Source organism: Vombatus ursinus, unplaced genomic scaffold (assembly GCF_900497805.2).
Source record: "Vombatus ursinus unplaced genomic scaffold, bare-nosed wombat genome assembly UNPS02014821.1, whole genome shotgun sequence".
Taxonomy (NCBI): domain Eukaryota; kingdom Metazoa; phylum Chordata; class Mammalia; order Diprotodontia; family Vombatidae; genus Vombatus; species Vombatus ursinus.
In genome coordinates, this window is record NW_020954599.1 from 43175238 (window position 1) to 43319416 (window position 144179).

The 144179-nt window shown below is 35.8% G+C and overlaps 1 pseudogene; it reads left to right on the top strand.

Annotated features, from left to right (window-relative positions):
- Positions 1-2553: 2553 nt before the first annotated feature.
- LOC114024454 lies at positions 2554-115123 on the top strand (annotated as a pseudogene).
- The last annotated feature ends 29056 nt before the right edge of the window (positions 115124-144179 follow it).

The window sequence follows — 144179 nt, forward strand, 5'->3', positions numbered from 1 at the left end:
ACACCTTTGGTGTCTACCTGATTTATCACCTGTGGCTCCAGGAATCTGTAGCATGTGCAGGAGCCACACTGCACATTTTGACAGATGAGCTAAATTAAGTTCAGGGTGACAGAGGGCTCTCAAATCCATTGGTAAGTTAGGGAGGTGTATGCAAATACTTCTTTCAGTACAATGGGATGATAAGAACAATTTGTTCCAATGGTCATGAGCCATGAAGCAGATCTATGGGGCACTGAGATATTGGTCAGACATTAAAGGTGGTCATACACTGTATCTTATGCCAGTATTTTTGACTTTCATCTTGCCACTGGATTCTGATGATTTTGGAATTGAGACTGGCGCTGATGACTTCATGCAACTCTAATTCAATTAAGTCCAATTTCTGTGCTAGTCAAAAACATATCACCCATATCATTTTGCCATTTACACATAGATGATCTTGTTGACACATGCATTACCAGAGTTAATTCAGTGTAGTGGAGTCTCTAAGGGAAAGTGTGGGTGAGAAGAGGTATTAGAATATGCACCAAACCAAAGATCTACAGAGCCATTGTGCTGATGTCATGGTTTCATGACTGTGACACCTAAACAGTATATCAGTGCTGTGCCAAGAAACTGAATTGTTTTCTATTTGAATTGTCTTAGGAAGATTCTAAAGATAAAGACACTGACGTCTTTTCTTGAGCTAAATTGCCAAGCATTCAAACTCTATTGCAGAGTTCAAATCCTATGGACTGGCCATGTTGTTCGAATGTCAAATATATATTTGCCTAAAAGACTACTTTATGGAAAGCTCACACAAGCTCACATGGAAGTCAGAGGACGTGATACAAGGAAATTCTTGAAGTCTCTCTGAAGAACTTTGGAATCAATTGTGTGACATGGGAGACAATGAACCATCCAGCATGGGTCATCAAAGAAATCACTGTGCTCTGAGAGCAAAGCAGAATTGCAGTAGCTCAAAAGAACTTTGAGATGAACAAATTTAGAGGCATCTCCACTCCAATGTTCATGTGGATTATTTGTGCCTGACCTGTGATAGAGCCTTCTGAGTTTTTATTGGTTTGATCAGCCATAGTTGGATGCACTGTAACTTGACTCTAACATATTGATGTCATTTGGGTCCTAATCAAAAATGAAGAGCAACAACCAAAAAAATTGTTACAAATCTGTGCATCATATATTTTAACTTACGTGAATGATATAAGAAGCAACCTCACTCTATATTTTCATTAACATATTTTTATGAACCTAATATCATCAAGTTCCCAATACTATTATTTCAGAAGTGTACAGAACACTTAATATAAAACTACTGACTGCAAAACTTAAGATGATTTGTTTTAATTTTCAAAATTTCTAATCAATCAGTAAAAAAGCATTTATTAAATACTTTGTGCTATGCACTGTGCTTAATGCTGTCAATTCAAAGAAAGGCAAAGCAAAGCAAAATAAAAACAAATTTAAAAAGGTTGTTTTAAAGAAACTCACCATCTAATGTGATTGATTACTAGTCATTAAATTATTTAATTTCTAAAATTATTAATGTTTTCTGAATCGTGTATCTTGCACATTTTATACATTTTAAAAAATTGTTACATGACTAGGGTATTCCTGGGGCAATTCTATTGAAAAAAAAAAAAACCATGGACAATGTGAAAACTCTAGGAAGATAATGCTGCCTGAAACTCTTATATCTGTATTCAGTATTTCAAGAACCCAATAAATAGTGTTTATGTGTGTTTGATTTACACCTGTGTGAAAAGAAACATTTTGTTCTGTTGTAAAACCTTACCCTGTATAACCTTGGCATTTATAAAAATGCAGACAACATCAGTGAAGGGGTAGAAAACCACTTAGTTCTTTTGAAAGAAAGGTTGGACATCACAATGCAACTTCAATAATGGGGATAAGGGGATGCTTGATACTCAGCACTTGAATCTCAACTTTACATTTTGCTTTAAGTAAAAAGCAATGATTAGAAAAATCCCTGCTGAAGGAGAAATAACTAAGAAGCTATCCTGTCTATAGTTCAAGAATAGGTGACAATTGAACAAGTTAAGGACCACAGCAGAAGCATTGTCATGAAAAAGAACTGAAGCTCAGAGAAGTATTCTGGAATTCATAATATATCAGCATAGATAAACAATCAATCTTCAATCAACAAGCATGTCAATGCTTATTATGTCCTAGGTATTATGCTGAACCCGAAGGATATAAGAAGGTAAAGATATGGTCTCTGGCCTAAAGAAAATCTCACACTAAAGGGGTTGGCAACAGGCAAACAAATATGCACCAAAAAGATACAGAGCAGGTAGGTGGAACAGAATCCCGGAGGGAAGGCCTTTTAAAGAAGGTGAGATTTTTGCTGAGTTTTAAAGGAGTCCAGGAGGTAGAAATGAGTAAGTAGAGCTTTCCAGGCATGGAGTTAAAAGGTTAGACAATGGATATGTTCCTATATTAGTTTAGTTACTTGTTGGGTTCGATCTGGTCCCTGTGTGTACCTGGCTCTCCTCAATGAGAACCCAAACCCAGCTCAGCCTAGTCTCCACCATGCTGCTCAAAGGTGGTACCAAGTGCTTTAAATATCTGCTGTTTGAAATTAACTTCATCTTTTAGCTCACAGGAATTGCATTCCTTGCCATTAGCCTATGCCTCAGTTTTGATTCCCAGACAAAGAATATCTTTGAGCAGGAAGAGAACAATTACAGTTTCTACACAGGTGCTTATATTTTGATTGGGGCTGGTGACCTCATGATGCTGGTAGGTTTTCTAGGCTGCTGTGGGGCCATAGAGGAGGCACAGTGCATGATGGGCTTGTTCTTTGCCTTTCTTTTGGTGATTTTTGTCATTGAAATAGCTGCTGCCATCTGAGATTATTCCCACAAAGAACAGGTGATTTGGGAGATGCAGGAATTTTATAAGGTAATGTACAAAAAGACGAGGACCAAAGAAGGTCCCTACAAGGACACTCTCAAAGCCATCCACCATGCACTAGATTATTGTGGTTTGACCAGAGTTTTGGATCAGTTGATCATGGACATCTGCCCCAACAAGGACTTGGTCACATTGGTAACTATGAAGCCTTGCCCAACAGTTACTAAGGAAGTCTTCAGCAATAAATTCCAGATCATTGGAGCTGTCAGCATAGGGATTGCTGTTGTGATGATCTTTGTCATGATTTTCAGCATGATTCTATGCTGTGCTATCCAGAGGAACCAAGATATGGTCTGGAGTCTTTACTTTTATCCCCTGAACAAGAAAGTCTGCCCTCTAGAACTGTACTGTTTGTATCTTTTGTTTTATTTTGTTTTGTTTGCCACTAACTTTAGTATTCATTATGCATTTTTAAATGGACAAAGTTGTTCTATGTTTGTTATCTTTTTAATGTCTGATTTGATACCAATGATTATAGTTGAGGGCTTTTTGCTTTTATGGTGAAAGAAATCCTGCAATAAAAGGTATTATATTTGCTAGACCGTAATTAAAGATATTGTACAGAATAAAGGAAGATGTTGGCCTTTAAATAGATAAAAAAAAAGGTCTCATCTCAGATTTAATCAGGATGTAACATGTGGAAAACAATTCCATACATAATAAAGATTATGATAATAAAAAAGTTTAAAGAGTCTCATGTTAAAGGAACAGAAATTAGGCCAGTGTGTATGTATCATAGAGACTGTGAAAGAAAATTAAGTGTCAGAATAATAGAAATGTAGGAAGAGACCAGTTTGTGAAGGTCTTTAAATGAAAAACAGGAATTTATATTTTGCCATAGAAATAATAGGGAGCCATTGTTGTTTGTTGACTAAGGTGCAATATGAGATTAGAACTGACCTTTAGCAAAATGAATTTGGCAGCTATGTAAAGAATGGGCTAAAGTGAAAAGAGACAAGGCAAGCTAACCAGAAGACCATTACAATAGAATAAATAAATAAAAGCTGATGAAGCCTCTTCTAAAGTGGTGGCTGTGTGAATGGTGAGAAAAATGATTATAGGAGAGATGCTGTGAAAATACAGTACTAAAAATGACTTGATCAAGTACTGGATATATGGTGTGAGTGTGGAAAGTCAAGGGTGATGCAGAGGTTTAAAGCTTGGATGCCTGGGAGAATGCAATGCCCTTAATAGAGCTTCCAAGACAAAGAAAAAAAATATTAAAAGCAGTAAGAAAGAATTGCAATACTGAGGAGACACAGCCAGGATCCCATGTCATTTAGCAGCCATCTATAAAGGAACAGAAAACTTGGAATATGTTATTGCAAAAGAAAAAAAAATGGGCTTTATTGCCAAGAATAACCTACCTAGCAAAACTGAGAATAATGTTTGTTGTTGTTGCTGTTCAGTCATTTCAGTCTTGTTTGACTCTCAGTGACCCCATTTGGGGTTTTCTTAGTGAAGATACTGGAGTCATTTGCCATTTCCTTTTCCAATTCATTTTTACAGAAAAGGAAACTGAGGTAAACAGGGTTAAGTTACTTGTAGTGTCACACAGCTAGTAAATGTCTGAAGCTGGATTTGAACTCAGGTTTTCTTGAATCCAGGCCCTGTGTTCTATCCACTGTGCCACTTAGTTGCCCTTGAGTATAATGCTACAAAGTGAAAAAAAAAGGACCCTGAATGAAATACAGGGCTTCTCAGCATTCTTGACAAAAAAACCACAGTTGCATAGAAACTTTGAAGATCAAACAAAAGAGTTAAGAGAAAAATAAAATGGTAGGCATGAATGAACAATGATAATTAACCAAGGAAGAATAAACTATTAGCATTCTAATATGGAGAGATAATACCTTTGAACTCTCTGAGTCTTATCATCATCAAGATCAGAGAAGGAATCTAATTAAACAACATCTGAGAGTGGTTCAGTTAAGCTTTGATGAATTTTAAAGAAGAATGGGAAGGGAAGAGAAGATTAACAATGGGAGAGGTGTGAGGAAGAGGACAGGTAGGACAGTTATCTCTCCTAATAACTATGCACAAGTAAATATCTATACAAACAAGGAGAAGGGGACAAAGGGAGCAGCAGGCACTTCAACCTCACTCATCAGAACTAGCTAAAGGAAACAAAAAAAAACCACACTTCTACACAGTTGAGTGCAGAAATAAAGGGAAGGGGGATCTAAAGAAAGGGTAGATTAAGGGAGGAATTAATCCTGAGCAACACAAACTCTAAGGGTGTATAAAATAGTTTAACTTCTGTTGAGGTGGCAAAGAAGTGGAATGTGAGGAGATACCCACAAATTGGAGAATGGATGAACAAGTTGCACTATTCACATGTGAAAGAATACTATTTTATTGTCAAAAATGATGAAAGGGATGTTTTTCAGAGAAGACTTGTATGATCTGATGTTGAGGGAAGTGAAAAGAACCTGGAGAACTGAGAGCAATATGAATAAGGCAAATAACTTTGAAAGAATAAGGGAAAAATATATGACTATTGATGAAATCTATTGTAATTGACTACATATGTTTGTACAGGATTTTTTTTTCTAATTCTCAAGTGTGATGGATTAGAATGAGCAAATTTTTGTTTATAGATAAAAATAAAATATAATATTTAAAAATAATATTTCCCCCAATTAAATGTGAAGACAATTTTAACATTTCTTTTTTTATTTAAATTCCAAATTATATTTCTCCCTCCCTCCTCCTTGAAATTGTAAGAAATTAGATATAGGGTATACAAGTGCAATCATGTAAAACATATTTACATATTAGTCATGTGAAAGAAGACACAGACAAAAATTAATAAAATAAAATAATAAATTAAAATAAAATAAAATGAATAATATGCTTCAATATCTATTCAGGCTCCAGTTCTTTCTGTGGATGTGAATATCACTTTTCATCATGAGTCCTTTGAAATTGTCTTGGATCATTATATTGCTGAGAATAGCTCAGTCACTTACATTTGATCATCATATAATATCACTTTTAGGTGTACACTATTCTCCTGGTTCTGCTCATTTCACTTTGCATAAGTTCATGTAAGTCTTTCCAGGTATTTCTGAAATCATCTTGACTGTCATTTATTATAGCACAATAGTATTCCATTACATGCATATACCATAACTTGTTCAAGCATTCCCCAACTGACAGATATCCCCTCAATTTTCAATTCTAGAACTACTATAAATATTTTTATATAAATAAGTCTTTTCTCTTTTAAAAAAAAATCTCTTTGGAATATAGACCTAGTAGCTAAATCAAAGGATGTACATAGTTTTAAAGTCCTTTGGGTTTACTTTCAAATTGCTCTCCAGAATAGTTTGATCAGTTCTCAACTCCAACAACAGTGCAATTAGTGTTTCAATTTTCTCACATCCCCTCCAACATTTATCATGTTTTTTTTTTCTGTCATATTAACCAATATGGTATGCATGAGGTGGCACCTGAGAATTGTTTTAATTGGCACTTCTCTAATCAATAGTATTTTGGAGTATTTTTTTCTTTTTTATTAATTTACTTCTTTTTAGTTTTCAACATTCTCTTCCACAAGATTTTGAATTCCAAATTTTCTACCCATCTCATCCCTCCCCCCCAACCCAAGATGGTGTGTATTCTGAATACCCCTTCCCCTAATCTGTCCTCCCTTCTATTTCCCTGCCCCTTCTCTTATCCCTTTTCCCTTCAGTTTTCCTGTAGGGCAGGATCGATTTCTATACCCCATTGCCTGTATATATTATTTTGGAGCATTTTTTCATATGACTTATCTACAGCTTTACTTACTTCATATGAAAACTCCTGTTCATATCCTTTGACCATATTTCAATTGGAGAATGAATTGTTATAAATTGTTATAAATTGTTATTGTTATTGTTATAAATTTGACTCAGTTCTTATAAATTTGAGAAATGAGGCCTTTATCAGAGATATTTACTGTAAAGATTGTTTCCCAGCTTTTTGCTTTCCTTCTAATTGAGGTTACAATGGTTTTGTTTGTACAAAACCTTTTTTTAACTTAACATAATTAAAATTATTTATTTCACATCCTATAATGTTCTGAATCTCTTGTTTGGTCTGACATTCTTCTGTCTCCATAGATCTGACAGGTAAACTATTCCTTGCTCTTCTCATTTGTTTATGGTATCACCATTTATGGCTAAATCATGTGCCCATTCTTATCTTGTTATATTGAGTAATATGTTGGTTTATACTTAGTTTATGCCATGTTGTTTTCCACTTTTCTCCAACACTATTTTTGTCAAAGAGTGAGTTCTTTTCCCAAAAGTTTTAGTCTTTGGGTTTATCAAACATTAAATTACTATGATCATTTACTACTGTGTCTTGTGTACCTAAGCTATTCCACTGATCCAACATGATATTTCTTTTTTTAATAATTAATTCATTTTTAGTTTTCAACATTTGCTTCTATAAGATTTTGAGTTTTAAATTTTCTCCCCTTTCTTTTCCCCTCCCCAAGGTGACACAACTTCTGATATAAGATCTACTTATACACTTGTATTAAGCATATTTTTCACATTCGTCAAGATGTAAAGAAGAATTAGAACTAATGGGAGAAACCATGAGAAAGAAGAAACAAAACAAAACAAAACGACAAAAGAAGAACAAATGGTAAGTTTCTATCTGCATTCAGACTCCATAATTCTTTCTCTGGATGTGTGTAGCATTTTCCATCATGAGTCTTTTGGAGTTGTCTTACATCCTTGCATTGCTGAGAAGAGCTAAGTCTATCAAAGCCAGTCATCACACAACATGGCTGTTATGTGCAATGTTCTCCTGGTTATGCTCATTTCACTCAGCATCAGTTCATACAAGTCTTTTCCAGGTTTTTCTGAAATCCACCTGCTCATTATTTCTTACAGCACAATAGTATTTCATCTTATTCATACACCACAATTTATTCATCCATTCCCCAATTGATGGGCATCCACTCAATTTCCAATTCTTCGCCACCACAAAAAGAATTGTTATAAATATTTTTGTACATTCTTAGCCAGTAACAGATTGTTTTAAATTATTAGCATTTTATAATGCACTTTTTGATCTAGAACAGACATTTTAAAAATCTCCTTGGTATTATTGACCTTTTATTCTTCCAGATAATTTTGTTATTTTATCTAGCCTTATAAATTTTTGGTAGTTTGATTAGTATGGCGCTGAATAAGTAAATTGATTTAAGTCGAATTGCCATTTTTATATATCAACTCAGCCTAGCCATGAACAATTGATTTTTTCTATTTTGGTTCTGATTTTATTTGTGTGAAAAGTGTTTTGTAATTCAATTTGTAAATTGAAAAGTGTATATGTAATTTATATAGTTCATGGGTTTGTCTTGTCAGTTAGACTCTCATGTATTTTATATTGTCTATAGTTTCTTTAAATGGAATTTATCTTTCTATCTTTTGCTGCTGGACTTTGTTGGTAATATATACAAATGCTGATGACTTATGTGGATTTATTTATATCCTGCAATTTTGGTAAAGTTAATTATTTAAACTAGTTTTTAGATGACTTCCTAGGATTCTCTAAGGATACCATTACATCATCTGCAAAGAGTGATATGATAGCTTTCCTTATTGCCTAGTCTAGAACAGAATAACCTCCTCCAATCAGCCTTCCTTTCTCTTATCTTCCTCCCCTCCTACTTCCCTGTAGGTAAGATAGATTTCTGTACCCATCTGAGTGTTTATGTTATTCCCTTTTTGAACCAATTCAGATGAGTCTAAGTTTCAAGTGATGCCCAGCATGCTTCCATCATTCCTTCCACAGTAATAGGTCTTTCATGCATCCTCATGTGATATAATTTATCCCCATTCTACCTCTTCCATCCTTCTTCTCCTGGTGCAATCCTATTTATCATTCCTTTATTTTTTTTAATGTCACCCCATCAATATCAACTTATACCTGCACCCTCTGTCTATGTATAATCCTTCTAACTGCCCCAATAGTGATAAATTTCTTAAGAGTTACAAGTATCATCTTCCTATGTAGAGATGTAAATAGTTTAACCATACTGAATCCCCTGTTCTCTCTTTCCAGTTTACCTTTTTATGCTTTTCTTGAGTCTTGTATTTGAAAATCAGATTTGCTGTTTGGCTCTGATCTTATCATTAGGGATGCTTGAACATCTTCTATTTCATTGAATATCCATTTTCCCCCTGAAGTATCATACTCACTTTCACTGGGTAGGTGATTCTTGATTGTTATTTTAACTCTATTGCCTTCATGAATATCATGTTCCAAGTGCTCAGATCTTTTTATGTAGAAGCTGATAAATCCTTTGTAATCCTGACTGTGGCTCTACAATATTTTAATTATTTCTTTTTGGATGCTTATTATTTTCTCCTTGACCTGGGAGTTCTAGAATTTGTCCATACTATTTCTGTAAGTTTTCATTTTGTGACTTCTTTCAGGAGGTCATTGATGAATTCTTTCAATTTCTATTTTACACTCTGGTTTGAGGATATCAGGGTAGAGTTTAAATTTTTATTTACTCATTCAAAATGCATTTATTAAGAATGATGCTTCATAATGTATGGCATGCAATGTTGTAGGCTCTGGGAACATAAAGCAAAATAGCCTCATCCTAGCCCCTAAGCAGCTTACATTTTACTGGGAAAATATAGCAAATACATAGAAAAGTAAGCACAGAATATGCACAATATAAATATAAAGTAGGTTTTTGTGGAATGATCTTATTGTATAGGAAAAACCTTTAAATTCTCATGTTGAATGAAATCGTGTCTGCAAGACTATTTTCATAGGTTTTAAAATTAGTCTACAATTTAGTTTGTGCCTCTGATGTTCTGTTTCCTAAAATTAAATTGAACCTCATTTACTTTCCATGCCATTTAGACACACAGATTCTAAAGACCTCAATTTAATTTTAATATATAGCTCCCTACAAAAAATAAAATCATGAATTGACTTCTTCTAGTGTTGGCACAGAAAATTTGATTAAATGGGTTCTGTGGCCTGGCACTATACCCAGGTGCTCAAAGAAGTAAAAAGAAAACAAACTAAAACTTTTTTTTTTCACTTATATGGTAACTAATCTAATTTGTTTAGGAAGATTAAATGGGGAGAGATATGTATAACAGTCCTTGATCAGAGAACAAAAATAAGTTTCATCTAACACCTTGGCATAGCACCCAATTTTTCAAATGCCAAATGAACCTAATACCAAACAACTTCAAGAAGGATTACTGTGATTTTGGTGGCTTATTATCATCAAAAGCAAGAATTCAAGAATAAAAATTCAGAACATGTAGGTGTTATGCTTACTCTGATTAAATTTAGGCCTTTCCAGGCCTGTTACATATTAATGTTCCTCATTCACAAAATAACTACACAGTGATTTGGACTGAGAGATTTGGACTGGGGGAAGACTTTTTGAATGAAGTGGCAGTATAGCTATGGTTTGATGGGTACTTGTGGTACTCATCAAAGAAGCTGTTATTAAATATAGGACAACTCTAGCAACAAAAAGTTGTTATGTACTCAAGTCTGTCATCCACTGGATAAAATCTTAGATAAAAGATTTAGTAAGTTTCCCAGAAAAGACTTACTGTTAAATTTAGTTCCAGGAATCATAAAATAATCTAAATACGTTGTTACAATTGGAAGGAACTTTAGAGATTACTTACTAAGAAATAATGAACATTTAAAAAATACAACTGTATTTTAACATAATGAGTTTCCTTTGTAATAATTATACACACACACACACACACACACACCCACACACACACACATATATATAATTTTATGCATAATTTCTCTGAGAAGGTCTTCCGGTGTGCTTTGCAGGCTGCCAAAGTCCATCACACACACACACACACACACACGCATATGGACAGAGAGAGAGAGAGAGAGAGAGAGAGAAGATAAGAACCCTTGATTCTAGTCAAACCTCTTCCTAAGGTAACTGAAACCTGGAGAAGTGAAACAGAGGTGAAAAAAAACCCAGCATATTTTTGTGACTATGACACTGGATTTGGAGGCAGAATTCCTGGTTCTGAATCCTGGATCTCTTACTTACTCCGTGTGTGTGTGTGTTTGTGTGTGTGTGTGTGTGTGTGTGTGTGTGTGTACATTTGTTGATGTTTCAGTATTATCTAACACTTTGTGAACCTATTTGGGGTTTTCTTGCAAAAATATTGGAGTGATTTGCCATTTCCTTCTCCAGCTCATTTTACAGATGAGGAAACTGAAGCAAAAAGGGTTAAGTGACTTGTCCAAAGACACACAGCTATTCAGTGTCTCAAGTCAGAACACAGGAAGCTGAGTCTTCCTGATTCCAAGTCTAGCACACTACCCACTGTACTACCTAGCTATTATATTTGTTTATTTAATACATAATAAAATGTCTATGTACTTATATATGTACATATTTATACATATTTTTATTAATATATGTATATATTTACATATGTATATAGTATATAGTGTATGTATTTATATATGTATATAGGAATATACGTGTGTGTTTATAAGGTCCCTATCTATGAGGATACTTTTTTATAAAATATATTACAAAGTTCGTGAACCCATGTAAGATATACTGATTTATGGATGAAGGATTAGAATAATTTGCTTACAACATTCACAATTTCATAAAAAAATTGTAATTTAAAACACTGAACTGTACAGAACCAAAGTGACTGTGTAAATCTGGATTATAAATCTGGCTATTCATAACCTTTTATCTTTGCAGGTCTTCTTGCATTTTACTAAATATAGTCTCATCCAGTAATACCTGTTTCCTGGCTTTTCCATGAAGAGGGCACTCTATTTCTCAGCTCCAGGCATTTTTCTGGCTGTCCTTCATGTCTGGTACACTATCCTAACATTGCACCAACCATTCATTTCTGATATAAATTTAACTTGGCCACAGTGTAGGATTTTTTGTAATATGTTGTTATAATCTCCTTGCTAGTATTTTATTTAAAGTATTTTTGCATTGATATTCATCAAGGAAGTTGTTTATAAGTTTATTTCTCTGTTTTTGTTCTCCTGGTTTAGGTATCCAAAATATAATTGTATCACCGTCCTACCCTCCTTCTCCTATTCTGAGTGTGGTAGAAATCTGATATTATTATATCTTGTGCCTATTTTCCTGAAGATTCTCAGGTCATGGCATATTATTATTAGAAGATAACTTAAGAACCACCTAGTTTATGCTCCTATTTTTGAGATGAAAAAATTAAGCACCAGAGAGGGGTACTTGGCCAAGGTCACAGAATTAATAAGTGTTTGAGTTAAAATTCAAACTGGTGCCCCAGTCTTCCAACTTATAGTCAATTTCATAGGATTACAAGATTTTCAAACTGTGAATGACTTTAGTGGCCATTTAGTCTAACTACCTCATTTTACAAATGAAGAACTGATGTCCTTGCAGCTATAGATGCTTTGACACTGACAATGCTGCTGTGCCATGGCACTGTACTTTTGGAGTGACAAAATGAAAAGGGTGACTTTTGGTGCAATTAGATATTTAAGGAAAAGCAACAGAGTATTTGATTAAGGCTGACTACCTGTGTGACCATGGGTAAGTCATTTAACACAATTGTTTCAATTTCCTCATTTTGAAAGTGAGGGGATTGGACTGCATGGTCTCAGAGTTCCTTTCCAGTTCTAAATAAATGAATTAAATTGTTAATTTATTTACATTTGTCATGTTATTTATTTTAAAATTATGTTTCCATTATAATCTTCAGACAAACTTTCTTGCTTTTGTGTTCATGGAAAACAATCAAGGAGAAAATGTTGATTGTTTTTGTGATTTATTCACTTCATTTCACCAAGGTAAAATGTTTCTTAAAGATTTCCTACAAAAATATTCAACATATAATATTTCCAACCTACACCTCATTTATCTCACAGCATGTTTATTTTTATAGGACTTGTTTGTGGTAACAAAGTAATTAAAATGTATTTTGACATGGATCCTATGAAGATTTATCATTTTGATGAACTCTAATGGAAATTGCTTTGATTGGAAAAGCTTTACATGATTTATCAGTCACTTTCAATCAGACCTTTCATTGCCACGAAGAGAACACAACCTTTGTACAAAGCCTAACGCATTTTGGAAAATATGCCCAGATATACAAATGTAATCATTCAATAAGAGGCTATTTTGATCCTAATTCAGTTCATTTGACAACTTATAAAGTTCTTGAATCATTGGGAAAATAATAGATTTTACTGCAAGGGGGCAGTTATTTCTCATCAGCGTTAGTTGTAGAAGTATTTAATTGCCATACACGCTAGGAGTCTCTTGTATGTATTATTCTGCACAATGAGTAATTTGTTGTTTTAACTGTTAAAATGACATAACCTTCATTCTTCCTAATATCCCATACCACAAACAAACCTGCATATAAGCTATGGAGAGTCAATATTGCTTGTATATACCATTAACAGACTTGTAACCTAAATATTTGTGGAATGTATCATTATTCTAAAGAATGAATAATTAGCTGTTTTAGTTTTGCAAAGGCCACAGAAAAGTCTTAGAAAAAGCCAAAACATCAAATAGACCTGAGTATTACTTGTAGTCAGAAGTTTGAGTGTCTAACCAGAGATCATAACTGTCATTGTGTGACAATCCAGTTGAAACTATTGATTTTCTTGAGCTAAGTTTAGACTATACATCAATGAGGTGCCCAAAGCTGGTCTTTTAAGACAAGTTGCCAAAAATATTCTTTTGCAGTACAAAATGTTTTACCATAGAAACATCTCCAACAATTTAAATTATATTGAATGTCTTGTTCCATGAATAAAAATGACCATTTTTCTATTCACTTTTGTCTGGTCAGTCAGTCACTAAATATTTATTAATCACTTGCCATGAGTTAGACACTGTACTAAGAGCCGGGGATATGAAGAAGGGCAGCTAGGTGATGCAGTAGAAAGAATATAAGACATGGAATCAGCTATAACTATAATCCAGCTTCAGTCACTTGTTGTGCTACCCTAATTAATTCTTGAACCCATGTCCCAGTTTCATCATTTGAAAAAATTTGTGATAAAAATAAAACTTGCTTCCCAATGTTGTTATTGTTGGGATAAAATGAGATAATGTATAGCATCTTGTAAAACTGCAAAGATTCAAGTAACATGTGTGTGCATACACACATATATATGTATATATGTATAGATAGATAGATATAGATATAGATATAATATGCTAGCAGCTGAACACTAAGATAGTCATGGTAAAAGATAGACACAGAATAGATGAATGGTTATCTCAGGGGAATACACTATGAGACTGGTGGAGATGAAAAAAGGTCTTTTATCTAATGTGGAACTTATATTAATTTTGAAAGAAACAAGGAGAGATGGAGAGATGACCTAGTGAAAGCAGTGACTTGCTTGAGCACTCCCCCAAACCCCTCCAAATACCTGTAAAAAAATGGCTCTAAACAAATTCTAAAGCAGCAGAATCCAAAAAAAAAAAGAGTGAAACAAATTTCCAGCCCAAGACAACCTGGATGGTTGATCAGAAAGGTATATCACATCGGGTGGGGAGAGGAACACAGTTCCACATGGGTGTGCAGGACTCAGCTAGCCTGGAGCAAGTCTCAGAAGGCTGAATCTCAGGCACTTGTGGCAGTTTCCAGAATTCTCAACCCAAGAACGCCAAAGACAACTTAGAAGGTCAGCGAGAAAAGTCTGTTTCTGTAGTGAGAGAAAGGGCGAGGTATCAGCCACAAGTCCTGAGCATGACCCCGGGGCAGCGACTGTCTCCTGAGCTTCTGGCTCACAGACTGAGGGGGAATCTAGTGGCTGATCAGAGGGGGATTGCAGGGATCTCTTTGCCAGTGCTGAGGCAGGAATTTCTTGCTTTGCCCGTGCTTGGATCTGGGTTACAATTCTGAGGGGTGGTCCTGGGGCAAGGAAAAGTGCTGGCATGGTGGAACTTGTTGTGGCGGTGGAGAGGAAACACCTCGCCCCTTATCATAGCACCTTGGAAGACCTGAAAATTTACAGGTTCCAAGAAATATCTTTGAAAACAGCTGTACAACCCCCCAAAGCTTGGGACAGTACATTCTCCACATTGGAAGCAGGCTCTTACCTTAACAAAGAGTTTAAAAATCAAGTAATTGGCTGGGATGATGAGTAAGCAGTGCAAAAAGAGTCAGACTATATTATCTTACTTTGGGGACAAAGATCAAAACATACAACCAGAAGAAGACAACACAGTCAAAGCTCTTACATACAAAACCTCCAAGAAAAAATATAAATTGGTCCCAGACCATAGAAGAACTCAAAAAGGATCTTGAGAAGCAAGTAAGAGAAGTAGAGGAAAAACTGGGAAGAGAAATGAGAGTGATGCAAGAAAATTATGAAAAACAAGTCAACAGCTTGCTAAAGGAGACCAAAAAATACTGAAGAAAATAACACCTTAAAAAATAGCCTAACCCAAATGGCAAAAGAAGTCCAAAAAGCCAATAAGGAGAAGAATGCCTTAAAAAGCAAAATTGGCCAAATAGTAAAGGAAGTCCAAAAGATTACTGAAGAAAATACTTCCTTAAAAATTAGAATAGAGCAATTGGAAGCTAGTGACTTTATGAGAAATCAAGACACTGCAAAACAAATCCAAAAGAATTAAAAATTAGAAAACAATGTAAAATATCTCTTTGGAGAAACAACTGAACTGGAAAATAGATCCAGGAGAGAGAACTGGAAAAATTATTGGACTATGTGAAAGCCATGATTCAAAAAAGAGCCCAGACATCATCTTTCAAGAAATTATAAAGGAAAGCTGCCCTGATATTTTAGAACCAGAGGGCAAAATAGAAATTGAAAGAATCCACCAATCACCTTGTAAAAGAGATTCCCAAAGGAAAACTCCTAGGAATATTGTAGCCAAATTCCAGAGTTCCCAGGTCAAGGAGAAAATATTGCAAGCAGACAGAAAGATTCAAGTATTGTGGAAACACAATCAGGATAACACAAGATTTAGCTGCTTCTACATTAAGGGATCACAGGGCATGGAATATAATATTCCAGAGGGCAAAGGAGATAGGATTACAACCAAGAATCACCTACCCAGCAAAACTGAGTATAATCCTTCAGGGGAAAAAATGGTCATTCAGTGAAATAGAGGACTTTCAAGCATTCTTGATGAAAAGACCAGAGCTGAATAGAAAATTTGACTTTCCAATACAAGACTCAACTGGAACATGAAGAGGTAAACAGGAAAGAGAAATCATAAGAGACTTATTAAGGTTGAACTGTTTACATTCTTGCATGGAAAGTAATATTTGTAACTCATGAGACCTTTGTCAGTATTAGGGTAGTTGGAGGGAAAAATTATATGTACACATGTAGATAGATAGATGGATAGATAGATAGATAGAGGGCACAGAGTGAGTTGAAGATGAAGGGGTGGTACCTGGAGAATAAAATTAAGGGGTGAGAGAGGATTATACTAGGAGGAGAAAGGGAGAGGTAGAATGGGGTAAATTATCTCACACAAAAAAAAAACAGAAAAAGAAATAGCCCTTACAATGGAGGGGAAACAGGGGAAGGTGAGAGGGAATGAGTGAATCTTATTCTCATAGGATTTGACTTAAGAAGGCAATAACATACACACTCAATTGGGTATGGAAATCTGTCTTACCCTACAGGATAATAAGGGGAAAGGGGACAAGAGAGTAGGGGGATGATAGAGAGGACGGTAGATTGGGAAAGGGGGTAATCAGAAGCAAATACTTCTGAGGAGGGATGGGCTCAAAATAAAGAATTGAATAAATGGGGAGGGGGCAGGATAGGATTAAGGGAAATAGAATTAGTTTTTCACAGCATGTCTATTATGCAAGGGTTTTGCATAACTGTGCATGTATAACCTATATTGAGTTGCTTGCCTTTTTAATGAGGGTGGGTGGGGAGGGAGGAAGGGAGAAAATTCAGAACCCAAAGATTTAAAAACATTTGTTTAAAAAATATTTTCACTTGCAACTGGGAAATAAGAAATACAGGAAATGGGGTACAGAAATCTATCCTGCCCTACAGGAAAATAAAAGGGGAAGGGGATAAGAAAAGGGGGGGGAGAGATAGAAGGGAGAGTAGATTAGGGGAAGGGGTATTCAGAAAGCATGCAATCTTGGGGTGGGGGGAGGAGTGAGATGGGGTGAAAATTCGGAACTCAAAATCTTGTGGAAGGAAATGTTGAAAACTAAAAATAAATAAATTTATTAATAAAAAATTTTAAAAAAAGAAGGAAACAAGGGAAACTAAGAACTGGAGATAAGGAAGGACAGCATTCTAGGCACGTGGCATAGCCAGCCCCTACTGCAAAAATAGTGAAATTCAGTGTCATTTAACTAGGCTAGTGTAGCTAGATTTGATAGTGTGTGAAGGGAAGTCAATTATAAAATGGTTAGAATGGTAGAAAGAGACCAGACTTTGAAAATCTTTAAATGACAAATGAGAACTTGACATTTGATCATGGAAATCATACAGTCACTGGAATTTATTGAGTAAGTGGAGCTGACATAGTCAAACTTTTGCTTTAGAAAAATCATTCTGGCAAAGAGGATTGATATAAAAAAGGAATGATATAAAAAGACACTTGAGACAGAGGAGCCAAAAAATAGGCTCTTGCAATTATCCAACTGAGAGGTGAAGGGGACCTGTACTAGGGTGACATGGTAACTGTGTGATTTGAAAGAATAGGATGCAGACAAGTTGATGTGATGTTAGAAAGGACAATATTTGACAACTGAAATTGTCAAACACCCCCAAATCCATGGGGGTGAGTGAGAGTTTTGAGTCAAATATGAAACTGAGTTTTAAAACCTGAGTTGGTTGTTGTCCTTCATTCTTGAAGAGGACCAAAATGAGATCACTCTGTTAAAGTCCAGCTATAGTGTGTTGCTCTGAGGCTGAGCAGACCACTATAAGCTCAGAATGTTCTACCTCAGGTCAGGCACAAATAGTCCATGTGAATCTTTGGGGTAGATTCTCTAATTTTACACACCTCGTATTTCTTTTGAGCTTCTTCAATTAGGCTTTGCTCATAGACCACAACACCTTCTTTGATGAGGACACACCATGCTGTGTTATCCTGTGTCAGTGTTTCCCATGTTATACGATCAAATCCAAAGTGCTTCAGAGAGGGGGTGGAGCCAAGATGGCAGAAAGAAAGCAGGAACTGTCTTGAGCTCTCTCCCAAAACCCTCCAAATACCTTAAAAATTTTTAGAGCAGCAGAACCCACAAAAAGACAGAGTGAAACCAATTTCCAGCCAAAGACAGCCTGGATGGTTGATTGGAAAGGTATATCGTGCCAGGCGGAGAGAGGAGCGCAGCTCAGCATCGGCGCATAGGCCGCAGCAATGCTGGAGCAGGCCTCAGAGGACTGAATCGCGGGCACCTGTGGCAGTTTCCAAACTTCTCAATCCATGAATGCCAAAGACAACTTAGAAGTTCAGTAGGAAAAGTCTGTGACTGTGGTGAGAGGAGCTAGGTCTCAGCCAAATCTCAAGCATGGCCCGAGGCCACGGCTTTTTCCTGAGCTTCCTGCTCACAGACTGAGGGGGAATCGAGTGGCTGATCAGAAGGGGATTGCAGGGATCTCTTTGCCAGTGTTGAGGGAGGAATCTCTTGCTTTACTGGTGCTTGGATCTGGGTCACAGTTCTGAGGGGAGGTCCTGGGGATAAGAGGAACGCTGGTGTGGTGAAGCTTGTTGTGGTGGTGGAGAGGAAACACCTCGCCCCTTACCATGCCACCTTGGAAGAACTGAAAATTTACAGGTTCCTAGAAGTACCTCTGAAAACAGCTGTACAAACCCGCAAAGCTTGGGACAGTACACTCTTCACATTGGCAGGAGACTTTTACCTTAACAAAGAGTTTAAAACTCAAGTAATTGGTCAGGATCATGTGCAAACTGAGCAAAAAGAGTCAGACTATATTATCTTACTTTAGTGACAAAAAATATCAAAATATACAACCAGAAGAAGACAAGAAAGCCAAAGTTCCTACATCCAAAGCCTCCAAGAAAAATATGAATCAGTCCCAGGCCTTGGAAGAGCTCAAAAGGGATTTTGAGAAGCAAGTAAGAGAAGTAGAGGAAAAACTGAGAGTGATGCAAAAAAATCATGAAAAACAAGTCAACAGCTTGCTAAAGGAGACCCAAAAAAATACTGAAGAAAATAACACCTTAAAAAATAGCTTAACTCAAGTGGCAAAAGAGGTCCAAAAAGACAATGAGGAGAACACCCTAAAAAGCAAAATTGGCCAAATGGTAAAGGAAGTCCAAAAGATTACTGAAGAAAATACTTCCTTAAAAATTAGAATAGAGCAATTGGAAGCTAGTGACTTTATGAGAAATCAAGACACTGTAAAACAAATCCAAAAGAATTAAAAATTAGAAAACAATGTGAAATATCTGATTGGAAAAACAACTGACCTGGAAAATAGATCCAGGAGAGAGTTTAAAAATTATTGGACTATCTGAAAGCCATGATCAAAAAAAGAGCCCAGGTATCATCATTCAAGAAATTATAAAGGAAAACTGCCTTGATATTTTAGAACCAGAGGGTAAAATGGAAATTGAAAGAGTCCACTGATCTCCTCCTGAAAGATATCTCCCGAGGAAAACTCCTAGGAATATTGTAGCCAAATTCCAGAGTTTCCAGGTCAAGGAGAAAATATTACAAGCAACCAGAAAGAAACAATTCAAATATTGTGGAAACACAATTAGGATAACACAAGATTTAGCTGCTTCTACATTAAGGGACCGCAGGGCTTGGAATATAATATTCCAGAGGGCCAAGGAGATAGGATTACAACCAAGAATCACCTACCGAGCAAAACTGAGTGCAATCCTTCAGGGGAAAAAATGGTCATTCAGTGAAATAGAGGACTTTCAAGCATATTTGATGAAAAGACCAGAGTCAAAGTACTTCAGAGAGTCGTTGAGAGCATCCTTGCATTGTTTCTTCTGACCACCATGAGAGCACTTGCCTTGTGTGGGTTCTTCACAAAATAGTCTTTTAGACAAGCATATGTTTGGCATTCAAACAATGTGGCACTTAATATCTGAGATATTATATGTCTTTGGTCCATGTGTTTTTGGTCCACAGATAGCCTTCAGGGCATCATAAAAGCACTGTGGATTGTTACTATCAGTGTAAAACTGAATTTCATCTGCCTTCTTTCTTAGCCAAAAATCTTGCATCTCTCTAAGTTTTGCGTGTACATATGATGAACCTTGATGAGGCCAAATTAAAAAAAAAATTATGGAAACCTGGAGACCCTCATCATCAATATGCCAAAAGATGACAATCTTATAATTATGGGCTACTTTAATTCTAGAGTAGGCACAGACAACCAAACATGGCAGGGAATTCTTAGGAGGAATGGAGTTGGAAATAGCAACAACAATGATCACTTACTACTGAAGACTTGTGCATGTCATGACCTTATCACCAACATGTCTTCTGTTTGCCTAAATGAAATAAAACATTGTGGATGCATTTTCATGGCAAATATTGGTATTTAATAGACCATGTCATTGTAAGGAGAAGAGACACACAGGTTGTGAGAATGATGAAAGGAATGTGTGGTACAGTGCTGTAACAATCATAGACTTATCCTCTCCAAGCCAAATATTCATATTTAACAAAACTTACAGCCCCAAGGCAAGATGATGACCAGAAGATTTAATGTCAACAGATTAGAGCACTCCTCTGAGTGGAAACAGTTCATTACTAACTTGGAGTGAAAGTAGAGTCAACACATGGTTGACATTAGTAGAATGGAAAAGGAGTGGGTAGCATTCAGAGATTTGATGTACAGCACTGTATTTACTCATCTGGTCAGAACACTCACAAATATCAAGACTGGATTGACAAAAATTGAGGGGAAATTCAGAAGCTGCTAAATGAAAAATGAGAACTCCACAGCGTTTACCAGCAGGATTGTCCATCTGTCTCTAAAAAAGCAGCATTTAACTCCATCAGAAGTAATGTACAACTGAGCTTTAAAGCCTACATGACTGAGATGATGGTAATGCCTTCAACAGTAACAAGAAAATTGGTGAAAATGGAAGGTTTGAGGGAAAAATAATGAGTTGTCTCATGTAAATGTCATCTGTTGAGATGTCTATGGGAATTTCAGTTCAAAATTTTCAAAAGGTCATTGATGATGAAGAGCTGAGACTCCTAAATATCTCCCTCCATATGTAAATCAGTCTAACACTGCAGGAAATTCCCTAACAGTCCTTCAAAATTATAAAATATTAAAATATTTGACTGACTTCAGTATTAAAATATTATATAAATTATGTATTAACATATTAATACATTGATTATATATTTATATTATGTATCATATATTAAAATATGTGATTGACTTCAATGTAATGTTTCCATCTTGAGCCTCATTTAATTATAGTGTGACAATTCAAAGTAGTTGAGTTTTTTCGCCTTCTAATATAATTTGAGATCACTTGCCTTCAGGTAAAAAAAAAAACACAATTGGGGCAGTTAGGAAGTCATTTAACACCAATTGTCCTCACCAAAAACAAAACAAAACAAAACAAAACAAAACAAAAAACTGAAGATGATCATCCATAATGGGAGATGAAGACGTTGTCAAGCCCTGCCATTGCATAAGAAAAGATCAAAGATTTGATTTTAATATTATTTATAAGTATAATCATTATACTGCTCTTCAGGGAAGATTTTCTAATAAAACAATAACTCACATTTATGAAACATTTTTGGATATGTGAAGGACTTACCTATGTTACCCCAATTTGACTTTTACAACTACCCTGTGAGGTAAGTGATATTATCATTCCTCTTTAATAGTGAGGAAAATGCAGTTTAGAGAGGTTAAGTTATTTATCCAGGAACACACAACTAGTAAATGACTGAAGCAAGTATTGAAATTCTGTTTTCTTCACTCCAAGACCACCATGCCATATTTATATCAAGCACACCAACAATTATACCAAATGGTCTCTAATACAAAGACATCCCACCTTGCCATTCATGCAGTGGCTCACTGGTAGGATGTAGAGATGGAGAGCAAAACTACAAATTTGTGTTTATTTATTCAGCTGGCATTCCCCACCCCCCCATCACTGTTTCTCTCACAGCAATTATCACAGTGCCTTCCATGTAGTTAGTACTTGGGAATTTTTTTTCAACTGAATAGAATGACTCAAAACAGTGGTTATCAAATCCTACCTCTTTAACACTCTCTTGAGGTGACTTTATATGATTACTAATCCTAGAATATCAGTATCTCAGAAGAACTGAAATTACAAAAACACCCAAGAGGGAATGAAAAAAAACACATGGCGTGGGGAGAAGAGTAAGAACAGATTACAATAAATTGACTTCAAGAGCATCATAAAATACTTTAGAAAATTCTGGATAGGATTTGGAGCTAAGTTGTTGGTTTAGGAATAGCCACTAAGGTGAACTCTCTCAATATTCCCCTATGAACAATTTAAAAAAAAATACCTCAAATCAAATTTTGGAGTTGCAGAGCCAACAAAAGTTCAGGGTAAGAGTGTTTTTCTGACCTAAGAAAATTTAAGAGGTTAGCAGGAAAAGTCTGTGAGACTGGGGTAGAGGCCTGGCTGAAGACAACACTCAACCAAGGACAGTAGCAACAGAGGCAACCTATAGCAACAGCTGTTATTTTCAGAGTGCTCAGCCCAGAGATAATAAGGAGATCAGACAACTGGTCAGAAGGAGAATACAGGAGACACTTTGTTGGCACTGGGTACAATCGGTGCTGTTTGGCAGCTCTATTGTCCAAATGCAGTTCTAGGGCACAAATGTAAGGAGGAGAGGAGGGCTAGGGGTGAATCACAGGGCTTGGGGCCTTAGGGCTAGCACTTTCAGCTGCAGGAGACAAAGGGATATATGGTGGTAAAAAAAAGAACACTGACTAGGAGAGCAGTTATCACACTTCTTCCAGAATCACACCATCTTGGAAGCACCAAAAACTTGCAGATGCCCAGAAATAGCTCTGAAAAAAAACAACATGAAAAAGCTTGAAGCTTAGAATGGTACCTCCCCATGCTTCCATGAGTAGAGAACAACTTTAACTTAAAGTTCAAAGTTAAAAAAAAATAGGCTGCAAAAATGAACAAAGAACAAAAATAAAGAACTTTACCATTAAAAGCTATTACTGTGGCAGAAGATCAAGACATAAACTCAGAAAAAGACAACAATGTGAAAACAGTTATAAAAATATCTCAAAGAAAAATGCTAGAGGAGGCATTACCAAGATAGCAAAGTGAAGGCAGGGACTTGCCTGAGCTCTCCTTCAAAGCCCTCCAAATACTTTTAAGAATGACTAAAAACAAAGAGCAGCAAAACCCACAAAAAGACTGACTGAAACAAATTTTCAGCCCAAGACAACTTGGAAGGTCAGCAGGAAAGGTTTGTTGCATAGGAGTGAGAGAAGAGTCCAACACAGGACACACTGGAGCAGACCGGAGGGTTGATATTTGTAACTCTTAAGACCATTCTTACTATTAGAGAAGTTAGGAGTGTGTATAGACAGAGGACACGTGTGAGTTGAGTATGAAGAGATGATATCTAAAAAGTAAAATTAAGGGGTGAGAAAGGAATGTACAGGGAGAAAGAGAAAGGGATATATAGAATGAGGTAAATTATTTCATATAAAAGAGTCAAGAAAAAGCTTTTGCATTGGAAGAGAAGGGCGGTGAGTTGAGGGGGAGTGAGTAAACCTTACTCTCATTAGAATTGGATCAAAGGGGAAATAACATACACACTCAGTTGGGTATAGAAATCTATCTTACTTACCCTACAGGACAGTAAGAGGAGAAAGGAATAAGAGAAGGATGGGGAAGGGAGGATAGAAGAGAAGGTAGATTGGGGGAGGCAGTAGTTAAAAGCAAAGCACTCCTGAAGAGGGACAGGGTGAAAAGACAGGGAAAATAGAATAAACAGGAGGAATAGAATGAAGGGAAATAGTCTGCAATAGTAACTGTGAAAAAAAAATGAAGCAAGTTTCTCTGATAAAGGCCTTGTTTCTAAAACATATAGAGAACTGAGTCAAATTTATAAAAACAAGAGCCATCCCCCAATTGATGGACATTCCCTCAACTTCTAATTCTTTACCTCCAGAAAAGAACTGCTATAATTATTTTTTACATATATTTGGGACGTAGACCTTGTAACGGTATTGCAAGACCAAAGGGTATGCATGGTTTTATAGCTCTTTGAGCATAGTCCCAAATTGCTCTACAGAATGGATGAATCAGTTCTCACCTTCACCAATAGTGCATTAAAAGTTTTATTTTTCCCATGTTCCCTAAAATATATGTCATTTACCTTTTCAATCACATTAGCCAATCTAATAGGTATGAGGAGGTATTTCAAAATTGTTTTAATTTGCATTTCTCCAATCAATAGTGAGTTTTTTCATATGGCTATAGATAGCTTCGATTACTTCATCTCCAAATTGATCACATCATTTAATCATTTGTTAGTTGGGGAATAACTTTTTTTTTATAAATTTGACTCAGTTCTCTATATGTTTGAGAAATGAAGCTGTTATCAGAGAAACTTGTTTCAATTTTATTTCACAGTTACTGTTGTTAACTGTATTTCCTTCTATCCTAAGCCCACCCGTTTATTCAATTCTCTCCCTTCTTTCACACTGTCCCTCCTCAGGAGTGTATTGTTTCTGACTACTACCTCCCCCATCTGCCCTCCTTTCTATCACTGTGTCCCTTCTCTTATGTCCTTCCAAACCTACTTTCCTATAAGGTAAGTAAGATAGATTTCTATATCCAACTGAGTGTGTATGTTACTCCCTCTACGAGTCAATTCTGATGAGAGTAAGGTTCACTCATTCCCATTCAACTCTCCCCTCTTCCCCTCCACTGTAGAAGCTTTTTCTTGCCTCTTTTATGTGAGATAATTTACCCCATTCTACATATTCCTTTCTCTTTCTCCTGGTACATTCCTCTCTCTTACCCCTTAATTTTATTTTGTAAATATCATCCCTTCATATTCTCATTTTATTAATATATTTTGATTTATCAGCAATCATTTCCATAACCTTTTCAGTTTTAAATTTTTCTTCCCCTTCCTCCCTCCCTCCCTTCCCAAGATGGTGCACAGTCTAATATAGGCTATACATATACATGCTTATTAAACATATTTTCACATTAGTGATGTTGTAAGTAAGAATTAGAACTAATAGGAGGAACCACCAGAAAGAGGAAACAAAACACAACAGAAGAAAAAAAAATAGCAAATAGTATACTTTGATCTGCATTCAAACTCCATAGTTCTTTCTTTGGATGTGGATAGCATTTTCCATCATGAGGTTTTTCGAGATGTCTTAGATCCTTGTATTGCTTGAGTGAGGTTAAGTCTATCAAAATTAGTCATCATTCATTGTGGCCGTTACTGTGTACAACGTTCTCCTGGTTCTGCTCACTTCACTCAGCATCAACTCATACAAGCCTTTCCAGATTTATCTGAAGTCTGCCTGTTCATCATTTCTTCTAGCACAGTAGCATTCCATTATATTCACAAATCACATTCATAATTATGATAACTACCTGTCTTTCTCTTCATCCTTCCCCCCCATTTATGCTTTTCTTTCTCCTTTCTCCTTTTCTCTCCTCACTAATGTTTTACTTTTCACCACTGCCTCCCTCTGTCCCACTTCCCTTCTGTTATCCCCCTCCCTTTTCTTTCCCCTTTTCCCTCCTACTGCATATAGGGCATATTAGATTTCTATACCTAATTGATTATATTATTCCCTTCTTAAGCCAAATCTGATGAGAGTAAGGTTCAAACAATGCTCATCTCTCTCGTTTCTTTCCCTCTTCTGTAATAGGTTTTTGAGCCTTTTCCTGTGATGCAATTTACCTTTGTCTGCCTCTTCCTTTCCTTTTCTCTCAGTACATTTTCTTAGTTAGATCAAATTAATTCACTTACTTGGATCCATTTAACCCACTTGATTAGATACTTTTCATCATTATATCAAAGTCAATTTATACCCACCCCCTTTATGTATATCCTTTTAACGTGGTGTAATAACAATACAGTTCTCAAATGTTACAAGTGCCATCTTCCTTTGCAGGGATATAAAGAGTTTGCTTTTATTAATAACATGTTGTTACTTTCTGTCCCATTTACCTTTTTAAATCTCTCTTGAGTCTTGTATTTGAAGATCAAATTTTTTGTTGAGCTCTGGTCTTTTTATCAGGAAGGTATGGAAGTCCCCTACTTCATTGAATATCCATCTCCTCCCCTGAAAGATCATGCTCATTTTCACTGGGTAGCTGATTCTTCGTTGTAATCCAAGCTCCTTTGCCTTATGGAATATTATATTCCACACCCTATGGTCTTTTAATGTAGAAACTGCAAGGTTCTGTGTAATCCTGACTGTGGTTCCATGATATCTAAATTGTTTCTTTCTGGCTGCTTGCAATATTTTCTCTTTGCTCTGGTAATTTGGGAATTTGGCTACTATATTCCTTAGCGTTTTCAATTTGGGATCTCTTTTTGGAGGTGATCGGCTATTTTACCCTCTGATTCTAGGACCTTAGGGCAGTTTTCCTGTCCAGGCTCTTTTTTTTTTTTTAAATCATGATTTTCAGGTAGACCAATGATTTTTAAATTGTCTCTCTTGGATCAGTTTTCCAGGCCAGATGTTTTATCAATGAGATATTTTACATTTTCATCTATTTTTTCATTCTCATGTTTGTTTGACTGATTCTTGTTCTCTTATAGAGTCATTAGCTTCCATTTGCTCAATTCTAATTTTTAACAAATTGTTCTATTAGATTTTGTACCTCCTTCCCCATTGGCCAATTGTATTTTTTTAGGGATTTGTTTTCGTCAGTGTACTTTTATTCCAGCTGTCCAATTGTATTTTTAGGGACTTGTTTTCTTCAGTGTACTTTTTTTCCAGTTGGCCAATTGTATTTTTTAAGGACTTATTTTCTACAGTTAATTTTTGTCCTTCCTTTTCCAAGCTTTTGACTCTCTCTTGCATATCTCTCGTCTCTTTTCCCAATTTTTCTTCTACCTCTCTCATTTGACTTTAGAAATCCTTCTTGAGATCTTTTAAGAAGACTTTTTGGGCTTCAGACCAGTTCATATTCTCTTTTGAGGTTCCAGATGTGGGTTTGTTGACAATGTTTTCCTCTTCAGAATTTCTGCCTTGATCTTCATTCTTCCCATCATAAGAATCTATTGTACATTTCTTGTTGCTTATGGTGTTTGCTTATTTCCTGGCCTTTAAAGAGATTGGGCTCTCCTGCTGGAGAGCAGAAGGCACTGACCCTAGCTCCTTGTGTTGGGAGCCTAGGGCCTGGTTCATGGCTTTGTGTTCTGGAGCCTCCAATGTTGGCAGTTGGAGGCTGTAGGATTCTGGCAGCTTACCTGGTGTTGGGCTGGAAACAACAATACTGGAACTTTAGGGGTAGGATTGGGTAGTGTGGCTCCTGGAGATTTCTTGCTCACCCAGGCCTTTCCTTCTTTTTGCTTTCTTCAGCTCTTTTCTGATGGATGTTGTAGGGTGTGTATTTGCCTGGGGCTCCTTGTAGCGCTGCTTCCCTTAGTTTTGCTGAGGCACCGGGACAGCTGGTTGCTGTAGAATGCTGAGGCACCTGGTGGTTTTCTGAGCTGGGTTTCCACTGGTTCCCCCAACCTTAAAGAGGCACTTGGGGTCCAGGTGTTGGTGTTTGCTTGCTCCACCACCTGGGCTTCAGTATCTCCTCCTGGTATGCTGAGGTGGGGCTTTCCACTAGCTTGCCAGGATGCCTCCTGTTCTGTACTGCTCCCATTCCTCCAAGGTAAGAGGGGCCTTTCCAGTTAATTCCTCAAGCCACCTGGGCTACTGCACTACTGTACCCCATCTTTCTTCTGGTTCAGCTGTTCCAGGGTTTTTCCTGGGGTGATATTTTCTGCGCTTTCAGGGGTTAATAAGGGAGAGTAAGAGAGACTCACCTCTTACTCTGCCATCTTAGCTCCCAAAAATGGAAGTCCCCCATCCCTTCATATTCAACCCAAACATGTGCCCTCTGTCTATATATGCTCCTTCTAAATACACTAACAAAGGCCTTTAGACCCTGGCCATAAAAATTGTTTCCCAGCTTTCTGCTTCCCTTCTAATTTTGGTTGTATTGGCTTTGTTTGTGCAAAAACTTTTCAAATTAATGTAATTAAAATCATCCATGTTGCATTTCATAATGGATTTGATTCATCATAAATTCTTCTCTTGGATAGAGAAGATCATATCTATGACAGGTAAACTATCCCTTGCTCTACTAGTTTGCTTATAGTATCAGCAATTATATTTAAATCATGTCCCCATTTTGACTTTATCTTGCTGTAGGTTATAATATGTTGCTCTGTGCCTAGTTTGTGCCAAACTATTTTCCAGTTTTCCCAGCAGGTTTTGTTAAATAGTGAGTTCTTATCCCAGAAGCTGCAGTCTTTGGAGTTATAAAACAGAAGATTGATATATTAATTGATTATTGTGTCTTTCATGCCTAACCTATTCCACTGATCTGCCACTTTATTTCATAGCCAGTGCCAAGTAATTTTGATTATTGCTGCTATAAAGCAGCAATATGATACAATGAGGAGCAAATACAACTTAAGATCTGCTACAGGGAGACCATTTCTTGAATTTCTTTTTATTAATTCCCTTTATATTCTGGAACTTTTCTTCTGCCAAATGAATTTTGTTATTAATTTTCTAACTTTATAAAATAATTTTGGTAATTTGATTAGTATGGCACTGAATAAGTAAATTGATTTAGGTAGAATTATCATTTTTATTATATTAGTTCAATCTACCCATGAGCAACTGATATTTTTTTCCAATTATTTAAACGTGTGTGTGTGTGTGTGTGTGTGTGTGTCTGTGTGTATATGTGTGTGTGAAAAGTGTTTTATAATTGTGTTCATATAGCTCCTGGGTTTGTTTTTGGCAGGTAGACTCCCAAATATTTTAAAATTCTACAGTAAAGTTAAATGGAATTTCTTTTTATATGTCTTGCTGTTGGGCTTTGTTTAAAATATAAAAATGCCAATGACTTATGGGGTTTTATTTTATATTCTGCAACTTTGCTAAAGTTGTTTATTGTTTCAAGTAATTTTTTGCTTGATACTCTGATTCTCTAGGTATACCATCATATCATCTGCAAAGAATGATAGCTTTGTTTCTTCTTTGCCTATTCTAATTGCTTCAATTTATTTTCTCTCTGATTACTAAAACTAACATTGCTAGTACAATATTGCATAACAGTGGTGATAACGGACATCTTTTTTTCACCCCTGTTCCTATTGGAAATGCTTCTAGCTTTTCTCCATTACATCTAATGATTACTGATAGTTTTAGATAGATGTTTAAGGAAGACTCCATTTATTCCTATATTCTGTAGTGTTTTTAATAGAAATTATTGTTGTATTTTGTAAAAAAGTTTTTTTCTGCTTCTGTTGAGATAATTATATGCTTTTAGTTATTTAGTTTTATTGTTGATGTTCTCAATTATGCTGATAGTTTTCCTAATATTGAAATAGCCCTGCATTCCTGTTATAAATCCTACCTGGTCATTATCCTGGAGATAAGTTGCTATAAACTCTTGGCTAATATTTTACTTAAAATTTTTGCATCTATATTCACTAGGGAAATTGGTCTATACTTTTCTTTCTCTGTTTTGACTCTTCCCAGTTTAGGTATCAGAACCATATTTGTATCATAAAAAATGGTAGGACACCTCCTTTGCCTATTTTCTCAAATACTCTATATAGTATTGGAATTAGTTGTTCTTTAAGTGTTTGATAGAATTCACTTGTAAATCCATCTGGCCCTGGAGATTTTTTTTCTTAGGGAGATGGTTTGTTAAATTTCTTTTTCCTGAAATGGGGTTATTCAAGTATTTTATTTCTTCTTCTGTAATCTGGGAAATTTAAAATTTTGTAAATATTCATCTATTTCACTAAAATTGTCAAATTTATTGACACACAATTGGGCAAAATAGATGCTAATTATTTTCTTGATTTCCTCTTCATTTCACCCTTTTCAATTTTGATACTAGTACTTTGGTTTTCTTCTTTCTTTTTCTTAATTAAATTAACCAAAGTTTTATCTATGTTTTTTTCATAAAACCAGCTCTTATTTTTATTTACTAGTTCAATGGCTTTCTTACTTTCAATTTTATTAATTTCTCCTTTGGTTTTCAGTATTTCTAATTTTGTATTTAATTGGGGATTTTAAATTTGTTCTTTTTCTTGTTTTTTAGTTGCATGTCCAATTCATTGATCTCTTTCTCTATTTCATTCATGCAAGCATTTGGAGATATAAAACTTCCTCTAAGAACTGCTTTCCCTTTCTTCATTGGAATGTGAGGTTTTTATGCTCTAGTACATGGTCAATTTTTGTGTAGCTGCCATATATCACTAACAAAAAGGTATATTCCTTTCTATCCTTATTCAGTTTTCTCCAGAGGTTTACCATATCTAGCATTTCTACAATTCTATTCTCTTCCTTAACTTATTTCTTCTTTATTTTGTCCTTGGATTTCTCTAATTTTGAGAGGGAGAGTTTTAGTTCTCTCATTAGTATAGTTTTCCTTCCAATTTCTTCCTGTAACTCCCTTAATTTCTTCTCTAAGAATTTGAATGCTATACCACTTGGTTCATATATGTTTAATATTGATATTACTTCCTTGTCTATGGTACATTTTAGAAGGATGTAGTTTCCTCCCTTATCTCTTTTAATTAGATCTATTTTTGCTTTTGCTTTGTATGAAATCATGATTGCTTCCCCTGCTATTTCTTTTTACTTCAGCTGAAGCATAATATATTCTGCTCCAGCCTATTACCATTGCTCTGTGTGTATCCCTCTGCTTCAAATGTGTTTCCTGTAAACAACATATTGCAGCTTTAATCCACTCTGCTATCTGCTTCCATTTTATGTAAGTATTCACTACATTCACATTCACAGTTATGATTACTAACTGTGTCTTTCTCTCCATTCCACTTCCCCTCCCTGTTTATGCTCTTCTCTCTTTTTTCTCCCTTACCAGTATTTTACTTCTGAATACTGACTCCCTATATCTGCCCTCCCATCTCTTAGCCCCCTCCCTTTTCTTTCCCCTTTCCCCTACTAGTTCTTCCCTCCCTTCAGCCATCCCTTGTATACACCCCGCCTCTTTTTTCTTTCCCTTTCATCTTTTAGTTTCTATAGGGTAGATTTCTATACCCAATCGAGTGTGTATGTTGTTGCCTCTTTAAACCAAATCCGTGAGAGTAAGGATCAAACAATGTTTGTTTCCCTCACTTCTTTTCCCCTAATATAATAGGTCTTTGCCCCTTTTCTTCTGATAAATTTACCCTTTTCTGTCTCCTCCTTTCCTCTTCTTCTCATACAATCCTTTTTTTTCATTCTTTTATTAAAGAATGTTTTTATCATCAAAGTCACCTTACACCTAAACGTTCTTTCTAGGTATACCCATTCTAAATGCCATAATAAAGATACAGTTCTCAAGAGTTACAAGTATCATCTTCCCACGTAGAAATGTAAACAGTGTAACCTTATTGAATGACAGTTTTTCTTTCCTGTTCACCTTTTTATGCTTCCCTTGAGTCTTGTATTTGAAGACCAAATTTTCTGTTCAGTTGTTTTGTTTTGATTTTTTTTAATATGGAATGATTTACAGTCCCCTGTTTCATTGAATATCCATCTTTTTTTCTCAAAGATTATACTTGGTTTGATAGTTGATTCTTGGTTGTAATCCAAACTCCTTAGCCTTCCAGAATAGCATTTTCCAGGCCCTCTGCTCATTTAATGTGGAAGTTGCTAAGTCATGTGTAATCCTGACTGTGATTACGGGATATTTAAATTATTTCTTTCTGGCTGTTTCCAATATGTTCTTCATCTGATAATTCTTGAATTTGGCTACAATATTTGTTGGAGTTTTCATTTTAGGATCTCTTTCAGGAGTTGATTGGTGGATTCTTAGAGTGACTATCATGCCCTCTGGTTCTAGGACCTCAAGGCAGTTTTCCTTGATAATTTCTTGAAAGATACTGTCTGGGCTCTTTTTGTGTGTGTGTGTGTGTGTGTGTCATGGCTTTCAGGTAGTCCAATAATTTTTAAATTATCTCTCCTAGATCTATTTTCCAAGTCAGTTGTTTTTCCAATGACATATTTTTCATTTTCTTGTATTTTTTGATACTTTTGATTTTGTTTGACTTATTCCTGATGTTTTATAAAATCATTAACTTCCACTTGTCCAATTCTAATTTTTAAGAATTTATTTTCTTCAGTTACTTTTGTACCTCATTTTTCATTTGGCCAACTTTAACTTTTAAAGAATTGTTTTCTACAGTCAATTTTTGTCCTTTTCTCCCCCCCAAAAAATTGACTCTCTCTTGCTTACCTCTCATTTCTTTTGCCAGTTGTTCTTCCACCTCTCTTATTTGACTTTTAAAATCCTTCTTGAGTTCTTCCATGATGACTTTTTAGGCTTGAGACTAGTTCATATTCCCCTTTGTGGTTTTTGATGTAGGTATATTGACAGTATTGGTGTCTTCTGAGTTGATCTTCCCTGTCACCATATAAGTTCTCTATGGTCAAGGGTTTTTGTTTGTTTGTTTGTTTGTTTGTTTTTTTGCTTCTTGCTCATGATGTTTGCCCATTTCCTGGCTTTTAAATATGAGCTCTTCTGCTGAAGCACTGGTGGCACCATCTCAAGATTCTTGCATGTCCTGGGGCCTCAGGTGCTGGCTGCTGGAGGCTGTAGGGGTCTGTCAGCCTACCTGGTTATGAACTGGGGTCCTAGTGGTGGTGTCTGGCATGCACTGAGACCAGGTAAGGTTTTTCTGTGTTTCCCAGGGCTACACTTAAACACAAGAATTTCTGCTTCTGGTGGACAGTTACCCACCCAAGGCTGCACTGAAGCACAGGGAGGTCCACTGCTAAAGGAGGCCTGCCCACCCAGGGCTGCATTGAAGCCCATAGAGGTCTGCTTTTAGTGGACACCCTTCCAGAGCTAGGTTCAAGCATGGTGGGGTCAAGCTGGTGGATGATACCTGCCTGTTCAGTACTGCACTGGAACATGTGGTGGTTCTCTAACCTGGAGTCTGCCAGTTCCCTGGCCTGTGCTAAAGACATTTGCCTGCTCCACCACTCTGAGTTTCAGGATATTCAACTGGTTTGCTAATGTGTAGCCTGTTGCCCAACAGCTTTGATTTTTTTCACCTGAAAACTGCCTGTTCATATTCTTTTAATATTTATCAATTGGGGAAGGACTTGTATTTTTAAAAATTTGACTCAGTTCTCTATATATTTGGGAAATAAGTCCTTTATCAGAGACACTGGCTGTAAAAAAAAAAAAATTATTCCCAGCTTTCTTCTTCCCTTCTAATCTTGGTTGCATTGGCTTTGTCGGTGCAAAAATATTTTTAATTCAATGTAATATAATTATCCATTTTTGCAATTCATAATGTTCTTTTGTTCAGTCATAAATTCTTCCCCTCTTCAAAGGTCTGACAGGCAAACTATTTCTTGCTCTCCTAATTTGCTTATGGTACCACCCTTTATGTGTAAATCATGTACCCATTTTGACTTTATGTTGGTATATCATGTAAGATTTTGGTGTATGCCTAGTTTCTGCCATACTCTTTTCCAGTTTTCCCAGCAGTTTTTTATCAATTTTTTTTAATCCCAGAAGCCAAAATCTTTGGTTTTATTAAACAGCACATTGCTATAGTTATTAACTATTGTGTCTTGCTTACCTAACCTATTGCACTGATCTACCACTCTATTTTTTAGCCAGTGCCAAGAAGTTTTGATGTTTTATAATATAGTTTTAGATCTGGTAAAATCATACCATCTGTAAAGAGTGATCACTTTGTTTCCTCATTGCCTATTTGTTTTTTATGATAATCTCTATCTTTTATTTCTATTTTTAAATATTTATTTATTTTTAGTTTTCAACACTTGTTTTTTTAACATTTTAAGTTCTAAATCTTCCCCCCTCTATCCCCTCTCCAAGACAGCATGCAATCTGATATAGGCTATACATGTATGATCATGTGAAATATATTTCCACATTAGTCATGTTGTGAAAGAAGAATCAGAACAAAAGGAAAAAAGCCATGAGAAAGAACAAACAAAAACAACAAAAAAAAAAAAGAGGAAAAAAGTATGCCTATTTTACCCCTCTGGTTCTAGGATATCAGGGCAATATTCCTTGATAAGTACTTGAAAACTGCTCTACAGAGACTTTTTTATTTTTATCATGGCTTTCAAGTAGCCCAATAATTCTTAAATTATCTCTCCTGAATCTATGGTTTTTCCAAAGATGTTTGTTTGTTTGTTTGGTTTTGTTTTGTTTTTTACATTTTCTTCTGTTTTTCATTCTTTTGATTTTGTTTGACTAATTCTTTTTTAAAATTTATTTTTTATATTTCAACATTTACTTCCACAAGATTCTGAGTTCCAAATTTTTTCCTCATCTCCTCCCCCCATCCCAAAATGGCATGTATTCTGAATAGCCCTTCTGCTAATCTGCCTTCCCTTCTATCTCTGGCCCCCCTTCTCTTATCCTCTTCCCCTTCAATGTTCCTGCAGGGCAGGAAAGATTTCTATACCCTATTGCCTGTATATATTACTTCCCAGTTGCACCTGAAAGCAATTTTTTTAACATTTGTTTTTAAAACTTTGAGTTCCAAATTTTCTCACTTTCTCCCTCCCCATCCACCCTCATTGAGAAGGCAAGAAATTCGATAAAGGTTATACATGTGTAGTCATGAAAAACACTTCCATTATAGTCATGCTGTGGAAAACTAACTATATTACACTTTATCCTATCCCGTCCACTATTTATTATATATATTCTCTCTTTTGACTCTGTCCCTCCTTAGAAGTGCTTGCTTCTGATTATCCCCTCCCCAAATCTGCCCTCCCCTCTGTCATCCCCCTGGTCTCTTGTCTCCTCTCCCCCTATTTTCCTGGAGGGTAAAATAGATTTCCATACCCAGTTGAGTGTGTATGTTATTCCCACCTTAAGCCAAATCCTATGAGAATAAGATTCATTCATTCCCTCACACCTTCCCCCTCTTACTCTCCACTATGAAAGCCTTTTATTGTCTGGTTTATGTGAGATAATTTACCCCACTCTACCTCTCCCTTTCTCCTTCTCCCAATATAATCCCCTCTCACCCCTTAATTTTATTCTCCAGATATCACCCATTTATCTTCAACTCACCCTGTGCCCTCTATTTATCTATCTATCTATATATACATACTTACATACATATAATTTTCCCCTCCAACTACCCTAATACTGACAAAGGTCTCACGAGTTATAAATATCATCTTTTCATGCAGGAATGTAAACAGCTCAACCTTAACAAGTCCCTTATGATTTCTCTTTGCTGTTTTCCTCTTCATGTTTCCCTTGAGTCTTGTATTTGAAAGTCAAATTTTCTATTCAGCTGGTCCTTCCATCAAGAACACTTGAAAGTCCTCTATTTCACTGTATGTCCATTTTTCCCCTGAAGGATTATACTCAGTTTTGCTGGGTAAGTGATTCTTGGTTGTAATCCTGTCTTCTTTGCCTTTAGGAATATCATATTCAAAGCCCTGTGGTCCCTTAATGTAGAAGCTGCTGGAAGCAGGTGCTGCCACAGGAATGTGCCAGGACTGGGGCTAGGACCAAGTTTCTCTCTCACTGTGGTCACAGACTTTTCCTACTGATCTTCTAAGTTGTCTTTGGTATTTGTGGGTTGGGAAGTCTGGAAATCACCACAGTTTCCTGTGATTCAGTCCTCTGAGGGCTACTGCAGGTTTCCTGAGGCCTATTTTGCCTGCTTGCCCATGCCAAACTGCATTCCTCTCCCTGCCAGGCACGATAGACCTTTCTAATCACCCATCCAGGTTGTCTTGGGTTGGAAATTTGTTTCACTCAGTATTTTTGTGGGTTCTGCTGCTCTAAAAATTTTAGAGCCATTTTTTACAGGTATTTGGAGGGGTTTGGGGGAGAGCTCAAGCAAGTCACTGCTTTTACTCTGCCATCTTGGCTCAGCCCCTTGTTTGACTGATTCTTGAGATCTCATAGAGTCAATTAGGTTCCATTTGCCCCATTTCATACTTTTCCATTTGGCCAATTTTAGTTTTTAAAGAGTTGTTTTCTTCAGTGGATTTTTTTTTTTATCATTTGGACAATTTTTTTTAAAGAATTGTTTTCTTCATTCAATTTCTGTCCTTTCTTTTCCAAGATATTGACTCTCTCTTGTATACCTCTCATTATCTTTCTCATTTTTTTCCTACCTCTCTTATTTGACTTTTAAATTCTTTTCTTAAGTTCTTCCAAGATGGCTTTTCAGGCTTGAGACCAACTCATATTCCCCTTTTAGGTCATAGATGTAGGTATATCGACGGTGCTGTCATCTTCTGAGTTTGTGTTTTGATCTTCTATGTAATCTTAGTAACTTTCTAGGGTAATGTTTGTTTTTTATTATTGCTCTTTTTTTTGCCTGTTTTAGAGGTTTTAACATTGAACTCTATTGCTGGAGCACTGAGGCCACTGTCACAACCTTCTTGTGTTGATCACTGGGACCTGGTCACTGGCTCTGTGCACTGGGGCCTCAGGTGCGGGTGGCTGAAGGCTAGGTGTCTGGCAGCTTGCCTGAAACTCAGTTGGGATTGTAGTGGTGGTGTCTGGTTTGTACTGAGGCCAGCTGGGGTTCTTGTGAATTTCCCTAGGGCTATACTGCATTATATGGAGATGTGGCCACTGGAAGATGCCTACTTACCCTGGGCTACACTGAAGTGCAAGGTGGTTCTCAGAGCTGGAGTCTTAAACACCCTCCCAAAAAAACAAAAACCAAAAACAAAAACTTTGAGTTCCAAATTGTCTTTCTTACCTTTCCACCACCCTCACTGAGAAAGCAAGCAATCTGATGTAGTGAAATGCATATGCGGTCATGGAAAACATATTTTTATCTATTCTATATGTTGTGAAAGAAAACATAAATATCCCACCCCAACCCCCCCCAAAAAAAAACTCAAGAAAAATTAAGAAAGTATAAAATAAATATGCTTCAGTCTCTACTTAAATACACTCAGTGCCTTCTCTGGAGATGGATAGCATTTTTCATCATGAGTCCTTCAGAGCTGTCTTGGATCATTGAACTACTAGGACTAGCTAAGTCATTCAGAGCAGATCATTGCACAATATTACAGTGATGTTGGACACAGTACATTTTACTTTGCATTAGCTCATCTAAATCTTACCAGGATTTTCTTGGAGCATCCTGCTCATCATTTCGTATCATAAAATAGTATTTCCTCATAATTCATACCACAGTTTGTTCTGCTATTCTGAAATTGATGGGCATCCCCTCAATATCCAATTCTTTGCCCCAGAAAAGAGCTGTTAGAAACATTTTTGTATATATACGTCCTTTTCTTTTTGATTTTTTGTCTCTTTTGGGATTCAGACATAGTAATGGTATTACTAGGTCAAAGGGTATGTGTGATTTTATTGCCTTATTAGTATAGTTCCAAATTACTTTAAAGAATGTTTGAATCAGTTCAAAATTCCACTCAGTTCATAACTCCAACAGTGCATTAAGCTATCATTTTTCCCACATCCCCTCCAAAACTGACCATTTTCCTTTTTTGTCCTACTAGCCAATCTAATAGGTATGAGGTTGTACCTATGAATTGTTTTAATTTGCATTTCTCCAATCAATAGTGAGTTAGAACATTTTTTTTCATGTGGCTATAGATAGCTTTGATTACTTCTTCTGAAAACTTCATATCTTTTGATCATTTATCAAATGGGGAATGGCTCTTATTTTTATAAATTTACTCATTTCTCTGTATGTTTGAGAAATGAGGCCTTTATCAGAGAACTTGCTTCATTTTTCCCCAGAAGTTACTAATGTTAACTGTATTTTCCTCGATCCTATGTCCACTATCTATTCTATTTTCTCTCTCCTTTCACTCTGTTTCTTCTCAAAATGTCTTGATTCTGACTACCCCTTCCCTGAATCTACCCTACTTTCTATCACCCCTCTTTTCTTATCCCCTTCCTCTCCTTTCCTTGTATGGTAAGATAGATTTGTATACACAATTGAGTGTATATGCTGTTCCCTCTTTGAGCCAATTCTCATGAGAGTAAGCTTCACTCACTCTTCCTCACTTGTCCTACATGTTCCTCCACTGTAAAGGCTTTTTCTTACCTCTTTCATGTGAGATAATTTATCCCATTTTACCTCTTCTTTTTTTTTCTCCCAGTGCATTCCTCTCTCACTCTTTATTTTTATTTTTTTAGATATCATCTCTTCATATTCAACTCACACCTGTACTCTCTGTCATATATATATATACATATATATACCTTCTAAGTGCCCTAATAATGAAAAAAGATCTTATGAGAAACAAGTATCAACTCCCATAAAAGAATGTCAACAGTTTAACTTTGAGTCAATTATCATTTGCTTTTTCTGTTTACCTTTTTATGCTCCTCTTGAGTCTTGTATTTGAAAGTCAAATTTTTTATTCAGCTCTGATCTTTTCATCAAGAATATGTGAAAATCTCCTATTTCATTAAATATCCATTTTTTGCCCTAGAAGATTATACTCAGTTTTGGTGGGTAAGTGATCCTTGGTTGTAATACTAGCTTATTTGCCCTCTAGAATATCATATTCCAAGCCCTATTATCCTTCATTTGAAGTTGATAAATCTTGTGTCATCCAGACTGTGGCTCCATAGTACTTGAATTGTTTCTTTCTGACTGCTTACAATATTTTCTCCTTGACCTTAGAGCTCTGAAATTTGCTTATAATATTCCTGGGAGGTTTCATTTTGGATTCTCTTTCAGGAAGAGATTAGTAGATTCTTCGAATTTCTATTTACCCTCTGGCTCTAAAATTTCAGGACAGGCTTTTATTATTATTATTATTTCTTCTTTTACTTTCATATTTTTTGGCTAGGCAGTGAGGTTAAGTGACTTACCCAGGGTCACACAGCTAGTGAGTGTTTTGTGTTTGAGGCTGGATTTGAACTCAGGTCCTCCTGAGTCCAGGGCCAATGCTCTATCCACTGTGCCACCTAGCTGCCCCAATTATTATTATTTCTTGAAAGATGATGTCTAAGCTATTTTTTATCATGTCTTTCAGATAGTCCAAGAATTTTCAAATTATCTCTCCTAGATGTATTTTCCAGGTAAGTTATTTTTCCAATGAGATATTTCATAGTATGTGTTTTTTTTTTCCTTTTGGTTTTGTTTTGTTGTTTTTTGATTTCTCATAAAGTCATTAGCTTCTATTTGCTCCATTCTAATTTTTAAGGAATTTTTTCTTCAGTGAGATTTTGGAGCTCTTTTACCATTTTGCCTAGTCTGTTTTTTAAGGTGTTATTTTTATCAGTGTTTTTTTGTGTGTCTCCTTTACAAAACCGTGAACTTGTTTTTCATTATTTTCTTGCATCACTCTCATTGCTGTTGCCAATTTTTCCTCTACCTCTCTTACTTGATTTTCAAAATATTTTTGAGCTCTTCCATGTCCTGAGGCCAATTCGTATTTTCTTCTTGGAGTCTTTGGATGTAGGACTGTGACTTTGTTGTCTTTTTTTGAGGTGCGTTTTGATCTTCCTTGTCACTATAGTAACTTTCTGTGGTCAGTTTTTTTATTGTTTTTTTGCTCATATTTCTAGGTTATTACTTGATGTTTAAGTCTTTGTTAAAGCAGAACTCTATTTCTGGGTGCACTGTTCCAAGCTTCAAGCATTTTGTTCAGCTGTTTCAGAGATAATTCTAGGGACCTGTAAGTTTTCAGTTCTTCCAAGTGGCATGATCTGAGGAGATGTGTGTTTACTCTTTTCCTGGCTTGTGTTGTGGTCTGTGAGTGACCACAAACACTATTTTCTGACCTGGAAATGTGAAGAGGGTCCCCTTTCCACTGTGGCTGCAAGTTCTGTTATGATAATGCTCCTCCTTACCCTGGGATTGTCACTCAGGATTGGAACTTGGATCTGAATATGGTTAAAGCAACAGAGTCCTGCCTCCAGTTCCCATAGAGACCCCTACAATTTCTTTCTGACCACTTGTTCAACACCCTTAACATCTGTGGGTGGACAGCCCAGAAGCAGCTGCTGCCACTACTGATTCATTGGCCCCCAAGGTCAGTTCCTGGTTTACTGGGATACAGCCTGTGCTAGTATGTCTTGAGCTAGAATGTACTCCACTCTCACCCAGGTGTCACAAACCTTTCCTGCAGAATTTTTAAGTTATCTTTGGTGTCTGTGGTCTGAGAATGCTAGAAAATACCACTGCTGCCACTGGTTCTGTCACATTGAAGCCTGCTTCCAATTTCCTGTGGCACTATCTGTCCTGATGTGTCCTGCATGGGACTATGCTCATCTTTAGCCCTGGTGCAACAGAACTTTCCAGCAGACTGTCTAAGATGTCTTGGGCTAGAAAATTGTTTCACTCTGTCTTTTTGTGGATTCTTCTGCTTTAGAATTTGTTTAGAATCATTATTCAAAGGTATTTGGAGAGGTTTAGGGAGAGCTCAGGCCAGTCCAACTGCCTCTTTCCACCACCTATTCTAGAGATGAGGAAATGGAGATCCAGAGAATGAAGCGATTTCCCCAAGATCATATAAGCAGTAAGAGGCTTTGCTAAGTTTTGAATCCAGATCTTCTAACTCTCAGTCAATAGTTCCTTCTTCTCTATTATAATGCCTCTCACAATCCATGTATGAGAATCATCCAAATTGTGAAAGCCACAGACCTTTCAAAGTATCAAGAGTGCAGTACTATGCCCAAGAATTATTAATATTGTATGATGATGATGAGTTGGTTCTATTTGTCTATATGACAATTTCAAAGTCAAAATGTTTGCCTTCATTTTATCTTTTCAGAATTTAATTATTCCCGTATTTGAGATTAAAGCAATCCAACAAAGAGGTAGAGCCAAGATGGCAGGGTGAAAGCAGGAATTCACCAGAGCTCTCCCCCAAACCCATTCAAATATCTCTAAAAAGTGACTCTGAACAAGTTCTAGAGTGGTAGAACCCAAAAAGAGACAGAATGAGGCAGATTTCTAGTCCCAGAGAACCTTGAAAGTTGACAGGAAAGGTCTGTTGCACTGGCCAAAGAGAGGTGTCCAGGGTGCAGGGCATAGAACAGACCAGGCCTAAGAAAAGCCTGAGCAGGCCTAGGGGAACTGAACCACTGGCAGCTGTGGTGGTTTCCATTTTTCTCAGCCTACTGCTGCCAGAGAAAACTTAGAAGGTCAGTGAGAGGGGTCTGTCTGAACAGGGTGAGAGAGAAGCACGGTCCAGCACAGGGCTGCAGGGTGTGCCAATATAGCCTTAGCACCAGCAAACCAGGAACAGACCTTGGGAGTGACTGAATCAGCAGTATTAGTGGTGGCAGCAATGGCAGCAATTGCTCCTGGAGCTATTAGCCCATAGATGGAATATTTAAAAGTCACCTATTTCAACTTGCAGGAGCCAAGATGGCAGAGTAAGCCATACATTTCTCTCACTCTGCCTTATTGACCTTGAAAAATCCGGAAAATATTGCACCAGGAAAAATCCTGAAATAGAGGAGTCAGCAGAAAGATAAGATACGACAGTCTTTTAGCTCATGAGGTTAGGGGGAATTAATGGGAAAATCCCTCTTTCTGTGGCTGAAGGGGACCAGTACAGGAAGGGAGGCATCCCAGCAAGTCACTGGCAAGCCCAACATCAGCAAAAAAGGGAAAATTTAACAATTCCTTTAAAATGCAGTTGACAAGATGGAAAAAAAAAGTAAACTGAAGAAAACAACTCCTTAAAAAGTAGAATTGCCCAAATGGAAAAGGAGGCACAAAAACTCACCAAAGAGAACTCCCTCAAAAGTAAAATGGGCCAAATGGAAAAGGACAAAATCTAATAGAAGAAAACAATCTGGGGGTGGAGCCAAGATGGCAGAGTAAAAGAAGTGACTTGCTTGAGCTCTCCCTCAAACTCCTCCAAATACCTATAAAAAATGGCTCTAAACAAATTCTAAAGTAGCAGAACCCAAAAAAAGACAGAGTGAAACAAATTTCCAGGCCAAGACAACCTGGATGGTTGATCAGAAAGGAATATCATGCCGGGTGGGGAGCGGAGCACAGTTCAGTGTGGGCGCGCAGGCCGCAGCCACCCTGGAACAGGCCTCAGAGGACTGAATCTCAGGCAACTGTGGTGGTTTCCAGACTTCTCAATCCATGAAAGCTAAAGACAACTTGGAAGGTCAGTGAAAAAAGTCTGTGACTTTGGTGAGAGAGAAGCTAGGTTTCAGTGCAAGTCCTGAACGCCGACTGTGGCTGCCTCCTGAGCTTCTGGCCCACAGACTGAGGGGCAATTGAGTTGCTGATCTGAGGGGGATTGCAGGGATCCCTTTGCCTGTGCTGAGGCAGGAATCTCTTGCTTTGCCCGTGCTTGGATCTGGGTCACAGTTCTGGGTGGCAGTCCTGTGTCGAGGAGGAGAGCTGGTGTAGTGGAGCTTGTAGTGGCTATGGAGAGGAAATGCTCCTCACAGTTCCAAGACAGAAAACAGTACTCATAGACCAGAGCACAGGCCAGGAAAGGAGTAAACACATAGCACCTTGGAAGAACTGAAAATTTACAGGTCCCTAAAAGTATCTCTGAAAACAGCTGCACAAAACCCCTGAAGCTTGGAACAGTACATTCTCCACACCGGAAACAGACTCCTATTTTAACAAAGAGTTTATAACTCAAGTAATCAGCTGACATCATGAGCAAGCAGCCCAAAAAAATTAGACTATATTATCTTACTTTGATGACAAAGAAGATCAAAACATACAACAAGAAGAAGACAACAAAGCCAAAGCTCCTACATCCAAAGCCTCCAAGAAAAATATGAATTGGTCCCAGGCCATGGAAGAGCTTAAAAAGAATTTTGAGAAGCAAGTAAGAGAAGCAGAGGAAAAACTGAGAGTGATGCTAAAGGAGACCCCAAAAAATACTGAAGAAAATAACACCTTAAAAATAGCCTAACCCAAATGGCCAAAGAGGTCCAAAAAGCCAATGAGGAGAAGAATGTCCTAAAAAGCAAAATTGGCCAAATGGAAAAGGCAGTCCAAAAGATTACTGAAGAAAATACTTCCTTAAAAACTAGAATGGAGAAATTGAAAGCTAATGACAATTTGAGAAATCAAGGCATTGTAACACTAATCTAAAGGAATGAAAAAACAGAAGAAAATGTGAAATATCTCATTGGAAAAACAACTGACCTGGAAAATAGATCCAGGAGAGAGAACTGAAAAATTATTGGACTATCTGAAAGCCATGATCAAAAAAAGAGCCTAGACATCATCTTTCAAGAAATTATCAAGAGAAACTGCCCTGATATTTTAGAACCAGAGGGCAAAATAGAAATGGAAAGAATCCACCTATCACCTCCTGAAAGAGATCCCCAAAGGAAAACTCCTAGGAATATTTTAGCCAAATTTCAGAATCCCCAGGTCAAGGAGAAAATATTGCAAGCAGCCAGAAGGAAACAATTCAAGTATTGTGTAAACACAATCAGGATAATGCAAGATTTAGCAGCTTCTACATTAAGGGGCTACAGGGCATGAAGCATGATATTCCAGAGGGCAAAGGAGATAGGACTACAACCTAGAATCACCTTCCCAGCAAAACTGAGTATAATCCTTCAGGGTAAAAAAAATGGTTATTCAATTAAATAGGGGACTTTCAAGCATTCCTGAGGAAAAGACCAGAGCTGAATAGAAAATTTGACCTTCAAATACAAGACTCAAGTGAAACATGGAAGAGGAAAACAGGAAAAAGAAATCATAAAAGACTTATTAAGGTTGAACTGTTTACATTCCTACAGGGAAAGATGATATTTGTAACTCATGAGTCCTTTGTCAGTAGTAGGGTAGTGGGAGGGAAAAAAATTATATGTATGTATAGATAAATAGACAGATAGAGGGCACAGGGTGAGTGGAAGATGAAAGGGTGATATCTGGAAAATAAAATTAAGGGGTGAGAGAGGATTAATTATACTGGGAGAAGGAGAAAGGAAGAAGTAGAAGAAGGTTAAATATCTCACATGAAACAGACAAGAAAAGACTTTTACAGTGGAGGGGAAATGGGGAAGGTGAGAGGGAATGAGTGAATCTTATTCTCATAGGATTTGACTTAAGGAGGGAATAATATACACAATGGGATATGGAAATCTATCTTACCCTGAAGTAAAATAAGGGGAGAAGGGGACAAGAGAGCAGGGGCTCAATAGAGGGGAGGGCAGACTGGGGGAGGGGATAATCAAAAGCAAACACTTCTGAGGAGGGACAGGGTCAAAAGAGAGAATAGAATAAATGGGGGGTAGGATAGGATGAAGGGAAATATACTTAGTTTTTCACAGCAGGACTACTATGGAAGTGTTTTGCATGACTACACATCTATAACTTATATCGAGACGCTTGCCTTTTTAATGAGGATGGGTGGAGAGGGAAGAAGGGAGAAAATTTGTAACCCAAAGTTTTAAAACACATGTTAAAAAGGAAAAAATAGAAAAAAGAAAAAATTAAAAAAAGAAAACAATTTGTTAAAAATTAGAATGGGGCAAGTGGAAGCTAATGACTCTATAAGACATCAAGAATCATTCAAACAAAATCAAAAGAATTAAAAAAATGGGAAAAAAAATGTTAAATACCTCATTGGAAAAAAACAACTGACTTAGATAATAGCTCCAGAAGAGATAACTTAAGAATTATTGGTCGACCTGAAAACCATGATGCAGAAAAGAGCTCGAAAGCATCTTTCAGGAGATCAGGCGCTGAGACCCTAGAACGAGAAGGTAAAATGGTCATTGAAAAAACGCATCAATCACCTCCTGAAAGAGATCCAAAATTGAAAACACCAAGGAATATTGTAGCCAAATTCCAGAATTATCAGGTCAAGAAAAAAAATCCTGCAAGCAGCCAAAAAGAAACAATTCAAATATCATGGAAACACAATTAGGATTATGGAGGAACTTGCAGCTTTTACATTAAAAGATTGGAGGAATAGGAACATAATATTCTGTAAGGCAAAGGAGGTTGGATTATAACCAAGAATCAATGACCCAGCAAATTGAGCATAATCTTTCAGGGGAGGAGATGGACATTGAATGAAAGAGAGGATTTCCTGATGAAAAGACTAGAGCTCAATGGAAAATTTGATCTTAAAATAAAAAACTCAAAAGAGGCATAAAAAGGTAAACAAAAAAAGGAAAATAAAAACATGTTATTCAATAAAGATAAACTGTTTACATCCCTACATGGGAAGATGATACTTATAACTTTTGATAACTATATTGTTACGATGACATTTAGAAGGTATATACATAATCAGAGGAGGTGGATTTAAGATGACTTTGATGTGTTGATAAAAACCCTAATGAAGTGGTGAGATGGAACTGCAATGGGAGAAGAGGAAAGGAAGAGGCAGAAAAGAATAAATTACATCACATGAAGAGGCATAAAGTTATTTGTCATAGTGGGAAAGAAGGAAAGGAGATGGGCATTGTTTCAACTTACTTTCATCAGATTTGGTTCAAGGATGAAATAACATACTCAGGTATAGAAATTAAATTGCCATATAGGCAGTAGGAGGGGGAAAGGGCAATGAAAAGGGAAGGGAAATAGAAGGGAGGGAAGAAGTAGTAAGAAAAAAGAGAAAGAAAGGGAGGGGGCTGATAGAAGGGAGGGCAGATTAAGGAAGGATGTGGCCAAAAACAAAACTCTAGTGAGGAGGGAAAGGGAGGAAAAGAGAAAAAAGAAAAAGAAAAAAACAGGGAAGGAAGAAATGGGATAGAGAGAAAGACACAGATAGTAATCATAACCATGAATGTGAATGAGACAAACTATTCCATAAAATGGCAACAGCAGAATGGATTAAAAATCCTAATCCTACGATATATTGTTTACAAGAAACACATTTGAAACAGAGGGATATACATGGGGTAAAGGTAGAAGGCAGGAATAGAATATATTATGCTTCCGCTGAAGTTTAAAAAAAAAAGCAGTGGCAACAATCCTCATCTCAGACAAAGAAAAAGTAAAAATAGATCTAATTAAAAGAGATGAGGAAGAACATTACATCAAGCTAAAAGACACCATACACAATGAAGTAATATCATTACTAATCATATACGAACCAAGTGGTATAGCATCCAGATTCTTAGAGAAGTTCAGGGAGATATAGGAAGAAATAGACAGCAAAACTATACTGGTTGAGGACCTCAACCTTCCCCTCTCTGAACTAGATAAAATCTAACCACAGAATAAACAAGAAGAAAGTTAAGGAGATGGATAAAATTTTAGGAAAGTTAGATATGATATACCTCTGGAGAAAACTGAATGGGGATAGAAAAGAATATAATTATTTTTTCTCAGTGATAGATAGTACCAACACAAAAATTGACCATGTACTAGGTCATAAAAACCTTACAATCCTATGCAGAAACTGAGCAATAGTAAATGCATCCTTTTCAGATCATGATGCAATAAAAATCATATGTAATAAAGGGCCATGGAAAGATAGACTAAAAATTCATTGGAAACTAAATAATCTAATCTTAAGTAATGAGTGGGTCAAACAACAAATCGTAAAAACAATGAATAATTTCATCCAAGAGAATGAAAATAATGAGACAACATACCAAAACTTATGGGCTGCAGTGAAAGAACTTCTTAGGGGAAGTTTTATATCTCTTACTGCTTACATGAATAAAATAGAGAAAGTGGAGATCAGTGAATTGGACATACAACTAAAAAACCTTAGAAAGAGAACAAATTAAAATTCCCCAATTAAATACCAAATTAGAAATACTGAAAACCAAAGGAAAGATTAATAAAATTGAAATTAGGAAAACTAATGAATTAATAAATAAAACTAAGAGTTGGTTTTATTAAAAAAATAGATAAACCTTTAGTTAATTTGATTTAAAAAAAAGACAGAAGAAAAACAAATTACCAGCATTAAAAATGAAAAGGGTAAATTGGTCACAAATGAAGAGGTAATTAAAATAATAGTTAGGAACTATTTTGCCTAACTGTATGCCAATAAATTTGACAAACTTAGGGAAATGGATGAATAGTTACAAAAATATAAATTGCCTAGATGAAGAGGAAGCAAAATACTTAAATAACTGCATCTCAGAAAAAAGAAATTAAGTAAGCCATCAATGAACTCCCCAGGAAAAAAATCTCCAGGGCAAGATGGATTTACAAGCAAATTCTATTAAACATGTAAAGAACAATTAATTCCAATACTGTATAGACTATTTGGGAAAATAAATGAAGAAGGAGTCCTACCAAATCCTTTGATACAAATATGGTGCAGATACCTAAACCAGAAAGAGTCAAAACACAGAAAAAAAAATATAGACCAATTTCCCTAATGAAAATAGGTGCAAAATTTTTAAATAAAATATTTGCAAATAGATTACAGCAACTTATCATGAGAATAATACACTATAACCAGGTTAGATTTATACCAGGAATGTAGAGCTGGTTTAATATTGGGAAAACTATCAGCATACATGATCATATGAACAATACAACTAACAGAAACCACATGTTTATCTCAATAGATGCAGAAAAAGCTTTTGACAAAATAGAACACCCATTCCTATTAAAAACACTAGAGAGCATAGAAATTAATGGAGTCTTCCTTAAAATGATAAGTAGCATCTACCTAAAACCTTCAGCAAGCATCATATGTAATGTGGATAAGCTAGAAGAATTTCCATTAAGATCAGGGTGAAACAAGGATGTCCATTATCACCACTGTTATTCAATATGGTACTGGAAACATCAGCTTTAGCAATGACAAGAAAAAAGAAATTCGAGGTATTAGAACAGGCAAAGAAGAAACAAAGGTATCATGGTTTGCATGATATACTTAGAGAATCCTAGAGAATCAAGTAAAAAAGTGCTTGAAATAATAAACAACTTTAGCAATGTTGCAGTATATAAAATAAACCCATACAAATCATCAGCATTTCTATGTATTACTAGCAAAGCCCAATAGCAAGAGATAGAAAGAAAAATTCCATTTAAAGTTACTGTAGACATTATAAAATATTTAGGAATCTATCTGCTGAAACAAACCTGGAACTCTATGAACACAATTAAAAAATACTTTTCACACTAATAAAGTCAGATCTAAATAATTGGAAAAAACACCAATTACTCATGGTAAGGCCCAAGTAATATAATAAAAATGATAATTCTACCTAAATTAATTTACTCATTCAATCAAACTACCAAAAATTATTGTGTTGAGCTAGAAAAAATAATAACAAAAATCATCTGGGCAAACAAAAGGTCCAGAATATCAAGGGAACTAATGAAAAGGAATGTTAGGGAATGTTGCCTAGCTGTACCAGGTCTTATAAAGCAGCAATCATCAAAACTACAGGCTAAGAAACACAGTGTTGGATCAGTGGAATAGGTTAGGTATGCAAGACACAGAAGTCAATGACTGTAGTAGTGTACTATTTGATAAACCCAAAAACCGTAGCTTCAGTGATAAGAACTCACTCTTTGACAAAAACTGCTGGGAAAACTAGAAAAGAGTGTGGCAGAAACTAGGCGTAGACCAAAATCTTACACCCTATATCAAAATAAAGTCAAAATGGATATGAGATTTAGATATAAAGGCTGATACTATAAGCAAACTAGAAGAGCAAGGAATAGTTAACCTGTCCTATTTATGGAACACAGAAGAATTTATAACCAAACAAGAGAAAGAGAACATTATGAAACAAAAAATGGATGATTTTGATAATATTAAATTGAAAAGTGTTTGCACAAAGCCAATGCAACCAAGATTAGAAGTGAAGCAGAAAACTAGGAAAGAATTTTTACCACCAGTGTCTCTGATAAAGGCCTCATTTCTAAAATATATGGATAATGAAGTCAAATTTATAAGAATACAAGTCACTCCCCAATTGATACATGGTCAAAGGATATGAACAGGCAGTTTTCAGATGAAGAGATAAAAACTATCTGTAGTCACATGAAAAAGGGCTCTGAATCACTATTGATTAGAGACATGCAAATCAAAACAACTATGAAGTACCATATCACACTTATCAGCTTGATTACTGTGACAAAACAGGAAAATGATAAATATTGGAGAAGTTGTGGGAAAATTGGAACACTAATGCATTGATGGTGGAGTTGTGAACTGATCCAACAATTTTGGTTTTTTTTTAATAGGAAAATGTTTATTTTTTTATTTTTTTACATTTACATTCATATTAAACATATTTTCACATTAGTAATGTAAGTAAAAATTAAAACCAGTAGGAGGAACCATCAGAAAGAGGAAACAAAATTCAACAGAAGAGAAAAAAATAGCAATTCGACTTCCATAGTTCTTTCCATCACAAGGCCTCTGGAGATGTCTTAGATCCTTGTATTGCCAGGAAGGGTTAAGTTTATCAATATTAGTCATCACATAATGTGGCTGTCATTGTGTACAATGTTCTCTTGGTTCTGCTCATTTCACTCAGCATCAGACCATACAAGTCTTTCCAGGTTTTTCTGAAGTCAGCCTGTTCACCATTTCTTATAGCACAATAATATTCCATCGCATTCATATACCACAACTTGCTCAGCCATTCCCCAATTGATGGACATCCTCTCAATTTCCAATTCTTTGCCACCACAAAAAGAGCTGCTATGAATATTTTTGTACATGTAGGTACTTTTCCCATTTGTGTGATCTCTTTGGGATATAGCCCTAGAAGTCCTATGGCTGGGTCAAAGGGTATGCATATTTTTATAGCCCTTTGGGCATAGTTCCAAATTGTTCTCCAAAATTGTTGGATCATTTCACAACTCCACCAACAATGCAATAGTGTACCAATTTTCCCACATTTTCTCCAACATTTATCATTTTCCTGTTTTGTCATGTCGGCCATTCTGATAGGTGTGATGTGGTACCTCAGAGTTGTTTTGATTTGCATTTCTCTAATAGTGATTTAGAGCATTTTTTCATATGACAATAGATGGCTTTAATTTCTTCATCTGAGAACTGTCTGTTCATATCCTTTGACCATTTATCAATTGGGGAATGGCTTGTATTCTTATAAATTTGACTTAATTCTTTATATATTTTAGAAATGAGGCCCTTATCAGAGAGACTGGTTGTAAAAATTCTTTCCCAATTTTCTACCTTCCTTCTAATTTTAGTTGCATTGACTTTGTTTGTGCAAAAACTTTTCAATTTAATGTAATCAAAATTATCTGTTTTGCTTTTTGTAATGTTCTCTATCTCCTGTTTGGTCATGAATTCTTTTGTTCTCCATAGATCTGACAGGTAAACTATTCCTTGCTCTCCCACTTTGCTTATAGTACCAGCCTTTATATTTAAATCATGAACATTTTAACTTTATTTTGGTATATGGTGTGAGGTTTTGATCTATACCTAGTTTCTGCCATACTCTTTTCCAATTTTCCCAGCAGTTTTTTTCAAAGAGTGGGTTCTTATTACAGAAGCTGGGGTCTTTGGGTTTATCAAATAATATATTACTATAGTCATTGACTTCTGTGTCTCTCATACTTAACCTATTCCACTGATCCACCACTCTATTTCTTAGCCAATATCAAACAGTTTTGATGATTGCTGCTTTATAATACAATTTAAGATCTGGAATGGCTAGGCCACCTTCCCATGCATTTCTTTTCATTAGTTCTCTTGATATTCTGGACCTTTTGTTCTTCCAAATGAATCTTGTTATTATTTTTCTAACTTTTTAAAATAATTTTTTGGTAGTTTGATTGGTGTGGCACTGAATAAGTACATTAGCTTAGGTAGAATTGTCATTTTTATTATATTAGCTCAGCCTACCCATGAGTAACAGATGTTTTTTCCAATTATTTAGATCTGATTTTATTTGCGCGAGAAGTGTTTTGTAATTGTGTTCATTGAGTTCCTGGGTTTGTTTTGGGAGGTAGATTCCTAAATATTTTATAATGTTTACAGTAAGTTTAAATGGAATTTCTCTTTCTATCTCTTGTTGTTGGGCTTGGTTGGTAATATATAGAAATGCCAATGTTTTATGTGGGTTTATTTTATAGCCTGCAACTTTGCTAAAGTTCTTTATTATTTCAAGTAGTTTTTTACTTGATTCTCTGGGATTTTCTAAGTATAGCATCATGTCATCTGCAAAGAGTAATAGCTTTGTTTCTTCTTTGCCTATTCTACTACCTTCAATGTCTTTTTCTTCTCTTATTGCTAAAGCTAACATTTCCAGTACGATGCTGAATAACAGTGGTGGTAATGGACATCCTTGTTTCACCCCCGATCTTATTGGAAATGCTTCTAGCTTGTCCCCATCACATATTATGCTTGCTGAGGGTTTTAGATAGATGCTATTATTTTAAGGAAAACCTATGCTCTCTAGTGTTTTTAATAGGAATGGGTGTTGTATTTTGCCAAAAGATTTTTCTGCATCTATTGAGATGATCATGTAGTTTCTGTTAGTTTTTGTGTTGATATGATGAATTATGCTGATAGTTTTCCTTATATTGAACCTGCCCTGCATTCCTGGTATAAATCCTACCTGGTCATAGTATATTATTCTTGTGATAAGTTGCTGTAATCTATTTACTAATATTTTGTTTAAAATTTTTGCATCTATATTCATTAGAGAAATTAGTATATAATTTTCTTTCTCTGTCTTGACTCTTTCTGGTTTAGGTATCAGCAGCATATTTGCATCATAAAAAGGATTTGGTGAGATTCCTTCTTCACCTATTTTACCAAATAGTCTATGTAGTATTGGAATTAATTGTTTTTTAAATGTTTGATAGAATTCGCATGTAAATCCATCTGGCTCTGGAGATTGTTTCCTAGGGAGTTCATCAATGGCTTGCTCAATTTCTGTTTCTGAGATGGGGTTATTTCAGTATTTTACTTCCTCTTCTGTTAATCTGGGCAATTTATATTGTTGTAAATATGTATCCATTTCACTAAGATTGTCAAATTTGTTGGCATATAGTTGGGCAAAAATAATTCCTAATTGTTATTTTAATTTCCTCTTCCTTGGTGGTAGCTTCACCCTTTTCATTCTTGTTACTAGTAATTTGGTTTTCTTCTTTCTTTTTCTAAATTAGATTAAACAAAGGTTTATCTATTTTATTGGTTTTTTCATAAAACCAGCTCTTAGTTTTATTTATTAGTTCAATAGTTTTCTTAATTTCAATTTTCTTAATTTTTCCTTTGGTTTTCAATATTTCTAATTTTGTGTTTAACTGAGGATTTTTAATTTGTTCTTTTTCTAGTTTTTTTAATTGTATGCCTAATTCACTGATCTCCTCTTTTTCTATTTTATTTATGTAAGCATTTAGAGACATAAAACTTCCCCTAAGAACTGCTTTTGTTGCATCCCACAAGTTTTGGTATGTTGTCTTATTATTGTCATTCTCTTGAATGAAATTATTGATTGTTTCTATGGTTTGTTGTTTGACCCAATCATTTTTTAGGATTAGATTATTTAGTTTCCAATTATTTTTTAGTCTATCTTTCCATAGCCCTTTATTACATATAATTTTTATTGCATGATGATCTGAAAAGGATGCATTTAATATTTCTGCCTTTCAGCACTGGATTGTGAGGTTTTTATGAACTAGTACATGGACAATTTTTGGGTATGTGCCATGTACCACTGAGAAAAAGTATATTCCTTTCTATTCCCATTCAGTTTTCTCCAGAGGTCTATCATACTTAACTTTTTTAATGTTCTATTCACCTCTTTAACTTCTTTCTTGTTTATTTTGTGGTAAGATTTATCCAGTTGAGGGAGAAGGAGGTTGAGGTCCCCCACTAGTGCAGTTTTGTTGTCTATTTCTTCCTGTAACTCCCTGAACTTCTCCTCTAGGAATTCGGATGCTATACCATTTGGTGCATATATGTTTAGTAATGATATTACTTCATTGTCTATGGTGCCTTTTAGCAGGATGTAGTTTCTTTCCTTATCTCTTTTGATTGACAATCTTTATGTCCCATTTACCTTTTTATGTCTCTCTTGAATCTTGTGCTTGAAGATCAATTTTTTTGTTGAGCTCTGGACTTTTTATCAGGAACATTTGGAAGTCCCCTATTTCATTGAATATCCATCTCCTTCCCTGGAAAATCATGCTCATTTTTGCTAGGTAGTTAATCCTTGGCTGCATTCCAAGCTCCTTTGCCTTGGAATATCATGTTCCATGCCCTAAGGTCTTTTAATGTAAAGGCTGCAAGGTCCTTTGTAATCCTGACTGTGGTTCCATGATATTTAAATTGTTTCTTTCTGGTTGCTTGAAGTAATTTCTCTTTAATCCAGTAATTTTGAAATTTAGCTGTTATATTCCTTGGTGTTTTTAATTTGGGATCTCTTTCAGGCGGGGAGTGATGGATTCTTTCTATAGTTATTTTACCTTCAGGTTCTAGGACTTCAGGGCAGTTTTCCTTTATGATTTCCTGAAGGATATTGTCCAGCCTCTTTTTTTCATCATGATTTTCAGGTAGGCCTATAATTTTTAACTTGTCTCTCCTGGACCGATTTTACAAGTCAGTTGTTTTACCCATTAGGTATTTTACGTTTTCCTCTAATTTTTCATTTTTTTGTTTCTGTTTGACTGATTCTTGCTCTCTCATGGAGTCATTAGTTTCCATTTGTTCAATTCTAATTTTTAACATCTTCTTTTCTTCTGTTAGATTTTATACTTTTTTCTCCAATTGGCCAATTGTATTTTTTAGGGACTTGTTTTCTTCAGTGCACTTTTTTTTTCCAATTGGCCAATTGTACTTTTAAAGGACTCCTCTACCTCTCTCATTTGACTCTTAAAGTCCTTCTTGAGTTCTTCTAAGAAGGCTTTTTGGGATTCACACTAGTTCATATTCCCTTTTGAGGTTGCAGATGTGGGTTTGGTGACAGTGTTGTCCTCTTCAGAATTTCTGTCTTGATCTTCACTCTTCTCATAAGAATCTATCATACGTTTCTTTTTACTCATGGTGTTTCTTTATTCCCTGGCCTTTACAGAGATTAAGCTCTCTCACTGGGGAGCAGAGGGCACTGACCCAAGCTTCTTGTGTTGGGAGCCTAGGTTTTGGTCACTGACTTTGGGATCTGGGGCCTCTTTTGTTGGCAATTGGAGGCTGTAGGGTTCCAGCAGCTTATCTGGTGTTGGGCTGGAATCAGCAAGGCTGGGACTTTCAGGTAAATCTAGGTTGACTGCTTTTCCTTTCCTTTAGCTTTGCTTATCCTTTTACATAAGTCTGCCAGGTGTGTATCTGCCTGGGGCCCCTTGCAGTGCTGCCTCCCTTATTTCTGTTGAGGCGCTTGGAAACTTCTTTGTTGTAGAATGCTGAGGCACTTGGTGGTTTTCTGAGCTGGTTTCCACCAGTTACCCTACCCTCACTGAGGCACTCGGAGGTACAGCTGTTGGTGTTTGCCTGATCGACCACCTGGGCTTTGGTATCTTCTCCTGGTTGTCAGTTGGAGGCTGTAAGGTTCTGATAGCTTACCTGGTGTTGGGCTGGAATCAACAAGGCTGGAAGGGGCAGCTAGGTGGCACAGTGGATAGAGCGTTGGCCCTGAAGTCAGGAGGACCTTAGTTCAAATCCATCCTTAGACCAAACACTTGACACATACTAGCTGTGTGACCTTGGGAAAGTCACTTAACCCTGATTGCCTCACTTAAAAAAAACAAACAAACAAGGCTGGAACTTTCAGGCAACTCTAGGTTGCTTTCTTCAGCTCCTTTCAGATCAATGCTGCCAGGTGCTTATCCACCTAGGGCCCTTTGTAGTGCTGCTTCCCTTATTTTTGTTGAGGCAGGGGGAGACCCATTTGCTGTAGAATGCCTGGGCACCAGAATCTCCTCCTGGTGTGCTAAAGTGGGTCTTTCTACTAACTGGCTGGATGACTCCTGTTTCGTACTGCTCCCCTTCCCCCAGGATAAGAGGGGTCTTTACAGTTAATCCCTCTAGCTACCTGGATTACTGCACTGCTGTACCCCGTCTTTCTTCTGGTTCAGCTGTTCCAGGGTTTTTTCTGGGGTGATATTTTCTAGGTTTTCAAAAGTTGATAGGGGAGGGTGAGAGTAACTACTTTTTTGCTCTTGGGTGTTCTAATGCTGAGTAAAGTGAGCAGCACCAAGAGAATGTTGTACACAGTAACAGCCATGTTGTGTGATGACTAACTCTTCTCAGTAATGCAAAGATCTAAGACATTTCCCTAAGCCTTATGATGGAAAATGCTATCCACATCTGGAGAAAGAACTATGGAGTCTGAATGCAGATCAAGCATACTATTTGATCTTTTTTTCCTTCTGTTTTGTTTTATTTCTTCTTTCTTGTGGTTCCTCCTATTGGTTCTAATTCTTCTTTATAATATAACTAATGTGAAAATATGTTTAACAGGAATTTGTATGTAAAGCCTATATCAGATTGCACAGAGTCTTGGGGAGGGTGGTGAGGAGGGAGGGAGAGAAATTTTAAAACTCAAAAGCATATAGAAGTGAATGTTGTAAACTAAAATTAAATTAATTAATTAAAAATAAAAGAGATGATATCAGGATGCTTTCAGAAAGACCTGGACTTAAATTGACTGATGCACAGTGAAGTGAGCAGAACTAGAAGAACATTGGACACAGTGTTTTCATTCAGGACATGACTAATATGGAATTATGACTGCTCATGTATAATCAATGTCAAATTGCTTACCTTCTCTATGAAGGTAAGGGTAGGAAGGGAAAGAATTTGAAAGTAAAAATAAAAAAAGAATGTTAAAATTTTTATATATAATTGAATAAAATAAAATATTAAAAAAATAAAAATCTAACAAAAATTAGAGAACCTTACATTTACCTCCTTTACCTGACAAGTTATACTTTAAGGAGAAACAGATCTTTAAACTTTTCAATCTCAGATGGAATAAGCCTGATTTTTAAATTCTAGATGTTATAGTTTGTTCTATAGTAATTTTAAGTAGTTTTTAAAAGGCTATCAGATAATTACTAACTTGTATTTTTTTTTATTTTTATAAAAATACTCATGGTAATCATTACTAATGGAGAGATATAAGCAGTCCTTTCCTATGCATATGTCAATTCTTTTAAACTCATTTGGAAATATATAAACCTAATTTTAATCTCTTTAATCTCATTTCCTCTTAAATCCAGACAACATAATGCAAAAATGTTCTTTCATTCTAGTGAAAAGAAGAGAGAGGAACTCTTTAATGATTTCAAAACTTGCTACTTTCATTGAAAGGGTTCACTATTTGTAGACTTTGGTGATACAATACAGCTACAGACAGTGGGCCAAGAGTTACATAACATTTCTCCTAGGTCATCATGGGTAAGAAAAGAAGGAATGAATTTGGAACCCAGCAGGTAACTTAGCTGTTGTGTTATTTTAGTTTTTTCAAAGTTCCGGATCTCTGTTTTATCTTCTTGACTGGGAAAGATAAAGCATCTCCTTATCTGACTGTATATGGAGAAAGTTTTTTTTTTTAGAAAAATACAATTTCTTATTCAAAATAACACAACTCAAGCCAACTTGCATATAATGACATTATTTTTAATAACAAAAATAGATATCTTTGTACAAAATGTATATACTTACTAGAAGACATGAATGTAGGTTTTGAGAGTTGTAGGAATAAACTATCTGACCCTCTCTTGCCACGCTCAAAAATTTTTTGTTTGGCATGGAATCAGTAGAAAAAGACTACTTTTATGAATTATAGCTAGATCTCAACAGCTGTTGAATAATAACAATAATAAATCTACAAATCCCTTTATGTCTTTTTATGCCTACATACACTTAGTGTATTTAATTTTGGAGACTTGACATTTAAAAGAAAAAAAAAAGAACTCTGAATTTGGCCCTTAATAAAAAGACAAAAAAAAAAAAAGAAAAGAAAAGAAAAGAAAAATTGAAGATGTTAATTTATAGGTTATTTGCCTCTAAGTATCAATGACAATCATAATCATGGTTTAAATGAAATATTTATCAGAGAATGAATTGGGGCTCCCTCAAAAGCATCTTCCTTTTTAAAACAATACATCATCTCATTTTTATATGCATGAATTTTCGTCACAAAAATATAACTTTAATATCACTATTAAAATGAAATTATATTAATGCCTCATTTTAGTGTTTATGCCAATCTTTACATTAATCAATGAAGTATAATTAATCACCATGTTTTGCTAATGCTTTAGTTGCACTGACTTATCCTAATCATGATATAATATTCAAAGTTAGGTATAAAATGTGTGTGTTTAACTCTTCTTGCCTTAATGTGAATTCCAAACCCTCCTGGGACAGTTATATTACCATAAGCTTAAAGACCTCTTCTTGTCAAAAGCCCTTTCAACTTTGTTCTCAGCAGCTTAATAATTGAGTTACATGATTCAACTTAAATAATCATAGCTTCTTCTATTTATCAGGAAATAAAAGGGATAAAGAATAAAGATATAAAGTGCGTATCATGTGGGAAAATACACTTTTCTAATTGTGAAATAGTTTCTCTTCACTTCTGTCTCTCCTACTCTTCAGAAAGCTGCTGAATTTGTTTTCATATAATGTTGTTTACTGTAATCTCTGCTTTAAATAGCCTGAGCAGAACTTATTAATTGACATTTTTTTATTTTTACAAATTATCTTGTAAGAATAGTTCTTTATTTTTTTCCCTTAAGAGTCTACATACTTTAAGACAATGTCATACTTTGGTTTTTCACTATATCCAGAATATTATCACTTGAGTGCATAAAAATAATTTTAAAAGGGTGCTGAAATAGAGTGGTCCAACAGGGCAAAAGAGAAAAAGGGAAGAGCACAAACAGGAAAACCAAAGAAGGAAAGAGTTTTCAAAGTAGTCAACATAGTATATTCACTAGTATTCTGTGCATTCTAATCTTGCACCAAAGCCATTAGTAGTAAATGATTTTTAAGTAATACTAGCACAGATTTTTTTAAAGCTTCACATAATGGTTGCACCCAACTTTTACCCAAAAAAAATGGCATAAAATCTCTGACAATTATTCGATGAAATATGGTATGGTCAAAAAGGAGTGGTAAGAAAAGGAAAAAAAAATGGAAAAAAATTAAAATTAAAACAAAATAAGCTGAGGTTCATTCTGCTAAGATCAACAAAGAGGTCATTTTTAAATTTTGTTAAATATAAATATTTAAAAAGGGATAAGACCACCACTTAGAATGCAAAGGATGACTTAGCTCATATTTTGGTTCTCTCCCTCCCTCCCACCCCATCCTAGTGCAATATTGCTTATATGGTAAAGGAAGAAATAAAAATAGCTAAAAGAGAATTGAAAACAGTGGCATACTGGAGCCAGTTCATATGAGTTGATGAAAGTTGATTGTTAAATTTCTGATGAGCTTTTATTTATACTTCACAAATCAGAAAACACTACAAAACAGGAATTGATTTATTGTTTTATTGATTTTATCAACCCATGATTGAAATGTAAGATAATGGAAGAGATCATAAGATTTCATGTTAGCTTCCCTTAATTAAATCACAAGGCTCATAGGAATTCTATATAATAATGTAATTTATAAATTTCCACTGGTAATATTTGAACAAGTAGGAGAACAGCAGAGGTACTTACTACATAGTTTGAGGACAATTGTTTTCTTTTTTACTTTTAAAATTTTATTTTAACTCTCAAGCATTCTTATATTTTTTTTCTTCCTCCTGCCTCTCCCTCCAACCACTGGGAGGGAAAGACAGAAAGAAATAGAGAACCACTGTTTGTTTTTGTTTTCCCTCTTTTTGGAAAGAAATGCATAGGAGGTAGAGTATACCAATTTTAGAAATGTGTAATTGAAATCTAGTCCTAAAAAGAATGTTATTAAAAGTATGGCTTATGATTATTCTTGATAAGTAAGCAGTACATGCTAAAAGGTAGCATGATCTCACCAAGAATAGATTACTCCAGATTAACCACATTTCTTTTAATTTTTTTGGACATAGTAACTTGAATGATTGAACATGGGAATACTATAAACATAGCATAATTAGATTTCAAGAAAACATTTTATAACATCTCTTATGTTATCATTGGGAACAATATGACTAACTGCAAAAAAGAGTCATCAGTGATTCAATGTCAACTGGAGTAATGACTATAGTTCATTTCCATATATGTGTGTGTGTGTGTGTGTGTGTGTGTGTAAATATATATATATGTATTTATATATATATATCAATGTTGAATACTAATATAATATTGTAATGAGTGATTAAGATCTATGGTATCAAATTCAAATGGAAATAAGGGGCCACTAAACCCTATATAAGAGTCCCATGGGCTGCATATTGACTTAGAAACTTTGATCAAATAAGTCATTTTGACAAGTATAAGTACACAAATTAAGTACAAAGGACATATGAAGGAAGATACTGTCTACATCTAGAGAAAGAACTAATGCACTATACATAGATTAAAAAGAAAACCACATTTTAGCATTATCTATGTTTTATGTAGTTTTATTTATTTTGTTAAATATTTTCCAATTACGTTATAATCTGGTTCAAGCTGCACGAGAGTGGCCATGTGTTTGACCCTTCTGATTTTGATGATGCCTAAGAAGGTATACTAATTAAAATGGGAGGGGTGACAGAGTCAGGATCTGAAAAGATCTTATCAGGTTAAGACAATAGGACACCACTAATATGATTAGTTTTAATAGAGACAAATGCAAGCACCTTTTACATTTGGGATCAAAGAGTCATTTTCACAATTACAGGATAGGGAAGGTATGGCTAAGCAGCAGTATATCTTGTAATTACTAGACTAAAAATTCAACATTATGTGAGGGTGTGATAATGGCAGCCAAAAGAGCTAATAAGAAACACAGTGTTTCAGTGGTGTTCGTGATTTTTTTTTATTGTACTTTCCCGTGGACAGACAACATTTGGAGTACTGTGTTCAGTTTTGTCTGCTACATTTTAGAAAAGACATAGATAAACTGAGGCACATCCTGAGTATGGAGGTACAATGTCAAAAAAGGATCCATGAATTGAACTATTGTTGTTTAACTTGTGGAAGAGAAGACTTGGGAATGGAAGAGCAAATAGCAGTCTGTAAATATATGAAGGGCTGTTGTGTGGGAAAAGGATTTAAACTTGGGCTTCTTATGCTTAGAAGGCAGAACAGAGAACAAAGACCGCATATTACAAAAAAGATAGATTAAGGTTTGATATTTAAAAAAGTCATAACAATTTTCTGCCACAGGAAGTCACAATATTTCCCTCCTTGAGGTCCACTAACAAAAACTGCAAAACTATTTATTGGTGTTGTTGAAGAGGGAATTGTTTATAAAGTTCAGATTGTACTAAAAGGTCTTCAAGTTTCCTTCCAACTTTTTGACTCTGTGATTCTGTGAATACCTTTTTTTCAGGGGGCTATTTTGAGGAGAAAGTCAGAATAATAGAGTTAACAATTTAGCAGAATATGATTGTTTTATGTGTGTGTTTGGTAATAGAGGCCTAATGGAGTATGGACAATTTGAATGGGCAAAATGCTTTCAAAAGTCATCTTATTTGATCATTACAAGTAGCCTCTGATATAAGATTCTATGAGGTATTGTTGGTATTGTTACCCCATCTTACAGAAAAGCAAAATGAGGCAAGTAGAGTTTCAATGTCTTGCCTTTAGAAACACAGTAAGAGGCAGAGGTAGGACTTGAAACTGGGTGTTTCTCACTCCAAATATCATTGCCATTTTCCATGCTAACCAGTAACAGGGGAAAAGCGACGGACAGATAAAATATATTACATTTTGGAGAGTACAGACATTGCTCTCAGGATCCAGACTACCTGAGACATTAGGAATATATGACCCCAAGGTAGTCCTTTGGGAAACCTGAAATTAAATTGAATGCCCTCTTCTTGGCTGGAATTTGAACTATTGTACTATCAACACATCTGGGAGCATTTAACTGAAGCAAACACAATTCCAACATTTAGCAGAAAAGTCATTAGGGTGAATAAATAGAAAGGTAGGTAGGTGAGTGTGTGTGTGTGTGTGTGTGTGTGTGTGTGTGTGTGTGTGTGTGAAAATATGTTTCCTGGCAATACTCCAAAGAATATCTTTATGGTGGGATCTTGACTGATAACATGTTAGATTTCAGAGCAATCTCCTAGAATCAATTTAAAAAAAAAAAGATACAGGTGTCAAGGTTCAACATTTGTGGTAAAATGATAAAAACATTTCACTAGAGTGACTCCTTTCTTTGAAGTCTGATTAAGTATGTTTCTAATCACAGATAAATTAAAAATCAGTACAAGTTACATTCCAGGATTAGAAAAAGAGTTAAGTTAAAATAAAAACACCAGGATTGGAAGGAAATGTTTAAAGATAGTTCAATTAAGGAAGCCAAGTAATGGTTTTGATTGCTTAGTCTGGTTCATAGAATAAAACTTTTCAAACATACACCAGGGCAATTGGAAATCCAGACCAATAAACTAAATGTATCAATATATGGCCAAGAATCTTATGTGGAATAACCCCCACAAAACAGCAACAACAATAAGAAAACAAAATAAAATCATACCACAGTTATACTATTATAAGATCATTGCTATTTTTGTTTTGTTTTGTTTTGTTTTTACCATTATGTTCTCCGTACTCAAACAGTGAACTGTCTAAGGTTATTTAAGGAATATAGAAAAAACAAAACAAAACAAAAGTGGTCTTCCAGCTAGGATCATAGAGTTAGAAGTGACCTGACTGTTATGTCCATTCACCAACTCAACAAATATTTCTTAAGTATCTATTACTCACCAAACCCTATGCTAGGCAGGGGGGATACATACATTAAAAAAGCAATCATTGTGCTCTAGTTGCTTACATTATATTGAGGAGACAGGGTACATGAAAAAAGTATATGGCGCATACGAAGGAGATACAAAGTGATTTTGGGAATGGTGTCATAAGAAATGGAATAATCAGGTTTAGCTCCCTATAGGAAGTGGTATTGACTTGAGCCTTTAAGGAAGCTTGGGACTCTGCAAAGCAGAGACGAGGGGGGAATATATTCCAAGTATGAGGACTATTTGTGCTTAGGCCTGTAAAAAGGAGATAGAATGCTTGTACAGGAAATGGCAAGCAAAGCAAATTTGACTGGATCAGTAAGTGAAGGTATGCATAAGGCTGGAAAAGTAAAATTCTGTATTAATTTAAAAGCCAAACAAAAGAGTTTGCATTTTATGCTAGAGGTAAAATGGAGCCATTGAAGGCTCTAGAGCAGGGGAATGACATGGTTGACCTGTGGTTTAGGCTATCACTGTGGTGGTGGGGTAGAGAATGAATCAGAGAGTGGAGGGATGAATCAGGGAGATCAATTAGGAAGCTATTGAAATTGTCCTGGTGAAAGGTAACAAAGATCTGGACTTGGATAGTGGCCATCTTTGCATAAAAGAGGAAAGATTCTGGATGCATCATGAAAATATAACTGACATCACTGGGTAACTGAAGGGATATAAGAAGGTGAAGGAGAAAAAGAGTTGAGGGTGGCACTGAACTTGTGAACCTACATAAATGGAAGGATGGTACAACAAAGACTGGGGAGTAGTTCAATGCTTTTCTTTCATATAATCTGTGGCTACAACAGAATAGCATCTAGTTTGAAAAATATTTTTAAACATTATTTTCTAAATTCTTCTGAGTTTTTTATAGTAAGACATTATGCAAATTTTTGTCTGGATGTTTTTCTGTAATAATTTCTTTTATCATTCAATATGTGTACAATATTATGGAGTGATAAAGCATTGAATTTGAAATCAAATCTGATTTATTTTTCTGCGTGTGAGGTTGGATAAGATATCTAATTATACCCAACCAACATTTAGACATATAAGTGGTTACTATATATTAAGGCAGCTAGGTGGCTCAATGAATAGAGAGCACCAGGCCTGGATTCAAAAAGGCCTCAAAGGTTCAAATAAGGCCTCAAATACTTACTAGCTCTGCCTCAGTTTCCTGATCTGTAAAATGAGCTGAAAAAAGAAATGGCAAACCACTCCAGTACCTTCACCAAGAAAACCCTTAATAGAGTCACAAAAATAAACAATAACAACAAAATATGTTAGACACTAAAGATACCCAGACAGCATAGTTCAGTGGAAAGGAAATTATATTTAGATTTTTATTTTTTTTACCTCAGTAATTTCTTTTTTTATTACTTTATTTTGATTTATCAACAATCACTTCCATAAGCTTTTGAGCTTTAAATTTTTCTCCCCTTCCTTTCCCTCCTCCCTCTCCAAGACAGCACACAATCTGATATAGGCTATATGTGTACATTCCTATTAAACATATTTTCACATTAGTCATATTGTAAGGAAGAATTAGAACAAATAGGAGGAACCATCAGAAAGAGGAAACAAAACAAAACAGAAAAAAATAGCAAATAGTTTGCTTCAATCTGCATTCAAAGTCTATAGTTCTTTCTTTGGATATGAATAGCATTTTCCATCATGAGACCTTTGAAGATGTCTTAAATTCTTGTATTGCTGAGAAGAGCTATGTCTATCAAGGTTAGTCACTGCACAACATGGCTGTTACTGTGTACAGTGTTCTCCTGGTTCTGTTCACTTCACTCAACATCAGTCCATACAAGTCTTTCCAAATTTTCCTGTTCATCATTTCTTACAGCACAATAATATTCCATTACATTCATATGTCACAACTTATTTAGCCATTCTCCAATTGATGGGCATCCCCTCAATTTCCAATTCTTTGCCATCACAGAAAGAGCTGCTAAAAATATGTTTGCACATGTGGGTCCTTTTCCCATTTTTATGACCTCTTTGGGATATAGCCCTAGAAATGCTATTGCTAGGTCAAAGGGTATGCACATTTTTATAGTCCTTTGGGCATGGTTCCAAATTGCTCTCCCAAATGGTTGGATCATTTCACAACTCCACCAACAATGCATTAGTGTTCCAATTTTCCCACATCTTCTCCAACATTTATCATTTCCTTGTTTTGTCATGTTGGTCAATGTGATAAGTACTCTTAGATTTTTAAACTTCCTATGATGATATGATCCCTCATTTCTTATCATTCTTTATATGCTGCTGCAGGTGAATAAATTGTATTAAATGCAGTTATCAAAATATGAAATAAAAATAAGTTTATAGATTCCTGGCTAAAAATCTATTTTCTATGTGAATTCCTATGCCACATCTGGTATCCCTTCCTGAACTTTTTAAATAAAGTCTCCTAATACTTTTTTTTTTTTTACTTAGGGAGCATCGGACTACTGTCTAGTAAATGCATTAATTCCATAAAGAGGTTATTTTGCCTCTTTTTGTTTGTTACCTATTTGTTGCCCAGTTCAAATATATGTCATCCAGCTCAAAGTCTAGTTTTGTAACTTACTTCTGAGTTGTGGAAAAGAAAGTGATGCACTTCACCTATGTGATTTCTCAACTGATAAGCCAAAATAAATCTCTGTCTCTTTCTGGGTTTGAATGCTTCATTTTCTGTATCTAATAGATTTCTTAAAGGCTGTGTTTGTCCTATTATTCTTCTGACAAAGCTTTAATCTTCCTGTTGTTGATTCTATCCACATTGGATTCAGTCAGTCCCCATTTTGGTGAATGTTTTAAGATATTCTTAATCCTCTCATAACATATTTGTTTTCTTTAAATTATAATTCATTCCACTTCCTGTTTTTTTTTTCTTTCCCTTCACATGGTTTCCTTGCTTTCTTATCCTTCCTATCTATAGTAAAGAGAAAACTGTATGCTAATACCTCTATATTTGTCTCCAACTGACCTTTCTTGGTCCTTCCTTCTAACAATAACCTTTGGCACTAAGCCTCAGAAAGTAACTTTCAACCTTGGTCTGTTTCAGACTTCCCTGTGCTGCTTACATCTCACAATACATGCTTTCATTGATTTGCTTTTATTTCCCCACATTGACAATTTCTCCTGATATTTCCTTCCACATGCTTTTCATTGCTACATGAAGGATCTGTAATGTTTTCAGCATGGACATTTCCACCATTGATGCAGATTACGACATTGATATAACTTAGTAGAGATTTTTAAAAAGTTGTTGTGGACAAAAAATTGCTAGTGATAAGCCTCTGCCAACTTAGGCATGTTTAGTTCTTAGACAAAACATGTTCATTCTGTGACTACTTTCTTTAGTCTGCTTTTTTAAACTTCTGTTCTAAATTAGGAAATTAATCAGTTGGTTGACAAACTTTCTGCCTCTCAATCAATCAAGAAATGTTATCTTAGGCAAAACTAGGTTTGAGTATAATTGAAGTACATTATTCTAAGAACAATAGAAGCTCTTGGAGGTCAAAGACTTCTTTGTGTCTTTATATTCAATATTCTTAGCGAGGCAGCATGGTACAATGCAAGTGAACATGTGTGTGTGGGGGTGTGGAGTAGGAGGAGTTGTACATATGTTGTATCCATTTGGTAGTCTGGTGAAACTTGTGGTATACTTCTCAGAATAATATTTTTTTTAAATTCATAGTTGAAAGAAACACTAAATTTCAGTTGATAATGGCTGGCATCTATATAGTCCTTTAATGTTCATGAAACATTTTACAATGATTATCTCACTTTATCCTGGCAATAACCCCGGGATGTAGCAGCAATTATTAGCTCTATTTTACATATGGTGAAACTGAGCTAGATAGAAATTAAGTGATATGCCAAGGGTTGCATAGCTAATAGGTTTCTGTGGTCAGATTTGAATTCAAGTCTTCCTGACTATAGGTTCGGTCCTTTCTCCACTGCATGACCTAGATATTTCTGTTAAGTGGAAAAAAAATACATACACACATAAGTGTGTATATATGTATTTCTCATCCCGGTTTATGGAATCTTTGAAATCTGTCCACTGAACTTCATGTTTAAGAAGCCTTGGTGTACTGGATGGGGACTAGATTTGGAGTTAGGAAGATGTTGGTTCAAGTTATGCTTTTGATACATTCTGTCCATATAAGTTTGTCTGTACATGTCATTTCACCTCTTAATACTCTAAGCAACTAAGACTACAATTATAGAAGTTCCTTATCAATAAGATTGCTTCATTTATTGGGTTTGTATCTTCAGTGCCTAACACAGTGACTAGCTCAGTAAGTGCTTAATAAATGCTCTTTGATTGAATTGCTTCATTGGAGGGAGGTTCCACAGCAGAATTCCACCCATATGAATGAAATAATTAATTTTACTCCCTCCCCACAAATACCACAAATTTTCTAGTGTCATATATAAATGTTTGTTTTATTCAATTTATTTTAACCCCTATTCCTTCTCATTTGTCCATATAATTTATTTGTATTTTGATAGATCCTTTCAAATACATTTTTCTTACCTCAGATTACAAAAAAAATTTTTTTAACAAGATTTGGGTTACTTTCTCCATAGTCAAAAATATCCACTCATAAGGAGCTCTCTCAATATACGGGTATTTTTCTAGTCTTTCTGTGGTAGTCTGCCTTAACTTCTAACGGAAAAAAAGACATCCCTGGAACATAGTTTATTCATCTTACAATTCTTAGCTCATTTTTTTTCAAATAATGTTAAAATGAAAGGGTACTTAGAGATTATCTAATTTAATGTTCTTATTTTATAGATATGAGTACCAGAGGTTAAGTAACTTACTCAAGGTCAGAGAGAGAGTTAGTGGAAGCCCTGGGTCTCAGATACAGGTCTCCTGATTCTCAGTCTGATGCTCTTTACAGATCATCTTCCCTGTCTCTGAACCATGTTATCTTTGATTTGCAAAGATTTAAGCCACACATCTGTGGTTTCTATGGTAACCATTCAATTTCAGAGTAAAATGTACACATTTTAGCCTTGACTTTGACTGTGGTATCACTGTAAGGTCAAACCATTTCATTAAAAATTCCCTCCCTTTCTTTCTTTGAAAACTATCACCAGAAATCCCTAAGAATTGTACTAGATTTTATACAACTTTAATCTTCATTACTACCAGAATTTTAAAAACTCCAATATACCTTGTATTTGAAGTCTTCCTAATTTTTCCACTGAATTTGGTTCCAATAATAATTGAGACTTAATTATTCAGTTTAATTTTCCTCCCTGCAAAGAAAATGGAGAATTTTCATTCAGATAATTTCCATTTTCTTTCCTCAGAACACAAAGGGAAATAAGAGATGCTATGACAATTCCTAAAAAATAATTTCTCTTTCTACCAAACTGTTCAACTTTCTTTATACATCAATCTTTCTTTTTTTCACCTTCCTCTTAGTTGCTCCTTTTCTGCTCCATGTCCAAAGCCTATAGACACCAGGAGAAAACCAACACTCATTTTCTTTCACCATTTTCTAACCTGGTCTTGAATTTCTCTTTTATTTTGTCCTATCTTGTTCATTTGCTACCTATGAGTGCTCAAGGGATGTATCAGGCTATTTTACTCCAAAATCAAAGGTTGACAAGTACTACAGTTTTGTCTGGTAGACAGAAAGCAAGGTCATTTTTCCTGTGTTCAATGAATACTAATCTTTTTATTTAATTTGTATTTATTTTTTCTTAGTTACATGTAAACAAAATTTTTAACATCCATTTTTCTTTAAAATTTTGAGTTCCAATTATCTCCCTTCCTCCCCAATTCCCACTTCATAAGAAGGCAAGCAATTTGATATAGATTATAACTATGCAATCATGCAAAATATTTCCATATTAGCCACGTTGCAAAAGAATGCAGACCAACAAAAAATGAATAATGGAGAAAGTTTAAAAAATGTGATTCAATCTGCATTCAGACTCCCATCTGTTCTTTCTCTGCAGATAGATAGCATTTTTAATCATAAGTCCTTCAAAATAGTTTTGGATCATTACATTGCTGAGAATGGCTAAGCCATTCACAGTTAATTATCATACAGAATTGTTGTTAATGTGTACCAGGTACTCCTTGTTCTGCTCGTTTCACTTTGCATCAGTTCATGTAAGTCTTTCTAGTTTTTTCTCTAAAGCATCCTGTTCTTCATTTCTTATACCACAATACTATTCCATCACAATTATATACTACAATTTGTTCAGTCATTCACCAGTTCACAAGCACCCCTTCAATTTCCAGTTCTGTGCCACTACAAAAAGAATAGCTATAAATATTTTTGTATTTAAAGATCCTTCTCCTTTTTCTTTGATCTCTTTGGGGTACAGACCTAATACTGGCAATTGCTAGTCAAAGGGGATGCATAGTTTTACAGCCCTTTGGTCATAGTTCTAAATTACTCTCTAGAATGGTTGGATCAGTTCGCAAACCTATGTACAAGGGATTAGTGTCCCAATTTTTGGATATCCCTTCTAACATTTGTCATTTTCCTTTTCTTTCATATTACCCAATCTGATAGATTGGGTAGTTGTTTAATTGGAATTTCTCTAATCAATAGTAGTTTAGCATATTTTGTCATTATGAATATAGATAGCTTTTATTTCTTCTTTTTGAAAACTGCCTGTTCATATTCCTTGACCATTTATCAATTAGAGAATGACTCATATTCTTATAAATTTGACTTAGTTTTCTATGTATTGAAGAAATGATATCTTTATCAGAAAAACTTGCTGTTATTTTAACCCAGTTTTTCTGCTTCCTTTCTAATCTTGGTTGCATTGGTTGTGTTTGTGCAAAACCTTTTTAATTTGATATAATCAAAATTATCCATATTACATCCTATAATGTTCTTTATCTCTTGTTTTGTCATAAATTCTTCCCTTATCCATAAATCTGAAAGGTAAACTATTCCCAGACCCCCTAATTTGTTTATGACATCACCCTTTATGTCTAAATTGTGTACCCATTTTGACTTTAACTTGGTATGCTGGGTGAGATGCTGGTCCAGAAAATTTTGTTATACAATGATTTCTTATTCCAAAATCTTAAATTTTTGAGTTTGTCAAATCCTTGATTGCTGTGGTCATTTACTACTATGTATTTTGTACCTAATTTATTCCACTGATCCACCACTCTATTCCTTGGCCTGCATGAGATTTGTAGTGTAGTTTGTAACATAGTTTGAAACCTGGTACTGCTAGGCTACCTTCCTTCACATTTTGTTTCATTGTTTCACTTTATATTCTTGACCTTCTGTTCCTTTAGATGAATTTTTTAATCTCAATAATATTTGGTATTTTCTAATTTTGTAATTCGATTGACATGACACTGAATAAGTAAATTGAGTTAGGGAGAATAGTCATTTTTCATTCTATTGACTCAGCCTACCTAAGAGCAAATTATATTTCTCCAATTGTTTAGATCTGACATTTTTGTGTGAAAAGCATTTTGGAATTGTGTTCATATAGTTCCTGGGTTTGTCTTGACAGCTATATCCCAAGTATCTTATATTGTCTGCAGTTATTTTAAATGGAATCAATGAATACTTACTGAGCACCTAAAATGTGTAAGAAACCATGGTAGGCATTGCGGGGATACAATAAAAATATGTAGTCTCTGTCATCAAGGAACATTTTGTTGGATATAGAGAATATATATAAATACATATAAATTATATATGTGTGTGTATGTATACATAACAAAATAAATGTTTAATCACAATTCCTCTATATATAAACAAAGATTAGTAAGGGGTTGTGTAAGAAAAGATAGCATAAAAATTTATCAAAATAACTATACATATTTAAAATGACAATATGAACTCAGTTTTCTGGGAAATATACTTAGATTAGTCTTCAATTGAGATAGTAGGACAAAACAAATTATACAGATCAAATAATACTATTTAAACTTGTCTTCTCTGATCCAATTTCTACATTATCCATTGAATTCTCATTCCTTAAGCACAGGTTGAACCCTTTCACTCTGTATCAAGAAGCTTCCATGCTTCCCCACCTCTTCTAGGAAAAAAAAATACAAGCAGCTCTGACATTTAAAGTCTTTCACAATCTGGCTCCAGTTTATCTTTCCAACCTGGTTTTACATTATTTACATGGGTAGACTTAGAAATTTTACTTAGGATATAAGTGATGGCCTGTTATATATTGGAATTTTTAGGCCTGTCTTCCTAGAAAATAAAGTGTGTGAAGGTACGTATTCATAGGTACACATAGAACAAGCACAGTGTATGCTGGTACACTTTAGGAGTAGCATTACCATTAATTGGCCTTTTCCTTGAGGAAATACAGTGGCAGATGTCCTGTCTCCCTTCACCATCTCAATATCCCAGTCAAATTGACTGCTAGTTCTTCCTCAAACATGATTTGCTGCTTCTTACCTATCACTGGCTATATACTCTACCCCCCTTGACCGTAACTCTCTCTTTCCTCACCTCAACACCTCAGAATTCCTAAGTCTTTTATTCAACTCTGTTGTTAGCTGCTATTGAAAAGTTTCTTGACATTCCCAGATTTGTTTCCCTAGCTCCAACCCCTAATACATATGTGTGTGTAGATACATTAGACATATGTATGTATATGCATATATATGTCTATATATGTCTACATGATATACATCAATGTGTATGTATATACATATACATTTGTTTCTGTTTATTCCCTTTTAATCCCTCACCCATGGGACTCATCGAGGTACTGACAACTAAGGAACAGATTAGGAAAGCACTTATAAAGATGGTGGTGCTTGCGGTGATTCTTGAAGGAAACCACGAAATGGATGGAAAAAGGTAGACCATTCCAGGAAAGGGGGGTAGTCATAGCAGAAGTAGAGAGAAAGAAGATGGAATGTCACATATGTATGAGGAACAGTGAGTAAATTAGTATGGATATACTCTAGAGTGAATGCAGAGGAGTAATGTGTGAGAAAGCTGGAAATGTTGGATGGAGTAAGTTTGTAATGAGCTATAGATGCCAAATTAAGGACTGTAGATTTTATCCTAAAAGAATTGGTGAACTGGTGAAGTTTATTAAATAGGTAAGTGACATAGTTATACCTGTGCTTTAGGAAAATCACTTCAGTGGCTACTTGGAGTATTGAATTGGAATGGGGAGATACTTGAGGGAAAAAAGTCAGTCAAGAGACTACTGTAATAGTCTAGGTGAGAGGGTTATGGCTGTGTGAGTAAAATGAAGGAGTATATATAACACAGAGATAGTCAAGATAAAAGTCAATATTTAGTAACTGATTAAGTACATGGGGTGAGTAGGAGAGAAGAGTTGAGGATGATGGCACCCAGGTTGTAAATGTGGATAAATAGAGAGGTACTGTTCCATTTACAGTAATAAGGAAATTAAGACAAGGAGAGAGTTTTTGGGGAAAGATTAAGTTCTGTTTTAGTCATACTGAGCATGACATAATTGCAGGACATCTAGTTGAAAATGTTTAATAGATAATGTGGGACTGGAAATCAGGAGAAAGATTAGGGCTAGAAAATTCCAGGCACGTTTGTTGTTGTTCAGTCATTCAGTCATGTCTGGCTCTTCGTGACCCTGTGGACCATAACGCGCCAGGCCCCACTGTCCATGGGATTTTCTGGAGTAGTTTGCAATTTCCTTTTCCAGGGGATCACCTTTTGTCAGAAGTCTCCACTATGACCTATACAGGTAATTCTGCCTTGGGTAATCCTGCAGAGCATAGCTCAAAGTTTCACTGAGCTACATAAGTGCCTCCACCATAAGGCAGTGATCCAGGAGGGTCAAGACACATGGGAGATATTTAAAAATGTTTGTTGAATTAAATTAAATGAGTTTATATCACTTTATTTTGTACAGCTTGAGTTCTATTAAAATTATAAGGATTGGTAAAGAAACTAGAAAATGAACTGCACTTTGTTACAAGACTTAAATTTGAACTCTGACAATTGGTAACTCTGTGACTACTGTACAAGAGTTATTCAAACTCAGTTTCAATCTGTAAAGTCGAAGTGATAATGTTAGCACAACCTTCCTCAAGGAGTTATGAATGAAACACTTTTCCTCATTTAAATAATTATTATTTTTAGTTTAATAATGTGATCTTTGAATTTTAAAATACAATTAATGACCTCTCAATTAGTGAATTTTTGACTGCCTTAAAAAAAGACAAAACCTTACTTCACTTCTCTTTCCCGCCTAAAAATTTTCTGTTAGTACTGTGCTTTACCTCCATTTCAAGATCTTTTGCCTTTCTCATTAATTTGTGATGTGGAAACTTGTCAACTCTTTAAAAGGAAAAAGAGTACTTCTACAAAATACATCGAATTTCCCTTATCAGACATGACTGCTATGTCTTCAAAGACTCCAGCACACTATTTAAGGCAGGTGACATGCTTTGACCCCAATCCCTTTTCTCAATCCTGGTTTCTGTTGTGCTAATTTGGTGCCTCATTGAGAAGTTGTCCACGTTTTGCTTGCAGGCTTGGGCTCACATTAAAGAATGCTCTTACACTGTGTGGAATCTGGATGCAATGTTAATTAACCTAGACTGGGCTTTTCAGGATGGTCTCTAATCTTTTTGAACACGAAGAAAAAATAGCAAAGGTCAGCCTTGTAAGTTGTCAGCTACACTCAGTGCCTTACCTAGGTCTTTGTTTTCAAAGTACAGACCATGTCCTTCGAGATTAAGGAGAGTACCAGAGCTGCAGTATGAACTACTTCAGATTATGGCTTGAAAAAGAGGAAAGGAAAGATTTTTGACAATTTAGAAATAGCTATTGGATTTAGAGATATCAGGAACCACTGAAAATGTCTTTTTCTCTCATGTATGCAGCTCCCCATCAGTTCTCCAATATTATGTGATGAAAAGGGGAGGTTTGAATTAAATTTGTGTAATACTGCTAACAATCATGTTTATAACACTGGTCTCTACCATCATTTTTGCTTGATAATTCAATTAAAAGTTGAAGTCAAGCTCATTAGTTTATGATTCTCAGACTTGGCTTGCTTCCCTGATTTTGAAAATCCAGGTGCTTGACTTTCCCCATCATCTATTTCATTCTTAATGACATTTTGAAGATTCCTGAAAGCAACTTGGAAATAAAATGTCTGCAAGTTCTTTCAGTAGTACCCTTGGATGTAGACTATTGGGATTTTAAGCATTCCTCACTTAAGTCTTCTTTTTCTCCATCATAAATTCAAAGAAAGGGTAGTCACTGCATTCCAAGATTTTCCTTATTTGTACTTTACTGATAGATTCCTCTTTTCTGATGAGAGTCACTACCAGAAAGAGTCATTAAGGCTTCTCCAGCCTTGAATGGTTGACGTGATTATGAAGGCAAATCAGGACATTATTAGTTGCTGTGATAGCATCAAAAAAAGTTTTACAATAATAATTATAATAATGTTGCTTTTGAAAGAATGATGGATTTAGAATCTAGAGGATCTGGGTTCAAATCCCATCTCTACTGTTTTTTTATGTTTTTTGTTTTTTTGTTTTTTACCTGTGTGATAATGGGCAACTTACTTAACCTCTCTGGGCCTTAATTTGCTCATTGGGAATGCTGTTTTGGTAATTGCTTAATGACTGGCTTTAAGATATACTTAAGTTTAATCTTCATTATTAATGCTTTGTCTATCACTTTCTGAAATCTGAACAATCAAGAAATTAACCCCTAATTTGTAGTATTTCTCTATTTCTGAGATGGAAATGTTCACACTGAAATTTTAACAATCAGATCTCATAGGGTCAAGCTGGCTCCCACTCACCCTTGTCTTTGGGACATGTGATTTTATGTTGTTGTTTTTTCAAACTACTGGTGAGAAAACTCCCTTTACCTCCATATCTCCCTTCCTTGTTTTTGGCACTTCCCAAAAAAGATCCAAACCCAGAAATTGACCCCTTATTCTCTTAATTAGATAATGTTGAACTGTGAAAGTCTTTTTCCCCCCTTTTGATCAGCTCATAAGCACTGGATCATCACCAAAATGATTCAAAGCAATTCAAACTTGCTTATGCCTCTTACCTTTTTTTTTTCTGGTCTGCCCTGCTGCATTTCAAAAACTGAACAACTTCTGTTTAGTTAAAAGGAATACTTAGAAGTCATCAATTTCTTAAATTCCATTAGAACTTTGCTCAGTTTTTCATGTAAATTATTCTTTGGTGAAGTAATTTTTCTTTGCTTTTCAGCATATTATCTTCAATTTTTTATGCTTTCAGTTCATATTGGAAATCTGTTTTATTTGAGTTGTTTCTTTTCCTGGATGATTACAATATTTCTGTTTGATTTGGTAGCTCTTGAGCTTTGGAATCACATTTCTGAATGTGTTAAACCTGGTATCCTTTTCTGGTTTTATATCCTGTGTATTATACAATCTGAACTTTACCCCCTAGATCTAATACTTGTGGGCAATTTTATTTTCTCCTATTCTGAAATATGGTATTCAGAATATTTTCATCTTTTTTTCCCTGAAAGACAATTATATTTACATTATCTTTTTATATTGTTTTACAAGTCTGTGTTCTTTGTATTGACATATTTCATGTGTTCTCTCTTTGCTGACTTTGACTTTGGTCTACTAAACATATAACTACTAAAATATGACTTCCCTCTCTTCTATTCCTCTTTATATGTTAATTTTATTGAAATATTTGGTTTTATATTGCCAACATTTCTCCCAGTATCCTTTCCTCTTGAGCCTCCCAGAGACCCATGCCATGCAAAAAGAATATTTTAAAGACAAAAAAAAGAAAACAAACCAAAAAAATCAGAAAAACTTATCAATATGTTGATGAAATATGAAAACACGTGTAGTTGGCCCTGGCCTTCCACCTCTACAAAGGAATGGGATAAGGATGTATTCTTATATTTCTTATCTGGACCCATGTTTGCTCTTGGCACTTTCACAAAATTTTGATTGTTTTGTGGTTCTTTCCATTTATATTGTTGTAGTCATTGTACGTGTTATTTTCTGGGTTCCATTTAGTTCACTCTGCATCATTTCATACAAATCTTCCCATACTTCTCTGTATTCTTCATATTCATCATATCTTATGGCACATTAACATTGTATTACATCTTTTATTCTTTTTTTTTCAAAATGGTCATTGTTTTGTTAAGGTTTTTCAGGTTTTCTTAATGAAAAGTGATCATTTGTAAAACATTTTTAAATGAATATCACATAGAGGGAAATGGAGAATCATATGGTGGGGACTAACAGAATGTGGCATGTAGCCATTTGGAATACAAAAAGGAGATCAGGAGTAAAAGAATGGTATGATAAGAAGAAAAGATGGGCTGATATGGTTAGAGTAAGGAATGACAGGTGGACAACCAGGGGTCTGCTGCTGCCCAAATGATGGCAGGAGAAAGTAAGGAATGCTTCCAGCATGTTGAATAGACCTCCACTGGGATAAACCTATGGGAATGTATTGGAAAGAGTTGCACAGGCTGATGAGGCGTGGATGGATTATCTTTAAAATTTCTGGGACTATAGATTCAATTAAGCATATCACTATGTAGTTCTGAGACAAGAATTCTTCTTTGCAGAACATGAGACATATGCCCTCTACATATGAGGCCTACATGGGACAGTACATAAAGAAAATATTTTTAAAAATAATATAAAAATTAACAGGCTATAGAAAGATACAGATGGAAAGAGTTGCAGCCTAGGTAGCACAGTGAATAGAGGTCTAAAGTTAGAGAGACCTGAGTTCAATTCCAGACTCAGATATTTACTTGTTGTGTGATCCTGGGGAAGTCACTTAACCTCTGTTTACCTCAGTTTCCTCAATTATAAAATGTGCATAATAATAATACCTTCTTCACAGGGTTGTGGTGAGAATGAAATGAGATAATATTTCTAAATATTTTAGAATGGTGCCTAACATATAGCAAGTACTTTTGAAATGCTTAATCCCTTCCCCATTAAGAATTTTATTGTTAATATTTATTTTGTCCTTTTGCCTTCCAAACATTTTTGGAACATTCATAGCTATTCTATGTTTTTAATTGACTTGTTAATTGTACTGATTACAAATCAGATTATAGAGCTTATAGAAAGACAAGCTTATTCTGCAGTGGGTTTTTTCACAGCAGAATATAGTGAGTTTCATCCCATCTGAATCCAAGCAGCATTTATAGGAATAAGATGCTGAGCCATTCACAGCATAAAGGGAGAATGAGCACAGCCCAGGACAGATTGAGATCCATATGGGAATTCTTGAGGCTGTGTTATCCTGGAGACCTGAAGATACCAAAAACTAGCCCAACAACTGTGCATTATAGACAGGAACTGACATTTTCACAGTGTGCAGAAACTTTAGAGATTAACTAGAATTTGAAGATGGTTGACTTGCATACCTGACCTCGGTAGATAGCTGAATATAGAGTAATCACTAGAATGCACCACAACCAGAAATAAGACAAGGGAAGGATCTCCCCTATTACAGATATTATAATGATAAATGATTGCTATTTAATTCTTCTAGCTTTTCCCCCTGACATTTTTATTTAGTATTTCATTTTTCACCAGTTACATGTAAAAATAAATTTAACATTCATTTTTAAAACTTTGAGTTCCAAATTCTCTCCCTTCCTTCCTGTCTACTCCCCCCTCATTGAGAAGGCAATCAATTCAATATAGATTATACATATGTAGTCATGCAAAATGCTTTCATAATAGTGATGCTGTGAAAGACTTACTATATTTCTCTCCATCCTATACCCCCATGTAATATATTCTCTCTCTCCTTTCACCCTGCCCCTCCTCAAAAGTTTTTGCTTCTGACTACTCTTCCACAAGTCTGTCCTCCCTTCTATCAACACTGCGTCTCTTATCCCCTTTCCTCCCAACTTTCCTGCAGGGTAAGATAGATTTCTATACCCAATGGAGTATGTATGTTATTCCCTCTTTGAGCCAATTCTGATGAGTAAGGTTCACTCACTCCTTCTCACCTCCCCTCTCATTCCTTGCATTGTAAAAGCTTTTTCTTGCTTCTTTTATGTGAGATAATTTACACCATTCTACCTCTCCCTATCTCTTTCTCCCAGTATATTCCTCCTTCACTCTTTAATTTATTTTTAATATATCATCCCTTCATATTTAACTCACATCTGTGACCAATATCTACGTATACTCCTTCTAACTACCCTGATAATGAGAAAAGTTTTATGAATTACAAATATCTTTCCACGTAGGAATGTAAACAGTTTAATTTTAATAAGTCTGTTATGATTTCTATTTCCTGTTTACCTTTTCATGTTTCTCTTGAGTCTTTTATTTGGAAGCCAAATTTTCTATTTAGCTCTTGTCTTTTCTCACTGAATATCCATTTTTCCCCTTATGGGTTATACTCAGTTTTGCTGGGTAGGCGATTCTTAGCTGTAATCTGAGCTCCTTTGCCCTCTGGAATATCATATTCCAAGCCCTCTGATCCTTTAAGGTAGAAGCTGCTAAATCTCATGTTATCCTGACTGTTGCTCCATGATACTTGAATTGTTTATTTTTGGCTACTTTCAGTATTTCCTCCTTGATCTGGGAACTCTGGGATTTGACTATAATATTCCTGGGAGTTTTTATTTAAGTCAGTAGATTCTTTAAATTTTTATTTTACCTTCTGGTTCTACGCTATCAGGGCAGTTTTCCTTGATAATTTCTTAAAAGATGATGTCTAGACTCTTAATTTTTATCATGGCTTTCAGGTAGTCCAATAATTTTAAAATTATCTCTCCTGGATCTATTTTCCAGGTCAGTTGTTTTGACAATGAGATATTTCACATTGTCTTCTAATTTTTTTTTCATTCTTTTGCTTTTGCTTTGATTTCTTGATTTCTCATAGAGTCATTAGCTTCCATTTGCTCCATTCTAATTTTTAGGAAATTATTTTCTTCAGTGAGCTTTTGGACCTCCTTTTTCATTTGACCAATTCTGCTTTTTAAGGCATTCTTCTCCTCACTGGCTTTGTGGACCTCTTTTACCATTTGGCCTAATCTATTTTTTAAAGTGTTATTTTCTTCAGTATTTTTTGGGTCCTCTTTACCAAATTGTTGATTTGTTTTTCATGATTTTCTTGTATCACTCTCATTTCTCTTCCCAATTTTTCCTCTACTTCTCTTACTTGATTTTCAAAATCCTTTTTGATTTCTTCCATGTACTGAGACCAATTCACATTTTTCTTAGAGGTTTTGGGTGTAGGAGCTTTGACTTTGTTCTCTTCTTCTGAGTGTGTTTTTCTCTTCCTTGTCACCAAAATAAGTTTCTATAGTCACAGTTTTCCCCCATTGTTTGCTCATTTTCCCAGCTGATTACTTCACTTTTTTTTAACTCTTTGTTAACATATGGCTTTGGTTCTAGTGTGGAGGGAGAACTCTCCCAAGGTTTAGAAGTTTTGTTCAGCTGTTTTCAAAGACACTTTTAAACCTGTAAGTTCTCAGTTCCTCTAAGGTGGTATGATCTAAGGAGAGGTGTTTACCCCTCTTTTGGCCTGTGCTTTAGTCTGCAAGAGACCACAAGCACTCTTTTCTTCCCTGGAACTGTGAGGAGGGTCCCCTCTCCAGTGATGCCACAAGCTCTGCTATGCTAGTGCTCCTCCTCACCCCAGACTGTCGCCAAGGACCGTGACCCATATCCAAGTATTGTCAAAGCACCAGAGTCCTGCCTCAGTACTGTCAAAGAGACCTGTGTAATCTTCTTACAAGTTGTTTGATCCTCTTACCATCTGTAGGCTGAGAGCTCCAGAAGCAGACACTGCCACTGCTGATTCAGTCACTCCCAAGGTGCAGCCAGCACTGGACTTTACTCTTCTCTCGCTTAGATCCAACAGACCTTTCCTGCTGACCTTCAAAGTTGTCTTTGGTGTCTCTGGGCTGAGAAGTCTGGAAATCACCACCGCTGCCAGTGATTCAGTCCCCAGTGCCTGCTCTGGGTTTGCTAGAGCCTACTGTGCATTGGTACAGCCTGCGCTGGACTATGCTTCTCTCTCAGTTTGGTGCAACAGACCTTTCGTGTCAACTTTCCAAATTGTCTTGGGGTGGAGATTTGTTTCACTCCGTCTTTTGTTGTTTCTCCTGCTCTAGAATTTGTTTAGAATCATTTTACAGGTATTTGGAAGGGTTTAGAGGACAGTTCAGGCAAGTCCCTGCCCTTATTCCACCATCTTGTTTCTGCCCCCTCCCCCTTGGCATTATCTTGAGCATTATTGGTTTTTTTTTCATTAAATATGGAACTTTTCTTTGTTTGATCATTTCCTCAGTTGCTCTGCTATTTTTTTTTTTTTTTGCTTTCTGTAAGGATTTCTTATTTTCCCTCTCATCATTTTTATTGTTCTTAGTTTATTTGGTAGATTTCCCAGGAGATTTTGATACTGGTACCATTGCAAGTTTACAGAAGGAATGAGGACCACTGAGTTAACACTGATCTGGCTGTTGGGTTCATCCTTTAAAAGCACACAGACAAACGGACAGTGAGATAGAGGGATAGCCACAGAGTCAGAGAGGTACAGATACACAGAGGCAGAGAGGTTCAGAGACACAGAAATATAGTTAAAGAAAAAGCATCCAGGTTGCATGTGGACATAGAGAAAAGACTATACATATATCTACTTTCCTTCTACAGAGTACCATGTATACCTATTGAAGACATGACTGTAGGTGGAGAAATCATTATAATTAATAGCAATAATGATAACTAGAACTTACATAGTACTTAATGGCTTGCAAAGTGCTTTATACATATTTTCTCATTTGATCCTCACCACAGCTCTGGAAGGTAGGTGCTATTTTACCCTATTTTTCCAATAAAAAATCTGAAACAGACAGAGATTAAGTCACTTGCCTCAGGACACACAGCTCGTAAGTGTTGGAGGTCAAATTTGGACTCATGTCTCTTTAACTACAGGTCTAGGGAATCTATACATTATGAAAACAAGACAGAGTCAATTATAATCTAGAGGGAAGGGAGTCAGAACATCAGTGAGAGAGGAGAAAGTCTTTCCCATCCTCACTTGGGCATGAAAAGAGTCCCACAGACTGTACCATTTACACAGGCCCCCAAATTAATAGAAGATTGGCACAGAAGGGAACAATGTTCATCAAAGAAATACACAGGCCTATCCTTTTGCTGCTTGTTATATATACACTTTGTATGTATTTAGATAGATGGATAACTATATATCTATACATCTCTTTGTCTATATCTGTATATATATATGTATGTATGTGTATACACACACAGACACATATATATATACATGTATACATAGAAATGTGTATGAATATATATCTTTCAGTATAACTTGTTTCCTTTCAATCTTACACATTTTATTTTGTGCATGTAGAAACAGTCTATTCAGACTGCCAAAGTGGTTCACAATAAAAAAAAAAGGTTGAGAACCCTGGTATATTTCCTAGAATGTAGGGATTATTTTATTTTTTAGCCTGAATAATTTTAGGAGATCTGAGAGCCCATTTAGAAAAAAAAACAAAGAAGTCATGAGTTGAACATTGATATTCCCAATAAACATGCTGGGTAAGTACATAGGATATAAAGGTTTTTCCAGAGGTCTCCCAAAATTCTGTACAGGCTCCAACTGTCAGGGCCACTGGCCAAATGACCCAAAACAACTATTTGAATTGATCACAGTGAATAATCAAGAGACTTTAAAACTCCATATTTCTGCACAAATTATGCATACTGTTCTTGGGAACTTTTCAAGCTAAACTTGTCAACATCTTCACCTTCCAGTTTGTGAAAAGGTTGAGTGAGCTTATAGAAATACAAGACTGCAGTGGGTTTTCATGCAGTGAAGGATAATGTCTTTCAACCCCTTTGAATCCAAGGAGCATTTATAGGAGTAAGATGCTGAGTCATTCACATCATAAAGGGAAGATAAGCACAGCACAGGACCGATTGAGTCCCACATGTGGATTCTTGAAGCTATGCTATCCTGGAGGCCTGAAGACACCAAAAGCTAGCCCAGTATTTGTGCATTTTAGGGGTAGGAACTGGAGACTTACCCAGCATTTAAAGATGGTTGGCTTTCATTCTTGAACTTGGTAGATGGCTTCACGAAAACAGTCACTAGAATGTTCCATGACCAAAAATGAGTCAATATTCCATTGTCAGAGATGGGACAGGGTATGATCTCCTATAACCAGAGGTGAGATAAGGCACTTATGCACTATAGCCAAAATTTTACAATTGGTCCCATTGGCCATTTTTTTCACCTACAAACTTTGACTTTGTCCCTGAGACCTAAGATTGAATTTACCACTCAATACATAGCTGCATGTCATATATACATCAGTGGAACCCAGAAATCCCAAATCCCCAATCTCACAATGGGAAAAAAGTATCAGATTTTAATTATACAATTATGCCAGTATAGAACTGTGACAATATAATTACAGCGATCTTGTTAGAATAGAATATGTCTGTGAAACTATTTCTTCCAATGGATTTCCTATAGCACTTAATGCCAAGGCCACAGGATTTTGCCATTAATTGTCTAGAGATTTGGGTTGTTCAGTACTGTTTTCTGTGTATGTTTTTCCTCATTAACTGGATCGGCAAGCTTCTTAAGAAGAATAGCAATTTCAAGGTTTGAAACAATCTTTACATACATTTGATCCTCAGAACAATCATATGAGATAAGTACTATAGGCATGATTTTTCTCATTTTACAGATGAGGAAATGGAGGTACAGAAAGGTGATGTGACTTGACCATGGTTACATAACTAGGAAGGGGCAGAAAACCAATCCTGACTCCAAGATTGTATCTATTCCATGATACCATACTATGCCTTAACAGGAATCATGTTTTAGGTGACTTTGGTATATACCCTACCATGAGTAGAACAAAGATGAGCAGTGTCAAATACTTAGTATAATTTGATTGAGTGACTGATGTGGTATAGCGGAAAGAGTGGAAAACTTTGCTCCGGAAACAGAGGATCTGAGTTTTCATTCTTACCATGTGTTTACCTTAGATAAATCCTGTAACTTGTCTGGGCCTCAGTTTCTTCATCTGTAACATGAAATGGCTGGACTTGATGGCGTCAGAGATACCTTCTGATTTTAAATCATAACACTATGATTTCTTATCTAAATCATATTCAATATTCCTATCTAAATCTATGTGAATAAAGTACTCTATCAAATATCTACCTTGCAAGCTTTTTTCAGCATGGTATCTAAGATTACTCCTTTAAAACCATTAAAGATCCCTTGAAAGATATAAAAATAAAAATAACCCCATCTGATGGACCTATGATCAAACAGGGAGATGTAAGCTTACCAAATGTATCTACCACTGTGTTGACGGATCTACACTTTGTATCTTCTTCCCTTTCTGTTTTTTGTTCCAGCTCCATAGAACAAGATGCTTCTGCCACCTTGAGGTCATCACCTCTAATCTCATCACCATACTGCTGACTCAAGCCTTAACTTAACCGTATCTTTCATCCTCTCTCCCCTCTGGCTAGAGGACTAGAGGAGTGGAGGGCAGACGGTAGATTTTCAGCCTCACTGCACTTTGCATCTGCTGCCATATCTGGTTCTTTCAACTCTACAGAGCAAGATGCACCTATGCTGGGAACCTTCTGATGTTCCTCCCCTACTCCTGCTTCCCTGCCCTCTTTTCTAGGTTATTTTTCATTATTAGATTGTAATCTCCTTGAAGGTAGGGACTATCTTTTTATTAACTGTATTTTCAGCACAGTGCCTGGCACTTAGTGGATGCTTAATAAATATTTATTGGATTGGAGATCCAGTGCAGAGTGAATGATTCCTTGTGGATGGTGTTGTCCTCAAGATGTTCCAGTTGACAGATGGCATTGTGTTAATTACTTCAAGATTTGAAATATCACAGAGACTCTGGGAAAAGATATATAATCATTTCAAGGAGTTTGGCCTGACCGTTTTACACAGAAAAGGCTAAGATAAAGAATTTCCATTATTCTGATTACAGCATGCATTTGTCCATCAGTATGTATATCTTGGATAGACAATGCAATTGTAGTACATTTTGAGGGCAGATGTGAAGAGACTCAGGAGAAAAGGCTAGATTGCCTTCAGGAAATTGCAAAACTCCTTTAATGGCCCAACATTTCCCATGAAATCAAAGGCCAATCTTCAATACTAACATTCTCTGAAGAATTTTAAACAATAGTACCTCCCACACAATGTAGGAAAGGTGCACAGTAAGCATGAGCAGGGTGCAATATTGACCAATGAGGAACTTCAAAGATGGATAAGAATAAAAGATCTTCAAGAAATTATAGTACTGACAGAGAATATAGGTTTACCAAGTGATAAGGGGGTGGAGGGTGCCAGGCAGCTAATGTTGTGCTGGTATTCTGCTGATGTCAGAAGAAAATGGGAATGGCTTCAATTGCTTTATGCATGTCACTTGTGGCAATTAAAGAGAAATAGATGAGAATCACATATGATAGAATAATACAAATTTATTACTAGTCACTGAAGGAATATTACAAATATGTGAGATCTCAGAATCATTTCAGTATTGGAGTAGAAAAGGAATGTTTATGTGGGATATCAGTAAGGACATGACAATAGTTATTTTGAGAATTATATAATAGAATAGAAAGAACTCTGGATTTGGATACAAAGGATATGAGTTCAAATCACCATGGTGTCATTTATTGTCTGTATGACCTTGGGAAAGCCACTATAGTTTTTTGGACCTCAGCTTCTTAATCTATAAAATGAGAGGCTTAGATTACAAAAAGATGTACATCCCCTCCATCTCTAAGTCTATGATTCTACGAGTATGATGGTACAATGCAATTTAACATAACAGAATTTCATTTGTATTTCTCAAAGAAGATACTGTTTGAAGTGTTTGTCCCATGTCTCTAAGATCAGAATGAAAAAGAAACAGAAGAATGGCATAGACTGCCAGCCTGGACCACAGTGGGGATATCAAAGTCTATGTGCCAAGAATTCATCCCCTACAGAAATCCCCTGTTGAGTAGACTGTCTGTTAAGGGGGAGATTCAAGCTCTGTGATGCATAAGTTAATTTCCTTGCTACTGAACACTAATTAGTTCGTTAAAACTAGAACACAACACTGGGCTGCTACCTATAATTAAATCTGACTAATGAAAGTAGTTGAACAAAAGCATCTCTGAGCAGTTCCAAAAAATTAAACCTTTGCTGCCTTCCAAACTTGACTTTGGCATTTGTGTGTGTGGGAGAGGGGGGAAATGGGGGACAGGGCACATAGTTGCAACACAGTTAACAACATTGGATATGTTTGTTCTTTGATTTACCTGCTGCTTATTGTTTGGTAACAGATAACTTGTGTCTTGGAGGCTTCAGATGACTTGCCGATGAATAGTTTAAAAGGTCTCATTATTTTTTAAGGGAAAAAATAGGACACTGATTTTCTGCTGTTTGAAATGGGAAGTGGAGGTTGGAAATGATGATCTCTGAATATCCTTCCATCTTTAATATTCTGTCCTACACTGGATGTTTCACTTTCTAGTTTAGATCTAAAATATTACTGAAAATGCTAAAAAACAATACACTGTAATCAAGCTAATAAAATGACTTTTTTCTTTTTAATCCAGCAATACCTAAAGTAACACTAATACACTGTTAGGAATCAAGAGTATAGTTTATGCTATGATTATTTTAGGTAAAAAAAAAAAGCATTTGAATAATCATTTAATGTTGTGTTGCTATTTTGGCCATTTTTACATTATGACATACCTCCATAAATGTGGTAATTTTATTTATCATTTGTTTATTCAATTTCATTTATGTTACAGTTAATATACATGTCTAGCCCTGAACTCTCATCTTATCACTATGAGAAATTTCAGAGCATATCCTAGAGGAGACATTGATACTGAACCTGTGATTTCAGTATTATTGGAAGGCCCCAGAGGACTCTGCATACCAATCCAGATTAGAACCTTCCCTGAATCAAATAGTCTTAGAGAATTTCTTATTGTACTGAGCAATTTGGTAATTTGTCCAGAGTCACACAATCAATATATGTCAGAGACTGAACTTGAACTCCGGTCTTCCTGTTACATAGAATGACTCTATCCACCATGCCACTTAATTTTTCTATTGATATTTAAATTTAATATTTCTAAAGTGCAACTTATCATGTCTGTAAACTACTAACCCATCTCAAATTCCTCATTTCTTTGAATGTCAATCCCAACATGTCTAAAATATGAATTATCACCTTTCCATTTATGTTCAGTCCTCTAAACTTTCTTATTTCTGTCTAAATGTCTTATTTCTGTCTATTCCATTCTTCCAGTCACCTAGTTTATTAACCTTGAAGTCATCCCTGACACTTACTTTTATATTATCTAACATATCTAATTTACCAATTATCAAGAGTTAATTCCATCTTCTTTTCTGTCTTTCTGATCATGAAGCCAACACCTTAATTCAGACTCTCATCCTCTCTTAAAGGCACCCTAATTGTTCTTCCTTCTTTTGTCTCTCCCTTCTCTAATCCTGAGTTCAAATCCAACATTGGATATTTAATAGTTATATGACTGTGGGAGATGCACTTAACCTCTCCCTGCCTTGGTTTTCTCCAAAGAAAAATGGGATTAATAATGGTACCTAATTCACAGGGTTATTGTGAACAAATGAAATGATATTTATAAAGTTTTTCTTAATTCCATTTTTTAAAAAATATTTTTCATATTACTAACTCACCAAACTTTCTAAAATACCATTTTCAACAAATTCAATTCAATTAAAGCAAGAAGGACTTCTCACCTTTCTACTTTGTGCCAAACTTTTTCTTTTTTTTTAAATATTTATTCACTTACTTAAAAAAAGTTCTCCAGTTACAAGTAAAAAAAAATTAACATTCATTTTTTAAAAACTTTGAGTTCCAAGTTTTTTTCCCATGCTCATTGAGAAGGCAAGCAGTTTGATATAGTTTATACATGTGTAGTCATGCAAAATATGTCCAAAATAACCATGTTGTGAAAGAAAACATGGACAAAAAACTCAAAAAATAAAGTTTTAAAAAATATGCTTCAATCTCTGTTCAGACACCATCAATTCTTTCTCTGGGGATAGATAGAATTTTTCATCACAAGTCCTTCAGAGCTGTTTTGGATCATAGTATTACTGAGAGTAGCTAAGTCATTCATAGCTGATCATCTTACAGTATCGCGGTTACTTTGTACACAGTATCTTTCACTTTACATCAGTTCATGAAAGTCTTTCCAGATTTTTTGTGAGAGCATCCTGCTCACCATTTCTTATAGTATAATAGTATTCCATCATAATCACATACCATAATTTGTTCACTTGTTCAGCGATCTCCCAATTGATAGGCATCCCCTTGATTTCTAATCATTCACCACAAGAAAAGAACTGCTTTAAATATTTTGGGGCATATAGCTCCTTTTCTTTTTGTTCTTCCCCTCTTTTGGGATATAGATATAGTAGTGGTATTGCTAAGTCAAAGGGTATGCATGGTTTTATAGCCCTTTGGGGATGATTCCAAATTGCTCTGTAGAAAGGTCGAATCTGTTTACAACTCCACCAACAATGCATTAAGGTCTCATTTTTCCCATATCCATTCCTATATTTCTCATTTGCCTCTTCTGTCCTGTTAGGCAATCTAATAGATATGATATAGTACCTAAGAATTGTTTTAATTTGCATTTCTCCATACTTAAAATACTTTTTAAGTATTTTTTTATGTGGCTATAGATAGCTTTGATTACTTCACTAGAAAACTGATTGTATCTTTTGACTATTTATCAATTGGGGAATGGTTTTTATTTTAATAAATTTGACTCAGTTCTCCATCTGTTTCAGAAATAAGGCCATTATCAGAGACTTGCTTCAATTTTTTTTCATAGTTACTATTGCTAACTGCATTTCCATACATCCTATTATCCCCATCCCAGTGTTCTGTTCTCTCTCTCCTTTCACCCTGTCCCTCCTTAAAAGTGTTTTGCTTTTAACTACCCCCGCCCCCAATATGTTCTCCCTTCTATCACCTCCACTTCTCTCATCCCCTTCCCCTCCTACTTTCCTGTAGGGTATGACAGATTTCTATCCAAATTGCATGTATGTGTTATTCTCTCTTTCAACCAATTTTGATGAGTGAGGTTCATTCACTCTCTCTCACCTCCCCTTTCTTTCCCTTAACTATAAAAACATTTTCTTTCCTCTTTTATATGAAATAATTCACCACATTCCACCTCTTCCTTTTTCTTTCTCTTAGTACATTCTTCTCTCACTCCTTCATTTTATTTTAATATATCATCCCTTCATCGTCAACCTGTACCCTTAGTCTATATATACTCCTAAGTACTCTAAAAAATGAGAAAAGTCTTATGAGTTACAAATATCATCTTCTCATGTAAGAATATCAACAGTTTAATGTTATTAAGTTCCTTATGATTTCCAGTTCCTGTTTACCTTTTTTGTAATCCTCTTGAGTATTGTATTTGAAAGTCAAATTTTTATTCAGCTCTGGTCTTTTCATCAAGAATGCTTGAAAGTCCTCTATCTCTTGAGTGTCAATTTTTCCCCTGAAGGATTATATTCAGTTTTGCTGGGTAAGTGATTTTTGATTGTAATCCTAGCTCCTTTGCCCTCCAGAATATCATTCCAAGCCCTCCAGTTCTTTAATGTAGAAGATGCTAAATCTTGTGTTATCCTGACTGTAACTCCATGATACTTGAATTGTTTCTTTCTGGCTTCTTGCAATATTTTCTACTTGATCTGGATACTCTGGAATTTGGCTATAATATTTCTGGAAGTTCTCAGTTTGGGATCTCTTTCAGGAGATGATCAGTGGATTCTTTCAATTTCTATCTACCTTCTGGTTCTAGACTATCAGGGCAGTTTTCCTTGATAATTTCTTGAAAGATGATGTCTAGGTACTTTTTTTTTTTTATTATGTCTTTCAGGTAGTCCAACAGTTTTTTTTAAATCATCTCTCCTGGATCTATTTTCCAGGTCAATTGTTTTTACAAAGGGATATTTCACATTGTGCTCTATTTTTTTTATTCTTTTGTTTTTGTTTTATTGTTTCTTGATTTCTCATAAAGTCATTAACTTCTACTAGTTCCATTGTAATTTTTAAGGAATTATTTTCTTCAGTGAACTTTTGGACCTCCTTTTCCATTTGGCTAGTTGTGCTTTTTTAAGGCATTCTCCTCCTCTGGGTTTTTGGACCTCTTTCGCCATTTGGGTTAGTCTATTTTTAATGTCTTATTTTCTTCAGTTTTTTTGGGTCTACTTTAGCAAGTTATTGACTCAGTTTTCATGATTTTTGTGCATCCGTTTTATTTCTCTTCCCAAATTTTCTTCTACCTCTCTTACTTGCTTTTCAAAATCTGTTTTGAGCTCTTCTATGGCCTGAGACCAATCAATATTTTTCTTGGAGACTTTGAATGTAGGAACTTTGATTTTGTTGTCCTCTGACTTGCAATTGAGTCAATAATCCATTAAGAAAAAACTCCTTTCCTTTCTTGTGGGCTCCCCTCTTTCTATTGTCCCATATTGTCTTTCATATTTACATTACTGCTCTTGGTGGTGACCCCTGGAAAGAGGAAATAATTCAAGGTTTCTAGCAAGTTAAATAACTAGTCTTTGGCATCTGTGTGTATTTTAATGTAAAAGATGGAATGGATGAGTAGTTCAGACATAGGAAATGGCAGCATTGACTGAAGTCAGAGGACCTGGGTTCAAATATTACTTCTGAAGATTACATACAGTATAACTATGGGGAAGTTATTTAATCTCTCCAGGGTCAAACTTTACTGAATGTTAAAATAAGTGAGTTGGACAGAATGTCATATAAGTTTCCTGTCAGTTCTTTATTATGTGATCCTATGAACTAGCTGTGTGACTCACCTGCCATTGATAAATCTTCATAAACATAGTGCCAAAAAGGTGATAAGTACAAAAAAAAATCAAGCAATGCACTGGCTAAAAATTAGCATTTTAGGGAGTTTTACTTTAAAGCTGTTTAACATTGTTTACAGCAATCTCTCAATTATATAGTAGAATGAAGTATTAGTTTTATAATTAGTTTAGCAATGCTACTATATCTCAATGTATCATTAATATTGTTTTGTGGAAACAATTTTCACCATTCATTTCTCATTTAAATTTATGCAAATAAAACTACCAAGAACAAACTTAATTTAATGAAGTATTGTCATTGCCCTTTATATTACCTTTTGATAAGTTGGCAAACTAGTATTGGGAAAAATCTCTACAATTAGTAATAAAAACAAATAGAAAAAGGTAAATCAATATAGTACTTGTATAATGATACCCTGATAATTGGGGTCTAAGTATAGTCAATATTGTGAATAAATATATCCAAGTGATATAATCTTGCTTAGAGTCAATAAATAGACATTTCCCCCTATTTCTAATTTCCTATGCCATCTAGAAAGTCATAATTTTGACATATACAAGTATATAGGGAAATAGTCATATAAATATACATATAATATAGAGTCACTACTCAGCTATGAGTCATCAGATAAGGCTACCCGCACTGCTCCATGTTGTGTATGCAGAAAAATTTTAGTTTATGCTCAAAGTTCATTGCTGGAGACATTTGCCTTCTAATTAAGGAGATTAAACACCCCATTCTTATATTCTTTGGCTCAATAATAATCTTCTACCCCAGCAACTCATGGAAAATTGCTGGTCATAGTAATGTTATGTCTCAAAAATCTAAGTAGTTCCCCCAGAGGGAAAAGTAAAACAATATTCAACATTCATAAACTTGAATTAGATACAAGACAGATAATTTATTCATACAGAGAAAGAAAAAACAACCTTAAGATGAATCACATTTTACATTGACAAAATGATTAGAAGAACATTCATTAAAAAATTATAGTTGCATATGCAGTAACTATAGTTGCAATCAATTGGGAAGCTAATATTTTAAACTTCAAGAAAAGACCTAGTAGTTTTTTATGCTAATTATTTATTTTACAAATATACACACACAGAGATATACACACATATAAATAGGCTTTTCACATTTTACTTTGGTAATGAGTACTGTCTATTTAAACAGTCAAGCCTCATCCACATATACCATTCAGCTCTAATTATCAATAAAATTTATAATGGGACCTCTGGATCTTTTAACTTTATAAGATTCTCAAAGCACATCTCAAGATTCTTAAAACATGTATTTGCCTAAAATCAAGAAAGAGCAGCCACCAAAAGGAAAATGGTAGCCACTGTCCCTGGTTATGAAATTTCTTAGTTAAGTTCTTGATTCACCCAGGTGAACAGTAGCCAGAATGCCAAGATATAGCTGTAAACAACTACCATCTTTCTCTCCCCTTCACTGCAGTTATCTTGTCCCTTAGAGAGTCCAAGCCAAAAGGGTGCCAGTTGGAAACTATCTCTTCCTTAAATGATCTATCGATTCATAACCCCTTCAAGCTCAGCAACCAATTAAAGGTCTCTTCATTTTCTAGAGAGTAAGTCAATTCACAATAAGTCATATATGACTGGAAGTAGGACCCCTATGGCTCCCATGTGGTTTACTAGATGCAGTCAGAGAACACTTTTCTTACTTTATACAGATCCATATCACACACACACACACACACACACACACACACACACACACACAGCTCATAAATGAGACTTCAAATACAGCTTTTAGGACTCCAAGTCCTGTGCTCTTTTCACTATGCTATGATTCCTCTCCAAATACTATGAAAAAACTTAGATTCATTATGTGCCAACTCTCAAGGAGTTTGTATCCTAGAATAGTTCCAGTGAATTTTATTGAGAGGACAAGGCGAGCTATTTAGAATTCATTATTATAAGCATGAACAATTTCATGTCCCATTTAAGCACACTACTTTTATTCAAGTTTCTTCACTGTATTACTCTTATTCCTAAGGAAAATCAGTTGTGAGGCAGTCTGAATACTCAAAGCCTTTGTAAAAAAAATACTCTTAACAGCAGTCTACTGGAAAAATCGCTGGATTTTGAGTCTGAGGAGCCAGGTTCTAAGTCTGACCTTGTTCACACCACATTATCTTTCTAGGCTTCAATTTACTCATCTATAAAATGTTGGCCTCTATTATTCTTTCCATTTCTGATACTTGGTAATAGAATATAAAATGTAAGTCAGAATACCTCCTTAAAAAGGGTAATTACTGAATCACTCCTTGGGTCCAGAAAAAAAAATTAATGTGGTACATATTCCTGGCATTTTGGAAAATTTGTGAATGGGAAAAATTTGACATTGAATTCACAACAATGCCTCATCGAAAAAAATTATATTTCATTTATGTTAACATATTCTTCATCATTTTTCTTTGTTCCACTGTCATTGAACTTAGACCTATATCTTCATGGAGAAATTCCTTTTCCCTTCAACCCAAATGTCTCATTTAAATACCAAGTTCACTCCCCACCTCCTAACTTATAATGGAAAATTTTAAAAATAAATCTAAAAGAACACTTGCTATGTTTTATTTCTTTGAATTGTAAGTCATTGTTGCATTTGTATGTACTGTATTTTGTAATAGTTGCCACAGGACTTGGGATTGGGACAAAAATTGTTTTCTCTTTTTCTCCAGATCTCTTACTTTGGACTCCTTCTCCCTATGCAGAAGGAGAAATAAATGGGAAATGATAGGAACTGATATTTCTATAGTGCTTTAAGACTTATGAATCCTTTTATAAATATTATCTCATTCTATCCTCACAACAATCCTGAGAGGCACTAGCTATTAGTGTCATCTCCATTTTACAGATGAAAAAACTGAGGTAGATAGTGGTTAAGTGACTTTTCTAGGGTCACATAGGTAATAGATTTCTTAGTCATGTTTTGAACTTAACTCTTCTTGACTCCAAATTCACAGCTTCACCTAGATACCTTTAAGAAATAAGAGTGCAATAAAGCACATTTCATTCACTTTGTAGTAATGGATTTGAGAACAGGAGTTTGGGAAGGGAATTTAGTGGTCATTTCAACTCATACCAGAAAAGGAACGTACACCATAACATAACTGAGGAGTGATCATCCATCCTCTGCTTAAAGACCTCCAGGAGAGGGACCCATTGTCTCTTGGTGCAGCCCATTCTATCCTGGGATAGCTCTGATTTCTAATAACATTTTTTTCTGACATCAAGTCTAAAAATAATATTTAGGCAAAGTTGCATTTTAAAGCTTTCACCTTCTTGTTTCTTGTCTTTGGAACCTAACAAATCAAGTCAAATCTAATCTCTTTCTTTCATGAGATAGTCTAGACATACTTGAATAGAGCTATCATGCCACCTTTTTTATTCTCTTTCAAGATAAACATTTCCATTTCCTTTAACATATCTTCCTATCCATAGACTCAAGATTCTTCACCATCTGAGTTGCCCTCCTCAAGATGTTATTCAGCTGACCAATGTCTTTCTTAAAATGTAATATGCAAAACTGAATACAATATTACAGATGAGGGAGTAAAAGCAGTGATTTGCTTGAGCTCTTCCCCAAATACTCCCAAATACCTGTAACAATGACTCCAAACAAATTCTAGAAGAGCAGAACTCAAAAAGAGACAGAGTGAAACAAATTTCCAGCCCAAGACAACCTGGAGGTTTGATGGGAAAGTTCTGCTGCTCTAGGTTGGAAGAGGAGTGCAGTTAAATGTAGGCCATGCAGATAAAGACAGGGACACAGCAAACCCAAAGCAAGCCTCAGGGGAATGAATCACTGGAAACAGTGACAGTTTCCAGATTTCTCAACCCACAAACAACAGAGACAATTTAGAAGGTCGATAGTAAAGTTCTCTCAGAGCTGGGTGAGGGAGGAGTGTGGTCTGGCCACAGCTCTGGAGCAACCCACCAGGCAGTGGCATAGGTGGCTGCTTCTGCAGCTCTCAGCCCACAGATGGGAAGTTCAAGTGGCTGATTAGAGAGGAATTGCAGGGATCACTTTGCTAGTGCTGAGGCAGGATTTTATTGCTTTGGCCAGGCTTGGATCTGGGTTGTATGCCTGGGTGGAGGTCTTGGGTCAAGGAGGAGCACTGCTTGGAAGAGCTTGTGGCAGTGGTAGAGAGGGAATACTCCTCACAGTCCCAAGGGAGAAAAGAGTGTTTGTGATCACTCATAGACTACAGCACAGCCCAGTAAAGGAGTAAACACCTTTCCTTTTATCATACCACCTTGGAAGAACTGCAAATTTACAGGTCCCTAAAACTATCTCTGAAAACAGCTTTATAAAACCCCTGAAGCTTGAGATAATACACCCTCCATTTTGGAAGCAGAGCCCTATCTCAACAAAGAGTTAAATAGTCAAGAAATTGGCTAGGAACATGAGCAAATAGGGAAAAAAAACCTCAGACTATAGAATCTTACTTTGGTGCAAAGAAGATCAAACAATATAACCAAAAAAAAAAAGCAAACAAAGTCAAAACTCCTACATCCAAAGCCTCCAAGAAAAATATGAATTGCTCCCAGGCCATAAAAGAGCTCAAAAAGATTTGAAAAGTAAGTAAGAGAAGTAGAGGAAAAAATTGGGAAGAGAAATGAGAGTGATACAAGAGAATCATGAAAAACAAGCCAAAAGTTTGCTAAAGCAGACTCAAAAAATAATGAAGACAATAACACCTTAAAAATACACTAATCCAAATGGCAAAAGAGATCCAAAAAGCCAATATGGAGAAGAATGTCTTAAAAAGCAGAATTGGCCAAATGTAAAAGGAAGTCCAAAAGCTCACTGAAGGAAATAATTTCTTAACAATTGGAATGGAATAAATGGAAGGTAGTGACTCTACAAGACAAACAAAAAAAGATTAAAAAAAATGAAGACAATGTGAAATATCTCAGTGGAAAAACAACTGACTTGGAAAATACATCCAGGAGAGATAATTTAAAAATCATTGAACAACCTGAAAGCCATGATCAAGAAAAGAACCTAGACATCATCTTTCAAGAAATTATTAGAACCAAGATGGCAGAGTAAAAGCAGTGACTTTCTTGAGCTCTCCCTTAAACCACTTCAAATACCTGTAAAAAATGGATCTAAATAAATTCTAAAACAGCAGAACCCACAAAAAGACAGAGTGAAACAAGTTTCCAGCCCAAGACAACTTGAATGGTTGATCAGAAAGGCCTATCATGCTGGGTGGGGAGATAAAAGTAGTTTGGCATGGGCACTATGGGAAAGACCAGGCCTCAGCGAAGCTAGAGCAGCCCTCAGAGGACTGAATCACAGGCAGCAGTGGCAGTTTCCAGACTTCTCAACCCATGAACGCTGAAGAAAACTTAGAATGTCAGTAGGAAAAACCTGTGGCTGTGGTGAGAGAGAAGCTTGGTCCCAGCCCTAGTCCATGTACACTGCCCTAGGGCAGTGGCTGATTCCTGAGCTTCTGGCCCATAGACTAAGGAGGATTCAAGTGACTTATCAGATGGGGATTGCATGGATCTCTTCGCTGGTTCAGGATTGTCTTGCTTTGCCTGTGATTGGATCTGGGTCACAGTTCTGGGTGGCGGTCCTGGGGTGATGAGGAGTGCTGGGGTGGTGGAACTTGTAGTGGTGATGGAGAGGAAATCCTCCTCACAGTTCCAAGGCAGAAAAGAGTGCTTGTGGTCACTCACACACCAGAACACAGTCTGGAAAGGAGTAAACACCTCACCCTTGTTCATACCACCATGGAAGAACTGAACATTTATAGATCCCTAGAAGTATCTCTGAAAACAGCTGCACAAAACCCCCAAAGCTTGGGACAGTACATACTTCACACTGGAAGCAGACTCCTACCTTAACAAATAGTTTATAACTCAAGTAATTGGCTGGGATCATGAGCAAACAAAGGAGCAAAAAAAGTCAGACCATAGATCTTTCTTTGGTGACAAAGAAGATCAAATGACACAACCAGAAGAAGACAACAAAGTCAAAGCTCCTACATCCAAAGCCTCCAAGAAAAATATGAATCAATCCCAGACCATGGAAGAGCTCAAAAAAGGATTTTGAGAAGCAAGTAAGAGAAGTAGAGGAAAAACTGAGAGTGATGCAATAAAACTATGGAAAATAAGTCAACAGCTTGCTAAAGGAAACCCAAACACATACTGAAGAAAATAACACCTTAAAAAATAGCCCAACCCAAATGGCAAAAGAGGTCCAAAAAGCCAATGAGGAGAAGAACCTAGACATCATCTTTCAAGAAATTATAAAGGAAAACTGCTCTGATATTTTAGAAGCAGAGGGCAAAATAGAAATGGAAAGAATACACCAATCCTGAAAGAGATCCTGAAAGGAAAACTCCTAGGAATATTGTAGTCAAATTCCAGAGTTCCCAGGTCAAGGAGAAAATATTGGAAGCAGTGAGAAAGAAACAATTCAAGTATTGTGAAAACACAATCAAGATAACACAAGATTTAGCAGCTTCTACATTAAGGGAGAGCAGGGCTTGGAATATGATAATCCTGAGGACAAAGAAGATAGGATTACAACCAAGAATCACCTACCCAGCAAAACTGAATATAATCCTTCAGGGGAAAAATGTACATTCAGTAAAATAGAGGACTTTCAAGCATTCTTGATGAAAAGACTAGAAAATTTGACTTTCAAATACAAGACTCAATTGACACATGAAGAGGCAAACAGGAAAGATAAATCATAAGGGACTTACTAAGGTTGAACTGTTTACATTCCTGCATAGAGAGATGATATTTGTAACTCATGAGACCTTTGTCAGTGTTAGGGTAGTTAGAGGGAAAAATTAGATGTATGTATGTATGGATAGATAGATAGATAGATAGATAGCACAGAGTGAGTTGAAGATGAAGGGGTGATAACTGGAGAATAAAATTAAGGGTGAGAGAGGATTATACAAAAAGAAGGAGAAAGGGCGAGATAGAATGGGGTAAATTATCTCACATAAAACAGACAAGAAAAGACTTTTATAGTGGAAGGGAAACTGGGGAAGGGAATGAGTGAATTTTATTCTCATTGGATTTGGCTTAAGGAGAGAATAACATACACACTCAATTGGGTATGGAAATCTATCTTACCTTACAGGAAACTGGGTGGGGGGGAAGGTGACAAGAGAGCAGGAGGATGATAGAGGGGAGGGCAGATTAGGGGAGGTGGTAATCAGAAGCAAACACTTCTATGGAGGGACTGGGCCAAAAGAGAGAATAGAATAAATGGAGGCAGGATAGGATTAAGGGAAATATACTTAGTTTTTCACAACATGACTACTATGGAAATGTTTTTCATGACTACACATGTATAACCAGTATCAAGTTGCTTGCTTTCTCAATGAGGGTGGGTGGGTAGGGAGGAAGGGAGAAAATTTGGAACCCAAAGTTTTAAAAGCAAATGTTGAAAAAAAGTGTTTTCACATGCAGTTTATAGATAAGATATACAGGAAATAGGGTATAGAAATCTATTCTGCCCTCAGGAAAATTGAAGGGGGGATAAGATAACGGGGAGAGAGACAGATGGGAGAGCAGGTTCGGGGAAGCGGTATTCAGAATGTATGCCATCTTGGGGTGGGGGAAGGGACAAGATGGGGAGAAAATTTGGAACTCAAAATCTTGTGGAAGTGAATGTTGAAAACTACAAATAAATAAATTCAAAAAAAAATTAAAAAAAAGAAATTATCAAGGAAAACTTCCCTGATATTCGAGAACCAGCAGGTAAAATAGAAATGGAAAGAATCCACCCATCACTCCTGAAAGAGATCCAAAAAGGAAAAGTCCTCAGAATATTTTAGCCAAATACCAGGGTTCCCAGTTCACAGACAAAATGTTGCAAGCAGCCAGAAAGAAACAATCCTAGTATCATGGAGTCACAGTCAGGATAACACAAGATTTAGCAGTTTTTATATAAAGGGATCTTATGATACTCTGGAGGGCAAAGGAAATAAGATTACAGCCAAGAATTGCCTACCCAGCAAAACTGAGTATAATCCTTCAGGGAAAAATGGAAATTCAATGGAATAGTGGACTTTTAAGCATTCTTGATGAAAATACCAGAGCTGAATAGAAAATTTGACTTTCAAATACAAGACTCAAGAGAAGCATGAAAAGGTAAACAGGAAAGAGAAATCTTAAGGGACTTATTAGAATTGAACTGTTTACATTCCTGATGGGAAAGATGATATGTGTAACTAATGTGCCCTTTCTCAGTATGACTACATACATATATATATATATATGTTTATATATATATATGTTTATATATATATATATCTATGTCTATATCTATATCTATATCTATCTATCTATCTAAACACAGGGCACAGAGTGAGTTGAATATGAAGGGATGACATCTAAAAATAAATATGAATATGAAGGGATGATATCTAAAAATAAAATTCAGTGGTGAGTGAGAATTGTATGGGGAGTGGGAGAAAGGGAGAGTTAGAATGGGGTAAATTATCTCACATAAAAGAAGCAAGAAAAACCTTTTACAGTGGAAGGAAAGAGGGTGGAGGTGAGAGGGAATGAGTGAATCTTATTCTCATTGGATTTGAATTAAGGAGGGAATAACATACACACTCAGTTGGGTATGGAACTCCATATTACCCTACAGCAAAATAAAGAAAAAAGGGATAAGAGAGGGATAACAGAAGGAAGGGCAGATTGGGTAGGAGGTAATCAGGAGCAACTCTTTTGAGGAGGGACAGAGTGAAAGGAGAGAATAAAATAAACAATGAGTGGGATAGGATGGAGGGAAATATAGTTAGTCTTTCACAGTATGATTATTATTTCGCATGATGACACATGTATAACCTATATCAAATGGATTGCTTTCTCAATGAGGTGGGGGGGAAGTGAGGAAGGGAGAAAATTTGCAACTCAAAGTTTTAAAAACAAGTGTTAAAAATTGTTTTTACATGCACCTGGGAAATATAATATGCAAGCAATGGTGTAAAGAAATCTATCCTGCCCTACGGGAACATAGAAAGGGAAAAGGATAAGAGAAGGAGGAGGGTAATAGAAGGGAAGGCAGATTGATGGAAAGGGCTTTCAGAATGCATGCCATTTTGGGATGGGGGAGAGAAAAGATTGGGAAAAATTTGGAACTCAAAATATTGTGGAAGTGAATCTTGAAAACTAAAAATTAATTAATTAAAAAATATTACAAATGAAAACTAAGCAAAGCAAAGTATAGAGGGACTTTGACCTCTTTATTCTTAAAAGCTAAGCTTTCCAGTGTGATTTAAAATCACATTAGATTTTTTTAAAGACACAACTCAATGCTGCTACTATTGAGTTTGTAGTACACTAGCAATCCTGAGATCTATTTTTTTTCAGAGTTATATTACCATGCCCTCACATGGTAATATAAAGCTTTAAAGTTTACAAACATTGTGCATTTGATTTTCACAAGAAAACTTTGAGGACAGTGCTATTACTACCATGATAGCCATTGTTCTACAGCACTTCTATAATTTTACTAAATGATATATAAATTCAAGAAAAAAAGAAAACACAGAAAGTAAATTTCTCATCTTTGCTTTACTACAATTTTGTCCTTAAGGGATGGAAACCTATGTGTGATTTATATGCAAAATCTTCTTTCCAAAAAATAATGAAGTAGAGTAGCATCTAAACAAAAATGTCACTGTGTTCTGTTGGGAGATTATTTTAGCTCATCAAAGAATACTTCAGTAGAGATGATATACCAATTGCATGGCTAGATCTTTTTATTTAGCATCTCCTCTCAGGAGGAAAAAAACACTTAGCATTTTATCATTTTTGTGTTTGTCTTTGTAATATCCTTGAGTGAAAATGAGTGTCGCATTTGAGGATATAACCAAACTCTACTGTCTCCCTGTGCAAGAGTGTTTCTATTAGAATCACAATTTTGTCAGGGTAATTCATATGGTTAAAAAAATGGTGCTTTTTGGTGGGGCCAGAAATATACTTTCTGTATAATAATAGGACATACATATGTACTTTCAACAGTACTTTTTGGACATCAGTAACAATATAAACTATCAAGAATGAAATGTAAAAGAGAGTTTGTTTTTTCAGTTGTAGAATCAGAAATATATAAATATGCCTTTGGATTGACTTTTTTCCATGACCTTTAAAGTCACAATACATCTCTGAGAAAACTTGCAGCTATTAAGACTAAGTATCATTACATAATAGGTAAATGGCAAAAGGATATTAAGAGTTTTTAGAAGAAGTAAAGCAACTTACCATGTTAGCAGACAAAAGTGGGGGAGGGGGAGTAGGGGGAAGATACTCCAAACCACTAATAATAAGAAAAATACAAGTTAAAACAACTCTGAGGTTTCAAATCACGTCTATTAAATTGACAAATATAAGAAAAGATGAAAATAATTAATGTTCGATAGGCTATAGAAGAACAAATAAACTAATACATTACTGATCTAACATGGGGTAAAACCTGTGCAAAAGCACAGTGTTGAGAGATGTAATGTCAAGTATGAGGAGGAGTAAATAGGTCAATTAGCCTATTCTGTAGAGTAAATCAAAGATCTGTCACATATATAGTATAATTGAATTTCTGCTAGACTAGAATCTCTCATGATATAGCTTTGAGGACAAGAGAAAGAGATGTCTATATCATAGATGCCAAATTTTTGGCTCTGCCTTCCAATGTGGCTACAAAACTTCTGAGTGCATTGGCACTAGATTAAAACATATTTGGGAAATATTTAACAAAATAAATAAAAATACAGTGCAACATGGATAAAGTTAATTTTTGCTTCTCTAAGTCAATATGTGTCAAGTAGGAATATTTTTTATTTGAGTTTGACACCAGTGGTCTAGATAATGATTATTAATTATATTCAGAACTCGTTGAATGATAAGAACAAAAGAAACAACCAGTGTCAGATTGATAGAAAAATAGGCTAAATTTAGTGAGATAAAATTTGATAGTAGAGTCCAATAATATTCAAATTTTGTAGACTATTCTGAAGACTTATATAATGAATTCTTATCAGCCCATAACCATTCAGTAAAAGCCTACTATGTGCCAGTCATTGTGCTAAGCACTGAATATACAAAGAAAAGTAAAAGACAAAATCTATTATCAAGGAGTTCACAGTCTAGTGGGAAAGACAACATGAAAACAACTCTTATAATGACAAGCAACTAGGAAAGGCTTCTTTTAGAAGGTGGGATTTTATCTGGGATTTAAAGGAAGATGAGTACACCAGGAATAAGAGGAAGAATATTCCAGGCATAAAAGAGAGCTGATGGAAATATCTGAAGTCTTAAGATGCAATGTTTTGTTTGAGGAATAGCAAGAAGACAAGTATCACTGGATCGTATAGTATGTGGTGTAAAATAAAAGGAAATTAAGAGGTGGGGAGAGGAAGCAAGTAATGAAAGACTTTTAATTCAAAATAATGGATTTTATTTTTAAGAATCTTTAAGAAGGTACTTAAAAGGTATCACACATGGTAAGCTCCAAATACTATCACAAGTATATGAAACTGACTGTATCTTAATGAACAATTATTGGTTACTGGTAATGGATGTATAAAAATGATGTTTGTGAAGCCATGTTTGGTTAGAGTAAAGACCTAGTATCAAATTATCAACAACAAATTAGAAGAATAAGAAGATACAGCACATTTACAAACAGCTCTAATGCAATTCTTATTTTTTAAATTGTTGTTTAATCATTTTTCAGTCATGTCCATTTCTTTGTGACCCCTTTTGAGATTAAAGACACTGGAGTGGTTTGCCATTTCCTTCTCCAGCTCATTTTATAGATGACGAAACTGAGGCAAACAGGGTTAAATCACTTGCCCAGGTTCACATAGCTAATAAGTGTCTGAGACTGGATTTGAATTCAGAAAGAAGAGTCTTCCTGGCTCAAGGTCCAGAACTCTATCCACTACACCACCTAGCTACCATTAAACAAATTATTATCTTTGAAAAACAAGAAATGGAAAAATGTAAAGAAACTTACTCTGACCATTTCATACATCAATACTTTGGTACATCTGTGACCTCACTGATATAGCTATTTCCTCTGTACATAGTAAACCTCATTTGTACCCTTTTCTCCTTTACCACTCATTCATAAGAGTGTGCACTCATAAATATTCCAAAAGGGGCCATCCTATGGAACTATCAACAAAGAATGGATAATCAATATCACTTATACCAGGGTATTCGCCATCACTCACCCTCATAGCATGACCCTTCTATCGGCTTTTCTACTGATATTTCTCTATGATGACTTTTTATATTAATTTCTGCTCTAATATCAATTGATAATGTTATAGCCTGCACATGACCACCACATGTCTCTTCAGTATTTTTTGTAACTTTGATGTTTAAACTCTCTGATATTTCATGACACAACCATATAACCTCACTGGAGGAAAATTGATATTAAGGAAATGAACCTTTGATTCAGTGATCTGATTGGAATGACTAAAATAGCTGCAAAATATCTCAAAAGCAATCCAGCCTGACCTGCTCTTATTTCAATTCTGTGCTCCATTCATTGCCCATATACAGTATTTATCTATGATGCATGTACTATTGTACCAATTCAATCAGATATATTTCTAACTGCATATCAAAGTCTAGAGAATGCAATAGGAATTCTGTGTGTGTGTATTTGTGAAAAATATTGAGTAATTATGTATCTCATTTAAAAGCCTCTACAATAGTATAGGGATTTGTACACTCAGTACAGTGTTATCAGCAAACAAGAGCATCCAGAACCCTTTACCATCTGCAGAGAATTCCTTTTCAATTTGGACTCTGCACCATAATTCTCTTTGACAGAGGCAGACACCATGAGAGAGTATACTTGCTACTCTTTTGTGCCTCAGTAGACCTACCTAATTAAAAAGTTGCTAAAGGATGTTCTCTCTCCTGCTACTTCTATCAAGGAATCATATATAGTTTTAATATATTAGTAGGAGACATTTTATTGAAGGCAGAATTTTGTTTTACAGAACAGAAAGTTTTAGAGTAAAAAAAAAAATCAGTAAGCATAGTGGCATCTGGTATTCTCCGCATCTTTCTGTCAATTGCATGACTATAAAAATATGTCTTGATATGTAATGTCACTCACCTCTTCCCTTCTTATTTCTTTAATCAAAGATGCCCTTGCTAATGAATATGCTATTCTGATGAAGATTTTGTAAAAAGATGGGAAAGTAATGTGGAGGTAGAGATTATAAGAGTTAAGGCATCCAAGAAACTTTTACCACAGATTTTTAGAAGAGTCATTAACATGAATATTGAAGACTCTGAAGATCGTGGTAAAGGAGAAGCTGGAAAGGAAGAGTCATGTGCTCAAATCACAGAGAAGAATGTAGGAGAGTCATGAATCTAAGATTACAGATTTAATCTCTTATTTTATAAATGATTAAACTGAAGCAACTTTTACAAGGTTATTTAGGTTGTTGGGAGCAGTGTTGGGCTTAATACCCAGATCCTCCCATCCAGTGATCTTTCCACTGTACTACAATGTCCACTGGACATTTGTAGGTGACAGTAACAAGAATCAAGAGAGTGGCCTAGTCAGTATAACTTTGAAAGTAGAGGTCATTAAGACATGGTAGCAAAGCAAGACTAGAAGTATTGATCCAAACAAAATACTGGACCTAAAATGCTGGAATAAATTCATTTGTGTGGAACAAAGTTCTGTACTTACTTCTACCGTCATGAAGGCAATGAGATATTCAATATATAATAAACAATCTGGGCTTCTGGAGCCAAGGTGGCAGAGTAAAAAGTAAAGTTGCTCTCACCCTCTCTTATTGACCTCTGAAAGCCCAGAAAATATCCCCCAGGAAAAACCTTGGAACAGTTGAACCAGCAGAAAAGATAGAATGCAGCATTCTTATAGCCCACGAAGCTTGAGGGATTAACAGGAAAGGTTCTTCTCCCTCTGGGGGAAGGGGAGCAGTGCAGAATGGGAGGCATCCCAGCAAGCTAGTGAAAAGCCCCACCTCAGCATACCAGGTGGAGATCCTGGAGGGTGGTGGAGCAGGGAAGCACCAACACCAGGACCCCTAAGTACCTCAGTACAAGTAGGGGAGTCAGTGGAAACTAGCTCAAAAAACCATCATGTGCCATGGCATTCTCTGGCACCCAAGTCTCCCAGTGCCTCAGCAAAACTCTGGGAAGCACAACTCTAAGAGGTGAAGCTCCAGGCTGAGAGACATCCAGCACCAACAAAACATCCCTGGGCAAGGCCTGGGTGAGCAGGCACCAAAGAAAGGAGTGCAAGGCCTGGGTGAGCAGGCACCTTTTAGAGTCCAGACTCCCCACCCCTAACCCTAGAGCTCCAGTATTGCTGATTCCAGCCCAACACCAGGTAAGCTGCCAGAACCCTACAGCCTCAAACTGCCATGACCTGAGGCCCCAGCACACAAAGCCAGTAACCAGACCCCAGGCTCCCAGTACAAGGAGATTGGATCAACTGTAGACAACATGTCCTTAAAAATACAATTGGCCAAATGGAAAAAAAAGTACACTGAAAAAAACGAACTCCTTAAAAATCATAATTGGCTGAATAGAAACATAGGCACAAAAACTCACTGAGGAAAACTCCTTAAAAAGCAAAATTGGCCAAAAGGAAAAGGAGGTACAAAATATAATAGAAGAAAACAATTCCTTAAAAATTAGAATGGGAGGGGCAGTTAGGTGGGGCAGTGGTTAGAGCTCTGGTCTCGGAGTCAGGAGGACCTGAGTTCAAATCTTGTCTGAAACACATAACACTTACTAGCTGTGTGACCCTGGGCAAGTCACTTAACCTCAATTGCCTCACCAAAAAGCAAAAAAAAGAATTAGAATGGAGCAAGTGGAAGCTAATGACTCTATGAGACATCAAGAATCAGTCAAAAAGAAAAAAAAGAATGAAAGAATTGATGAAAATGTAAAATACCTTATTCATAAAACAATTGACCTGGAAAATGGATCCAGGAGAGACAATTTAAAAATAATTGGTCTACCAGAAAACCATTATGAAAACAAGAGTCTGGACAGCATCTTTCAAGAAATCATCAAGGAAAATTGCCCTGAGGTCATAGCACCAGAGGGTAAAATAGTCATCAGAAGAACCCACTAATCACCTCCTGAAAGAGATCCCAAATTAAAAAGGCCTAGGATTATAGTAGCCAAATTTGAAAATTAACAAGTCGAAGAGAAAATACTGCAAGCAGAAATAAACAATTTAAATATCATGAAACCACAGTCAGGATTACACAGGACCATATTCCAAAAGTCAAAGGAGCTTAGATTACAACCAAAGATCAACTACCTAGCAAAAATGAATATAATCTTTCATGGGAGGAGATGGACATTCAATAAAATAGGGGACTTCCAAAAGTTCCTGATGAAAACACCAGCCCTCAACAGAAAATTTCATCTTCAAATACAAGAGTCAAGAGAGACATAAAAAGGTAAACAGGACAGAAAAAAAAAAACATTTTATTAATAAGGGCAAACTGTTTACATCCCTATAAAGGCAGATGACACATGTAACTCTTGAGAATTGTATTGTTATTACAGCATTTAAAAGGAGATATACATAGACAGAGTAGGTGGGTGTAAGTTGACTCAGATGTAATGATAAATAAAATCTAATTAAATGGGTTAAATGGATCTAAGTAAGTGAATTAAGTGGATCTAATCAAGGAAATTGTAATGGGAGAAAAAGAAAGGAGGAGGCAGACAAGGGTAAATTACATTCCAAAAAAAAAACCAAAAAACAAAACAAAACAAAACACCAAAACCAATTACAGTAAAGGGAAAGAAGGGAGAAAGATGAGCATTTTTTAAACGTTATTCTCATTGGAGTTGGCTCAAGAAGGGGATAGCATCTAATATGCCTTATAGGCAGTAGGAAATGAAAGGTGAAAGAAAAGGGAGGAGGGATAAAAGGGGGGGACAAAGTAGTAAGGGTAAAATGGAGGAAAAGGGAGGGGGCTAAAAGAAGGCTGACTGAGGGAGGTGGTGGTCAAAAGCAAAACACTAGTGAGGAGGGAAAGGGAGAAAGGAGAAAGAAAAGCATAAACAGGGGGCAAATAGGATGGAGAGAAAGATACAGATAGTAATCATAATTGTGAATGTGAATGAGATGAACTCTCCCATAAAACAGAAGTGGATAATAGAATTGATTAAAAACCATAATCCTAGAATATGTTGTTTACAGGAAATACATTTGAAACAAAGGGATACAAACAAGGTAAAGGTAAAAGGCTGGAGTAGAATATATTATGCTTTAGCTGAAGTTAAAAAAAAACAAAACAGAGGTAGCAATCCTGATCTCAGACAAAGCAAAAGCAAAAATAGATCTTTTTAGAAGAGATAAGGAAGGAAACTACATCCTGCTAAAAGGCACCATAGACAAGGAAGTAATATCATTGTTATAGGCATATAGGCACCAAGTAATATAGTATAATTCTTAGGGGAGAAGTTCAGGGGATACCAGGAAGAAACAGACAGCAAAATACTAGTGGGGACTTCAATCTCCTGCTCTCTGAATTAGATAAATATAAGCACAAAATAATCAAGAAAGAAGATAAGGAAGTGAATAGAATTTAAGAAAACTTAGATATGGTAAACCTCTGGAGAAAACAGAATGGGAATGGAAAGGAATATACTTTTAGTTCAGTAGCACATGATACTTACATGAAAAAAATGACCATTTACTGGGGCATAAAAACCTCACAATCTAATGAAGAAAGGCAGAAATATTAAAAGCATCCTTTTCAGATCACAATGCAATAAAATTATATGTAATAAAGGGCCATGAAAAGATTGACTAAAAATTAATTGGAAACTAAATAATCTAATCCTAAAGAATGAAAGGGTCAAAAAACAAATCATAGAAACAATCAATAAATTCATCAAAGAGAATGACAATAATAAGACATTGTGCCAAAACTTATGGGATGCAGCAAAAACAGTTCTTAGGGGATGTTTTATATCTCTAAATGCATACATGAATAAAATAGAGAAAGAAGAGATCAATGAATTTGGGATGCAACTAAAAAAAATCTAGAAAAAGAACAAATTAAAAATTCCCAATTAAATACCAAAATAAATATTGAAAACCAAAGAAAGCATTAATAAAACTGAAAGCAAGAAAACTATTGAACTAGGAAATAAAACTAAGAGCTGATTTTATGAAAAAAATAATAAAATACATAAACCTTTCATTAATTTAGTTTTAAAAAGAATACCACATTACCAGTATCAAAAATGAAAATGGTGAATTCACCACCAATGAAGAGGAAATTAAAACAACAATTAGGAACTCTTTTGCCCAACTGCATGCCAATAAATTTGACAATCTTACTGAAATGAAGGAATATTTACAAAAATATAAATTGCTCAGATTAACACAAGAGGAAGTAAAATACTTAAAAAATCCCACCTCAGAAAAAGAAATTGAACAAGCCATCAATGAACTCCCTAGGAAAATATCTCCAGGGCCAGAAGGAATTACAAGAGAACTCTATCAAACCTCTAAAGAACAATTAATTCAAAAACTTATAAACTATTTGGGAAAACAGGTGAAGGAGTCTTGCTAAATTATTTTTATGATACAAATATGGTGCTGATACTTAAACCGAGAATAGTCAAAACAGAGAAAGAAAATTATAGACCAATTTCCCTAGTGAATATAGATGCAAAAGTTTTTACATAAAATATTTGCAAATATACTACAGCAACTTATTATGAGAATAATACACTATGATCAGATAGTATTTATACCAGGCATCCAGGGCTGGTTCAATATTACAAAAACTATCAGCATAATTGATCATATCAACAAAAAAACTAACAGAAAACACATGATCATCTCAATAAATCCAGAAAAAGCTTTTGACAAAATATAACACCATTCCTATTCAAAACACTAAAGAGCATAGGAATAAATGGAGTCTTTCTAAAAATAATAAGTAGCATCTACCTTAAACCTTCAGCCAGCATTACATGTATTTGGGATAAACTAAAAGCATTTCCAATAAGATCAGGGATGAAACAAGGATATGCATTATCTCCCCTGTTGTTCTATATGGTACTAGAAACATCAGCTTTAGCAATAAGAGAAGAAAAATAAATTGAAGGTATTAGAATAGGCAAAGAAGAACCAAAGCTATCACTCTGCAGATGATATGATAATATACTTAGAGAATCCTAGAGAATCAAGTAAAAAACTACTTGAAGTAATAAACAACTTTAACAAAGTTGCAGGCTATAAAATAAATCCACATAATTATCAGCATTTCTATATATTACCAACAAAACCCAGCAGCAAGAAATAGGAAGAGAATTCCATTTAAAATTACTGTAGACATCATAAAAATATTTAGGAGTCTACTGACTGAAACAAATACAGGAACTATATGAACACAATTACAAAACACTTTTTACACAAATAAAGTCGGATCCAAATAATTGGAAAAACATCAGTTGCTCATGAATAATATAATAAAAATGATAATTCTACCTAAGTTAATTTACTTATTCAGTGCCATACCAAACTACCAAAAATTATTTTATAGAGGTAGAAAAAATAATAACAAGATTCCTTTGGAAGAAAAAAAGGTCCAGAATATCAAGGGAACTAATGAAAAGGAATGCTAGGAAAGGGGACCTAGCCATTTCAGACCTTAAATTGTATTATAAAGAAGCAATCATCAAAACTACTTGGTACTGGCTAAGAAACAGAGTGGTGGATAAGTGGAATAAGTTAGATATGGAAGACACAGTAGTCATTGACTTTAGAAATCCACTGTTTAATAAACCCAAAGACCCCAGCTTCTGGGATAAGAACTCACTAATTGACAAAAACTGCTGGGAAAACTAGAAAAGAATAGATCAGAAACTAGGCATAGACCAAAATCTTACACCATATACCAAAATATAGTCAAAATGGGTTCACAATTTAGATGTAAAGGCTGATACCATAAATAAACTGGGAGAGTAAGGAATATTGTATCTTTCAGATTTATGGAGAACAGAAGAACTTATGACCCAACAAAAGATAGAGAACATCATGAAATGCAAAATGGATAATTTTGATTACATTAAATTGAAAAAGTTTTTGCACAAACAAAGCCAATGCAACTAAAATAAGGAGGGAAGCAGAAAACTGGGAAAAAGTTTTTGCAACCAGTGTCTCTGATAAGGGCCTCATTTCTAAGATACATAGAGAATTAAATCAAATTTATAAGAATGCAAGTCATTCCCCAATTGATAAATGGTCAAAGGATATGAACAGGCAATTTTCAGATGAAGAAATTAAAGCTATCTATAGTCATATGAAAAAATGCTTTTAATCATTACTGATTAGAGAAATACAAATTAAAGTGAGTCTGAGGTACCATATCACACCTATCAAATTGGCCAAAATGACAAAACAGGAAAATAATAAATATTGGAGAAGATGTGAGAAAACCGGAATACTGTTGCATTGTTGGTGGAGTTGTGAACTGATTCAACCATTTTGGAGAGCAATTGGCAACCATGCCCAAAAGGCTATAAAAATGTGTATACCCTTTGATCCAGCAATAGCACTTCTAGGGCTGTATCCTAAAGAGATCATATAAATGTACAAAAAATATTTATAGCAGCTCTTTCTGTGGTGGCAAACATTTGGAAATTGAGGGGATGCCTATTAATCTGGGAATGGCTGAACAAGTTGTAGTATATGAATGTAATGGAATTATTATGCTATGAGAAATGATGAGCAAGTGGACTTCAGAAAATCCTGGAAAGACTTGTGTGGATTGATGCTGAGCGAAGTGAGCAGAACCAGGAGAACATGGGAGGCAGTAACAGTCACATTGTGCAATGACTAACTTTATTAGACTTAGCTCTTCTCAGCAATGCAAGCATCTAAGACATCTCCAAAAGTTTCTTGACGGAAATGCTATCCACTTCCAGAGAAAGAATTATGGAGTTTGAATGCAGATTGAAGCATACTATTTGCTCTTTTTTTTCTTCTGTTTTGTTTTGCTTCTTCTTTTTGTGGTTCCTCCTAGTGGTTCTAATTTTTCTTCACCTTTACAACATGACTAATGTGAAAATATATTTAATAGGAATGTACATGTAGAGCCTATATCAGATTGTGTACTCTCTTGAGAAGGGGGGTAGGATGGGAGGGGGATAAAATTTAAAGCTTACAACCTTATGGAAGTGATTGTTGAAAACTAAAAATAAATTTATTAATTAAAAGTAAGACCTGAATTAGATAATATAAACAATCTGGATATTTTCATTCTCAGTGTTAAAATTAATATCACTTTCATTGCTGATTCTATTTCAGTTGTGAAATCTCGCCATGGGGATGAAAATCATATTCTCATCAATTTAACTAGTGAAATATAATGACCAGTGCTCCAATGAAGATTTAAAGTGTTTCGAATAAATTTTATTGACAATTACATTACATCTTCACTTTTTAACATATTACTTTTCTTTGGAAATTCAACAAAAAAAATTTGTTTCTTTATGTTTCCTCATTTTTGAGCCAATTCCATCGTTCTGTTTTAGAACTAGCACCTGTGGTATGAGGGCTTGTTGAACCCTTTTCAGGGCTGCTCATCTACTTTGGTGTTCACCTTCACTAAGTTCTCATCTGCCACACCCCAATAAAACAATCTCAGCAGACAGGCTACAACAGGTTGAAGATAACTGACAGGCCTCAAACCCATTGGTGAGTTAGGGGGATGTCTTCTCCAAGCAGGTGAAGACTTCCCTTGGTAGAATTGGTGGATGAGAACAATTCTTCTAATGGCCAAGAAGGAAGCAGAGGCAGGCTCTGTGGAGCAATTAGAACTTGGTCAGACATTGAAGATGCCAAGTCTACCGCATACCAGGCCATCGCCTGACTGTTATCTTTCCAGTGGACTTTGATGACTCTGGAAGAGAGAATGAGGCTGATGACTTTGTGCTACTCTGCTTCACTTTAATCCAATACATGACAGAGTCAAGACATCACCATGTTATATCATTGGCCTATTTCAAAACAAAGGACAAACAAAAGTTTTCAGGTTACACGGAAGGTTCTCCAGGTCACATGGAGGCATACGTGTATGTATGTATGTATGTTTGTATATATATATATATATATATATATATATATATAATTTCCATGCAAGTTTAGACTCACTGAAATCTGTTCAAAGTCTCAAGGTTAAGAATTTCTGTTATAGATTATTTGACCTGGAAGGGATCATAGAAATTATTTATTTAACTCCTTTTCAATGATTAAGACACCAAGGCCAAGAAGATTTATGTGAATTTCATTAGAATATAACAGTCTTGAGAGCAGTGATTCTTTCCTTCTTTGCATTAGTATATTAAATACCTAGTACAACCCACCAGCATATAATAAGTGTTTAACAAATGTTCATTGATTGATGAAGATCACACAACAGAGCTGGAAGTGCAGACCTGACTCCTAGTTCTCTATTCTTTACAATTAAAAACTCAATGTGAATTTTATCCAGTAGGCTTTAATTAGTTCATGCTGATATACATACACATATACATGAGCATAATCACACATAAATACACACAAACACACACACACATATGTATACATCTTCAAACCAAATGACTAAGAATTAATGATTTTTTACTTACCCTGTATCTACATCTGCAAAAACTCAGTAGAAGTGATTAAAACTCAAATATGACAACATCTCTCCAACCATATTCAGAATTTACACTCCTTAAGTTCTTCAAATGCTTTGGGAAAGTCATTTAAAGACTATTTAGGGACTTCCCTTTTAGACTCATTCTTTATTGATTAAGTTTGTCTTCTCCCTTTGGCTAAACTGAACGTACTTATATTTTGGGATATGGCCCTTTCAAATTCTGGCACTAGGTTTTGACAAACTGAAAATATAAATTGTCCTACCTACTTCGAGATCTAATGTGACTTCTCAGACTCTCTTTTTTTACCACAGTCTATTCAAAGGTCAAATATCTACAACAAGAAGAGGCCACTTTCATTTTATAGACAGGAAACAGTGCCAATATAATAGATTTTTTTTAATTGCAGTCAACTGTGATTTAGTCTTCATATCACACACACACACACACACACACACACACACACACACAAACACAATTCAGGCACCAGGACATTCATTTACATTTTGTTGTTGTTATTGTTGAGTCCATTTTCAGTAATGTTCAACTCTTTGTGATTCCATTTGGGATTTTCTTGGCAGGGATGCTGGGATGGTTTGCCATATCTTTCTCCAGTTCATTTTACAGATAAGGAAACTGAGGCCAAGAGTTTTAAGTGACTGCCCAGGGTAGCACAGCTAGTAAGTGTCTGAAGCAGGATTTAAACTCACCTAGATGAGTCTTCCTGACTCCAGGCCCTCACTTGATCCACTATACTACCTAGTTGCCTTTTCATATGAATATTTAACTGTAACTGCTTAGATAATTTACAATGTAGAAACCCTCTCCAGGAATACTGATCAGCAGCTCAACTATAGATTTTCCTTACAGAGGCAGTTGTGGTGAAGTGAATATAGGCCAAGTTTTGAAGTCAGAAATATCTGGGTTCATTTTGCCTGTGACAAATATGGACAGTGTGATAAAGGGCAGGTTACTTTCACTTCTAAGATCCCTAGGCAACTCTCTAAGATTAAATAAGTATAAATGATGTTTTGTTTTTTCCTAGTAAATGGGCTAGTGGCCCTGAATCTGGATATTTTTTATCCGCTTCCCAATTTTCCAATAATTAGAAGCAGTTTGACTGTATCTCATGAACTAACCATTCAATTCAGTCAAAACCACCAGACACATAGAAAAAAAAAAGTGATTTTATTGGAATTTAGGCTCAATTAGTCAGTTATTGGATTTAATGGCCAAATTTAATTAAATGTTCACAAATAACATGCAGATACACTTCTAGGAAATGAATAAAGGAAAGCAAAGAAATGGAAAGAAAAAAGAGAAGTACTACCGCCTTGAAGTTAAACTTCTTTATTTATTACAAATAATCAAAATATTTATTTGAGCTAAAACATTTGAAATTATCTAATATTTTGGTGTAAATGCCAAACATGCATAGATGAGGACAATGGAGATGCCTAAACATATATAAGATTCTTATATTCTGTAGCCAGTACACATCAAAAATTTAAGGAATTAATGGGAAAATTTCACTTGCCTGAGAATCTTGGCAGTAATAAGCTTATTATTCATGTGGTTACAATACAAGATGAAAAAAAGAAAATGTGTGTTCATTTACTCATGGTCTAAGTGATCAATTAAATAATTATTGACACATATATGAATTCTAAATTTACATTTAAATAAAAAAGAGGAGGAAGGAAGAAAAAGGAAAGTGCCAACTGTCAGGTACTGTGCTAAATACTAGGGATACAAATAAAGGCAAAACAAAAAAAAACAAAAAAACAGTCCCTGCTCTCAAGAATCATACAGGCTAATGGGAGAGACAACATGAAAATAACCACGTACAAACAGATTAAATAAAGAATAAAATGGAAATAGACAATGGAAGAAAGACACTGAATTTAAGGGGGATACAGAAAGGCTCATTGAAGAAGGTCAGTTTTTATTTTATTTTATTTTTAAATTAATTAATTTATTTTTAGTTTTCAACATTCATTTCAAAAGATTTTTAGTTCCAAATTTTCTCCCCATCTCATCCCTCACCCCACCCCAAGATGGCATGCATTATGAATACCCCTTCTCCTAATCTGCCCTCCCTTCCATCTCTCCCCCTTTCTCTTATCCCCTTCCCCTTCAATCTTCCTGTGGGGCAGGATAGATTTCTATACCCTATTTCCTGTATATCTTATTTCCCAGTTGCATGTGTAAACAGTTTGGGTTTTTTTTAACTTTTGTTTTTAAAACTTTAGGTTCCAATTTTTCTCCCTTCCTCCCTCCCCACTCACCCTCATTGAGAAGGCAAGCATCTCGATACAGGTTATACATGTATAGTCATGCAAAACACATCCATAGTAGTCATGTTGTGAAAAACTAAGTATATTTCCCTTCATCCTGTTCTGTCACAATTTATTCTATTCTCTCTTTTGACCCTGTCCCTCCTTAGAAGTGTTTGCTTCTGATTACCCTCTCTGCCAATCTGCCTTCCCCTCTATCATCCCCCTACTCTCTTGTCCCCTTCCCCCCTATTTTCCTATAGGGTAAGATAGATTTCCAAACCCAATTGAGAGTGTATGTTATTCTCTCCTTAAGCCAAATCCTATGGGAATAAGATTCACTCATTCCCTCTCACCCTCCCCTGTTTCCTCTCCACTATAAAAACCTTTTCTTGTCTGTTTTATGTGAGATAATTTACCCCATTCTATCTCTCCCTTTCTCCTTTCCATATAATACTCTCTCACTCCTTAATTTTATTTTCCAGGTATCATCCCTTCATCTTCAACTCACCCTGTGTCCTCTATATATCTATCTGTCTATCTATCTATCTATCTATCTATCTATCTATCTATCTATCTATCTATCTATCTATCTACCTATCTATCTATACATACATACATATAATTTTTTGCCTCCAACTACTTTAACACTGACAAAGGACTCATGAATTACAAATATCATCTTTCCATGCAGAATGTAAACAGTTAAACCTTAAGAAGTCTCTTATAATTCCTCTTTCATGTTTACCTCTTCGTGTTCCACTTGAGTCTTGTATTTGAAAGTCAAATTTTTTATTCAGCTCCGTTCTTTTCATCAAGAATGCTTGAAAGTCCTTTATTTCATTGAATAACCATTTTTTCCCCTTAAGGATTATGCTCAGTTTTGCTGGGTAGGTGATTCTTGGTTATAATCCTATCTCCTTAGCCCTCCAGAATATTGCATTCCAAGCCTTGCAGTCCCTTAATGTAAAAGCTCTTGTGTTATCCTGATTGTGTTCCCACAATACTTGAATTGTTTCTTTCTGGGTGCTTGAAATATTTCCTCCTTGATCTGGGAATTCTGGAATTTGGCTACACTATTCCTAGGAGTTTTCTTTCAGGGATCTCTCTCAGGAGGTGATCAATGGATTCTTTCAATTTCTTTTTTGCCCTCTGGTTCTTAAATATCAGGGCAATTTTCCTTTATAATTTCTTGAAAGATGATGTCTAGGCTCTTCTTTTTTTTCTTTTGATCGTTGCTTTCAGATAGTCCAATATTTTTAAAATTCTCTCTCCTGGATCTCTTTTCCAGGTCAGTTATTTTTCCAATGAGATATTTCACATTGTTTTCTATTTTTTCATTCTTTTGAATTTGTTTTACCCTGTCTTGATTTCTCATAAAGTCACTAGCTTCCAATCGCTCTATTCTAATTTTTAAGGAAGTATTTTCTTCAGTAAGCTTTTGGGCTTACTTTTTCATTTGGCCAGTTTTGCTTTTTAAGGCATTCTTCTCCTCATTGGCTTTTTGGACCTCTTTTATCATTTGGGTTAGGCTATTTTTTAAGGTATTATTTTATTCAGTAGCTTTTTGGGTCTCCTTTAGAAAGCTGTTGACTTATTTTTCATGATTTTCTTGCATCACTCTCATTTCCTTTCCCAGTTTTTCCTCTACTTCTCTTACTTGCTTCTCAAAATCCCTTCTGACCTCTTCCAAAGCCTGGGATTGATTCATATATTTCTCTTGGAGTCTTTGGATGTAGGAGCTTTGGTTTTATTGTCTTCTTCTGGTTGTATGTTTTGATCTTGTCATCAAAGTAAGATTTTATGGTCTGACTCTTTTTGTGCTGCTTGCTCATAATCCCAGCCAATTACTTGAGTTATGAACTCTTGGTTAAGGTAAGGGGTCCGTTTCCAGTGTGGAAAATGTACTCTTCCAAACTTCAGAGGTTTTGTGCAGTTGTTTTCAGAGATTCTTCTAGGGACCTGTAAATTTTCAATTCTTCCAAGATGCTATGATCAAGGGTGAGGTGTTTATTCCTTTCCTGGCCTGTGCTCTGGTCTATGAGGGCCCACAAGCACTCTTTTCTGTCTTGGAACTGTGAGGAGGATTTCCTCTCCACTACCACTGCAAGCTCCATCAGGCCGGTGCTCCTCCTCGCCCCAGGACCACCACCCAGAACTGTGACCCACATCCAAGCACAAGCAAAGCAAGAGAATCCTGCACCAGCAAAGAGATCCCTGCAATCCCCCTCTGATCAGTCATTCCCCCTCAATCTGTGGGAAGCCCGGGAAGTCCTCCGCTCTGGGGCCGAGCTTGGGGACTGGGGCTGGGACTGCACCTCTTTCTCGCCGAAGACACAGACCTTTCCTACTGACCTTCTAAATTGCCTTTAGCGTTCATGTTTTGAGAAGTCTGAAAACCACCATAGCTGCCTTTGATTCAGTCCTCTGAGGCCTGCTCCAGGTTCAGTGAGGCCTGTGTGCCCATGCTGAACTGCGCACCTCTCCCAGCCCAGCCCGAAATACCTTTCTGATCAACCATCAGGTTGTCTTGGGCTGGAAATTTGTTTCACTCTGTCTTTTCGTGGGTTCTGCTACTTTAGAATTTGTTTAGGGTCCTTTTTACAGGTATTTGGAGGGGTTTGAGGGGGAGCTCAAGCAAGTCACTCAGAAGGTCAGATTTTAAATATGGCTTGAAAGATACCAGGTAAGCCAAAAAGTGAAGAGAAAGATGAAGAGAGAAAATATTCCAGACATGAGGAATAGTCAGTAAAAGAGGTCATAGCCAGGAGATGACTGTATCAGGAATAGAAATGAAGCCTTTGTCAATGGATGAAAGAATGTAAGAAGGCTGGATTTGGGAGCAAGTGTAAGGTGCAAGAAGAATGGAAAGATAGGAAAATGCCAAGTTTTGAAGGGCGTTAGATGCCAAATAGGATTTTATATTTGATCTTAGAGATAATAGGAATTTGTTGAGTAGGGAAAAGGCATCTCCTCCCTGACCCCTTATATCTTACTTTAGGCAGCTGCCTGCCTTATCTATCCCTAGTGCAGCCATGGGCTTGACTATTATTTGGAGTAAGTCTCTTCATATCTTTGTTTTAAATTTACATATTCATAGAATATGATAGAGGTGATTAGTTAACAGTACTGTTACGAGAATAAGTACATATATTTTTACATGGTCAGTAACCTGATTTTCATCCTGGAAAAATCAGATGTTAAAACTAGGAGTTTTTTGATGTTCTAATTGAAGAAAAAATATGTGTTACTTGGATTTTTAATTGCAGAAAATTAATAAGTATAAGGTAGAGAGAAGAAGTATCAGAGAAAGCCTACATTTGCTCATTCTTCTCAAATTCAAAACTGATTATTTCTACTTCTGGGGAAATAATTACCTGTTTAACATGCTACATAAGTTTTTTTTTATTTTCTTAATGTTTATTGAATAATTTATTTTATTACTTTCTTTAGTTTTTGCCAAAAGTGCTTAAAATTACACCCTACACCAGTTCCATATTTGAGTTGATTAACATACATCAACTCTCACTTCCCCTGACCCGGAGACTTTGTTTGCTTTTCCCAAACTCTAGACATACTTTTCACCTATCAAAAATAAGACATAGAGTAAAGAAATATAATTTTACCAGGATTGTCATGAAGATCAAAAGGGATAGTATATATAAAGTATTTCACAAACCTTACATGCTAGCTATTATTGTTATTATTAATTTGGTTGCAATCCACATTGTACACTAAGGCATCAAAATTCCTGATTCTTAATAACAGAGAAAAAAATGTGATTTTTATTGTCTGAATATACAATTATTAAATCTTATATAGGACACACAAAATTCCTTGCCATGTTCTGGTCAACAAGTGGATAGAAATACTCAATTTAAAAAAAATCACTCTTCCTTTTATTAGCTGTTGTGATAAATTGCATAGTTTTTATATCACTAACTTTTGTTCTGAAAAGTAAAACCAATATGAGAGTAACTCATAACATTTTTTCTGAAGGAACATTGTTAGACAGACAAACCTAATTAAATAAGACAAATCACACAGTTGTAGAATGGAGTATAATAGAAATAAATTAAAGATTGGTAGAAATAGTGGTCCAAGGTATATTAGAATATAGTTTTAGGACCAATCTTTAGCACATTTTACTGGAGCATAACTAAATTTAGCAGAATTTGCTGCTCTACCTGAAACACAATTTAGGTTTGGAGTTGTAGGATCTGTTATTTTTTTCAGAGTACATGACCCCTCAAATCTCTCTTCAGCTTAATATGTGGTCATTGGAAGTTGCTGAGGCAAAACAATCCCAACAGCCAAACTGAAGATTAGCCCTCCAAGCTTATCAGGCTGCAACCAACCACTGTTAATCATTATAATCAAAATAACATATTTGTCTAAAGTTCAGTCTCGGGTCTTTGAAGCATTGTCTTTTCGTATTTCTGTTAGTTGGATATTAAAAACAGAACCAATTAAGAAATATACAATTAAGGAATTGATCTGTAATATTTTAGAATAAATTCAGTGTTTCATACACTGTCAGATGTGCTTGATGACCAACAGTTGGGTTCATTCAACTATTGCCATTATTTTCTGCCTGCTGCTACAATTTAAGAAGCTAACTCACACAATAGATAGAATACCGGACCTGAAGTCAGAAAGACCTGAGTTTAAATCCAGCTTCTGACATTTAATAGCTGTGTAACTTGTGTAGCAAGTCACTTAACTTCAGTCTGTCTCAATTTCTTCATGTGTAAAATGATGACAGTAATAGCACCAACTTCCCACAATTGTTTTGAGGATCAAATGAGATAGTGTTTGCAAATCACTTTGCAATCCTTAAGGGACTATATAAATGCTAGTTAATATTTATTATTGTCGTTGTTATCATTATTATTAAGAAGGGGAGGAACCATGAAGCAAAGGAAAGAGTACTGAATTTGGATTCAAAATGTCTGGGTTCAAATTCTACCTCTTCTATTTACTAATTGTGTAACCTCTCTAGGCTTTGGTTTCCCCATTGAAAGGAGCTAAATGACCCCAGAATTCCTTCCAACTCTACATCTAAGATCTTAATACCCTCAGGGCTAGAGTGGGAAAATATCTGGAATGATTGTGATGTAAAACACGAAAGATACTGATAAATCCTCAACATAAAAACAGACACACACACTCACATACGCACTCATACACATACACTCTCTTACACACTCGTGCTCCCACATGCACATACAAGAAAGTTCAATATATTTTTTCTGTTACATTGATAGCCCCAGGAGAAAAAAAAGTTGAAGTTGTTTTTGTAAATTATATATTCTAGATAACTTTATCCATCAAAGTCTTAATTTCATGAATAGAGAGGATAAATTTGGACCATATTACCTTATTAAATCAATGATTTTGATGACTCTTACAGATACAGATATGTATATATGTATACATACCTCTGTGTGTTTTTACACTTACACCCAAATATATGTATGTATGTGCATATATGCACATGCACCTGTGTGTACACCTTCAATACCTCACATTTTCCACAATCCTTATGATTTTCATCTTGAAGCATATCCCAGTTAACTCCAAGTCATTTCTTTGAATCATTTCAGTTGTACCTGACTCTTCCTGATCCCGTTTTGGGTTTTCTTGGCTGAATCACTGGAGTGGCTTGTCATTTCTTTCTCCAGGTCATTTTGTAGATGAGAAAACTGAGGCAAACAGGGTTAAGTGACTTTCCCAGGGTCACACAGCTAGGATGTGTCTGAGGCTAGATGTGAATTCAAGACTCCCTAACTCCAGGCCTGGAGCTCTATTCCCCAGCACCATCTAGAATCACTTACCCAGGTAAGTGGAGTTATCAATTGAATCAGTGGAGAGAAAAGAAGAAGAGACAGAATAAATGGAATAGGAGAAAATCGAGTTGAAACACTTGCATTTTTTTATGTTTCTCCTCAATTGAGATTTATTGGTGCTATAAACCATACATTTTATTGGACTGTTAGTTTTTGCTCTGTGCCAAACCTCATCTACTCAAATCATCAGCTCTACCCCCTACCGTCTAGTGGGATACTTCCTTAGTTTCCCTCAGTCCAGATAGGGAACATTTTCTTTATTTTGCCAGACCCAGTCTTCCACTTCACTTCCCAGCCTATTCTGTGCAGGTACTCCTTTGTTGTCGTTCAGTTGTTTTTAGTTGTGTCTGACTCTTCCTGACTCCATTTGGGGTTTTCATGGCAAAGATGATGGAATGGTTTGCCATTTCCTTCTCCAGGTCATTTTATAAATGAGTAAACTGAGGCAAACAAGGTTAAGTGACTTGCCCAGATTCTTACAGCTAGTAAGGGCATGAGGCCAGATTTGAACTCAGAAAGATGAATCTTTCTATTTCCATGCCTGGACTTACAACTACTGTACCACCTAACTGTCCTAGGTACTCTCTTCCTCTTTTCCCATTAGAATGTAAGCTCCTTAAGGGTAAATATTATCTTATTTTCTGACCATTTTATCTCTAGTACTTAACACAAAATTTAGAACATAGTAATAAACATTCATGTTCTCTCAATTTTTCATTTACATTTTTTATGTTCTTCAAACAAATGTTCTCCTTAAATATTCTAACAAGAATATGACCTAGGATGACATCCCTGTATTTTAATATGTACAAGAATACCATCCTAAGTTATACTCGTGATATATTAAAGAAAGCAAGGTGGGCAACTAGGTGGCACAGTGGATAGAGCACTGGCCCTAGAGTCAGGAGGACCTGAGTTCAAATCTGGCCTCAGACACATAGCGCTTACTAGCTGTATGACCCTGGGCAAGTCACTTAACCCCCATTGCCCAACCAACAACAAAAAAAAGAAAGCAAGCAAGCAATCCACAGGTAGATATGTGCACATTAGTAGCACCACTAACTATACATTTGTATAGCTTCCCTAAACTCATGTGGAAAGATGTATTATAACAGTGTGTGGTAGCAATTAATCATATTCCCAGAAATTGTAGAGGAAAAGAAAGAATGAAGAAAGGGAGGAAAGGAAGGGTAAAAGGAAGGAACAGGAGGGAGGAAAGGAGGAAAGAAGAAAAAGAGGAAAAGAAGAGAGGAAGGAAGAAACAGGAAAAAGGGTGGGAGGGAGAGAGGGAAGAATGAAGAAGAAGTTACTGGGAGCTTCAAGGTTTCCCAAGAGTTTTAATGCAAGAGGAGTTCCATCACTACTTAATGTAATGGGGTTGAAGTAGGGTTAAATAATAGACTCCAGGGTCTCCTTTGTCTTCCCAAACTTATTTGGCCTATCACTCCCTTTTCAAATAAAAATTACCCAGTGCCCTCCTGGAAATGTACTTGCTTTAACCCTTAAATGTTTTTTTTTCTGAAATTTATGTCATTTCAAATTATTGCAACCCCCTGGATTGTTCCAGTAACCCCCACCCCAGCGGTGGTACTGCCCACTTTGGGAAACTATGCATCATTCATAAAGCTGAGCCTGTAAGTATGTGGGTTATTTTTAGCTATTTTTGTGGGGCCATGCTTGGATGAGAACTGAATAATTTGGACCTTGGGGATAATTCAGCAAATTATGGGTGGCCCTTTCCCTCAACTCTGCCTTCTCCCCTTTTTGATGGCTGCAGGGCTTTATCCACTTAAAAAAAGAGAGGTTATCTTCTTCTCTGTCTCTCCTTTCTCATTTACTGAGTATTAGAACTTTCACAGTCTCTTCCTGTTTTCCAAATGCATGGCAGTCATAGGTGCATAGCAGCTAAAGCACAAAATGTTGTTTTTAGTGTTGTTCAAATGAGCCTGAGACTGAATTTTGAAGCTATGTTTGCCTCTTCTACTTCACATTTCTTTCTAGAATTCATATGACTATAAAGCAATCTTATGATGAATGTCTACAGTCTTGAAACCAACCTTGTGAGTCTGAGAATATAGAAGTTCCTGAGTCCACTGTTGGTCCTGCCTTACAATCTTAGAATCCCCTGGTTAAAAAAAAAGTTCCATGATTTTTGGAGCAGATGGCCACTAGCTGGAGGATGAGCCTAACCTCTGACCTTCTGATACTAACCTGGAAGTATTCCTTTAGACAGTGCAGAGCTAAGGTAAAAATTAAATGTCGATTCAGGATTTCTAAAAATAATCCTTCAAGTTTCATGTTTTTAAGAAGTAATCTAGTGTATAACAGTAAAATTAAGTTATTACTGAGGCAGCTAGGTGGGATAGTAGATAGAGCTCTAGATCTGGACTTAAGAAGATACGGGTTCGAATTTGACCTCAGACACATTCCAGTTACGTGACCCTGATCAAGTCACCTAATCTCTATATGCCTCAGCTATATCATCTGTAAAATGACAATAAGGACACCTATATGCCAGGGTTTGGAGAAGTTATAATGAGATAATATTTGCATAATGCTTTGTAAATCCCATCATGCTATATAAGTGCTATTATTATAGCTAATACGGATGTTTGTTTAAGTATTCTTAAATGCCTACTTCTGTGTTTTGAATATTTGTTTAATGTGGAATCTCCATTTGAGGATAACCAAGGCATAAGTCAAACTGAAGCTTTAAGCATTTTTTCCTGAAGCTATGAGATTTAGGGCATAAAGGAACAGAGAATGCAAAAAATTGAGGTTAAACCATCCTTAGAGGCCAGGCTCCTCCAAGATGGAAACCAGTCTGTGCATATATGTCTCCACAAACCCTTAACTGAGAGTGATAGGGATAAACAACCCAGAAACCTGGGTCTCAGAAGCAGATTTGGTTATTATTATTGTTGTTCAGTTTTTTCAGTCATCTAAGACACTTTCTGACTCCATTTGGTGTTTTCTTGGCAAAGACATTGGAGTGTTATTCCATTTCATTTTCCAGGTCTTTTTACAGGTAAGGAAGTGGAGGCAAACAGGGTGCAGATAGTAGAAGGTGTAATGGTGAGAGATGTATGTAGGGGATGAAGAATTCCAGGGGTGTAGCAAGTCTATCATTGAAATGTATAACTCAGGATTCTATGACATCAGGCAAGGAGGGAAATCCAAATGGACTGATAGCCCAGAATAAAGAGAAGACAGGAATGAGGGCAAAGAACAGGTTGAGTAGCATGGAGTGAGTGAGATACAAAGATGAGAGATTGTAGATAGATATGAGAATTTCAGAATTCAATGTCACTTAAATCTCTTTAAACTTAGCATTACTGGAAATATTTTCTGCAATAGCACTTTTATCTTCACTTGAAAAGCACTTTCATCTTTATATTTACATTTGGGCTTATTATCTTCCCTCCTTTATCCCCACATAAAAAGGAGAACAAGTTCCTTTTCAGCCTTATTTCAAGCTTGTCTGATTTCTATAATTTCTGCCCCAGAAAAAAAAAAAAAGACTATTCTCTGGGTTCCTAACACAACTTTGCTCATCCTGTCCAGGATGCTTAGAGTACATTGCCCCTGCTTCCTGTACCCACCCTTTATCCTCAATGTGTTGACATCCCAGCATCATGAATTAGAGCTCAAAGCAAATTTAGTAGTCATCTAATCCAGCTTCATACAGTTGAGCAAAGTGGGGCCCAGAGTGAATTGCCCAAGGTGGTATAAGTCGTAATGGTAGAGTTGGCATTCAAACTCAGGTTGACTCCTTTGTCCAAGGTTTGCAAAACTGGCAAAGCTGTCATTTGAATGCAATAAAGTTAAACGTAAATTTAAATGGATCTTTATACTCTACTATGCTCTTGTTGTTTCAGGTTGCAGCATATATGGAAAAAAAAAAGTCATGCTGCTATGTCCTGTAGGGTAAAATTATAAACCAATGGATAGAAATGATAAGGAAAAAGATTTTGGTTTCTTCTGAGAAAAAAAAAAGGCCTAATAATGATAAAGCCATGCATAAATTACACAAACTGCTGTAACTTTGCACAGTACAGGTAGAAACTACATAAATGAGCTAACACAAATTGTGGGGAGAAGACAATGCCATCAGAGAATTTCTATGAATTAAATGCAATGCATCTGTCTTAGTTTTTCTTGTGTTGTGATCAGAATATCTTCCACTTGGCATTTTCTCTGCCTAAAGTTGTTTTCTCTCAAGATTTTGAAAACACCACTGAACAAAAATAAGGTCAGACAGTAAATTATTGTTACACATTGGGAGAGTACTTGGTGACAAGATTAACTTTCAGCCCACAGAACCAAAACAGTTGTAACAACAGCAAAAATAAAATCAGAAAACCTACAGATACAGGAATAAAATGCATTTATTGATCAAAATGGCATTTAAAATCCAAGTTCTAAAAAGCAAATTTGGGGCACTGGATTCTATTAATAATGGATAACATTTTGATCACCAAGATAATTTTATTCTATTAGCTGTAAAAATGTAAATGCTTTTAAAAATCACTAATTCTTCATCTCATATTTGATTACGTAGGTTTCATTTCATTCTACTCATAATAATGTTGGACCAGTGACACATATCTACTCCTAACTGAATTCAATTCTCAGGTTTACTACAAGGGTCTACCATTCTCAGTCTACCTCTATGTCACTTAGAGAATATGCATTTCCTAATTTGCTTTTTAAATGTGCTTTAAACTCTTCATAATGGAAATATCTGTTTAGAAAAGGGGGATGAAAACAAAAAAAAACTTTAAAGGAGGGAGAACTGTATCAAGTATAACAAAATTCTGGCTGTCAGATACATGTTCTTAAACAAATCCCTTGGTTCTTGGATTCTGTTGTAAAATGAAGGGGTTGAATAATCTCTAAGGAATCCTTTCTAGGTCTAAAACTCCTTGTTTTTAAATTTGGTTCCTCTTTATCCTTCTCCTCCCTCCCCCAAATGAATGAATAAACAAATTAATGAAAGAAAAAGTCAAATCACAGGCTTTATTAAAAGCTTACTATGACTCAAATACTGTATTAAGCATTGTAAAAAGCATCTTTTTCTTTTATTTATTTATTTTCAGTTTTCAACATTCACTTTTATAAGTTTTTGAGTTCCAAATTTTTCCCCCTCCTTCCCCATCTCCTCCCCAAGAAATAATACAATATGATATAGGCTATACAAGTATAGTCATATTAAATATATTTATACATTTGTCATGTTGTGAAAGAAAAATCAGAACAAAAAGAAAAAAAAACATGAGAAAGAAAAAAGAGAAGAAATAGTATCCTTTGATCTGCATTCAGACTCCATAGTTCTTTCTCTGGATGTGAATAGCATTTTCCGTAATGAGTCTTTTGGAATTGTCTAAGATCGTTGTATTGCTGAGAAGAACTAAGTCTATCAAAGTTGGTCATCACACAATATTGTTGTTACTGTGTACAATGTTTTCCTTGTTCTGCTCACTTCATTTAACATCAGTTCATATAAGTCTTCCCAGGTATTCCACTAAATTCATGTACCACAACTTGTTCAGCCATTCCCCAAATGATGGGCATCCTCTCAATTTCTAATTCTTTGCTGCCATAAAAAGAGCTGCTATAAATATTTTTTGTACATGTGTGTCTTTTTCCCAATCAAAGGGTATGCATAACCCTTTGGGTGTAGTTCCTAATTGCTTTCCAGAATGGTTGGATCAGTTCACAACTCCAACAACATTAATGTTCCAGTGGAAAAAAAACATTTATTTAGTGATTACTTAGTACTAAATACTGAATTAAGTGGGAGGAATACAGATATAAGTGTATAGATAGTTCCTATTCTCAGGGAACTGTTATATTGCAATAGAGAAGGAAACATATAAACTGCTAGTTGCCTTTCATGCCTTTTTTGCCATTCTTTACCTCTCTACTTCCTAATATTTTCTGCTTTTTTCTTTCTACCTCACTTTCCAAACCCATTCAAAGCAGCAAAGTAATATGATCTGTGCTAATAAGTGAAGAATTCTAATTTACTTTTCCTGTCAGCTTCCTAACTACACATTTCATGTCTAAGGAATTTATTAAATATTAAACTTTAGTGAATTTTTGCTGAAACATCGAGAGAAAGCAGTAGGAAAGGAAAAATATGTGTATATCATACATCTTTATCTCTCCATTTATTTTATTTATCTATGATCATCTTATAGTTTCATAAAAAAAATCAAATGCTATATATGATCCTACTAGAGGACTTAACAAATAGTATTGATTGCCTTAAATGACACTTGTGCTTTCCAAGTCCAGTTTAATTGATTTTATCATTCATGATTCAATTCTTAAATTGAAGTTCTTAAACACAATTAATTCCCAGACATCTGTCATTGTGGAAGGGCATATAGGAAAGATACTTTGGAAGGAATCTCTTTCACAAAATTGGGCTTGGTAACCCTAGAATTTAATCTTAGGCCCCTGTTTCAATGGTCTAATTTGGAGTGATGTTTGAGTTTATTCATAATAATGGCCATAGAGTGAATTTGGGGCCTCCAAGAATACATTTTAGAATGTAGAAAAGTTCTGCTTATCCTTTGTAAAATTAAAAAAAAAATAATAGAACCATCCTACCACCAACCTCCTGTAAAGTACTGTCTATTTGGTAGTAGAATTACAGTTATCTCTTCCACATCACAGGGGCTAGGATTGCAGTGCTCCTGTGATCTGGAAAATCTATGTAGGTTTTTGGCTCTCCTTTCATACCAGAAAAAAAAAATATTTTTTTTTCTTTTTCTTTTATGGAGTGTTTACAGTACTTTATTGTAAAGTTTGGGTTAGTATTTGGTCACAGGCTCTGTGTTATCTTCAGCTTCTGTAAAACTCCCCTAAAATTTCCATTTAATTTCTTATGCTGGCACCCAATATATGGAAACGACAATAGGGAAAGTCATGATGTGGAAGGAATAGCTGTATGTGGAAAGAAAGGTAAAGAAACTGGTTGAAATTGCATTCTTTAATCTTACTTCAGCTAGGTCTGGCACAACTTTTATTTTGTTCCTTGTAAACCAGGGATGGTAACTGAGCAAATTGTAAAACAAAAAAAAAAAAATTAACTCTTTGAAGAAAGATACTCTTAAAAAGTGGGGCAAATGCTAGCAAAGTGGGTACAATGTATATATGCAGTTTTACTGCACTGTAGAACACAATTATTTGCTATAGTCTGACAAATGTCTGATTTGGGTGGCCTAGCCAATTGTGGGTGAAGGGTGGCTCTGTTCTAGACATTCTTATCACTGCCTTCTTACCTGGTCCCTCCCTATTCTGTCCCATCTCTGACCTCCCTGGAAACTTCCAACCTTCTGTTGATTGAATCTTAAGTCCCAGTAACATTACAGGTGGAAAACCAATTATAAATGCCTCTTAAAAATCTCTGCTTTCCTGTACAATATCTGGAAAGGTGCTGTGGAAAGAGCACTGTCTCAACTATGCTCCCTTTCAATTTGATGATGTTTCCTATAACACTTTCCCTAGAGTGGTGGGCATTACTTGTCCCAGCTACAAAAATCCTGATGTCTGTCTCTGAACATGAGTACTCCTCACTTCTTTGTTTTCTTGTTTGAGTTGAACAGAAAGCAAGGAGTTGCTATGATAGCAGTGTCACATTTTACTCTGCCAGCCCCATCATGGTTCATTTGGCTTGATTTAATCTACTGGGCCTTCTAGGCTCAAAGCTGGGACTAGAACAGCAAAATTGTCTAAAACATTTAACTGAGAGCCATTGCATGGAAGATTCCCTTTCATGTTTATATTACTTTATTTTGTTATTTATTGGTGGAGCCAAGATAGCTGAGGGAAAGCAGTGACTGTCTTGAACTCTCTCCCAAAGCCCTCCAAATACCTATAAAAATGGCTCTAAACAAATTCTAAAGCAGCAGAACCCACAAAAAGACAGAGTGAAACAAATTTCCAGCCAAAGACAGCCTGGATGGTTGATCAGAAAGGTATATCGCGTCTGGTGGGGAGAGGAGTGCAGTTAGGCATGAGTGCGCGGGCCTCAGCAAACCTGGAGCAGGCCTCAGAGGACTGACTCATAGGCAGCTGTGGCGGTTTCCAGACTTCTCAATCCACGAACACAAAAGGCAATGTAGAATGTCAGTGGGAAAAGTCTGTGACTGAGGTGAGAGAGGAGCTAGGTCTCAGCCGCAAGTCTCGAGCACGGCCCTGGGATGCAGCTTTTCCCTGAGCTACCGGCCCACAGACTGAGGGGGAATCTAGTGGCTGATCAGAGGGGGATTGCAGGGATCTCTTTGTCAGTGCTGAGGCAGGAATCTCTTCCTTTACCAGTATTAGGATCTGGGTCACAGTTCTGAGGGGCACTTCTGGGGCTAGGAGGAGTGCTGGCATGGTGGAGCTTGTTGTAGTGGTGGAGAGAAAACACCTTGCCCCTTATCATACCACCTTGGAGGAACTGAAAATTTACAGGTCCCTAGAAGTACCTCTGAAAACAGCTGTACAAACCCCCAAAGCTTGGGACAGTACACTCTTCACATTGGAAGCAGACTTTTACCTTAACAAACAGTTTAAAACTCAAGTAATTGGCCAGGATCATGAGTAAGCAGCACAAAAAGAGTCAGACTGTATTATCTTACTTTGGTGACAAAGAAGATCAAAACATACAACCAGAAGAAGACAATGAAGCCAAAGGTCCTAAATCCAAAGCCTCCAAGAAGAATATGAATCAGTCCTAGGCCTTGGAAGAGCTCAAAGCAAGTAAGAGAAGTAGAGGAAAAACTGAGAGTGATGCAAGAAAATCATGAAAAACAAGTCAACAGCTTGCTAAAGGAGACCCCCAAAAAAATACTGGAGAAAATAACACCTTAAAAAATAGCCTAACCCAAATGGCAAAAGAGGTCCAAAAAGACAATGAGGAGAAGAACACCCTAAAAAACAAAATTGGCCAAATGGAAAAGGAAGTCCAAAAGATTACTGAAGAAAATACTTCTTTAAATATTAGAATAGAGCAATTGGAAGCTCGTGACTTTATGAAAAATCAAGTCGCTGTTAAACAAATACAAAAGAATGAAAAATTAGAAAACAATGGGAAATATCTCATTGGAAAAACAACTGACCTGGAAAATAGATCCAGGAGAGAGAATTTTAAAATTATTGGACTACCTGAAAGCCATGATCAAAAAAAGAGCCTAGACATCATCTTTCAAGAAATGATCAAGGAAAACTGTCCTGATATTTTAGAATCAGAAGGAAAAATAGAAATTGAAAGAATCCACTGATCTCCTCCTGAACTAGATCCCCAAAGGAAAACTCCTAGGAATATTGTAGCCAAATTCCAGAGTTCCCAGGTCAAGGAGAAAATATTACAAGCAGCCAGAAAGAAACAATTCAAGTACTGTGGAAACACAATCAAGATAACACAAGATTTAGCAGCTTCTACATTAAGGGACCACAGGGCATGTAATATAATATAATATTCCAGAGAGCAAAGGAGATACGACTACAACCAAGAATCACATACCCAGCAAAACTGAGTATAATCCTTCAGGGGAAAAAATGGTTATTCAGTGAAATAGAGGACTTTCAAGCATTCTTGATGAAAAGACCAGAGTTGAATAAAAAATACGATTTTCAAATACAAGACTTGAGTGGAACATGAAGAGGTAAACAGGAAAGAGAAAATCATAAGAGACTTATTAAGGTTGAACTGTTCACATTCCTGCATGGAAAGATGATATTTGTAAGTCATGAGACCTTTGTTAGTATTAGGGTAGTTGGAGGGGAAAAAATTATATATACGTTTATGTAGATATAGATAGATAGAGGGCACAGGGTGAGTTGAAAATGAAGGGGTCATATCTGGAGAATAAAAGTAAGGGGTGAGAGAGGATTATACTTGGAGAAGGACAAAGGGAGAGGTAGAATGGGGTAAATTATCCCACAAAGAAAAAACAGAAAAGAAAAGGCTCTTACAGTGGAGGGGAAATGGGGGAAGGTGAGAGGGAATGAGTGAATTTTATTCTCATAGGATTTGACTTAAGGAGGGAATAACATACTCACTCAATTGGGTGTGGAAATCTGTCTTACCCTACAGGAAAATAGGGAGGGAAGGGGACAAGAGAGTAGGGGAATGATACAGAGGAGGGCAGATTGGGAAAGGGAGTAATCAGAAACAAATACTTTTGAGGAGGGTCAGGGTCAAAAGAAAGAATAGAATAAATGGGTGGGCAGGATAGGATTAAGGGAAATAGAGTTAGTTTTCACAGCATGTCTACTATGGAAATGTCTTGCATAACTGCACATATATAACCTATATTTAGCTGCTTGTCTTATCAATGAGGGTGGGTGGGGAGGGAGGAAGGGAGAAAATTTGGAACCCAAAGTTTTAAAAACACATGTTTAAAAAAAATGTCTTCACATGCAACTGTGAAATAAGAAATACAGGAAATGGGGTACAGAAATCCACCCTGCCCTACAGGAAAATTGAAGGGGAAGGGGATAAGAGAAGTGGGGGGAGACATAGAAGGGAAGGCAGACTAGGGGAAGGGGTATTTAGAATGCATGCCATCTTGGGGTGAGGGGAGGGGCAAGATGGGGTGAAAATTTAGAACTCAAAATCTTGTGGAAGTAAATGTTGAAAACAGAAAAATAAAAAATAAAAATATATTTTGTTATTTATTATTTCACATGACTGAACTGACTTTACACTTACCTCAGATGTATAAACTAATTTGGCGACTTTGAGAAAGTTACTTAAACTCCCTGGGCCTCAGTTTCCCTCAAATGTAAAAAGTATAAAATTGGGTTACATGACCTCAGAGATGTCTTCCATCTTTACATCTATTTGCCTGTAATTATTTTTTTTTAATCCCTGAGTAGTTCTATAGCAGGTATCAATACCAATATGTTCCCACCAAACTTGGATGAGAGGCAAGAACCTATCAGAGACTTGTTGCTCTGAGCAGAGGATCCTCTTGAATGATCATTTATCCTCTTCTTCCTGCTGTAGTGACAAGGTCACCTCACCCAAATCCTGTTCCTACCTTCTGAAAAACTCATAAATGTGCCCTGTTGTTAAAGAAATTTGCTAATATCCAGGTCTGTAATGCTGATATAACCTTTTCTCCTTTCTGTTATACCATTTATTCTCCAAGATTTCATCTGTTGAATCACAAGGCCTTCTTTTGTGTGACTTTGTTGTCAAAGTCACACAAAGAAAAAATGTCAAAAAGTAAATCTTTGACATTTTAAATTGTTTGCATCATTTAAAAATATTTAAGTCCCAAGAGGCTAAGATACTGATAATTTTTAATTCATATTCTACTGGGGGCTATCTAGGCAGGCAAGTGATTGCTGTGATTTTGGGCTTTAGCTTCCGTACCCACCAAGTTTCAGAAAGGCTTCTTTTAAGCCATAGAACATTGGGAAAAGTCAGGGAAATGATCACATTTACAATGTTTTGTGTGTGTGTGTCTGTGTGTGTGTGTGTGTGTGTGTGTATGTGTAGTGACAGGTGTTGAATCAGGCTTGGTCTGAGAGTGGGAAATTGTCCAAGAACAGGAGCTATACCTCAGAGATAGAGATTTAAAGGGGGTACCAACCACACTTAAAATTCTCTAGAGAAAGAGGTGTTTGTAGGAGGTCTGGTGGTGGTGACAGGGAGAGAATGAAGTCTGGTATTGGTGAGCCAGGTATGGTGGACAGCAGAGCTGGTGACAAGTGGGTGAAAATGAAAGGTAGGAAATCCTGCTGAGGGAACATCTCATGGAACCTATGTTATGAAACCTTGGAAAGAACTGGAGACTTTGCACCTCTGTTCCTCTAAAGAAGGACAAATTTCAGGATCGTGGTGGAAAGAGAATTGGCTTGAGATTGAAGTGAATAGGGTCTTAGTCCTTGTTCTGACATTCATGATGTAGTTGGACAAAGTTAATTTTGAGGTCCCTTTCAGCTCTAAAATTCTTTTCATATATGACATTTAATCTGCATTTAACTCCACCTCCATATTTGACACTAGGAAAAAAACATTTTTCGTCTTTGGGGTTTCATTTCTTTTTCTGCAAAATCAAGATTTGGATGAGATGAACCCTAAGGTTCCTGCATCTACTATGATGTTGTTGTAGAGGGAAGGGGGCTTCAAACTCTCTTTCTGCCCCCTCCCCAAAAGTGTATATCTGTTTGCTATGAGAATTATCAATTAATACCTATTTTTCAGTAATTGGGCTTCTTGAATACCAAACATGAAAAGCAAATGATCTTAACACATAGTTAAAAAGAATAATTAGTTTAAGCAGGACGTTAACCAATGGTTGATTCCTTTGGAATTTGGGGAGGGGTGAATAAATGCCTCAGAAGTTTTATGGTACCCTAGGTCTCTTTATCCCCCAAAGCATGGTACCTATACCCTCTCCTCTATATCCCTTTTCAAATTGAGGATGCTTTCTATAACACTTTCCCTGAAGGGTTGGGAATTACTTGTCCGAAGTACAAGAAACCCAAAGTCTGTCTTTGAACATGACTACTCACTTCTACATTTTTTTGTCTGAGTTGAACAGAAAGAAAAAAGTTGCTATAATGTCAGTATCACGTTTTACTCTGGCAGTCTCTGTCATGGTTCATATGGCTTGATTTAATCTATTGGGCCTTCTAGCCTCAAAGGAGGAGCTAGAACTGAAAAATTGTCTAAAACATTTAACTGAGAACCAGTGCATGGGAAATTCCCTTTTATGTTAATATTGCTTTTTTCATTTATTTATTATTTTGCTTGACTGAATTATTCATTATGAAAATGAAAGATAAAAAAAAAGCCTTCACAAGAGTCAAGCTCAATTTCTTATTGCTGAGAGAAAAGGCATCTTTACACTTAAATCTACAACGCACATTTCATATTTTAATCTGTTACATGACATGTCAATTGATGCATTTCAAATGTCAAGTGAAGCAAATCCCTTGTTAGGAGAAGTGCTGAAATGAGTACCATGGAAACAGAAAGCCTCTGTTTCAAATTGATACAGACACTTGCATAGCAAGTGTTTCTCTCAGTGCATCTCATTGTGAAAGCTCTCCTCTGGGACATAATCTGTCGCTAGGTATCCATTCTCATTCCATTCTTCTCAAATCCACCAGGACCACCAATTAGTGCTAGCCTTGGAGCTACTGCTGTTTCCTGCATGGAAACCTCTGTAGCAGGAACAAAGGAAAATCACCAAATGATTTCATGTAAGCAAAGGGGCTGTCAGATGTCACACTTGAATTGTATATCTCCAAGGTAAATAGCATTAGAGCTGTAAGTACAGTGGTGCACTTGACACTTTGTCCCATGAAGGGAAATTTAGAGGGGGCCAACAGCAGCTTTGTCGTGGCATTCTACTCTCCTTCCTGCCCCACCAACATCTTTGTCTTCCTCCCCTACCCAACTACACTTAGAAAGTTGCCTAAGGCACTGAGAGGTTAAATTATTTGATAAGGGTCACATTGTATGTGTCAGATGTGAGACTTGAACCCAGGTTTTCTGACTTCAAGACCAAGTCCATTACACCATAAGATATATGTATGTATGTATATGTATGTATATATGTGTGTGTGTGTGTGTATGTACAAACATATGCATATGTAAGTATTTATAAAGAGATATACTTGTGTATGCATATATAAGTGAAGATTAAGTGAATGATGTTTCTTTTATATACACATATATATGTATATATACATACATGAATATAATATACACATACACAGATGTAAGTATATATGTATATGTATGTATATAGCCCCTAGCACAGTATGATACATAGTAAGCACTAGATAAATGCCTGTAAATTGATTATTCTATCCATTCCATGCCAGTTTGTGACAGAATTTTTAACATACTCTGCTTGAAGAGGATACCTTAAAGTCATAGTCAAGCTGAAGATAGAGATCTTTAATTTCTGTAAGTTGTCTAAGAGTATTCTCATCAGTTTCTATGTGCCTCCACAAAAGATTCTTCAAAATAAAAGTGAATATACACTTTACCAGTTCCTTAACAAAAAAGGCTAGCTATAAAGAGACTATTTTTATTTTTCTTTTTTTTTTTGTGAGGCAATAGGGTTAAGTGACTTGCCCGGGGTCACGCAGTTAGTGTCAAATGTCTGGTCTGAGATCTGATTTGAACTCAGGTCCTCCTGACTCCAGGGCCAGTGTTCTATCCACTGGGCCACCTAGCTGTCCCAAGGAGTTTGTTTTTCAAAGAATTGTGAGGGGATGGAGTGTCTGCTTTTCTCCTCAGTTCAGCGTGCCTTTCACATTATCACTGTAACTATTAAAGGCAACTGCACACTTTATTCAAGAACAATGCAGCAGATTTTTCAAAAGTTTCATTACACATTTTTCTTTGCATGACTGAAAGGGTTGACAGAATAAGAATAAAATTAGGTGTGCATTATACAGTTGTTAGACTGATCCAGATTCCAGTTATAGACTACTTTAAAATGTTGTCAGAATTGGGAATTACCCCTATTCTTAGAAATTTGACTCATTTCTCTATATACTTGACAAATGAGGCCTTTGTCAGATCAACTTGCTATAAAATTTTCCCCCACTTTCCTGCTTTCCTTCTAATCTTGGCAGCATTGGTTTTGTTTGTGCATTTTAAAAAATTGATGTAATCAAAATTACCCATTTTATATCCTGTAATTTTCTCTAAACTTTGTTTGGTCATAAATTCTTTCCTTATCCATAAATCTGACAGATAAAATGCTCTATACTTCCCAAATTTGCTAATGGTATCAACCTTTATGTCTAAATCTTACACCCATGATGACATTACCTTGATATAAGGTATGAGATGTTGGTACATACCTAAGTTTTCCCACACTACTTTTCAGTTTTCCCAGTAATTTTTGTCATATAGTCATTTCTTGTTCCCAAATCTTGGATCTTTGGATTTGTCAAACACTAGAATACTATGGTCATTAACTATCGTATTGTTTCCTGATCTATTCAGCTGATTCACCACTTTATTTCTTTGCCGGTTCCAAATTGTTTGATGGTTACTACTTTGTCATACAATTTGAAATCTGGTGGTTAATCCACCTGCCTTACATTTTTTAAAATTGATTCACTTGATATTCTGGACCTTTTCTTCTTCCAGATGAATTTTGATACTTTTTCCTCCAGTTTGTTTTGTATATATTAAGTTTAAAGTGTCTATGGAACAACCAGTTTAAAGTATCCAAAAAGCTGTTGAATCTGTGAGACTGGAGGTCAAACTAAGTCACTCCTCTGCTTATAAGCTTATTTTAATCAATCAATAATTAATCCAATAGGAAATGTTTCTTGAATGCCAATTATGTATTTAGTACTGCTAGGTTGAAATCCATTTTTTCCGTAAAATGTCCATTGTATTCCACCCTAAGTGAATGGAGAATTGCATGTTACAATGTTGAACTTAAAACCTGAGGCCCGTAACTAAAACCACAGTGCAGTGCAAAGAACACTAGACCTAACAACAGGAGACTTAACTTTGTGTCCGATGTTTCCATTAGCCAGTCATGTGACCTTGGGGTGGTATTACTTCTTTGGACCACTTTCTTTACCAGAAGGGTGGAGGAGGATAGATAATGGCTAAGATCCCTTCCAATTTGAACACTTGTGAGCCCCGTCAGGTACATACTGATTCATATGTAAGATAACATCCTACATAATCCTCTCCTTCCTCATGCTCCTCCCTGCCCCAACTTTGGTAATAGTGATGGCTCCCTCATCAAAACTCTTATAACAATATATCCATAGCTCTCCTTGCTACTAACATCACTCAGGCTCATATCAATTATTTTTGTACCCAATCAAAGAGAATACAAGTTTATTAAGAAGAAGATCTATAGCATATCCTGAGGCAGTGTGGTATACCAGAGACTACCCTAGATTCATACTGAGGAGATCTAAGGTTCAAATCTTAGGTCTGACACAGACTAGCTTTGACTGATTTTTTCTTATCTGTAACATGAGGATGATTACACTTTAGCACCAACCTCACAGTTTTCTTATGAGGGAAGTGCTGCAAAGCCTTAAATTTCTATAACTGTGACCTGTTATTCCTCTCATTACATCCCTGCCCTTATCACAGTGCCTTGGAGGACAGAAAGAAAAGAGAGAGAGAGAGAGAGAGAGAGAGAGACAGAGAGAGACAGAGAGAGACAGAGAGAGACAGAGAGACAGAGACAGAGACAGAGACAGAAACAGAGACAGAGGGAGACAGAGAGAGACAGAGGGAGACAGAGAGAGACAGAGACAGAGAGAGAAATAGAAACAGAGAGACAGAGACATAGAGAGAGAGACAGAGTCAGAGAGAGACAAAGAGAGACAGAGAGACAGACACAGACACAGAGACAAACACAGAGAGACAGAGACACAGAAAGAGACAGAGGCAGAGAAACAGAGAGAGACAGAGATAGAGGCATAGACAGACAGAGGTACAGAGACTGACAGAGAGAAAGAGGCAAAGAGATAGAGAGAGAGAGGGACAGACAGGCAGACAGAGATAGAGATACAGAGATGGAGACAGACAAAAAGAGAAAGAGAGAGACAGGCAGAGAGAGAAAGAAATAGAAAGATAGAGGCAGAGGAGGGGCAGGGGGAGGGAGGGAGAAACAGAGAGGCAGGCAGACAAAACTCCCTCTCCGTATCGATCAATGTAGTTCTACCAGCTGTGAAATTTGGCAGTCTAAGAAAGCTACTTGAAGTATTTTAGAGTTCAGTGACTTGCCCAGAATCACATAGCTAATATGTATCAAGCACAATTGATCCCATGTCTTCATGATTTCAAAGCTAGATTTCCATATACTTCATTATATTGAATTTTTGCTTCCATATAGTAAGCAATTAATAAATGTGTTTGATGAATGGAAATCATTATTATACCATCTCCCTATTTCATCTTCTTACTAGTTTAAGCAAACTCAATGTCAAGTTGAAATTTTGCCATGCTCAAGTCTTAAAAACTTACCTCTTCGATTCAGCACCCCACCTACAATCTCCCTCAAGTTACTATGACCTACTTTTCAGAACTGTGAGAAATGCCTAGTAGAGTGACGATAAGAGAATCAGGAATACAGGCGTTTTAAATAATGAAAACTAATAGAGAGTGAAATTTGTCAACAACTGTACAGTATATTTTTCCCAAATGCTAAATGAATAATTCAAGTTGACAAACTTGAAACAAAGACAATATGTTACAAAATCAGCTACAGACAAGCTTCTTCTGGCAGGAAAAAACAAAACTATCAAGAGAGTAGCATAATTCTTTTTTTAGGGTGAATGTCAAAAATTGTAAAGGAGGACTGCTAAAAATTTCATTGCTGGGAATAGTTTACCTGTCAGATCTATGGAGAATAGAAGAATTTATGACCAAACAAAAGATAGAGAATATTATGAAATGCAAAATGGATAATTTTGATTACATCAAATTAAAAAGATTTTGTACAAACAAAATCAATGCAACCAAGATTAGAAGGAAAGCAGAAAGATGGGAAACAATTTTTACAGCAAGTGTTTATGATAAAAGCCTCATTTCTCAAATATATAGAAAACTGAGTCAAATTTATAAGAATAAAAGTCATTTCCCAATTAATAAATGGTCAAAGTATATGAACCAGCAGTTTTCAGATGAAGAAATTAAAGCTATCTATGGTCATGTGAAAAAATGCTCTAAATCACTACTGATTAAAGAAATGAAAATTAAAACAACTATGAAGTACTACATCACAGCTATCAGATTGGCTAACATGGCAAAAAAGGAAAATTATAAATGTTGGGGAAGATGTGGGAAAATTGGAACACTAATTCATTGTTGGTGGAGTTATGAACTGATCCAAACATTCTGGAGAGCAATTTGGAACTATGCCCAACCAAACTGTGCATACCCCTTGATCCAGTAATACCACCACTAGGTCTGTATCCCAAAGAAACCATAAAGAAGGGAAAATATTTATAGTGGCTCTTTTTGTGGTGGCAATGAATTGGAAACTGAGGGGATTCCCCAATTGGGGAATGGTTGAACAAGTTGTGCAAGATGAATATAATTGAATACTATTGTTCTATAAGAAATTATGAGCAGGTGGATTTAAGAAAAACCTGGAAAGATTTGCATGAATCAATGCTGAGTGAAGTGAGCAGAATCAGAACATTGTCCACAGTAACAGCAACATTATGCAATGATCAACTATGATAGAGTCAACACTTCTCAGCAATACAATGATCCAAGACAATTCCACAAGACTCATGATGGAAAGTGCTATCAACTCTGTCTCTGTCTCTGTCTCTCTGTCTCTCTGTCTGTCTCTCTCTCTCTCTCTGTCTGTGTGTGTGTGTGTGTGTGTGTGTCCTTCAAGGCAGTACTATGCTAAGGGCAGGGATGCAATGAGAATAGCAGCTCACAGTTATAGGAATTTAAGGCTTTGCAAGTATATAAGAATTATAGAGTCTGAATGCAGATCAAAGCATACTATTTTCAATTTTTTTGTTTTTACTTTCTTGTGTTTTTTTCCTTTTGTTCTGATTCTTCTTTCATAATATTACTAATGTGGAAATATGTTTAACATGATATTACATGTACGCATATCATATTGCTTGTTGTCTTGGGGAAGGGGGAGGGAAAGGAGGGAGAAAAAATTGGAACTCAACATCTTACAAAAATGAATGTTGAAAACTATCTTTACATGTAATTTAAAAAATACTATTAAGATAAAAAAGTAAATAGGATTAGGTTGGTTTGCTCAATGTTATATTAAGTAGCAGAGATTAATAATAATAATAATAATAATAACATAACTGATATTTCTGTAACAAAAAAAAGTCATTGCTGATGAAGAGCCTGGGTTTGGTCATTCCTCAGTTTCCACAGTTTCACATAAAGCAGGGTCAGAATATATATATGCACACACACACACATACACACATTGTTATAAAGTTTGTTGCTTTCCTTAAGGATACATTGGCAAAGCAAGAATATATTTAGCTGATCTAAAAAATTCCAGCAACCTATACAAGTGTCTGACCTTTGTCATATACCTAAGAGGAAAAAAATCTCAGACTGGTCTCTTATCTTTAGCAGTACACAGACACACACAGATATGCAGGCACACAAACACACACACATGAACAGTGTGGCAGTAGGACATGGACTCAGGAAAACCTGGCTTCAAGGTGTGCCTCTGATACTTATTGGCTATATGGCATAGTTAAGTTAATTAACCTTTCAGTGCCCCTATTAAACTCTCTAAGACTTTAAGTTAGTTATAGAAGAGTAGCCGAGATGAATTGTTGATGGGAGTTTCCACACTGGGAGGTACCTACTATATTTATATAATATAAATACATATATGCACATATAATTCATGGTATATATACACATGTGTATATACATATGTGTGCATATGTGTAATATATACATACCTATTATATATCTATCTACCTATGTCAATTTATTTTTCTCCAGACCTGTAATTTTCCTTAATGGGAAGAATTTCCAACATGAATATTATCTCCTCTCATACAGATGTACAACTCAGACTCAATTCTGAGAGAATTGCCAAAGGTCCTTGACAGGTTGTAACTTACCCGATGGTCTTGTAGCATTTGTCAAAGGCTAAGTTAGTACCGTAGTTTTCCTGAGTCCAACTACCACCCAGTCTCCACTTTGCTGTGTTGATATATACATATAGAGAAAGACACATTTATGTATATATATATTATATACATATATGTGCATATGTGCATATATATGTATATTTATCTCTATCTATTCATCTAAGGGCATAGGGGAGACTGCTAAAGAAAGTACAAAAGTAACAATGATAGTGTATCTTATTTTTTTAACGCTTTACAATTCATAAAGTATTTTTCAGATAATAACCTTGGGAAGAAAGTATTATAAATATTAACATTCCCATTCTTCAGATGAGGAAACTGAGCCTCAGATAAATTAACTATCTTGCTCATGGCCACACAGTTAATAAGTATTGGAGACAGGAAATGAAACCAATTCTTCCTGACTCTATATTTAGCATACTGTTACATCAGGCTGCAATTCATGTACATGTAGATAATACAAATACACAAAAAATACAAATATATGAAAAAGAGGGGTATCTATTTTCAACACTACATCCTTCCTAGTTTTGGAATCATCTTTCTGTGTCTTCTCGACCTTGACTGCTAAGGGTTTCCTTCCATGGCAGTTCTTAGAATTGTCACTCCTGGCCAGTATCACACCTTTCCTTTAGTTTTATACTATCTTCATTTTCTTTCCTTTTCCATTAAAACTTACTTCAATGACTCTGGAAGACAGAGTGAGGGTGACAACTTTGTGCAACTCTACCTCACTTAAATCCAATTCATGTTCAAGTCAAGACATCACCCCATGATGCCATTGTCCTTCTTCAGAAACAAAGTATGGACAACAATAACACCAACAACAAAACTTGCCTGACCTTTGTGCCATTCTTTTTTGGCCTTCAGTGAAAGAAATCAATTCAATGAATAAATTTGTTCTGTGATAATACAAGCTCAAAGAATTGTTCTTTCAATTCATTTCAAGTAAAGTATTTACAATTTAATAGGAAACTATAACACCATAACTCTACCCTTAATTAATAGAAGGAAGGGTATGTTATTTTTTACAATAGATATCAAATATTTTTTTTCTCCATTCTGAACCTAAACTCTAGAGAACCACACCACTGGTAAGTGGACTTGAGCAAAGAATATTCAACAGAAGTTATAGAATGAAGCAGATAGAAAAGTCAGCTGTGGTCTAAGGACAGGTATGAAATGTTCAGGGAACATCTGTTATTGCAACTATGACAGTAAGTTTAACTCTGTTCCTAAGCTAACTTAAAGGAAGAATAACTGAAATTCATGTGTTTTAAAAGCATCTGCTTTAACTGGGTAGTGAATTTGTTTCTGTAAAACCAGCCAGGATAGATGATTTAAGTTAAGAAAAAGAATTATTGTTTTGGGATAAGATTAATTGATTCCTCCAGGTAAATGAAGAAGACAACTATTTATCCAAGGCAAGATAACCTGAATTCCATCAGACAAATATTTCCATTCTATATAAGAGCTGATCTTTTTCATCTGACCATTCAGGAATGAGAAAGTGATTTCAAATGCACCTATAGACATTTTGAATGGAAGGTTCTTAAAGCACAACCTATAACCCAGAGAAGGGCTAATAGGCAAGGGATAGGAATGAGGGTGATAGAAAGGGAGAAATGAACTCCCCTGGGGATCTTATCTGCAGAGCTAAGGTTGGAAAGCAGACTTTAGAAGGATTTAGCATTCTCATCTGAATGTACTTTAGCTAAACATTTCAATTCTTGTTCCTAGCTTTTTAACCTGATCAGCCATCATAATAGAAGCTCAGCTATCATGTCTTCATCATGTCTTACCATAATACTTTCCTTGAAAAGAATAAGAAACAAAAAACATTTTATTCCTTAATAGATACAAATAAAACCTGGTAATTAGATCAGGTACAACTCAAGGAAGAGATGCTGGAAGAGGATCAAGCTGGATTTACAAATGCCTGCCAGTACAATGAAGTACACATTCATTCTACACTAATTCCAGAGCACTTACCATGTCATCTATCACCCCTGACAAGAAGTAAATACTACTTCCCTCCCATTTTGAGAGCCATCTGCTAAGATGCAGACCTTTTTTTTAAAATACTGTTTGTTCTTGTTCTTTTGTTTACATAGGTTGAGTTGAGAGGAGTAATGTGTATGTATATACACACATCTTTACATACCTATATGATATATGTATATACATATATACAATGCACATGGATATAGGTACACATGCATATACATATGCATGCATATGTATATGCATGTGTGTATGATATATGTGTGTATGTATGTATGAATATGTCCATCCCATGAAGAACTGGACTGGCTGACTCCTGGGACATGATCTGGAATAAGTAGTTTAATTGGGTCAGCAGGCAGAGAATGAGTGGAAGACTATGCAAAACAAAATTACAGAAATATTGCTATGTTCTGCCACCATCCTTCCCTCCATGGTATGTGTATTATTTTTGTAACATCAGTTTATAGACATTTCTCCTTCCCATTTTGACTAGTGTATGGGTATTATAATTTTAATGGAATTTATTTTGAATGTTTAGTCAACTGCCTCAAACATCTCTTTTCTTTACTGCAATAATAAAAATGCGTATTAGTATATCCCAGATGCAAAGTTGCAAAATAATTAGCAAATAAATGTTTTCTATTAGCTTCTTAATTATTTAAACATCAGGGCTTTCTGATATTAAAGACATAAATGTTGATAGTCCATAAAACATGGTTGTAATAAATAATTTAAAAACTGGAGGCTGAAAGAACCCCATGCTTTTAATGCAAAACAAAGAGAAAACAAATTTCAACTACAGGGCATTGTTTTTTACTTTGAAAGTGGTAATTTTTCAGATCAAGCAAGAACACAGAACTTGCATTAAGCTATAAATAAAAGTCAACATAAGCATCTTAAGTGTCATTAAAACCATGAATTGGATATATACCTGTAGCTTGCATGTACCTGGAAAGGTTTGGGTTTAATTTTAGTCTACTTAATTAAATGTTAAGAACAGGATTAACATTTAGCTACATAGCCTTTTGTGACTTGGATCTAGTCACCTGTCTCACACTCTTGGGTCTCTGTGAGTACCTAATAGCATTTATATGCTCATGTATAGAATAGAGTGGGGCTAGACTTCTCAGCTAGAGAGAGATATAAAAAGTCCAGGGCAATCTGTGATGCTGCCTTGGTGCAGATATCAATTGGATTGGCAAAATTGTGGGGCAAGTTAGACAATATCCATAAACCCTGATTTGGGGTTGAAAAATGAAATATAGAGAAGACAGCAGACATCAAGAGAAATAGTCTTACTAGTATACTTGCTCTGGACCCTAGAACTCTGAATAGTCAACAGGCAACGGAGATATCGGAGAAGTTATTTTGGTAGCCAGCTAAACACAGACCAATTATTCTTTATATGAATGGCACAGCACAAGAGGCTTCACCAACCAGTGTTGAATGAACTCTAAAGCATTTCACCAATAAAAACTTGACTGCAGAAACAAGCAAAAAAAACCAGATTTTATATAGCATATCAGACAAGAAAGTCAATGAGTCATATAGGAAAAGCAAGGGATAACAAATAAATAGTCTGAATTTTGCATAGGAACACAGAGGATATTAAAGGACCTAGAAGAAGGGCTATAGTATATTTAATATATCCTTCATGGGGAAAAAAAAAGCATGGACAAGAATTAACATTAAATAAGATAGTATGGGTGGATTTTAAACCATTATGATAAAGGCAGTGATGATGATAATGATGATGGTAAAAGACTTTGATAAAGTGCTTTCAAGTTTTACACACATATTATGATTGGCACTCCATAGTAACCTTTTAAGGAAGATACTGTAGGTATTGTTACCCTCATTTTACTGATGTGGAAACTGAAGCTCCCAGAAGTTGGAACTTGTTCAAAGTTCTTTCCCATATCACTACTAGACCTTAGAGGAGAAACTTTATCCATGGTGTTCCTGACTCTAAGTCCATCATTCTGTTATATCATAGACCCTTTCAAGTATTGAACACACTAGTACCCCATCTGTGTTGGGAATGTCATTATCCTTGAATGTTTAGACACTTTTCTAAGCCTTTTCACTCAGATCCGAATGTTTTTTTAAGTCCTTCTCTTCATTCATTTCTAAGTATACATCTAAGTATACATCGTATATCTCCTCCCCCACCTCTCAGAATACATGACCATCTACCTAAGAGGATCACAAAATCTCAGAGTTCAAAGAGATCTCAGTGACTAGCCAGAACAACCCATATTTAAAAATTAAATTCTTCTCCACAAAATACCTCACAAGGTAACAAATTACTCATCGAATCTTTGTTTGCATATTTCTAATGTTGCCTTCATAAGCTACTTATTCAACTTTTGGACATTTTTAAGTTTCATTAAGGTTGTCCTGATGTTAAGCCTAAATCTGCCCCTTTTCAACTTTCATCTGTTGTTCCTGGTTTTACTCTCTGATACATAACAGCACAGAACAAATAGCATGTAGTTATTTTTTGGCCAATCACAGCAAAATTCACTATTTTAGTCTTTCATTTCTTTTCCACAATTTGTTCTTATGATTTCTGTCCAACATCTTCTTCCTCTATTTTAACCTACCTCTTCTTCTAATTCTCATTTACCATATTTCCATTAATGGGCTCAAAAAAAATGACAATGAGGAATGCTTGCCAATCTGGAGATAGAAGAGTTTGCTTTTTTGACACTGAATACATCTGGCCTGAGCTGGAAGTGTGGTAGCCACTCATGGGCTAATCTCAGTGCTGAAGTCCAGAAGTTCTAATGTGTTCTATTTTTCTGACCTGGACAAATTCACCCCTCATTAGTAGCATGGTGACTATCCCTTCCAAAAGATTTGTCATACCAGACTTTGCAGCAACACCCAACAACTTTAGTCCTGCTGCACCTCTGAAACTCCTATGCTCAAGTGATCCACAAGCATCAGCCTCTCTTGACAGGCATGTGTCACCATATCCAGACAAGAAAGAATAGTTCTAAAGCATGAAGAATGTCAATCCTCTCCGGTCATGCCTATTGTTATCAATTTTGCAGGTGTTTCTTCCTGCCACACAATCTCTTCTGCCACTTGAAAAGCCACTGTTCTGTAAAACAATGAGAAGCAATACCAGGTACTAGGAAAAGGTGAGGGACAAAAATGTTGTGAGAAGCTAAGGTGGAACAATTGCAGCAGAAGTGTCTCCATCGACTTTCTGTTCTTTGCCCCCAAATCTGTATTAGAACAGTGGATACGATCTCTCTTTAGGAAAGGAAAAATGGAAGGGGGAAAAGAGAAAAGAAAGTCACTTATCAAATTAGAGAGACTGAGCAGAAGAATAAAGATCACAATCAAGAGTTAATTAAGCATGCCAGGTGGGAAGAACAAGAGAGGAAGGTAACAGCTGTTAGAATCTTATTACATCTAAAATGAAAAGCAAACATCTGGAAAAAAGAAGTAAATTTTTGTCCCCAGAAAATATTCATCTAGTGGATTCCTTTAGAGTAACTTCCAGGATCACATATTGAATTTTCTTCCTATTTCACTATTTCAAAATTGACAAATCTCTGGTAAATGAATTGCCTTATTTTGTATGCTGCAGTGATACAACTGAGTAATTTAACCCACTTGATATTGTAGTCTGATATTTCAAGAGAGAATGAACCAGTGTTAATAAACAGCATGGTAGCTAGAAATAAATGACATTTTCACAGCTTTTATGAAATTCCAAAGGAAACATGCAATAGGATGCTATAAGCAGAAGTAATGATTGTATGAGACATCTATATGGAGAAGAGTATATATAATTTGTCAGGAAGTTCTGAGTTCAATTATAGTCTCAAATACTAAATGTGAATCTGGTCAAGTCAATTAACTTCTGTTTGCCTCAGTTTCCTTAGATGTAAAATAGGGATAATGATAGCTCCTTACTCTAGGGTTGTAGG